Source organism: Cryptomeria japonica, chromosome 8 (assembly GCF_030272615.1).
Source record: "Cryptomeria japonica chromosome 8, Sugi_1.0, whole genome shotgun sequence".
Lineage (NCBI taxonomy): Eukaryota > Viridiplantae > Streptophyta > Pinopsida > Cupressales > Cupressaceae > Cryptomeria > Cryptomeria japonica.
Window position 1 is genome coordinate 281843268 of NC_081412.1, and position 144179 is coordinate 281987446.

At 36.1% G+C, this 144179-nt stretch overlaps 1 protein-coding gene across 4 annotated transcripts; it reads left to right on the forward strand.

The window, feature by feature from the left end:
• Nucleotides 1-26099: 26099 nt before the first annotated feature.
• Nucleotides 26100-90955, forward strand: LOC131035859 (ubiquitin receptor RAD23b). 4 transcript variants are annotated; one of them, XM_057967602.2, is made up of 12 exons: nucleotides 26102-26393; nucleotides 31944-32105; nucleotides 58320-58376; nucleotides 58559-58620; nucleotides 64660-64698; nucleotides 67438-67615; nucleotides 85145-85297; nucleotides 85389-85460; nucleotides 85680-85727; nucleotides 85812-85921; nucleotides 90280-90358; nucleotides 90442-90955. In XM_057967602.2, the coding sequence occupies exons 1-12, from the start codon at nucleotides 26328-26330 to the stop codon at nucleotides 90556-90558; spliced, it is 1143 nt and encodes a 380-aa protein (XP_057823585.1). In that variant the 5' UTR covers nucleotides 26102-26327; the 3' UTR covers nucleotides 90559-90955. The 4 variants fall into 4 exon arrangements, with proteins under 4 accessions (XP_057823587.1, XP_057823585.1, XP_057823586.1 ...); XM_057967601.2 differs by having other exon boundaries at nucleotides 26105-26393; nucleotides 58538-58620; XM_057967604.2 differs by lacking the exon at nucleotides 64660-64698 and having other exon boundaries at nucleotides 26100-26393.
• The last annotated feature ends 53224 nt before the right edge of the window (nucleotides 90956-144179 follow it).

The following is a 144179-nucleotide window of genomic DNA, read 5'->3' on the forward strand; positions in this document are numbered from 1 at the left end:
TTGTTGACAGATTACATAGAGTAGTTGTTGGCACCTGGCTCCAGGATACACTCAAGGAGATACAGTACTCGGCCAAGGAGGTCGAGTATTACTGATGGTTATATGAGGATCTAGTCCCTCGAGAGCGAAGAGGTCCTAGATACGTTGTAGTGGCATCAACCTGATCCGGGTGTAGTCATTCTCGGATAGAGAGTAGAGGTGTTACAGGGTCGACACGACGTGATCCGTCTAGTGGGGATCCAAGAGCAGGGACATCCGCTACGAGACCCTCTACCTCAAGGGATAGTCATGCATGAGAGGCTTATTTATGTGATATGGATCACTTTTGTTGTATTTATAGACATTATACTCAGTTGTATATTGTGACCTTATTTTTTAGATTATATGATATATGATGACGATTTTCTTTGATCCACATGTGATGTGTCATGATGATGATTGATTTCTATATACAGGTACGATGTTATGATGCTCTTATTATAATGATTCCATGATATTGATTTTTAGATGTATTGATCACATGATGATGTATGGATGCAAATTTTTATTTCTCGGTGGCATTTTGGATATACATGTTTGCATGATGCTTTGATGTATGAATGTTATGAATGTTGTTCATATGATGATGGTTATCTATATGTTTTGAAGGTGATATATGCAGTTTGAAAATTATTGATATGATAATGATTGATGTGTTTATGCATTGATGAGATGATAATGCAATACATAGGATGTGATGATAATGATGATGAATGATACTAAATGTATAAATGCAACTATATGCACCAATGATCATATTAATTTTATCGTTGTCATTCATGTTAGTCACTTGTTTGTGCTCTTTTTGTCATCATTGAGCTTTTGAAATGTTGGAAGTTAATACAAACACTAATGGTATAAGTTAACCATGATGACCTGAGTATAACTTACATGATTTTTGATATTGCAAAAAGACACATGTGTCAAGGTATAATTGAACCAAGATGACCTGAGTGTTGTTTGCATAAAACATACAAGATTTGACCATTTTCATGTGCAAAATGGGAAATGTCTTCGATGATATATTTCTAACCATGTCTCAAGATAAATTTGCATCATATGAATGATCTCCTCACAAATAGAAAACCAAAGAAAATATCGGTTTCCTTCGTTGCTTCTCTAGCTCAATCCATCCTTGAGTAGCTCAGGAGATCTAATAATTTAGAAATCAAAATAAAAACAGTCAAAAATTCATGTTAATGGTAAACAAACCATAATTCAGAATAGATCATCCATCGTGTTTGTGTTTCGTGTGTATTCTGATAGTGATCCTGATTTTCAGTCTGACATGTAGTTTTGACACTGGTTTCCTTAGTATGTTGTGATCCTTATTTGTGATACGTTCTGCCTATTTATGAAAGCTAAAGCGAAATTCCCCTACTGAGATCAGGATTTTGTCCCCAGCCATGGTCACTTTTTCGATGTGGATATATACATTGATCACCAAGCCATGGTGAGAGATTCGTATGGATGGTTATTCATATAATCAAGGACAGTGACTACGCTAAGTGTGTCCATGATTTAGATATGTTTTAGCAAAGTCGTGATGGCCATAGGCTTTAGTGCAAAAAAATATGATATGAGTACATACAGATGGAAGAGGTGATCTATCACAAATAGCGCTTGTTCCCAGGTTTTCACTACTTGTTTTTATTGCACTTTTTGATTTGTTTTTTATTTTTTTGTATTTTTCAATTTTTTTGTATTTTTCCTTATCCGTGCATTGGATAACTTAGGTATAGAAATTTTTGAGGTGCACAATGTTGATAGGTTTGTCAAACAGGTCCCCTTCTGATGTAGATAATTGATATGCCCCTGATCCGTAAGTAAATATGATGATAAAAGAACCTATCCAATTCGGTTCAAACTTGCCTTTCTTTTCCCAGTCTTGTTGATTGCGGGGATTTTCTTTTAGTACCAAGTCACCGATTTAAAATGCCCTTGGTTTTACCTTGTGATTATAACTCTGGAACATGCGTTGCTGATATTATTTGAGATGATCAAAAGCACACTGTCGACGCTCATCTAGCAGTTCCAGTTCTTGTAGTCTATTTACCCGATACTCCTCATCTAGAACGAGGCCTTTTAATGATAAACTAAGTGATGGAATTTCTACCTCAATAGGTAGGATAGCCTTTGATCCATACACCAATGAATATGGTGTAGCTCCCGTGGGTGTGCAGATACTTGTTCTGTATGCCCAAAGTGCAGGATTAAGCTAGACATGCCAATCTTTGCCAGCATCATTCATTGTTTTCTTGAGGATTTTGAGGATTATTTTGTTTGAGGCCTATGCTTGGCCATTCCCTTGTAAATAATATAGAGTAGAGAAATGATGTTGGATATGAAATCGTTTGCACCGTTCTTGTACATCTTGATTCTTAAAAGGTCTTCCATTATATGTGATAATAGAACTAGGAACGCCATACTGACAAATGAGATAATTTAGGATAAAAGAGGATATTTACTTGCCGGTAACAGTAGTCAACGAGATGTCCTCTATCCACTTTATGAAGTATTCAGTGGCTGTGATGATAAACTTATGTCCATTTGATGAGGAAGGATGAATCTTGTCTACTAGATTGAGTCCATATTGACAAAAAGGCCATGATGTTGTGAATGGTTGCAGTTCCTAGGCTGTTGCATATATAAGATTGCCATGAATTTGGCATTTTAGACATTTTCTGGTAAACTGATATGATTCTTTCTCCATGGTTGGCCAATAATAACCCATCCTTAGAAGTTTCTTGGCGAGAGTAGGACCACTTGAATGTGTTCCACAAATACCTTCATGAAGTTCCTGCAAGGTGATTTTAGATTCGTTACAATCAAGACATCGAAGAAGAGTACCATCAAGACCTCGACGGTAAAGCGTGTCAATGATTAAGGTATAGCGGGCTACTTGTCGAATAAAGTTGTGTTTTTGGTTTTGGGATAGGTCTAATGGAATGATATTGTCTTTTAAGTAGGTGTAGATCTTTCCATAGAGAGGTGAGTCAAAACCAACAAGGTGGCATATGACTTGGGATATAGGATTGTCATAGGCCGAAGAAAACAATTGTTCTCCCAGGAACTCATAATGATTATGTTTGTCTTGTATTTATAGGAGGGAGGCAATGGTTGCCATGACGTTCGCAACTTTGTTCTTCACCCTTGGAATCTGTTGTCCGCAAAATACTTCTTGAAATCATCCACCATGCGTTTATAGGGCATCAACTTGTCGTCCTTTTTTTGATAGTCATCATTAACCTGATTAATGACCAATTGGGAGTTTCTGAAGACTTTTAATTCTATGATCTTCCATTTTATGACCATCTTGATGTTTGTGACTAGAGTTTCATACTCAGCCATATTATTTGTACAAGGAAACATTAATCTGTAAGATTTAGGGATAGTGTTGCCTACTGGAGTAATTAATTGAATACCAACACCTAATTCGTGATGTGTGTATGATCCATAAAAGTATAAGATCCATGGTTTTGTTGATATTGTGAGGATATCTGTATCTAGAAATTCCACATGGATTGGATGATTGTCTTGTATGGGTGCCTCTACTAGCTAATCAACTATATCTTGTCCTTTGATAGCCTTTATGCCTGTGTAGTGAATGCCAAATTCACTTAGAATCATGACGCATTTAGCTAACCTGCTTGTGAGAGCGGTTTTGTTGAGTAGATATTTTAAAGGATCAATCTTTGCTACCAATTTGATTGTATGGGCTAGCATGTAGTGGCAAAACTTTTGAGAAGTGAACACCACTGCCAAACAAGTTTTTTCAATGAATGTGTAGTTAAGCTCGTATCCATTCAATGTCCTGCTGATGTAGTATATTGCCCTTTCTTTGCCTGCTGGATCTTGTTGTGCTAGTAAGGCCCCCATTGATACTTTTGTTGCTGATATATAGAGAATAAGTGGTTTGCCAACTATTGGTGGTACCAGGATTGGTGGATTCATCGTATATTGTTTGAGTTCATGAAATTATTCTGCACACTTGTCTTCCCATATGAAAGGTACATTCTTATGGAGTAGATGAGTGAATAGAAGACACTTGTCGGCTAGTTGAGAAATGAATCTTCTTATGGATTGTAGTTGTCCTTGTAGAGATCTTAATTGGATGATATTTCTAGGAGGTGGAATCTCCATGATTGCTTGTACCTTTGCGGGGTCCACCTCGATTCCTTTTTATGAGGCTATGTATCCCAAAAGTTTGCCTGATGTTACACCGAAGACACACTTCTTAGGATTGAGTTGTACATTGAATTGCTCCAATCTTTGAAAGATTTTATCCAGAATTTCCAGATGTCCTTCTCTTGTGAATGATTTAGCCAATACATCATCTACATAATCTTTCATGAATGTGTGCATCATATCATGAAATATTGTGGTCATTGCTCTTTGATAAGTTGCTCTTGCATTTTTCAAGCCAAAAAGCATGACATTCTAGCAATAAGTACCCCATGGACAAGTAAATGCTTTTTTATCATGATCCTCTGGTGTTATTTTAATTTAATTATAGACGAAGAAACCATCCATGAGGGATAACATAACATGTCATGTTGTTAGATCTACATTTATGTCGATTCTAGGTAAAGGAAAGTCACCCTTTAGACAAGCCTTGTTGAGATCTCTGAAGTCGGTATAAATCCTGATGCTTTTATCAGTTTTAGATACTGGCACAATGTTAGAGATACATTTTGCATAGTCAATGGGTCATATGAATCCTACATCTAGTAACTTCTTCAACTCTGGTTTGACCAATATGGCGATATGTGGATTCATGTTTCTCGGTTTCTATTTGACAGGTTTAGCTCTAGGGGCTATAGATAAGTGATGCATGATCAGATCTGGATCTACCCCTGGCATATTTTCATAAGACCAAGCAAAATTGATTTGCTTTTCCTTGAAGAATTTGATGAAGTAGAGCCTTTCTCGTTTTGTTAGTGATTCGGCCAGGTGTATGATTTGTGTTGCTGCTTCGATGCCAATATTGATTGATTGAGTTGGCTCAATCAAAATTGGTGATCTCTCCCGATAGTGCTTAGGAAGAGTATCAAGTCTCTCATCTTCAAGCACCTCAAAGAGGTTTTCACCATTATATATGTCCTTTGTTTTTACTTTTTTTGTGATATAATACTACCATTAATGGTTTTCACCGTTAGATCGATTTTTTTATTTTGCTTTTGCGACTAAGAGACTTGGCACTCTCCTAATTGAGAACTTTGTTATGAGTTGAACATGTTTTTGTGTCTATAGAACAAAGGTATTGGACAATAGTGTCATCATCTGGGAAGATAGGTATGTTAAGTTGTTTAGGTTGTTCCTAGTCTATGAGTTTAGGATGGATTAATGGTAAGGGATCGTTTGGAGGGTTAAGGTCCACAAAAGTTAGGGTCATGATGGATACATTATAAAAATTGGTGTCATTTAGGCCAAATTCTATGATGATACCCTCTTCAAAATCAATTTCGCTCAGAACCTGATCGTCCTCACTGGAAACATTGATATGTCGTGATCCAACTTCAACTGGTCTAGCCCCCGAATTTTGTCTATCATAGGGTATGGGTGTATATTTGTGGATTGTATCTACCTCAATATTTTTAGTGACATCATAGAGTATCCCATTCATATTCTTTTGAGTCTATCTCATAATCAATTTCCAAGGCTATACCATTGTATCTGATAGGAATATTGTAAGGCAAGAAGAGGTCACTGATAATTGATACAAGTTGTGTGGCTTGTGCTGATTCAGGTTTTGTGCTTTCTTGTATTCTTTGAATTTTTTCATAAACAGTTTCTCTTCTTGGAGTGGCAGACTCTTCTTGTTGTGGTTTAGATTCATCTTCCCTTTGTGCTCTAGCTGTTCCTTTTGTGACTGATTGTGTACTGGCTTGATCAGACTTGGTCATTGCTTGCACATGATGTATCTATTTGTAAGAAGCTTCTTCTCTTTGAATATAAAGTTCTTCTTACTGCCTTTCATATTCCTCATCTGTTTGTTTTGTGTTGATCCTTACAACTTCTTGATGTAGTGCTTCTTGCCATGAGTCGTCTTGGTATGTGACCTTTCTTTTCCATTGGGGTTTTTGATAATGATCTAGTTTTTTTACAGGTGGAAGATGTTGATCATACCCCAATCCTGATTTATCTTTGGTAATTTATGAATGGGGTTGTATTGGTTCTGTGATGCCTTCTTGACGCTTGCCAATCGAACATGTTTCTTGATATCCCATCCATTGCATGATTTTAAATCCTTTGTCATACTGTTATGTGGGAATAGTGGTGTTAATAGTCGTTGCTCTTATGTCTTCTTCATCTTGGTAGAGCCAATTCAAAATATCTTTGTCTTATGTTTCATTTTCTAGGGCCCCTGCTTGAATGAACATGCCATCAAAGTTTTTGATAGGTTGCAAAGATTGTTGTTTGGAAGTTGATGGTTGTCCATGAGATTTTGGTGAAATTGGCATCTTTAATAGACATAGGGATTCAAAAGTGTTTTTCCCCATGCCTCGGTCTTTTAATTTCATACCTTTCTCAAAATCTATGGATAGAGTTTTAAGTTGATCCTTGTTGTTTGCTGATGTGGAAGCGAGAGCTTCGCTGTTATGTGGTACAAGAATATTCTGAACTTATTTGAGATTATTGCAATATTAGAAAGGATTAGTGTCCGTTGTGATAGTAATTTCCCACTCATCATATGGAAATTTTAGGCACTGATGATATGTGGATGGTATTGCTTGAATTTCATGGATCCAAGGTCAACCCAAAAGTATATTGTAAGACAAGTCTATGTCCAAGACTTGACATAGAGTATCTTTGTGAACTGACCCTACTTGAATGGGTAATATCACAAGCCCTTTTGATGATCTTTCTTCATCATCATATGCCTTGATTGTTATCTTTTTCTTTGGATCAATGGTCATTTCTGAGAAACCCAATGCACAGATAAGTTTTAGAGTGCAAATATTTAAACCGGCTCCTCCATCTATTAGTACTCTTTTCACTCGATGTTTGTAGACTAGGACTTTGATATGGAGTGGAGTATTGTGTGGATGATTAAGAGAGACATTGTCATGTTCTGAAAATGACAGATTGTGAGACACAGTTAAATGTCCTACCATGACTTAGAATCGATCAATATCCAAGTTATTTGGAATTGTAGTGTCCACGAGAGACTTTTCCAGAATATCCTTGTGTGTGGGTGAGATCTTGTTAAGTTCTAATATGGATGTGTGAGTGGGTGTCTTCTTCAACTCATCTATCAAGTTGTATTGATTGTTTGGAGATGTTGATGTTTTAGATGTGCTTCCCTTCAATACATATTTTTGTGCTCGAGTACTTACATTGACAGGGATATGTTCTTGTTTTTTAAATGGTAATGACGTTAATCTGATTGTCGTATATCGATATGTGATTGATAACATTGTTGTACACATGATTGATATGGGCTCCTTTGTTGTTCAAGGATGATGATGCACTTTTGTCATAATTTGGAAGTGGATTCTTAAAGGCTGCATGATCGTCATTGGTCTTATGACCATCTATTGTTATGTCACCATTATCAATTAGTTCTTAAACCAAGTTCTTCAACCTTAGCCAATCATTTGTGCAATGCCCTCATGTGTATGAATCTAGGAAGGTTGTCATTTCACCCTCTTTGGATTTTGGACCTGGCTTGCTAGCGCTCATGCGATCCCCTTGGTGTCCTATGTCATTCTTATGTGTGCTTAATGTTTTCCCCTTGTCGCCTTGGTGTTTGAATGATTCATTTGTGGTTTCCTTGTATTTCGGTCTCTTCGCTTCATTGTTTCTTTGATATTTTTTCCCTCTGCATGTTCTTTTTTTCCTTAACAGATTGCCCCTGGGCTTAGGTAAGGATCGTGCCCCTTCCTTGAGGCCACTCGTGCGAAGGTGGATGGGTAGTCTAAATAATGGCAATCCTAGTTGCAAGAACGATGAGGAGCCCATCATTAATAATAGTGGGGGTTTGGAGGATGAGGTTGTTAGTTCGCAAAAGGGAAAGCATGAAAAGTTATCTTACAAAGCAGGGGTCTCGGAGCAAATGACCACCGTTTTCCCTCCTTATGCTAGTTTCGATGGATCATTTTGCAGGCCTGAGCACATGGACGCAAAGAATGGTTTGGGAAGGTCCGCAACCGATGGAGATAGACTCGGACCTGGTGATGGTAGCGCAACCGACGACCCCAGAGGGGGGGGAAATGGTAAGTCTCATCCTCTCAGGTTGAAGACTCTTTCCTTGTCGCCAAATGAAGATATGATTAAAGCCATTAGGGATGAGCAATCGTGCTTAAGAAATATTATAATCTTTTTTGTATGCATGGATAGACAATCTTTGCCTTACCGGGAATTTTTTTATGACTGGATTGCTAATGTTTGGGGCAAGAAATTAGGTATTCATGTTAATTTTTGCAGAATGATTCAGAAGGGTTTATTTGTATTTTTTTTGAAATCCCATAATATGCAACATAAGGTCTTGAAGAAAAAATTTTGGATGTTGGGCGCTCCTTGTTTAGGGCATTTCCTTGGTCTCCCAAAGGAAATATCGAGCAAGTTATTGCTTGCTCCTCCCCTAACTGGGTTGAAATTAAGAACCTCAAGCACAAATTTTGGCCATTCATTCCTTAGATTTTGAAACCGTTGGGCTCGGTTTTGCAAGTTGAGGAATTGAGAACCACTCTCCATCACTTGAATGTTAGGGATCTTGTTGCACTTGATCCCAAGGTTGTGTTTCTCGACATTATCTCTCTTGATTTTGAAGGAGAAAGCTTTGCTTGGGAATTGTCCATGCTAGGCAATTTGGGGACTTGTTTCTTTTGTTATGTTAATGGGCATATGAGGAAGGATTGCCCTTCTCTGAAAAACTCTCACAATGCTAACTTTAATATTGTTGATAAAAGCAACTTGAGAAGCGATATTAGTAAAATGCAAAACTCTGTTGATTAAACTAAGGAAGGCAATACTTTACCAGTGGATATACCATCTAACAAATGGCATGGAGAAGGTTGATTCTAGCCTTGATTGCCCGACTGGTGATAGTAATGGCAATAAATTTGTTAGTCTCTCTAATCCTCTATTTGAGGATGAGTATGAGGTTGTCCAAGCCTCTGTCATGGATGATCCCTCCAACATCATTTTTGGGTGTCACCCAGTACAGGCGAATCCTTCTAATTGTGATCAAGTGAAGGTTTTGAATCCCTCCCCTCACCTCGGATTGAATGCTCAATAACTTGTCATTGCACGTATTAAGGAGAAAGCTGATTTTTTAAGGAATGCCTTACAAGTCCCATATGAGTTGAAGATGATTAACTCCTTACCTAGTATCATGAACTACATGGTGGATGTTTCTCCTGATAAACAGATTGTGCCCTTTGGTACTTATGGTATGGCTATCAGTAATGCTGAGTAGTTTATAGAGGTGGTTAGTAAAAAAGTTAGAAAGAAAAGGAAAACATCTGATAGGCAATCTCTCTCTAATGATAATAGTAAAAAAAGGCAATGAGGTGCCTGAGTGCTTTAATAGGCTGTACAAAAATAAAAACACCCTCCAACAAATAATTCTTATGATGATGCACATACATGGCTGGAATGTTAGAAGCTTGGAGATGTCTGATAGAAAATATGTGGTTAGGAAATGGTGTAATAGTATCAAAGAAAAAGACATTATTTGCCTCTAAGAGATCAAAGGGGTAGGGTTCCATGCTTACACTATGTTGAAATTCTTGTGGACTCAGGACATAGGATTCCACTCCAATCATGATAGAGGTAAATGTGGTACTGCCATTGTGGTTGGCCCTAAGTGGGCAGATAAGATCATTGCTAATGGTGTCATCCGCTGCCAAGGAGCTTTGTGGGTCACTTTTAAAGAGAAAGACTGTGTTTTTGGTATTTGCAACATTTATTCTGCTAATGATTATAGAGATAGAGCCAGGCTTTGGGATTGGTTGACAATCGGTCTTCTGAATTCCCATTGGAATTTTGTGGGTGATTTTAACATGATAGAACATGGTGAGGACAAAAATGGTGGTGATAAGCATTGTTGGAAGGGAAATGAACATTTCTTCTGGGCTAAATTCAAAAGGATATTTAATTTGGTAGATCCTCTGGAGAAGAAAAATGGCTCCTTTTCTGGTATTTGGTTCACATGGTGCAACAATCAAAGTGGTAAGTAGAGAATGTATAGTAGACTGGATAGATGCTATGCAGATGCTTCTTTTTTTTCTTTCCTCTCTCAGGGGGGGTAGGCCCCTACATGTGTTTCTCTTGCTAGTATCTCAGATCATTCTCCTATCTCTATTACTGTTAACATGGACCTTGATCCTTCCTCTGTAATCCAACCTAAAAGGGAAAAAGGTTTCAAACTTAATGTCTCCTTGCTTAATGATGAGGACACTGGTGAGGCTATTAAGATGGTCTCCCATTTGACCAAGCTATGTTCTCTCGACCTCAGACCTAGGAAACAATGGGAGGCTCTTACTGTTACTTGGAGGAAAATGTTTCAGATCATTGGTAAGAAATATGCTATGGAGAAGTCTAAAGAGGAATCTTTTCTTTAGACTAGGCTCAATGAGATTGAAAAGGAACTTCAGAGTAAGGGGAATGACCTAACACTCGAGGGAGAATTATCCTCAATCAAGAATCTCCTTAGGAAATTGCAGCACTATAAGATCCAAGGGCAGAAGGTTGGAGCTAAAATGAACTAGATTAAAGGTGGTGACAAAGGAACCAACTACTTCTTCAATCTTATTAGAGCCAAGAATAAGAGGGAACTTATTGAAGACATTCAAGTCAATAATTCTATTGCTAATGATTTGGTGTCTATCAAGGAGGCTTTCTTTAGTTTTTACAGTGGCCTCTTTTCTTTTGAACATGGTGATATGAATCAGGAGGCCCTTGAGAAATGCTTGTTGTTAATCCCTAAGAAAATTTCCTATGAGGAGGCTAAGGCTCTGAGTCATAAGATCTCTCTGGAGGAGATTAAAAGTGTTATCAGTTCATTGGCTAATGGTAAGTCCCTAGGGGTAGATGGGTTACTTGCTGAATTCTATAAGAAGCACTTGGAATGGATAAGCTTGGAACTATTTGCATAGTATGAAGATGTATTTAAACAGGGATCCCTTGGAGAAAAAATCAATAAAGGTGTCATCAAGCTGCTACCTAAAGGTGGGGATAAGGCTGTGGTTAAAAACTGGAGACCTATTACCTTACTGAATATTTCCTACAAAATTGTTGCAAAAGTACTAGCAAAGAGGATTGTTGGGTTACTAGATAACTTCATCTCTGCCACACAGACTGGATTCATTAAAGGTAGATATATTATGGAAAACTTGGTTACTAGTTGGGAGGCAATGCATTGGGATAAAGTTGATAACCAGAATGTTGCAATGATTCTTTTGGACTTCGAGAAAGCATATGACATAATTGAGTGGCCCTTCATTAGAGGAATGTTGCAAGCTTTTGGTTTTCCTTCCTACTTATGTAGATGGATTGATATTATTTTAAAGGATTCCTCTATAGTTGTTGAGGTCAATGGTGAACTCTTTGAACCTATCCCTCTAAGGAGGTCTATCAGGCAAAGTTGCCCCATTGCAATGGCCTTGTTTGTCATTGTTGTTGATGCTCTTTACTACATCCCGAGGGCTCCTGAACTTGGGTCTTCTATCAAAGGACTTACTCTCCCTGATGTTGATGATCTTACAATGCCCAATTTGCTGATGATACTACTTTATTTTTGTCTTTGAATGAGGAAAACTTTGATAATTCTATGAATAGATTACAGTTTTTTTGTCTGGCCTATGGAGCAAAGGTAGGTCCTCACAAATCTACAGTGCTTGGATGGTCTGTAGTTCCTCCTAGTTGGATCCCCTGCAAAGGTTGGCAGTGGGCTGGTCTGAATTCTATTGTAAGGTATCTTGGTATTCCCTTTGCTATTAACCCCTCTACTCAAGATATGTGGCATTGGATATACTCAAAAACTGTGAGGAAACATTTAAAACGACAGACTCACCTTCTCTCCTTGGTCGGAAGAGTGCAGATTGTTCAGAAGGTTCTTTCCTCCCATCATATTTATTGTGCCTTTGCATGGGTGTTTGCTAACTACCAAACCAATAAGCTTGAGAAGATTATGAGGGACTTTTTATGGTCTGATGGGATGGGTCACAATAAGAGACATTGTGTGAACTGGAATTGGTGTTGTAGACCAAGGATTACGGGTGGATTGGGTATCAAAGATATCAAGGCCCATGATATTGCCTTAGCTTCCAAATGGATTGTCAAAGCTCTGTATGGTAATGAACCTTGGAAGGTGCTGATCATAAATAATATTGAAAGGTAGGTTATTAAAAAAAGGCAAACAGTGGAGGAATATCCCTTTATGTGATATTGTATTGGGGGATTGTAACATGAAGGTGTTTGGTTCTAATGAATTTTCTTCATTATGGAAGGCATGGTCATAGGTAAGGAAGTTACTCCCTTCTAAGGATTCTATAGGCAACTCTCCTTCATATGCTGTTGTGGACAAATATATCTGGTGGGGGGTGAACTTGAATAATAAACCTCTTGCTTTGATTCAAAGTTGCTCTGCTAAGATCTAAAATGAAAAAGGTATTTCTCTTATTAGCAATGTACTGGTTGACAACTGACTTGGCTCTTGGGCTAAGATCAACTCCAAATATGGGATTCCTCCCTCACAAAAGAAAACATATTCTCTTATTAGTAAGGCTACAGGTTGTTTCTTCCCTGGTAAGATTCTGGATACTGACTCCTTTTTGAAGCAACTAAAATGGTTGGATGGTTCTTCTTTTTTGGACATTTCTACTAAGCAGATTTATATGATGTTGAAGGATGACTACTCAATCTTCACTAGAGTTAATTAGTATTGGGGTCTTGATTGGCCTAAGTCCAGGTGGCAATTTATTTTTTATTTCTTTTGGCATTCTCCCATTGATCCTAAGAAGTATTGTTTTAGATGGCTTCTTCTTTTGAAAAAATTAGTTGTTGGTTCCTTTTTATCTGTTGAGGGTCTCGAGCTTATTAGGTGTGGTGTGTGTAATGTCCAAGAGTCCTTTGAACACCTATTTTTTTATTGTGAATTTGGTCGTGGTGTGTGGTCCATTTTCCTTGCCCCTTCTATTGTTTGGAACCATCGGTCTGGCCCTTCCTGGAGTGAAATCATTGCTAGTTTTGTAGAATATTTTGACCTTAGGATGAACCGGTTTTGGTTTGTCTTTTATTGTGAAGTCTTGTGGTTTATCTAGAAAGAAAGAAGTGGAGATTTTTTTCAAAACAAGAGGAGGGGGCTTACTGAGTTTAGTAGAAAACTCACACATTTTTACATTATGTCACAGGTTTCTGTTGTCTTGGATATTTCTAAAGACAGGTTCATGATTCTGGTCTAGGAAGGTGCTCTTCAGATTTACAAGGAAGATATCCAGTTTGTCTAGTACTTCAAGAAACATATGGATATGCTACATCCAAAGGAGATTGAAGCATTAGCACAGTATATGCAGAGACTCAAGTTTGAAGATCCAAATGAGCCTTCTCTTGGGAATGGGGAGAAAGGTGTAGGAGCTCAGTGAACAATGTGGTTCTTTTTTCTATATGTATACTGACATAGGAGCCATTTTGTTGTATTAATCCCCCTTATATTTTGTTCATGATGTAATACCAAGTGATATGACATAGGGCTATGGCCTTTTTGATATACATGTAAAAATGATACTATAGATAGTAGCATACATGTAAAATGTAGGACACCAATCTATTGACATCTTCAGAATGGTTATGATGTATATGTTTTGAACTATTTTGATATAAAATAGTTATCTAAATGCTAATTCAAGGGTTTTTCCTAAAGGTGTGAACTTTCGTTGATATGGTGTTGGTTTTGGATTAGCATTATTGTTATTCCCTTGGTTGATGTTGCCTTGATTGATCGTTCCTGGATTGTTGGTTCTTTGATTGTTATTACTTTGAGGATTGGTTGGTGGAGTAATGTCGGATAGGTTAAACACGGGTCGTTTTGGTTCAACATTGTCCACCACACCATCATTAACAACATTCTTATTTATTGTCTATGAAAATTTCCATTTTTTCCTTCTTTGGCACATCCCGTGGGTATCTTGAGACCATGCATCTCCAACGTTGTAAGAACACCATGAAAGTTTCATTGTTCTTTTGTTTTGTATTGCATATGTCTAGCACGGTGACCTCGTGTTGGATATTATAGGAGTGTTGTGAAATGAATTTATTCACTAACTCGTCAAATGATCTTATAGGAGGCGTGAGTCTTCAAATCTATTCCATTGTTTGTCCTGCTAAGCTTCTTGGGAATAGCCTCATCATGTAAGTGTCATTATGGGAAAACTCCAAGCTCATGGTGCAAAATTCCCCAACGTGATCATGGGGATCACTCTTACCATTGTATTTGTCATACTTTGGTATGTCTGAATTTGGAGGAAAAGGCACCATGTTTAACCTTCTATCAAAAGGATAAGGACAAATGTCCTCCAAATAGTACCTTTTTGTGGACCCTTGTTCCATATCTTGCATCAATCGTTGGAGTGCTTGAAGTTGTTGTGTTATGTTGGCTAAGAGATAATTTTATTCATTGAATCTTTGATGATGTGCATCCCCTTGTTCACTAATGTTATCATGATTCTGGGTATCGTCTCGGTTGCAGGTGTTGTCTTGATCATGGGCATCAATGCCTCCCAAGTGCTCTTGATTTTGAGTATTGTATGTATAGGTCCTTGACCTTGTTCTTGAGATTCCTTCATTGGTGTTCCTTGAATTTTCCATGTCAAAATTCTCAGGAATCCTGACTCCTTTACTATTTAGTATGAGGAGGTATTTTTGTTTATTTGATTCTATAAGCCTTTCCATGAGTTTTTGGAAAGCGAGATTCTATTGACATTGTTGGATAAGCTCCTTGGTGATTTCCTCTTCCCCCATATGCGTGTATTCATCAAAAGTATTGGACTCCCTACGACTCATGCTTGATTCTGGTTGTGGATCCTTTTCTTTGTTTTTCTAAGATTGAGTGACATCAGGCATCAATATATCTCTAAAGTAGTGAATTCCTCTTCTCCTAGCGGGGTTCTTGGTGGAGGTGGTGGCTCAGGTCGAACTTCATTGTAAGTGATGCAAATTCTTGGAAAGAAAGAGTGATTGATCTTTCCCCCTTTGTTAAGACGTTGGCTGAATGTTTTTTTTGTGTAGAAGCCCTACTTCTCAAAGGCTCTTCGTCAAAGTTGTTGGTTTTTCCTTAAAGATATAATCGCATATGATGCAGGAAAATACGATATGATATAAAGAGCCGACGGTTGATGTAGAGACACTTTCTCCTCTTGATAAGCGCTTTAGGACTAGGTTGTCTTTTTTTTCAAACCAATTTTCAGACAAGGATGTTTCTTCTTGATATGTTGAAAGGTGTTCATGCAAGTGATCAAAGTTTCAATTGAGAGATTGGTTGGATGAATACTTTGTTTTGATTTCTAAGTCTACTCAGTCGAATAGAGGGTTTGATATGCCCCTATAGGCACATAAATCTGTCCACTAAATTAAATAAATATTTAATATTTATTTGATACACTAATATTCCTCTATTAATTAAATTCACATTTAATCAATTCATTTAACCCCCATTCTGCTATTTTAATTAAATAAATTACATAAATTTATTTAAATTAAAATCCCTATCTATAACCCAGTAATTAAATAAATCTAATTTATTTAATTTTCCTCATTCCTCTCATTTAAATAAATCAACATTTATTTAAAAACACAAATCAAATTCCCCTTTTAAATAAATCAATATTTATTTAAAATCCCACCCACTTGCATTTTCCTACAAATGCAAGTTGCATAAATAAATAGATTTTATTTTTAAATAAAATCTTATTTTCTATCACCCACCAAACCCACTTGCCCACTAACTTCCTTCTAGATTCTTCTAACCCCCTTCTAATTAGCCTAATCCCCCTCTCTAATCATTTTCACATTCCCAAACAAAGGTCACTTCTCAAAAATGCCTCAAAGTCTTTGAAATGCATTAAAGGCTTTTATTCTTCGACAAGTTAACCCCCAAAGTCTTTCAAAGCCTTTATGGCTCTCACATAACCATTAATGGTTAACTCAACTTCCCCACATGGTTAGAGACTTTCCCTCTAACTCAAACCTCATTTAACTCATGGGTCTTTTCAAGCATTTATTGCTTTGACCATGATTATCTCCATTTAACTATTGCACAAGAGTTTATCCATTGGATAAAAACATTATCCATTGGATAAAAGCTTTATCCATTAACTCAAGCCTAACCAAACCCTCCTAGGGCAACCCTCATGTCTCCTCAAGCATTAAATGCTCCTTCTCTCTCCTCTCAAGCCATCTCATGTTGACACTTGTCATCATGAGATTGGGTTGAAAGCCATCACATGGATCACAAACCCATCAATCCTAGCCCTTCACAAGCTCACTCAATCTTGGCCATTTAATCAACATTTTTCCCTGTAAAAGGACCTCATTTCTCAAGCAAAGAAGGAAGCATTTTTGCATTGTTATTATACTTGTATGTTCATAGAGATTTCTCATAGCAATCTTATTCTAGGCATTTGCATAGCAATAGATTTTAGATCATCTTTCAACCACTTTCAAATCTTCATGTCATCCATGATTTTGTGCTAAAGGCCGAGAGTTACTTACAATCACCCATTTGGATCTTGGAGAGGAGAAGAGCAATGGAGGAACATCTCTGAGCATCTTTGGGAGTCTTCTTTCTCTCTTTCATTTGTGTATGCTTTTCATTGTTGCTTTATATCTCTCTTGGTATGCATCTTAAGGTTTTTGAGTTCATTTATGTTTGGTTTTGGTTGGAACTAATCTATTAACGTTTGAACTTGTGTTTGTACCTTGTGCCCCTTTTGCATTGCATAAGCCCCTATTGATATGACCAAGTGTGTCAAATGATATGATACAGTTCCCCGATATTGGAAACTAAGCTGATTTGACCAACTTAGAAAACTAACTTGGCATGTTAATGTTGAATGAGTTATCTGAAACTTGTGATCACTAATTGATATTTTGTTGATCCAATTTCTTTTGTCTACGTTGGATTTGTCAAAAGACCCAAAAGGGTATATGAAACTAGTTATGAATTTTTTTAAAGGTTGATAGATTGCTCTCTGTTTTTAGACAATTTTGGTCATGTGGTAAAACAGATTGTTAATGCGCTAAAAGATGACTCCAAAGCGCTATAAAGTCGGTCAGATGTGCTATATTGCCCCTTAAATGCGCTATCTGGTACTGTCTGATAATACAAATGTTGATTTTTCAATGCGCTAATATGTCCTGTGTAAGCGCTAAGTTTTGGTTGGTATGCGTTATTTGATGATTGTTATGCGCTAGGCTGATGTTGAGATGCACTATTTTGATCTTTACAAGTGCTATCTGGTTTTTGAAAATGTTGTTTTTGGTTATGCGCTAATTGATCTGCTTAAGCGCCAAGATTTGGTTTGTATGCGCTACACTGATGCTCTTATGCGCTAACTGTCCTAGTTTTTTCAGTTTGATGATTTTGTTGAAAGTTTAAAAATGATCTTTGTGTTTTTGATGGATGATCTTCTAAGAGATTATTTGAAAACACAGTAGACAGAAGCAATACTAGTTTGTCTATGCTAACAAATAGTGTATGTTCTTTTGAGGATGTGTTCAAATTCTCGACGTTTTCATTGGTTTTGATACAAATAGGACATATCAAGTAGACTCTTTATTCAAAGGTCATTGACAATATCATAGCCCACACTCGATACTCCTTCAACTTAAATAGTCATGTCACCCCCTAGAGGGTGCCCATTTTTTTGCCTTTGTCCAGAAATTAACCCAAAGAGGATTGCTCCTCAATTGAGTAGTTATCTTGGGAGATGTATGGTGAGTAATCTTGGGGGAAGATTCTTCCCCACCCTTGCACTGTGATATTTCCAATGCATGGAAACTGACTCGGCTCAAAGTTTCTACTTCTATGGTTTGTAATAAAGGTTTCGTTCAGCGCGACAAATGATAAACTCAATTAAGAAACTTCTCAACCTTTAGAACAAAGGATTTTCACATCACAAGGATACTAGGGGAAGGTTATGAAATACACACTGCTCTTGGAGGGGATTTTCATCAGCCTCCACATTTGATTATAGTGGGTTGGTAAACTTGGCGATAAAGCCGTTGCCCACTTGGGTCATACCCTTCTCATTAGCCCCCTCAAGGCTTCGGGAAGGCAATCCCTCTAAAGGTTGTATTTGCTAAATTGAAAGAGAGCTTGAAAATGGTATGTTTGGCATTTTGATCACCCAATTAAGGGGAGATCATATACCTAACACCTTTGAAATATAGATTACACACTTTCTTTTTATCCAAATCGCAATTGTTTTCTAAAAGACTATCTTGGAGACGTTGATCCAAAAGATATGTGGTTCTTTTATCCCAAGATAGCAATGTGTGAAGATAGCAAAAACTTTGAACAAATAAGATCCTGTTCAACCAAAATAAATTCTCCAAATGAATCAACAACGATTGCAAAACTTTGAAAGATTTTAAGATAGCAATGTGAGGTTCTTTTTAAGTTTCCAAATGAAATGTGTTGTTTTTTTTAAATTCTTGCAAGAAAGGTGAGTTCTTTTTACCGACTTCAAAGGTAAGCAAAGAAAACTATTCTAACTCCTCCTGTAGACACTGTTAGAACTTGCAACCAAATCAGTTAGCCAAAATCTAATTCTGATAGTGGGCTTCACAAGCCTAATTTTTAGCTCGGTTACAAATTTTTGCCTCTGTCAGCTCTATGTGCTAAACTATGGAACAGTTGCGCTAAGAAATGATGCCTACGGGCTAGAAAATCAGGAAGATACGCTACTCTGAGGCTTGGATGCGCTAGTTTGGTGCTCCTACGCACTAAAATATCAGAGAGGGATATGTGCTAAAAGGCAGATCGGATGAGCTAAAAGATGGTTTCTATGCACTGATATGTGCCATGGAAGCGCTAAGATAAGATATGGATGCGCTAAAAGAACTCTCTGACGCGCTATTATGATATTTGGACATGATCTTTGTGTTCAAGCTGTAATAAAAATAATATTAGATTTGGGGACGTGCCCCATGATGGACACCAAAAATGTGTGCTGGAATATGTGGTGATCAAAATATCAACATTGAGATCAAAGGACCAACATACCAATGAGACTTTTGAGTGTAATGATTAACTAACTTAAACTAGTTTAACTTCTCCAAGATATGTCTCATTGTGAATCTCTATCTCATATGATCCCTAAAGTCAATGTTTCGCTCTCAGATCATTGAGCAAGTGACTTAGGAATGACAACTCCAAGAACGAGTGATATTGTGATCTACATGCATGAATGCATTTTAAGATCTATATGATATGTTCAAACTATGATATTAAGCTAGGACAAAGATAATGATATGATAAAGATATTAACAAACTATCCTAACATGATATACTAACATGGATATGTTATGATATGAAATGCTTCTTAATGCTAAAATGCTATTCTAACAAAGAGAGGCTAAAACACTTGATATAATTAGATTATAACGTAGATGCATGAAATTTGGATATGGATAATGAAGAATGTGAATTCTATTTATAGAGGAAATAGGGTAATGAATGGTTAAGATTGATTAATCTTGACAATGGCTAGGATTGAAAGTCACTCAATCCATGTTTATAATTTTCACCAATGAAATTGTGAGAATTGTCAACAAGAGGTGGCTTGAGAGGAGATGCAAGAGGCATTAAATGCTTGAGAAGACATGAAGGTCACCTTAGGAGGTTGGGTTATGGTTAGGTTAGGGTCATCCATTGGATAAAGCTTTTACCCAAAGGGATAAACTCTTGTGCAAGGGTTAGATGGGATAACTAGGGTCAAGGTCACGAGTGCTTGATGAGACCCTTGAGTTAGATGAAGGTTAAGTTAGAGAGAAAGTCTCTAACCACGAGGGAAGGTTGAATTAATCATTGATGGTTAATAGGACCTCGGGGGACAAATTTGTAAGAGTCCTTACAAATTTGGGGAACTCAACAAGTCAACTCGTTGAAGAAATAAAGTCTTTATTGCATTTAGAAGATTGTCTTCCAAACTTGAGAAGTGACCTCCTCAAACTCAAAGAAATGATATGATTGGATGAATTAAGGCTAATTGACTGAGATTAGAGATATTCTAGAAGAATGCTTAGGAGGCAAGTGGGAAATGTAGGAAAGGGCAAGTGGGAGAAATAGGTTTTAATTGAAATAAAAATGTTTTATTTCAACCAAAAGAGATGCAACTTGGATAAATGTAAGTGGGGGATTTTATAAATAAATTTGATTTATTTATATGCAAAGATCAATTTAATTAAATGTGATTTTTAAAATTTTTTTTTTATCGGTGACATGGATTTTTAGCCTGGTCCAATCGCCAGGTGAGGCCACAAATCGGGGGGCCTCATCCCCGTTTTTACATGTCTGAGGTATTAACACCTCTAAGCATTAGTTCTAACATCAGTAGCCATTACCTTCTTACTTCTCCAATCTCCTCTCCTTATCTCTCCATTGTCTCTCCTTATCACTCCATCATAATCCCTTATATCTCCCTCACCTTATCGCTCCATTTTGCTTCCTTATCTCTCCACTCCTTATCGCTCCATTCCATCTTCGTGCTACTCCAACTGCTAGCACCGTAGGGAATCGTGCCCACCGTCGAGACAGAGTTAAGCAGCAAGCGCCACCAGTGAAGGTATGAACACCAACCAAAGCTAGGCGGAAGAACCACGAGAGCGATCAGTCACAGGTCCATCATCGGGGACAACACATGACTTGCAAGGAATCGAAGCGGTAACCACCTCAACTTGAGGCTTGTGACTTTACCGTCACACTGCGGGGTGAACCCCTTTTTAAAAGGGTTTGAACCAAGGATGTAAGCACTACAGGCAAGAAGCCCCACTATTTCTCCAAGGTTCTCCCCAGGGTAAGAGTACTCCATTTTTTACATGATAGAGACGAACCCGTGGGTGTTTGAACCTAGGTTGTAGGCAATACAGGTAAGAAGCCCCACCATTTCACCAAAGGGTCATCCCCTTTAGAAAAGGGTTTGCACCAAGGATGTGAGCACTATAGGCAAGAAGCCCCACTATTTCTCCAAGGTTCTCCCCAGGGTAAGAGTACTCCATTTTTTACACGGTAGAGATGAACCCGTGGGGGTTTGAACCTAGGTTGTAGGCACTACAAGCAAGAAGCCCCACCATTTCACCAAAGGGTCATCCCTTTTTAAAGGGTTTGAACCAAGGATGTAAGCACTATAGGCAAGAAGCCCCACTATTTCTCCAAGGTTCTCCCCAGGGTAAGAGTACTCCATTTTTTACACAGTAGAGACGAACCCATGGGGGTTTGAACCTAGGTTGTAGGCACTACAAGCAAGAAGCCCCACCATTTCACCAAAGGGTCATCCCCTTGAAAAGGGTTTGAACCAAGGATGTAAGCACTACAGGCAAGAAGCCCCACTATTTCTCCAAGGTTCTCCCCAGGGTAAGAGTACTCCATTTTTTACATGGTAGAGACGAACCCATGGGGTTTTGAACCTAGGTTGTAGGCACTACAGGCAAGAAGCCCCACCATTTCACCAAAGGATCATCCCCAATTAAATGTGAATTTAATCATAAGGGAGAAAGGGGATTTAATTAAATAAAGTGTTTTATTTAATTAAAGGCTAGAAAGGGGTTAGATGAATTTAATTAAATAAATCGAATAATTTATTTAATCAAATAGATGAAAATGAAGAAATTAATTAATTATGATTTAATTAATAAGGGGATGTGGTTTAAATATTTATTTAAGAAGGTGGTCAGATTTATATGTCTACAAAAACAAAAGGCAATGCAATAATCCCTGCGACTGCAAACAACGTTAGTAGTTTATGATTTGGTCTTTGGTTGCGAAAGGTTTTTTATAACTCTGGTCTCTGACAATGTAACTAGTGCCTACAAAACAAAATAACGAAAATTAGTCTTTGGATATTTTTATTCTGTAAACAAAACTGAAAATGCTAAAATGATCCATCAAAGCGTTATTTTGCACTATGAAAACGTTATTTTGCAAAATGAAAACGTTATTCTGCAGAATCAAAACACTAATTCCTGAAATGAAAGCGTTAACTTAAAGAGTGAAAACACTATTCTAGGTGACATATGCGCTAAAAGAACTCCCTTATGCACTATTCCATAGACCGATAACACTGAAATTCCTCCTCAAAATGCCATACTGGTTCTCTAGATGCACCTGTCAAAAACAATTCTGCAATAAATTGTTAAAATTTGGTGCTGGGCCCCGCAGTGGGCACTAGAATTTATGTGTGCAAAATATAGTGTTTCTAAGCTATTAATAAGAAAATAAACACGCATACACAATGAAACATTGGATTAGGGAAATTAACGAAATAAACAGTTAAATAAAAACTCCCCAATGTCGTCTCATTGCTCCCTATTCCCAAGGATCTCACATTTTTGTGACAGTGGCTCTCAGTTGCATGTGCAAGATGACTACTTGAGAAATGGGCTTTGATGCAATGCAATGACATGGTGAAATGTGAGGCATGAGATTCCTACACTAATATGATAACTAAACTAATAATGTAACACAAGCCATGATAACAATGCAAAAAGATATGATACTAATTCCATGAAATGATGCTATACTAATGCAAATGATGCTAAAAATGCTGAATGCCAAGATTGTGAATGAATACTAAAAGTGCTAAGGGTCCTCTCATAGCCAAGAGAGAGGGTATTTATAAGATTTCCAAGATCAGGGGTGAGGTGGTAAGAATCAATGGTGTAGATTCAATCAGGAGAAATCAACGATTCAGATTGAAGAAGTTAGAAGAGGTTGAGAAGAGGTACACTTGTCATCCTTGAGGGGACAAGTGGCAAAGAATACCCAACCATATGCCAACAAAGGGGGCAAGTGGCATGGAAATGAGAGAGAAGTGGCACATGTGCCACGTGTCTCCAAGAGAGGACATACACTCAAGAAAATGGTCAGGATAAGGAGGTTGGAGGAGGTAGGGTTTGTTAAACCCTTAGTTGGATTGGGTGGGTTAGGTTAGCATGTGGTTAGGTTAGGTGGTTAGGATTAGAAGCCATGTGCTCAAATTAGAAGTTTAAATTCAAATTTAATGAAAGGGGATAATTAAATACACAAATTAATTAATTCACATATTTAACTAGGAAAATAGAGGAAAATGGATTAAAGGGGGGAGAATAATAATTAATGAACTATATAAACAAATTAGTGAATTTATTTATACAGTAGAAGAATAAAAGACAAATTAATTAAATATTTTCGTATCTAATTAATTTTTCTCCATACCGATTTTTAGTGTATACAATAATTGCTCTTGACTGATGCAAATGATTTCTATCATTGAATTTGATTGAGATTTTGTCACAATTTTTTTTGCATATTTTTGTAATTTATTGCAAGTTTTTGCAATTGATTTACAAATTTTTACAATTGATACTTAAAAAGACACAAGTTATTATAAAATGATGTTATTGATTCCCAAAATGATACATTTGATTCTAAAATAACGTGTTTGATTAAATAATATCATAGATGATTCTTTAAATGGTGGAATTGATGCTTAAAGTGACACGATTAATAAAATGGTGAATTTGATGAGATAAATAGATAGTTTTACGAAATTGGCTATAACTTTTGCATAACATATCAATTTTTTGAAATTCAAAATGTATTGGAAAGATGGTTTGATGCTCTACATTGTGGTCTAATTAATTTTTCCAGATATTTCATAAAAAAAGTTGACAAATTCATTCAAATTCACCTATTCTTTTCAAAGCTTCAGTTGCTCATAGCTTCTTCATACAAAATCATTTTTTTTCGTGATTTTTTTCCAAATATATGAGAAAATTATGAGGAATCCACTTGTGGCATGCTTTATGTGAATTGGATATTACCTTATTTTGGGCTAATATTGTAGCCTCTTGGCAACTAACCTAATATGAATATCTTATGATTGTTGGGAGAATACCATGAATTTGAAACTATCGATGAATTTGTCACAAGATTTATGTGTCATTTATTTCTAAAATAGCTCACCTTTTAATTTCATCAAGGAGAAAGGACTCGTTTTCCATGTTTGGTGTATTCATTAATGTTTATGCTCTCCCCTTGCACCTAGTGTGAGCCTGGGCGATAAAGAATATTGTGAATACACATATTTGTTATCTTTTTACCTAATGGTACTATATACATATGTTCCCCCTTGCACCTAGTGCAAACCGAGGTGATGAAAATACCTCTCTCTCTCTCTCTCTCTCCCACTTGTCTCTATCTGTCACTATCTCTCCCTCCCTATCCCTTATCTATATCTCTATCTCTACCTCTGTCTTCCTTTCTCTTCCCATTTCTCTCTCTCTCTCTCTCTCTCTCTCTCTCTCTCTCTCTCTCTCTCTCTCTCTCTCTCTCTCTCTCTCTCTCTCTCTCTCTCTCTCTTCATATATCTTTATCTCTCACTCTTTATTTCTCCCTCTCTTATTCCCTTTATTTATCTATCCCTCTATCCATCTTTATTTATATCTACTTCTCTTTGTTTGCATTTCTCCCTATCTATCTCCATGTCTCTCTTCTTCTCTTTGGGCCTCTCTTGATATCTCCTTATATCTCCATTTCTCCATCACTCTAACTCACCATCTATATTTCTCTCTCTATCTCCCCCCCTTCCTATTCCTCTCTATCTCTCCCATTTATATTCTTTTTTTTAATATATCTTTAGGCATGCTTCACTCTCCCCCCCCTCTCTCCTATACATCTATCTCTGTATCTATCCATCTCTTTTTATCCATATATAGCTCCCTCTTTCTCCCTCTCTCTATACATCACTTCTTATCTCTATTTTTCATTTTTCATATCTCCCTCTCCGTCTCTCTCTATCTCTCTATGTATTTATCTCTCCCATCTTTATATATCCCTCTCTCCTCTCTCTCTATATCTCTCTCCCTCTCCTCTTTGTATCCCTCTCATTTTCCACCTTCATCTCCACATCTATCTCTATCTTCCTTTCTATCTCTATCTCCTTATTCCCCCTTCTCTCTCTCTCCCCCCTCTCTCTCCCTCTTTCTATCTCTCCCTCTTTCTCGATTGCAATATAACATGGGCTTATGGACTGTGGAGTTTGATTATGCTCTTGATTCAGAGGTTTTGTTTCATTCATGTTTCAATCCTTTTAAGTGGATGCAAAGTTGATTTGAAGCTATCACTTCTCCACTGATGCTTGCTTGTAGATGGTTCAATTGCTAAGTGAAAAATTCTATTGAACAATTCATGCACTCAAGCCAAAAGATTATATAACATCAATGAGATGAAGTGAAAGATTAATATACTTTGACAATTCCATCCATCACTAAGAATCATTTATTTAAAACACTAAATCATTTTTAGACAATTCCATAATGTAATGAATGCCCCACGCTTTCACATAAGACATTAATTGAACCAACATTAGATGATTTTTTATTTTTTTTGCATTGTAAGTGACATTCACATGTTGTATTACACAACAATGTGCACAGAAGGTGTCATGACAAGCACATCGACACACAAGATGACAATAACAATTTATCAAACATGGTAAACAAAGCAAAAGACTTCACTAATCATGTGATAGGTCATTGTTACTTTTATTGCACAAACAACATCATTTTCTAATTGACCTACCAATTTACCTCTTGTACTACGCAAATATATTCAACTAATATACCAAACAATTTCCTAATTGACCTTCCACACCTCTTTGACTATCTATCGCACATCAAAATACGGTTGCTAAAAATAAACTATATGATAATCAAATTAAAAAAATAACTTACATACAAATTAAAACCATCTTACACTATTTAATACATTAAAGACAACTAAATCAGAGTAACCCAAAACACAAGGGTAAAGCACTTTCCACGATTAGACTAAAACAAAACCAAATGATCTCTAAATGGAGCAATATGGGCATTGAGAGTGGCTCTACGAGGGGGATTGCCGAATTCATATAAAAAGGCTTTAAATTTGTATTACACGGACAAGATTGTCAACTCAACTCATACATCTTGGGTTTTGTTCTCGCCCTTCAACTTTTCTTTATCAGTCTTTGCAATTTTGTTGTCACACTGGGAAGAATACCAGTCGTTTACAGAACTCGCTTGAGCACATCTTGGTGGCGAAGATGAAGATAACCATTAAGACTTTGAAGGGAAACATCTTCAGCATCGACGTACAGCCCGCCGATACTGTGAGTTGTCTTTTTGCGCTTTGTTTTGAAGTTAAATTAAAACCCTCAGTTTGATTACCAGACTTTCTAGTCTTTCTCCCCAAGCGTGCTATAGTATAGTTAGTTAGCGTAATACGTACCGGATTTGTTGCTATCTTGTAAATTTCAATTGTGACGTAGGGTTTTCTAGGGTTTCTGTATTCCTCGAGTTGGGGTTTTGAATAACCGTTATGTAAGTGTCAACATTTGCCAGGTAGGAATGTTCAATTAATGTCCTCGCTTAATATTTGCACCACTTTTTAGTTTACTCTGGAATTCAAACTCGAGGAGTTTTGGTTTATTAGTCTTTGTTCTTTTTGAATGTGCGTCTGATTGAGTACGTTTTTAGGATCCCGAATGATAGGGATAGCGTAACCAGAAATCCTTCAAGTTATCAAGATTTCTTAGTTCTCTTTTGCAAATAAAAACACCGCGAACAAGGGTCGAGGATACGAAATTAGCATGATGTGATGCATGCTTATTTAATTTCGATTCCCTACCAAGAGAAGAAGAAGAGAAAGAAGAAATTGGTTGTGAACATATCTACAACAATTTTGTAGAGTTGAGTACATATACTGAAAATATGCTGTTTATATAGTCGTCTATCCAGAGTAATTAGTGATAGGGCTTTTTTGGAAGAATTATATCGGTGAATGCTGGGGTCTTGAGATTTTGAAGGTATTTCATATCGACATAATTTCAACCACATAAATTGCATTGCTTTTGGCACTTAAGATGGCATTTAATTTTTGTGTAGTAGTTACTTTTGCTGTGGTCAATGATCCAGGCTGTCCGCAACTTTATGTGACGAGTTCTGATAATGTCTGGCATCAGATTTGGAAATGCCTATATCATTAATCATCATGGATGCATAGTTGTTTTAATTGTTTTAATGGTAACTCTTGTTTGCGTGGTGGTGGCTAGAAATCGTGCCAGGAACATTGGCTGTTGACCAAGTCTTATAGTTGAGATTATAAGGGTTTTTTTTTAAATTTCAGAATCTGATTATATTTCTGCACAGAGAGATTTTTGGCCCACTTACATACAGATTGGCAATTAGATACCTGCAAATGCCCTTAATTTGACTAATTGTAAGCAGTAAGTACTGATATGGTTTTCTTTGATAACAAAATTGTTAACAAAATGAAAATAAATTTTCCTTAATGTCAATCAATTAGATGTTGTTTTTTTGTGCTCATGTGCATGGCATCAAATATGAAAACAGTCAAATAGAAACTATATCTCTTTGTGTTCTTTGTTGTCAAGACTCAAACCTATTTGGGTGTAGATGTCTTTTCCATAGATGAATGTTTGAGGCTCCTTCATCTAAATGTTTCAATTGGTTCTCCTTGGATCTTAAGAAATTTCTTATGCCCCTCATACTCCATGTTCATTCAGCAATTTACTATTTTTGGATTCTGAATGGTCCCGATTTAAAGCTATAATAGTTTTTTCTTTATAATCTTATACTTGTCTTATATCATCATCCTTGATGGCCAAATCTACATTCAGGGGAGGGTGATGGTGATCAGTTGGCCATGATTGCATATAGAGACACCTTAACAATCGAACAGATAAAATTGAGAAACCAAACTGGAAGATGGGTGAGGATGTAATCATGGTAGAAAAATGGTGGAACCACCTTTTAGCAAAAATTGTCAAATGTGCGATTATAAAGTGTTTGAAATGAATAAAAACTACGTTTCCTGACTGCTGCAATATGTTTCATGTCAATAAAACAATAAAATTGAGTGCCTAGTGGAAGTCATTTGCAATCTGACCACATTATTCCTAATGAATCTGGTTGTTGAAGTTGGCAATTTTGTCAAAAGATTTAATGAGAGATGGTTTATCTTTGTGTTTGGTTGATGAAGAACAACTGTCAATTGTTCTATAAGAAAGTACTCAATTTCCTCAAGGAAAAACTTTTCAACTCCTTTGTCAGAATCAATGTCAATTGTTTTATAAGAAAGTATTCAATTTCCTGAAGGAAAAACTTTGATTGGTAGAAGTTTATTCTTTTGGCTTTGATCTTGTTTATCTTTCCATTGTTGTTGATTAGGCTAGTGTTTTATGTAAGGAAATTGTATATTGATCATATTTCCTGCGAAAAAAGTTAGATAGTCCAAAAAGAAAATAATTTTTAGATAAGTTGTCCAAAAAGAAAATAACTATGTTACTGGGTTTGCTGCAAGAGGCTGCTGTACCCAGCCTAATGGGTCCAGGTTCTGATTCCCTGGGGGGTGCCTGCCTTGGGCACAGCCTGGACTAGCGGCAGGAACCCTGAATGTTTTATAAAAAATGTCATCAATAAAATATTTTTGTATTTAAAAAATGGGTTTATAAGAAAAAATACTCTGGCATTTATGTTTGGCTGCTGCTGGTAGGATTTCTGGGTTTGGCCATAGCAGCATGTAGGCAGTTTGATGCTTTGTGCTGGTCCTCTTCTAATTACATTTTAAAAAGGTTTTTTACATAATATTCCTGTGCACATTGAGGTTGATGGGCATATACATGTCTATCATGATTTCGGTTAGCGTTCTGTCTATATTATTATCTGGGTCGGCATATCCTTTATTATTTTTATATATCATTACTAATTATATTTATTATATTTCATTAGAATTATATCTAGGTGGATATGCTTTTAATAAAGATTAAACCGTTAATATAATATACTTATTTATTTTAAACATATTAATTATTATACATTTGTATTAATATATTATATTTATGTCATGACATAACTTTATAAATACAATCATATATATTAACAAATTAATATAATTTTAATATTATATATATTGAATTTTTCAGCCACACTCAACTGTACTGAAAATGGAAATTTTTTCCATTGTTCCAGTGAACCCTAACTCCAAACTTGTACCTGAACCGTCAACATGGGTCAATAACTAATTTGATTAAGTGGTTGAGGTTTGTAATTTATTTGGTTTAAGCAGGCTATGATATAGTGGGAATCAGTTTCGGCAATAGTCGGAGAATGATGAGCAACCTTAGGTTTGGAAGGATGCTTTTTTAGTGTATGTGCTTGAGTATTGTTTTGAAATGTCTGTTTGTACCTTCTGCTGTTAATCTTCCTCTTAAATTGTTGGGCAATTATTGGCTGCCAAGAGGATTTTGGAATTCTAACTAGAATTTAAATCAGGAAAGTAAAGATGCTGACAACTTTGCAAAAGTGAGGAAAAAATCTTTTTGTACTCTCAGCAGTTATTCCATTATTTGGCAGTTCTACTTTAAAGACTTTTACATTGTGAGAATTGTTGGCACCATCTTTAAGACATTCGGGAAATCATTGAATAGTGTAAAATGCAATTTTTTAAATAATTATATAGATAGTTATGCTTGGTAATATTATATTTGTTGTAAGGTAGGATTTCACATGCCTTTATAAGTAAGCCTCTTGTTCACTTGTGAGCATGAGTTGATTAGAGTATTGATCTATTCTTTTTAGTGATTTTGAGGAGAGCTAGGAGGTGAGAGTGTGAAGATTGACTTGCCCCTTTCTCAATGTAAAGAGGCCATGTTTATGTATTTTGCAGTTGTGATATATTAATGGAAGCTTCCAAGTATTGTGTGATATCTTCTTGTGTACCTGGTTTGCATGTTTATTTATGTGATCTTTATGGTAGGACAAGCAATTGGTTTTTGTATCTTTGTGCACAACTAATGCTTGCCAATGAAGTCTGAGTTCACATAGAAGAAAATTGACCCAAGCTTTTTTCTTTTGATAATTGTTAGGTTAAACATGAGATGGAGCTTGTAGGGAACTTTGGCTGGGCTTAGGTCATATGCCAAGGTCCATTATGGCAACACATAGGGTTGCACATAGGTCCATGAAATGCAATAAATGCAAACCCTACCTCAAGGTGTTCCAATGAATACTACAAGGAGCCCTGCTTGTGGGAATGGAACCTCGATATGTGGTGATAAACTCATCATTAGCCATTGTTCATTCCAAACCCAAGGACTAAATTCTTCATTTTGTTCATTGATTTCACAAAGTGATTACGTTGAGAGGTGTAACAATGGTGGCAGAAAGGATGGAGTTTAATGGTGTGAGTGTGTTAAAAACAATTAAAGAGCTGTCATAATGAAAAAATCTAAAACTATAAAATAGCTTTTAAGCAAATAAATTTTTAGTAAATAAATACAAACAAAATAATCCTTAAACAGTTCTAAACTAAACTAAAATAAAACAACTCTAGTAAATACAAATAAAATAATTCTTAACTAGTTCTAAAGTAAAATAAGTTTTCTCTTAAATAAACAAAATACTGTAAAATAACTCTTTTAAGTAAATAAAATAGCTCTTCAATTAAAAATAAACCAAACTAAATAGCTCTTAATAAGTAAATAAAATAACTCTTTAGTAAATATATTTTTTCAAATAAAACTAAATTAAACAATGTAAATAATATAAAATAGTGTTTAAATAGTTAAAGTACATATATAAATATGATGACTCGAAATTGATATCTCTTGGCATTTTTTAGATAGTTTTATTTAAAATATCTATAATAGTTATTGTTCATGATAATATATGCTACACCATAGGATTAGATGTTTGGTGTTTGAAGGGTAGCCTACAATTTGTCTTTACTGTTAAGCCTTTCTACAACGTCTTCTGATTTTTAAAAAACTCAATAATGACTAAAAATGATACTTGCGGGTTCATTTCTGTTGAGAGATACTAAAAGAAGAAATTGTACAGTTAATGCACTCATCCTAGAGCCATAAAAAAATGCCACTAAAAGTGATGTGCTGGTTATTGTTACGTGATAATTTGGTCCTAGACAAACAAAAATATAAATTAAAAAATAATTTATCTGGAGTGACATGCACGGATCATGAAAGCTGCTAACTATGCATGCTATGTTATTGTTGAATGATGTATTTTACACTAAAAAAATAATTATGTTCCTGAAACAAACACAAAGAAAGGGGAAAACAAAAGAACTATATTCTGAAGATTATTCTCGCCTAGAGGTTTTTATAAAAATCTGTATCTGATAAATAGTGAATGGCAAGATGTTTGAATGATGACTTCTGTATTGACCATCACCCAAATTGTGAATAACGGAGAAAATAGCCCATCTAGTCTGCCTGCAGAAGTGTAGCTTGTGCATCACTCTGAGTACTTTAGTACACATGAGTACAAGGTGTTTAAATAATATGCTAGTTTCAATTTGCAATACTATGTTTGCTCACCATTTAAATCAATTTCCATCATATTTTTCCTTTTCTTCTCTTCTTGAAATCTATAGACCATGTTTAGAGTTCTACAGAAAACTGAGTCTTTTTTGTTGGTACGTTGTTTTTCTTCTTATGTTGGTGTTTATATTGTGTTTATTTCTTTGCTCTGATGATTTTGGTATCAGTACACAGTTTCTGCAATAATTAATATTTAAGCCTCAAAATCTCGAGTATACTTCTCTTTTTATATATTACAAACAATAACTGTCGATTTCAAGTGTATATTCTCTTCTCAGCAACTGAGCTATTCTTTGACAGGTTATTGCTGTTAAGAAACGCATAGAGGAAACTCAAGGTAAAGATGCCTATCCATGCGTACAACAACTATTGATACATCAGGGTAAAGTGTTGAAAGATGATACAACAATTGAGGAGAACAAGATTACAGAAAATGGTTTCCTTGTTGTTATGCTAACTAAGGTATTGATGTATTACTTTTTGGAAAGTTAAATCTTTTTTGAATAATGCTAATAATTTCATCTGTCATTGTTTAAATTGTAGATAGTAATTAGGAATTTACATTTATCATTTGGATTCAATTCATGGCAAACCATATAAATTTCTAGGTTTCAATTATATTTGGTTATTAAGAATAAGGAATATTGATGCATTGTATGTTATGTTTCAATCTTGAGCAAACCATATTAATGTAGTTATTATCGTATGTAATGTTGCAATCTCTACCAAACCATATAAATGTATTTTTTAAGAATAAGGAATGTTTAAGCATTGAATCCATAGCAAACCATACAAATATCCAGGTTTTGGTGAATATGGATTGTGTAATTGCATTTAGGCTAATATCCGTTGAAGGGGTATTTGGATGCTAAAATGGATTTTTGTTTGGTAAGAAAATCTCTATGATTTGATTTGTCAAACAATGAAATAAAATGTAAGATTTTACTTCTTATTTGCCAACAATTAGACAATAGAATATTTGGCATTAAGAAGAACTAGAAACGTGACTGGTGTGAACAAGTATTTGGTCAGAAATAAGTAAGTGGCATGCCAAAATACCAGAGGCGAAGGGAACTCAACACTGATCACAAGGTAATGTGATTTAGATTCTCAATAATATGGGCTTGTCTGCCAGGATCTATTAGATTTTGATTAGCTTCTCTTCGGGATAGGTTTAGTTTTCCTCACTTTAATTTTAGTGGGATATTTCATAGTTAAAAATTAGTTAAATCTGCAGAGATTTGTTACCATGATCACTGAGATTGTATTAATCTGTATAAAATTAGCTTCCTTCTGCTTCCTCCTTTGCTTTCAAATAAGGAGGCAACAAATTTCTAGGATTATTGTTTCTTAGAATGTTCTGATTACTCTCTTCCTTATCAGTATGTTTGAAAGAGAGTTTTTGGCTATACTCATTTTTACCTTGTCATTCGGAGGTCTCAACTCTTGGTTTTAAGAGGATGTCCTACCACCGAGCTGGAAACTATTTTTTTGGGGGTTGATATCATCCCATAAGATATGGCGACTGAACAGATTGAAGGCTGTGGGTCTGAGCAGAAGGCTTGGGCTTCTTGACAGGTTAGTCCATTTTACTGATATTGCTTAGGGTTGACTTACTCTTACCCTTTCACAGAAATTCACAGAAAGTGGAGAAGGCTTGGGCTTCTTGACAGGTTAGTCTATTTCATTGATATCCCTTAAAGTTGACCTACTCCTACTCTTTGTCACAGAAAGTGGAAGGTATCCACTTTGTTTGTTCTTATTTGTGGTATTCACACAGGTCTCAGTCCTTGGGAGATCTGTTATAGGAATGCCTGAAACATCAGGAAGTTCAAAAACTGGCTTGGAACTCATGCATTTTTGGGTTATTTTTGGGAACAGCACAGTTTTTTCAAAATATAGTCCGACGCATGCTGTCGAAGAAAAAATAAACAAAAAACTACCCCTAAATTAACTCTTCTCTAACCCAAGTTATAGATTTAGAGGATTCTAGTTGACCTAACCTTTTTGACTCGAATGCCGCGTCAGAAACTCCTGCTAATGAGACTATGGCTCTGGACCGGAAGTAATAATCTCGATCAATATGTCCCCCTATCCCCTACCCCCCTATCCCCTATATTGAAAGGGAAAGGGGAAGGGGTAAGGACCATGGTAGCTCTATCTCCCAGGGTGGGAGGGAACTCTAGTTGGGTGGCTTCTACTATCGTATAATGGGAAAATTTGAATTTGGTGAATTAAATAATAGAAGTAAAATTCAGCGAATAAAAACCCCAAAAATCTTTGCCAAATGCAGAATAGAAATATGTTCACTACCGTTTGGGTTTCATTGCTTTCTTTCTGATTGACTGTTGTGAAGGTTTTCTGTAATTCGTGTATCTAGGTCTGTCGTTTGCTTCCTTACAACATATGCATCATATAATATCTACATTTATTGCAGTATGCATGAAAATAATATAGATATAAAGAAGAAAACAAATTATGATTTCATAAATGAAAGAAAAATCAGAAACCTGGAGAATTGACAGAAATCATTGCTGGGAATACAAATCTTCACAACTTTGATAACAACTAAAGAAATGCAACTGTCGCCCTTTAAAAATCTAGGGTTTTTTATGAAATAGTGTTCTACATTTTTAGTTTTGATTTAAAATTATTAATATTTATAGTTTTAGATTTCTTGTATCTAACTTTATTTATTTTGATTAGTAAAATTTGTTATTTGGTGTCCTTAGGCTTAGATGCCATGACCAAGGGCTATCTCCACTGTCAAATTCACTAGGGTGCTTGACAGGTCCATTGGGGTATGCCACATCCAGAACTGCATGTGGTAGTGGATGTGCTAGTTTACCAAAAACATTTAACATTTTAATGTTTAGTAGTTAACATGTCTTTAGTGATTTGAACATGGGTTTTAGCTATGTTACTGGGTTCAGCAGGAACCCCTGTTGCACCCGAACTGGTTTAGGCTGCTGATCCTGGTCACAGTTCAGGTCTGGCCTTGGGTCTGACGTTTAGTCCAGGTACATACCTGGGCTGTTTTCTAGGCAAATCTGGGAAGGAGCTAGGTGAGAAAAAGATTTAAAAATAATGATTAAAACAAAAATAAAAAAACCCAATCCTAAAAGTGTGCTTTTTGAAGAATTTGGAATTTTTAACAGCAGTGAATTTTTGAAAATGGCACAGGCCAGGAATGTCCTTGGGGCCTTACAGGCCTTCACTTGAGCTTTTATGCAAGTAGTGACGTTGATGCAAAAAGCAGTAAAAGAAGCTAGTTGATTAGTCACAAGGTACTAAGCTTTTGTATGAAGAGGTGTTAATTTGCCTGCAAAGTGCGCATTTGAATTTGTTGTTCCAGAACCTTGTGTGGCTGTAAAGAAGCAACCCTGTTTGCTAACCATTTTTTTTTCAGACTGAGTAGTTGGGTTTCATAGTTTAATTATCATGTTGTATTGTATCACCATACATTTAAATATTGAACAAAATATGCAGCACTTGAGTTTATTGAAAAAACAGTAAATACAACTAACCAAAGTGAAGATTGCTATAATGAACAGCATTGCATAACATGAGTAGTTATATTGCTGTTTTGAGCAGAATAAACACATTCATTCAGTCATATTTCTGACCTTATTAATCAGCTAAGGGAAGACTGTTCTTGCTATAGCTTCCAAACAATGCTTCAGTTAGGCATTTGATGGACTCTAGCAACAGATAAAATTGATTGTCCAGCTTCAATTAAAATCCAGACCACATTACAGATTCACTCACCCCAACAAGCATGATAAAAACAATCGCTTAAACAATTAATCATCAATCTATCATAGCGTCCTTTGTCTGTAAAATAATAGTAAATGCTGAAAATCTTAAACTTCTTTGATCCAATCCCAAAACATGCCTTTCCTGAATCTCTGCAAACCTTCCAAAATAAGCTTCAACACCAAAGCATTTACTTGCAAATCTCATTTCCCCTCAATCTGCAACTTCAAATGAGCTACAATGAATCAACCAGGGAGGATCTTTCACTACTGTGATTAATCTTCTTTGAGAGGGTTTCTGTCCTGAAGGCTGAGATAAACAGACTTCAATCCCATAGAACCGCAAGGGTTTCACCAAAGAGAATGAAATATTTTGCATAATGGAAATGAGCTCAGAAAACCTCCTATTTTTTTCCCCCAAACTTTGTAGAAGACTCAATTTTAATTTCACTTTTAATTAAATTGGTACTTTTTAGTCCAAAAAAATCCATTGATTTAAAACTTTAAATTCTCTTTCGAACAAGTTGTAACACTAAGGTGCTTATTAAATTATTTTGATAAAATTAAGCAATCTTAGTAAAATAATTAAATCAAAGCCAATAATACACCTGGGTTGCAGAAATTGTTGAAAAGCATTGAATCGAAATCTGACTGCACTGGAATGATACTCATGATGAATAATGAAAATAATGACTGATCAGGTGACTTATTAAAGTGTCATAGAAGTTCTGTAGGGCAATTGAGCTCATTGCCAATATCAAACATCTCTCAGTGATATTAGGTTTCCACAATCCAAACTTCTGTTCAATGCTATTTCTTCTCCTCTAGCATTCTTCATCGTCATGATGGATCATAGAGTGTGATTCAAAACGTTGATGCAAAAAGCTGCCACATAATCTAAACTAGAAATAGCATTGAATCAAACATTTTCTTCTAACGAGGCTGATAGTCACCGAGAAAGTCAGAGCTAACTACAATGCCGAAGTGATTGAAAGTGGTGACATTATAGTGGCCACTAATATTTTGTAGTTAAAACACTGTGATCCACCTGCAAAATATGCCAATGGGTTGGCTGTGGAGGAGTTCACCGAACACAATGAGCGATGCACTATATACTTGGATGTAGCTATCACCCAGGTGCAATGGTGTGATTGCCAAGTGTTTGTTTAATTGCTCAAGATAGAAGAAGACCACTGGTAGAGGTATAGTGGTGCATGTCCATGTGTAGATCCTGGAATCAACTTTTAATGCTTCAATATTTGTAATGTACTCGATTCTTAAGTGACAATTAATTAAATTGATCTCTATAAAGTTGTAAAAAAACTAAAAGATATATTCAAATGATGACTTAATATTAATTAATATAATTAAATAATAATAAATAATAAAATATTATTAATTAAATAAAGTTCTCCAAATGTGTTTGCCCTAATATTCTAGAAGCTTCCTGGAGTTCTTTATAAGGTGACTGGAGCGAGGAAGTAAGGCATGCTTTGAGTTTGATAAACGTTTTATGATTTCTGGAGACAAAAACCTTCAGGAGTTCAAAGAAGGGCTGGACGAAAAACTAGTTCTTCCAAAGGGGTGGATTCACGATGGAGTTCACAGATGGGCCAAATTTGTGGAGTCTCCATTGGAGACAAATTTGCAGAAGATTGGTATTACATTCAGAAATAAAGAGGGATATTTTATGAGGCAGTCAACTATCTATTTTAAATACAATATTACTGCTGGCCTGAAGTTTGGTGTATCAAGGCCAAAGGATCCGATCCTTATTCTTATAAAGTTGGCACATTGAAATATTGAAATCTTGTATTACCATGAATATCAAGTAAGTTCATGTTTATTCCTTGTTGGCCACAAAAATATTAAGCTGTGTTGCTAAGTGCATATATTAGTTGTATGTGATGTTATTCCTTGAGCAGCTTTAATATTGGAAGATATATTATTTGAGTGCATCAACTATATTGCTCTAATATTTGGGTTATATAATTGTGGGGCCTGATTCTTATAAATTCTATCTGACATGGCTGTTGAAAGGAAGCTGAATTGAATAAAGGGAAAATGATAAGGTTTTGGGAAGAATAATATTGGTGTATCAAGATATCTTCCTAAGTAATGTTTTGCCATGAATATTTATGGAAGGCTATAGTTTAATATGAAGATTATATAATCTATTAAAATAAGACTCTAGCCAGCGATTATAGTCTCCACAGCCAAAGACAGGAAGGAAGTTTTTGCTGTAGTCCGCAGCTTCCTCTGGTTTTTCTGCAGGTGCTCATAGTTTGGTGTGGCCCTTGGTCAGGAGGTGGCTCACAGGGAATTGGAAAATACCAGGCTGTGTTGAAGGCCAATTCAGTGATTGGTGTCAACAGACGAAGGATCCCAAGGAGGCAGCATTCCCTGTTTTGCTTCGAGATATATTTACCTAATGCCTAGTGACTTTAAACGCAGACATTATTATCTTTAATCGATCTATGCTCCTGTGATATGGTTAGTTGGACAGCATGGCTGAGAACAAGGTGCAAGCTACTGTTCCTATTGTATGAAATGATGTATTGATTCTGGAATTGAGCTGTCAGCTTCAGTCTATCTATCTTAGAAAGAAAGGTCAATTAATTACTCACTTCTGCTGTCATTTCATAAGCATTAAAATTGCAATTGTGCCCTGTTCTGTCAATTGTTTTTTTACTGCATTATTCATCTGCAAACAATTGATTTGCATATATATTAAATGAGCATAACTGAACCCACTCACTTAATACCTGGAGGCTCAAAGATATAGCTAAGCAGATGAGTTATAGTTTTAGTAAAGATACAAGGTCAGATTGAGCAGGTTTATTTCAATATGGGCTCACACAGACTTTGTATGCAAATGTTATGATCTATAATGGTCCGGTCAAGAATTAAAACAAGCTGGAATAATGGCGAGACGATTGTCAAATTTAACATGGATAAGAAAACGTGCTGAAGTGACAATGTGATCTTGTGCTGACTCTGCATGTGCTCTGATCTGGAAAGATGTCTATACTCACTAATTTGGCATCAAGAAAGTTGCTGAAACCTTGAATCTACATTGATGTAGACAAATAGCTGTGACGTGCTGCTAGTGCGAGGAGTTTGTATGCATACATAAAATAATGCCTTCCTAGAACTCAAATTATATCGCTTGGGTTGCGAATGCATTTGTATTTTTGTCCCGCCAAAATGATATACTATTCAATGCATGCATGTAGAAGGGGCAAATCTGTAGTTGAAGAATAAAATCAAAATGACCTATTTGAAAAGTTGAATGTGAAATAAGTTGGACGAGTTTCAAACTCGTTTGACAATTAAGTTGTTTCCCACTTTTGAAATTGGGTTGTGCAATGCCCAATGGCTTGTTTCCTATGTTACACGGCGTTTTGGGGGTGTGGACTGGGGGACACTAGGGGACGAGAATATACAATTGTATATATGAATTTTTCAAAATATATTAATATATTAGAGAGACAGAGAGGGAAAAAGAGATATATGTCAATAATTGATAACAAAAATATAAAAATTTAGATACATATTTGAGACTTTTGGATATTGATAGTCTTTGTTTTTTGATGTTTAAGACTGCTGTTATAATGTTATTATACTACTACTTGTATGATTTAGTTACATTTTTATATTTTTGTTATCAATTATTGACATATATCTCTTTTCCCCCTCTCTCTGTCTCTCTAATATATTAATATATTTTGAATAACATCATAACAGCAGTCTTAAACATCAAAAAACCATGACTATCAATATCCAAAAGTCTCAAATACGTATTGATGTTTAGAAGTCTCAAACATCAAAATACATTGTACAACAATCTATGAAATTAAGCCTCATTCAGGCTATCGATATCCAAAGACTGTAATGTCCCCACCTTGAAATAGAATTTAATAATAAATGATAATAATAAAATTTAAACATTAAAAATTAAATTAAAATATAAAATAATATAATTAAATATGATTAATTAAAAATTAATTAAGTTAATGAAAAGTCAAAAGACATGAAAGGAAAAGTTGCAACTCCCTCAACAATGAGATATAAAAGGGAAAAGAGAACCTCATTTGAGGGGGGGATAATTTGGAAATGAGAAGTGCAGATCTGATTTAAATAATAAGTGCAGATCTGATTATGAAAGGCTGGTCCCCCTTTCAAAGGGTAGAAATAATGAAGAGTTGCACTCTTTCAAAGAGTGCTAATGGTGAAAGGGTATGTCTCTTGCCAAAGGGCACACATGATGAAGAGGTGTGACCTCTCCCTCAAATTGAGAGATATAGAAGGAAGGAAAAAAAAAGACAAAAAACTACGCCCATATCCACACACTGGCCCACAGTCTGCACAGGTTTGGACAAGCAGAAATTAAGGTACATACTTTCAACCCTACTAAGACCCATAACTAGGGCATTTCCAGTTATTTTCCCTAAGGGACATTACAAAGACTCAAAACCATCTGAGTCACTATCACCCTTTGGTAGAAGTGGATCATCCAATGACAACCTGAGTAGTCCTGGTGGCACCTCAACAATTTGCCTAACTTCTTCATGATCAACATCCCACCGTGTTGTTGGAGTTTGTTGATACTCAGTACTCTGTTGGTCGTGAAGTCTCAAGGCTCAATGAACTGCAACTAGCTTCTCAATTTGTTTCGAAGTAAGCTTGTTTCTCTTAATGGAGTGGATGAACCCATAAGTGGACCAATTCCTCTCTGCAATAGAGGAACTAGCTATCTGGGAGAGCAAACGAATGGCAAGTTTTTTCAATTTCGGTGTGTCCCTCATGGAATTTCCACCATCCAATGGGGTTTTTTGTGCAATGGTCATCTGATGAGTCCTAGCCTTTGGTTTGTTGTATGTAGGACCATCAAGATCAGAAAACTGAAGCCACTGTCCTCGAAGCATGGTTGTCTGGTCTTTGCCATATATTTTGGCAAGGGCTGTTGTAAGCCCCTCTATCACCTCTTCATCCTCAGAAGGAAGAACTCGGCTAGGTCTAGGTGCATACCACTTTGGATTAAGAGCACAGGCAAGCATATGAATAGAGGTGTTCATTGTGTTCCACCTCTTTGTGACAATAGGCCTAATATGCTCCTCATAGAATTGCAATTCAGGATCTTTTTGACGAACTGCTTGCTTTGTTTGATCAAGCATACTGTCAAAAGTCTCATAGATCTCTCCTAGGCTAGGAAAGTTTGTATTTGCATAGCAGATTAGTGCCACAGTTGGTGATATGATAGAGCAAATATACCTGCAATCAACATTTAAAAATTAACATTAAGACTTTTAAAATACAAAATGTAACAAATTCATTATTTTTTTCAGATTTCTTAATTGACATTGGCTCATCAAGACTCATCAAGTACTTTATCTCTTATTGCCTTCCCTTCATTTGTCTTTGATTGAGGCCACCTTTTCTAGTATGGACAAACAACCATGGATTGTAGAGCATCCTGCACCTCCAACATCCTCTCCAACAAAATAAAATAGCTAGCATATCTAGTCTCAACTGGTTTGAGGAATTCTTTCTTTGAATAAGACCGGAATAGTGCAAGTGAAGTGTGATGGTTACATACAAACATTTGTATGTCTCTAGCCTATGCCGCTGCTGCCTTCACCCAATCTATTTTTGCTAATGTCTTTCAAAGCATTATTCAAAGCAATTACACAACATGAAGTCCAAAAAATATGTTTGCAAGCACTCTTAATCATCAAACCAGCTAGCTTACTAACACGAGCTGAATCTGTCACAGCCTACACAACATTAGAAGGCCCAAGCTCCTCCATGGCCTCCCTTAAAATGCCAAAATGGAAATCAGCATTCTTAACTTTTGCAGAACAATCAATAGCTTGAAGAAAGTATGATCCAGCAGGGCATGTCAATAACATTAATGAGTGGCCTTTGTCAAATATCGGTCCACCCATCCATCACAATGGAGCAGCCAGTCTTAATCCATGTTTGTCTCATCTCCTCCATTAACATGGTAGCTTTTGAATATTGTTTGTCAAGGAGGGAGGTATGCAATCAATGTTCTCCAGGGGGGGTATAAGAGGGTCCATCTGTTAATATATCTCTCACCATAGTTTTGAAATAAGGTGACCTTGCCAAATGAAATGGAAGAGCATGCACATAAAAGAATTTGGCCACTGAAGTTTTCTCACTTGCTTTCCTCATCCCTCTGGCATCACTCTCTTGAACTACATGGGAAGAGGCATGCAAATCAATAGATGGTGTCTGTTTCTTATTGTGAATTGTAATGATTTTGTCCTCACTTATTCCAGCCAATTTTGCCATTTCAATCTGTTGTTCCAATTTTTTGCCTCACAAACTCTAACACCTTTTCCACTCCCACCCACTGTATGGCTTGTAACCCTAGTATAACTCCCATAGTAATGAGTGTTGCAAACATGACAAAGCCACTTCTTGCTGCCCCCTGTATTTTTGCCCTTGTTGGTGGTCACATTTGTGGCAAATTGAAGGAATGGTTTGTTGCGGTTGAAAGGGCCTTTTGCAAACTTTTGAAGAGAGGGGGTAGGGCACACAAAATGGTCTTGTGAAGAAGAACCTGAGGCTGGATTTTCAGATTGAGAAGAAGGGTCTATTGGCATTGTCACTATCACTAGCCAAATGATTGTCACTGCTGTTGCTGCTCATTTTGTATGTTTTTGTTTATGGTTGAACAATGAAAGTCTGAAAACAAATGAAAGAAAGTATTTTCAATCTACAAACTCACTAGCAAGCTAAAAACTTAGAAAAAAGCAAAAGCAAAAAATAATTTGACATACCTTGGCTGTAGCTTGAAACTTGTTTCAGACTTGAAGCAAGGCAGAAATCAGTCCAAGATCTCCTCTAATAAGTCCAATCTCTCCTCGAGAGCATGCCAAAATCTTCTCCAACAAGCAAACTCTCACAACCTGGAGCAAAACTTGAGAAAATGAATGTGAATAAGAGTGGCTGGGAACTTGTCTTCTTTGGTTCTATTTTTCTTTGTATTTTAGGGCCTTGTTTTAGGTTTATACCCAATTGTGGGCCACCCGTGTCACATCGAATGTTAAAAAAAATAAAAAAAAACTTTTATTTTAATATTTTTTTGGGGCCTAGAACTTTTCCCTGCCGTGGGAGATGATTCTGCCATTTCTAGGATGGTGAGAGACGTTTCAGACATCCCCGCTCAGTCCCGGGGACTGGGAGACGTCCCCAACGGCATTGAAACGTTTTTGGCTGTCCCTTGCAAATCCTGCTGATTCAAAATCGTTGGGGAAACATCCCCTTTGCATCTTGCTGTTTTAAGGATGGGGATGGGCTGGTATGGGACATGGGATGCGTCCCCATGGAAGACAGCTTGTTTCGATGTGCCAGTCACTGTGGATAGTGGCCATGAGTTCAAGGAAAATGGAGTGCACAAATATCGCATTAGTTTGATTTCATTGCAAAAACTTGAATCAAATTTCCCCTCTTTTGATCATGAGTTTAACTGTTGATTTGAGGGTGCAAATGGCTAGATTAGAAAAAAAATATGAGCAATGATCATTTCTGTTTTTTTCATATAGAACTTAGATTCATTGATTTATTTTAGTAAAAGTTTGTAGAAATTCCATAATCATCCTTTCCTTGAAAAGAGTGATCTGGTGATAAATTTGTAACTGAGTTCTTAAGCAATGCAATTCCAGACAGATTTGTAATCTGATTAAAACACTTTCTTGGATGCATATGAGGATGTTTGAAAATTTCAATTTGTGAACTTCACCTCTCTGACGATAGGCCTCACTTTTCCTCTTTGATACCAAGTGGAAGTAAACAACATTCTTTTGTGTTAAATGTGAAAGAACACAAGCAATAAGCATTACATCAAACACTCCAAGCAATGAAGAGAAATCAAACAAAAGAAGGTTGCATATGTGCTTGAATGATATGATAAAGTTGCACTTAGTGTATATTGGAAAATCACTACGGAACATACATTTTCAACTTGATTATATGATGATCTTGGATGTGCTTATATACATATGCAAGTGATTTAGTATGAGCAAGGCGCTGGCAAAGACTTGATGAGGTACACAATGAACAAGGTGTGGATTGGTCTCTATGTAGTACATAACTATCCACAGGCAGGCAACTTATGAGAGGCACAAAACTCAGTTGCCATAGTGTATGAAGCACATTCAAGCCACTAACCAAGGGCGAACTTATAATCACATGTAGGCCCAAACAGGTACAGAGTACTCAAATGAGATAAAAGCAGCCCAATTTGCAGTGCTTGTTGGCAACTCAATGATATCCATAAAAAGAAATGTTAGTCAAGACTACAAACTTTTATAGAAGCTTTGGTGATCCAATGTTTGAACTCATCCAATTAAACTCTTTATTATTTGGGAATTTTCTATATTATAATGCATACATTTAGGTTTTATGTTTTTACCTTCGATTTAAAACTATTAATATTTATAGATTTAGATTTTTGTAATTTATTTATATTATTTGGGCAATATTTTTTAACTATGTGGGAAATTTTCTTTGTTATTATATGGTAAATATCCTTAATTTTTTTATCAGATTTTTTATTATTGTCTAGATTAATTAGTGGAGGATTGTATTGCACCTCCCTCCTCCCCCACCCCTAAAAAGCTTAAGAAAAATAGTGCATAATATAAGACTAGTTGTACAACCTAAATGGTCAACCTTGAAGAGGCCATACAAAAACAAGTGGGAATGCTTGCAGCAACTACAAACAACCATAATCTTTTTACTATGAGGCAAAGGCAAAAAACAATTACTATGAGGCAAAGGCAAAAAACAATACATAGTTTTTTGCAATGATAATGTCCACGATCAACACTAACAAGAAATATGTGGAGGAATTCCAAAAATTATCTATAATGGTGCGTGATGTTATAGAAAGAAGATTAAGAGTCCTCTTTATCCTAGGGTTTAACTAAACCCTTTAGGGGTTTGATTAAGGTATTTGATCCACTGACCTTTCAGTAGGCTATTAAAAGAGCTTTGGTTTTTGAAGCTTAAGTGGCCATGAATAAGTTTAATTAGAAAACTCCTCCTATACAACAAAATAAGAAACCTTTTCAGAAAGGGTTTTCTAAGAAAAGGCATTACCTTTTTGTGATTTGTCAAATGTAAGCACAAACTAAAAATTACAATCTATTGAAGAACTTACAACCTATTGAAGTGTATAACTTTAAGCAAAATAAGCTATGTTTCCTAGCTCCAAATTGTGACTTGAATTGTGGCTTAGATGGGTATGGTTTGGGGGTTTGAAGAACCCAGTGACATAGTAAAATAATGATAGAACTATGGGGGTTTGAATTTATGCAAAGTTGAACCCATGAGGGTAGGAAGGCATAATAAGGGGCTGTTGGTTGATTCGGCAATTTGCCATGTGATCGCTATAGCATTGGATACATTATGACAATGTGTGATAACAATTTCCATCAATACGATGTGTTAAAACAATTTCTATTAATTGTTGACTAAGAGAAAGAGCCTCTTCCGTAAACCCCCTAAGTTGATAATTGGGGTAGGATCCTTTAAATGAGAGTTGATCAGCACATGGGAATCCCCTTCAATCGCTAATTGTTGCACTACGATTGAGCTTGCAAGAGTCATCCTTGTAAGTTTGCAACTACAACTGCCCATTCTACCTACTCGTAATAAAGAAGCCTCCATTCACAAAGCTACCATCCTTCTTATGAATAATAATTCTTGCCTCTACATTTCTTGGATTTCTTTGAGCAGCTTCGTCGAAATTCAATTTTACAAAGTTAGGTGTGGGGAGCACCAAGTTGACTTTATTAAAATAATAATGTAATGTTTCTGTAATGGTCATCTTAGTTAGTTGTTTAGTTTCCTTTTTGTCTTTCGTTTTTCCATTCTCAATCGCTTTCATTATGAAGATCATAATGTAATCTCTTTACAAGGAGCCCTCGTCTCCTTTGTGCATATCAATTTAATCTATAATATATACATGGTATTAGAGTGAGTTTATTTTTTTGGCCAAACTTGGAATTATTTTTCCTGAAATTTTTTAATCGATTTTTTTATGAAAAAATCGTTGGTGCATTTTTCGAAGGGTTTTTTGTTGTGAATATTGCAATTTTATTGAGTTTTTTCATCGTGCGTGTTGCTTCTTCAAATATTAGCTTTTTTTTGAAGTAGAACTGGAAGGGTTTCTTATCAGAAGAATTGCGGCTTTGTTTTCTATTTTGATTAATTTTTTTTATTCTCTAATTTTTTTCCATTGAGGTTTTTTTGTTGTTTGAGGGCTTTTCCCACATGACAATTTTTGCAGTTCAAGGGTTTTGGCACGAAGTTGTCTTCTGCTGTTTGTGTGTGGAGTGAAGGTTCTGTGTTGTGGGTTTGCGACTCAACCAACACCTAGAGTTGTGTGACTGTCTTCTACGAGGGTTTCTGCAACCTGTGTTTTTGCAGCTTGTCTTATGCATTTTCCATGTGGGTTTTTGGCAGACATTTTTCCATGCAATGTTCCTTGTTTTTTTGTGTGATGTGTTTTTATTTTATTACGCGACATGTTAGTTTCTGTCGCCGCACGAATGTCTCTGCGAATTTGATTGCGGATCTCTGTTTTTGGCTCATGTCTAGCGGGTGTTTTTTGCAGGCCAGGGTTTTGGAATGATGTGTTTCGAGTTTTTCTCGTGAAAAATTTCTGGAGTTTTTTGTCGAACTTTTTAACAAAAATTGTGGCCATGGGTTTTCATTTTTTGCATGATTTTTTCACACAAAAATCATGGGTTCTTTCTTCATTGAAGGGTTTTCTTATTTTTTTCTCAAAAAAATATGTAGGGTGTTGCTATTTTTAGGGTTTTTATCGTTTTCCACAAAAACGAATGTTTTTACTGTCTTTTCCACAAAATGAAGGCGTGTGATTTGAGCATCACATCAAGGGTTTGACGTTTTTTCCACAAAATCGTGGTTTCAATTTTTTGTTAACAAAAATTGAAGTTTTTTAGAGAAGCTGATCTCGATGTTTCTGGATAAAGGGAGTGATGGCTTTGTTACCCAACATCAGGTTGGAAGGATTGTGGTCAACGGATTGTGGTAAACTTCGTCATATCTAGAAGTTCTGCAACACAAGGGAGGGTCTCAGCAAGCTCATGTCATGCAAATTGTGGTAAACTTGGTCATTTGATGGGTGATTTTAAAAAAACATTTTAACTTAAATTCAAAATATTGTTTTGTAGTTTTTGAATTTCTTAATTTATTTTCATTGTTTGGGAAATAGTATTGCAAATTTTTTGAATTTGGGTTGATTATGCATACTTACCTGCTATGGTATATTTCTTTGAAAAGCTATTTAACAATATTTATTTCTTTATTTTTCGGTCAAACTTTAACATTATTTTTTTCCTCTAATTTTTATTAACTTATTGGTTATAGGCTGGGGATGGCGAATTTGTTTTTGGTGCATTCATACAAAAAACATTTAAAAATCGTAAATGTATACATATTTGCAGCCTAAACACTAATTCAGTCAAGAATATCACATAGGACGCATATAGCAAACAAAAGTAGCTTAAATTAAAGAATACTACTCAAATGCCAATTTTTTTTTTTTTTTTTAAGGTAAGTGCTATCGTTAGTGGGGATAGCGCCCTATATTGATATTTGGAAATGTTACAGATCAGAATTGGGCTCACTGTATAGCAAAAAGTGGGCAAACAAACTTTGCATTCTAGGCCCTATCACAACAACTAATTACACAGTATACATGCTAGATAACATATTGCCACTTAGGGCCTGATAGAGCTCAGCAACATGATCCCCAATGCTTATCGCGTTGATGGTGGAGGATTCAGGGAGCCACCACTTGACATCTTCCGTCATGTGTCGAAACGGGTCCATGTCTCCGTTGAACACACCACATCTAAACACTTACCACGCGTTCACTGCAAAAGTCTTCACTCTTTCCCGTTCTTCTAGCCAAGCCTCTCTTCCAGCCTTTGCCCGTAATTGATCACTGTTGATAGAATTGTTGCTGTCATTGTCCTCTGAATCTTCCGACATATCCTCCGGTTCAGATGAAAGATAGCTCTCAACATTGAAGTATACTTTCAGTATGCTAACTTTGACGCCCTCCTCCAACGCAGGGATAGAGTTGGCGATCTCGTTTGCGATGAAAGGTTTGATGCAGTCGTTGATTAATTCCACCATGCGCTCGCCAGACTCCACAACAACGGCCAGAGGCATCAATACTGCTTCCAGCACCGTGGCATCGCACCAGTGCTGATTGAAATTCAATACGATGCCCATTATTCCCAGAAGAGCCTCATATACCTCCTCCTCCGTGTTGAAGAGATTTCTATTTTGGCACTCGAATGTTCTCTCACAATTCACACAGCCGACAACGTCGGAGTGTGCCATTTGCAAAGTGAGTTCTATGTGTCTGCCCGTTGGGTTAAATAGGTAGCCTGGCATATGTGAAGATCCAAAATTGCCTGTAATGTGATCCCCAGTATCTCCCAAGGACAAATGTTATTCTTACGATGTTGAAATGTCTGGATGTCGTTGAGTCAGATTTCTAAATCCATCCGCAAATCCGCCGGCATAGTGTCATATCCGTGGCAGTCACCATCTCTTGCCATATTGCTGTGCTAGTTATATAGGCAAGGACACTATCATCTGTGGCTGCCTAAGCCCCAAATTGGCCCCAGATCTTGAGCGGTAAGAGACAGTCATCCGATACCCTGTTTCTCAGGCACGCTTCCGTCCTTCACACAGAGACTAGTAATGTCATCGTTGGCCGAGCCCCGAGTAAATGTGACAATTCTGTCAGTCTTCCCTACCTCGATATTTGCAAGGAGATCCGCAACCTTACCTTCTCGGTATATATGCCCAATTTCATAGCAATCCAACTCGCCTAGGTATTTGTTAATTGAATGAATCCACATATTCAACTTACGATTGGGGAAATTGGATTTTACGAGTCCATTTATGACAATCTGCGAGTCGCCCTTAATGGTAACTTTACCAATCCCATGCTCGATGTAGAGACGCAGCGTGACAACTAGTGCTCGGATTTCTGCTTCGTTATTGGTGGTAATGCCGATGCCGCCATACACCCCATGCATTATGCAGCCCTTGTCATCTCTAATAACTGCCCCGATACCAGACTCACCGGGGTTACCTTTGCTGGCGCCATCAAAATTTAGCTTTGCCCAGTCCTTTGGGGGTGGCCGCCATCTGACTTCTTTTCTATCCACCTTTTTTGATGGAGGTGCCAAGTTAGCAATGTTTCTTAAAGCCCAATGCTTTTCCATTAGCCTGTCCCAACTTGTGTACTTCCCTGTACATACTTTTGTGAGTTTGCCATTGGCCACTTCCTCGATTGCAGTTTTTATTTTATCTAATAGCATACTGATTGATAACGAAGATTCTTTGAATATCCTTCTGTTTCTTTCCTTCCACAGATGTCAAGTAATCATGGAGGGTCCTATCATCCATAATCTGCTCCATTTTGAGTTAACATAGGTCGGCCAATTTATCAAACTCAATTGCCATGATAAAAATTCATTGTTCAATATTAAAATAAGAAATCAATAATCAGAATTATATGGGTCTTTGTAAAGAGCATCATCATCATCCTTGGCATTAGATAATTTGTATAGATTAGAAGAACCACAAGGAGGTTTGGTAGCACTTAAAAGTATGTTGGTTATCTAGCTCAAGAAATGAAGATTGTTGGGCATCAGAAGCATCAAAGTTAGCTTGCTCTCACAACTTCATCGCCCCTTTGCTTGTAGTCATTTTTTTATGTGAAAAATGTACAAGTTGGAATGCATGTAAACTAATTCCTCTACCTTTTTTGATGCTAATTGGATATTCTCTATTGAGTGTATGAAGTTGTATGTGCTCCAATTTTGCTTACACAGTGATGAGCTGGTAACCTATCAAGGCAAATGTAGAGAGTTAGAGTTATTACAAATAAAACTTGGACAAAAGTGTAATTTAAAAGGTGAAAAGAAATTCAAATCAGAGATCTTTAGATAAAGAATATAAAGGCTCTCCATAAAACTTCAATTGCAAAAGAGTCTATGGGTATCAGAATGTTTAGACCATCAATTGTGAGTATCCTTCTTATATATGTCATGAATCACAAAAAGATATATATATATTGCGTTTCAGCCAACAAACTAGCTGCTTTGTAATTTATGACTTGGACAATGTCATTAGGCCCCACTTCCTTAATGGCTTGTGTAAGGATGTCAACAATATATTATGCATCTTTCACGTACCCCTTCGAATTCACGTCTTTCAAAGCTATTGCTCTTTCTAGGGACATTGCATTCGCATAGATCAATGGCCAATTTTTGGTATCCTCCTATCCATTGGAAATGGTGGACACCCCTATCTATTTCCATGGATCCTTGATGGGCTGCATTGCATCACCTTTGCAAAACCTTGACCCTTGTACATTTTTGGATCTTCAATAATATTTGTAACCATTTTTTGCCAATATGGTTACCAACCAATGATGATGCAATGACTCCTGTGCGAACCTTACCTAAATTGCCCTAATTTTCCCTAAGTAGGGTTTGGCATGATGTTCGGAACTGAGATTGTTGTGTTAGTCCCTTAATGTTGAGCCACCAACCAGATAAGTGACACAAGATAAACATAATATTCAACAATTTACACAGAATTTGCATGCTCATGATATTCAATTAATGCCTTTGGAACACCATGCAATCAATCCATTTCTGTTGTGAAGTACTGTGGGAGATCATACACAGTGCCTTTGAACTAATCCAATAGGTTCAGGGGCATGGAAGTACAACCATCTTATTTCCTTCTGCTTAACTCTAAGAGTTCAGGGGTACACAAGCACATCTATCATTTGATCTCCTGCTTAACCCAGATGGACCTCTGGCTACTTGTCCTCCTTATATGTACTGCATCTCCCCTCCACAATAGAATTTCTGATTGGTTGGGGTTCTAAAGGATTTATGGATTTTATCTTATTTAGTAAATATACAGATTTAGAAATTTATAATCAGACTTATAACAGCAGAGATGACATTATTAAGATCATGTGAAGACTATTTTACACAAATGTATATTTACTCAATGTAGATCATACCACCAAAATTAATATTAATACTCAGATCGCTGATAAAATGATTTGTGTATCTCTCTCTGAAGGGTATGTTATTGTTTCCCTTGCCGATAATGCAGAGCATGGTCGAGTGCTCAATGCTTTGGAATTTTCTTTCTCTTCCTCTCCCTTTGATGCCGATTTGGACTTGCCTTATATACCTCTTTACTTGGGATGATAAGTCATGTCTATTCCCAAGAACATCACCATTTGCAAAGATGTGTCTTTTCATGTTGGATCGCTGCTTGTTAATTTGTTTAGCTATTATCTTTAACAATTCTCTGATTCCAAGTGAGATACTTGATCGACTATTGAAATATTTATCGTGTTTGTTATCGCTGACTAAGTATTGCTTACCGTTGCCGCCCAAGGTAATTTTTTTCTTGTTGCTGATCGCCCAAGTATTTGGCTGCGATTTGTATCCCATGTTTTCGCCATCAGTTCATCCATCCATGAAGGATATCTTAGACAGCTGATAACGTATGTCTTGCTGGTGTTTAAAATTGTGAAGTCTTAATCAATGAATGTGTTGATTATATTCCCCATGATATGATCTGGATCACGACATTTTCCTCCCTTAGTCATCTTCAGATTACTATGACTTATGAAATTGTGAAGTCTTGCTGTGCAAGACAATTTCATATGTAGATTCGTTGGGAAGTCTGATTGGGGACATGACAATTGAAAGCCAAACCCTTTGAATAGATGCATATTGCAATGTGTTGATGGATAATCTCTTAGGTTTGTAAGTAGGCAGTGTTTTTCGTATTGTGTCACGTTATGATAATGAATATTTGGAATCAACAGTCATTGAGTCACACTCATTGACTCATATATTATGAGTAGTGGTGCACATGAACCCATCTCTCATAAGAATGAATGGTCCACTTAGCACTCATTGCATCAGGACTTCTCAAGAGGTCACCCATCTTAGTACTACTCTAACTCAAGCACACAACCATGAAGTTTCCCCCAAGATCAATCCCACTTATCGTGCTACCCCATTTACAAAACCTCCATCAAGTGTTGTACCTTATGAATCATTCATCACATAGCTCCTTTAGCTCATCAATTGAAAAGTAGAAGGTATTTTTTTGCAATATGCATGTTATGATAATAATATTGGGATTCGGTTGTGCAATTTTTGACTCAAACTTATTGACCCATATTTTATGATCAGTGATTCACACGAACCCATCTCTCATGAGAGTGAATGGTCCACTTAGCAGTTGTAAGAACCTCAAAAGGCTTTCAACTCTGACAATGGAGGTTTAGTTGAACCTGTTGCGTTTTAAGTTTGTTCTTTGCTAATATTTGAACAGCAAGTATAATTTTGACTATTACACGCTCAAAAAGCAACTATGGGAAATTGCTAGCAATCAATTATAATTCGATAGTAAACTGACCAAACCCTTATTACATTCATTCAACATTTATTTATCCTCAATACATAAACAAACAATGCTAAAGAGGAAACTGATAAATACCAAGAAATTCTGAAACCCCTTATTTCGTTCTTGCTGGCCATACACAGTCCATTATGACAGCTTGTATGATAGTTGCGCACCTTCTACCTATTTTTGTATATTTTTTGCAACCCTCCAGCATGCAGATCGCAGCCTCCTTAAGGTGAATGGCGCAACTCCCAGGCAGCCGTACAAGTCTCCACAGTCACCCAATAATATCCTCTTGTTCTGCCTTTGTTCCCTTCTCACTGCTGCAACCCAAATCAATGAAGATTGACGATGGCTCTCTGATTAATTAGCACAAACTTGGTCCCTGAATGAAACCAATTGAATAAGCAAGATCAACTGATATTTCACAGCCTCTGATGCTGTTATACAAGAATCCCACGTTTTCCTGCACTGATACCTCCGATCACTGTAGAAGAAGCTTTTGCGGAAACCCTTGGCCAAAAACTCCTCTTAGAGCTCAAATCCAAAATATCAAAACTCAACATAATGAAAAGAAGACCTAAAATCTTCTTTTATCTTCTCCTCTTAGGGTTTGGCGTGATTCCCAAGAAAGGTGAGATTTGGCATTAAATGATGTTTTAACTTTTATTATTTATTTTTGACTATTGAAGTATCAAAAATAAATCACTTTCAATTTAATATAAAAATTGGCCCCATCTGATGAGAAAAAGACCCTCACTTAAGTTATAACTTAAAGTGTCTTTTAAAACATTAGAACATTAAAGTTTGCCATTTAATATTTAATTAAAGTAATTAAATATTAATATCTCTCTAAGTATCCATCAGAATTGCCTGCCGTCAGAACTGGAGACTGCCAAACCATACTCTGCCCCTGCCCAACCCACTGGCTATAAATAGCAGGACTGCTAAAAATAGAAAGTATCTCAAACGGAGTCCTGGAGACCTCAAACGAAAACTAGTCCTGGAGTGCTCACTTTGAAGATGAAGATCAAACTCCGGAGGACCCTCTAACCAACCTCATCAGCCTACGAGGGTCGGTGATAGGCTAATCTACTCAGCTGATAGATGTCAACTAGAAGGGGACATCACAGCAGTCATTGCCTATAGGTGATGCTCGTAGGGATGAAGCATCAAGACTTCTTGGGAGGTTACCCATTTGAGTACTACTTTGACTTAAGAACACTTAATAATATAGTTTGTCCCAAGGTCAAGCCCACTTGTCTTTCTACCCTATTTGCAAAAACTTGAGCAAGTGTTGTGTCTTATAAGCCATTCATCATAGAGCCCCTTTTACTCATCAGTTGATAAGTCAGAGGGTATTTTCCATAACGTGTCAAGTTATGATATTAATATCAGGATTCAATTGCATAGTTTTTGGCCCATATTTTAGGAGTAGTGGTTTACATGATCTTGTTTCTCATATGAATGAATGGTCCATTTAGTACTCATTGCATCTAGGTGATGCTCATAAGGTTGAAGCGTTGGGGCTTCTCGGGAGGTTACCCATTTGAGTACTACTCTAGCTCAAGTGCACTTAACCATGAAGATTCTTCCAAGGTCAAGCCCACTTAGTTTGCTATCCCAGTTGGAAAACTTTCAGCAAGTGTTGTCTTATGAACCATTCATCAGAGAGCCTCTTTAGTATCAGTTGATAAGGAGGTATTTTTTGTAGTGTGTCAAGTTTTGATTATTAATATTACCAAGGGTTTTTTCCCTTAGGGGTTTTCCATGTAATTTATGTGTTCTTGCATGTGTTGTTTGCTTGACGGTTTTGAAGTTATATTTGCAGATTTGAAGTAAATGTTAAAATTTGTTTTAATACTGATTCAGCCCCCCTCTCAGTACTAGCGTGTGCTCTTCAATTGGTATCTAAGCACAATTCCTTCATAAAAGAGCCTTACAAGCTTGAAGGTAGATCTTGAGAAGGACACGATGGCTGGTAATGATGGACATGGTTTTTCCACTAATTGGGCTCGTTTATTTGATGGAAAAAAAATTATGCTATTCGGAGCATAAGGATGGAGACGTATTTAAGTGCACTTGGATTTGACATCTGGCAATCAGTGATTGGTGGTTACATAGCTCCGACAACTGCTCCAACTGATGTTGCTTATAAAAAGGCTAGTGAATGTAATGCAAACACAAAGAATGCCATTCTTTTTGGGTTGACAGTGTTTGAATTTGTCAAAGTAATGCTTCGTAAGTCTGCGAAAGAGATGTGGAATAAATTAATAAATATTTATCACGAAGATGAAAAAGTTAGAAAAGGCAAAGCTAAAAACTTACAGAGCATAGTTTGAGAGCCTCAAAATGGAAGAAGAGGAAACTATAGCTCAATACCTTCTTTGTGTGGATGAAGTATCCAAAACTATTAAAGGGCTCGGTGAAGACATTTTAGAATCAAAAGTTATTGAAAAAATTCTAAGTTGTTTTGTTGCAAAGCTTTCTGCAATAGAAGATATGCAATATCTTAGCACACTAACATCCATATGAGATGAGAGCAATTGATCAAACATCCGAAAAGGAGGCAGCATTCAAGGCTTCACAAAAGGATAAAATCAAGAAGCTTGAAGCAAGTGATTGTGAGTTAGATGATGAAGAAGCTAATTTCATTAGGAGAATGAAGAAAGGTTTGGGTAAGTACAAAGGAAAATTACCCTTCAAGTGCTTCAGTTGTGGTAAGGTGGGTCATTTTGCATCTAAATGTCCTTTTGCTAAGAAGAGGGCAGCAAGAATGAAAAAAAGCCTTAGTATTGCAAAAAGAATTTCCAAGAGATGAAGAGGAACTTTAGAAAATGAAAGAAGAGTCTTTATTCTAAAGATTACATCAGCACATCTGAAGACAGTGATGAAGATTCTTCTAGTGAAAGAGAAGAAATACTTTTCATGGGTATTGAAGAAAACAATGATCAGAATGAAGATTCTGAAAATAAGACCATTGAAGAAGATGATGGAGTAGATCTTGAAGAAGAGTTTTTCTTTGCATATGATGAAATTGAAAAGCTTAAGAAGAGAAATTCTACATTGAAGGTGCAGCTGCAAGAAGACAAGGAATCATCAGATAAACTTTCACAAGCTTCTGATGAAGCTGAAAAGAAAATCATTGATCTAAAAATTTAGAGTGAAGAATCAAAGAAGATTGGAGAAGTGAGAAACAACTTAAGGAAAAAAGAAGAAATCTGTGAGAAGTTAGAGACTGAAATTGTTTCCTTGAGGAAGCCATTAGAGAAGGCTGTGATTCAAGGTAAAGTAAATCCAAAAAGTGAGAAGAGCTCTGGGATTTTAAGCGAGATCATAAATGGACAGAAACCTACTTTTGATAAAAGTGGTCTTGGATTCATAGAAGGTCAAAATTCAAAGGCTCCTACAAATTTCACTAATTCAAATGGAGAAAAACAAATGAACTTTGCTGAAGTGTTAGGAAGGGAGGAATTAATGAAAAAGACAGCCAACGGAAAAGTATAGATTCTGGAATTAGACACAATGGTTACATAAGACATCTCCCTTCAAGGCAAGCCCAAATAACCAGATTTAATAATTCATATTATGGTTATTGTTTTTCTTGTAGTCAGTTTGGTCACAGGGCTATGGCAGAGTTCATGCAAGAAATAGTTTCAGCGATAGAGCTAGAAATTATGGAGTTTATCCAAGGAATGATCATGCATGGAACATGAAAAGAAATCAAGGTTTGATGAATATAAATTCTTTTTCTCTGTTGATGAACTTTAATATCATGTCTTACAAGTGTAATAACTTTGGACACACTGCAAAAGTTTGTAGAATATGTTTGCAAAACCCCCAAAGCAAACTGAGAAAGAAGAGAAAAAGGTATGGAGAAAGAAGGTTGCAGTTGAAAAAGAAATCTCTATGATTGTGCAAACAGCCTTGCATGCACAAAATGAAAGTGATACATGGTATGTTGATGCAAATTGAGCAAAGATGACAAATTTCCAGAAGTCCATTAAACATTGTACATGTCAATGATTGGAAGCTTACTGTATGTCACAACTACACATCCAGATATCATGCAAGTTGTGGGCTATGTGGCTAGATTTCAAGCTGCACCAAAGGAGACACATGTATGTGCAGTAAAGAGGATATTTAAGTATCTGAAAGGTACTATAGACTTCAGTTTATGGTATCCAAGAAGTGAAAATTTGATCCTATGCAGATTGGGTAGGCAGTGTATTCTTTCTATGAAATAATCTTGTTTTGTGGTTGAGCAAGAAACAAGATTCAATTTTTTTGTCTACAGTGGAAGCTGAATATATTGCACCAGATTCTTGTTGCACACAGCTTCTTTGAATGAAACAGAAATTGAAGGATATTAAGGTAGAGTTTGATCATCCTCTCTCTATCATATGTGACAATACGAATGTAATTAATATATCCAAGAATCCAGTTCCGCATTCCAGGAATAAACATATTCTTATTAAGTATCATTTTTTGAGAGAGCAAGTTGCTAACAGTTAGATGAAGTTAGAGTATGTTACTACTAAAGAAGAGGTTGTTGATATCTTTACCAAACTTCTTCAAAAGGACACTTTTGAGTACTTGAGGACGAAGTTGGGAGTGATGTCACACTCATCTTGTATGTAAGGACGAGTAGTCTTTTATTGGGAGCTTCAAATTAGCTTATCTTTTGCTTCGTGTGAAGATTTCACAGAGGTATTCTCTTCTTTGCCATTGAAGTCGAAGGGGGAGTAGTTTGAGTTTGTAGTTTCAAGTGTTATTACAGTTTTCAGTTTGTTTTTAATTGTTTAAACTTACAGTTTTCAGTTTGTATTTAAATGTTTAAACTTGGAGTTGCCATCAATGGCAAAAGGGGAGATTGTTAGATTATTGTAATTGATGTCAAAGTGTTAAAACCTGCAAACCTGCAAAACTGCAAAACATAAGACTGTGATTGGAATCTGCAAGACATGTATTAGAAAGTGCTGCATGTGAAAGTGTTTGCTGCTGTATATAAGAGAAAGAAATCTGCATGTAATGCATGCCTATTTGAAGAACAAATAGCAGTTTTTAAAAGATATATCAGTGCCCAGGAAGAGGACAGCAGTCATGAAGCAGTTTTAAAGAAAAAACAGAAGATAGTTGAGGAAAAGGATGCCACCTTAAGATTGTTTAAGATCAGAAAAACAGTTTTAAATAGCAAGTAAAGAAGATAAGGTGAGCTGGGTGTGAGTTGTCAAAAAACAAGATTGGATGTGAAAGATAGAAGATTACAAAGAGATTTAATGTGACTTAAAAAGAAAGTTTTAACATGACATAAAAAGAAAGATTTAATGCAGATTTGACAAGGTTTCATGATCAGATTTTGGAATCCAAGATTTTTTAGAAATCTTCCATTTTGAGAAATTAAACAGCAACATCATCTGTAGTAGGTTTTATTCTTGAAGAGTTTTAAGGATATAAATGAAAAAAGAGGGAAAGTTTTTTGTGAGATTATAAAAAAGGCAAATGGAGTTTTGAGCAGTGAATGTTGTTTTTGTGATTGAAAATCAGGGATTGTGTGATGAGCAGAGCAAGGAGGACAGATTTATGAAATTGAGCGTGGTACAGAGATGTTTTTCAAGCAAAGTTTATTGGAGGTCGGTGCCTCATACTGAGTCAGTGCTCAAAGGGAGTTGGTGCTTCTAGTGAGTTGAAGCTCACGTTTGTAAGATTGGTGTCTTGTGTGGGTTGTTGCCTACAGTTTTTAAGAAGTTAATAAAAGCAAAATTTTGCTGTGGTTTTTTGCCTTAGGGGATTTGCAGGTAGTTTCTGTGTTCTTGCATGTGTTGTTTCGTTGACAGTTTTGAAGTTATATTTGCAGATTTGAAATAAGTGTTATTTTTTTTTTAATACTGATTCAGCCCCTCCCCCCCTCTCAGTATTAGCGTGTGCTCTTCTCTTCATACTCACACATGGATTAAAGATTTTGCTGGGGTTTCCACTTAAAGTTTAAAAGTTATCAAAGGTAAATTCTCTTGTTATATTGTTAGTGTGCCATTATTTCTTATGCTGTATTTAAGATTATGTTATCATCGCTTCTTTTGCATTGTTTTATTAGTATTTATCTCTTCAGAAATTTTACAGATGTGTAGTTGTTTTAATGTCGTAGTCTTGAAATTTTGGGAAGAAAAAGACTATTATATGACCATTTCAAAGCAAGAGATGTGTATTGCATTTTGTTATTCTGTACTATAGATAATTGAATTATGCATGGGGTTAAGTGCATTGCTTTGCAGGCATGCTATATTGATATCTTGTTTTTCTCTGACTGATTGTGTTTCCCAATATATTTATGTTCCATACTTGTACTATGTCTTTGCACTTGACTGGCCATTTTTCTTTCCAGACGAAGTCCACAGGAGCAGGAGCCACCTCATCAGCAGCAGGTGCCACATCAACTCAGGTATATTAATCATTTTTAAATAAGCATTGCATTTTTTGTTTCAAGGCTTTCTATAGTTACCTACCACTTAAAATTTTCGTACATATTTTTGTTAAAAAAATAATATAGATATTTATGATTTATTTTGTTGTGTCTTTGGCTAACATGATTTTAAATTTTAGCCTTCGTCTGCAACCACACAGACAGATCCTACACCTAGTCCAGCAGTACCTGCATCACCACCCAGACTTCAGCCTGCAGCTGTGTGAGTGCCATCTATACCAAATTCTTATGTCACTTGTTCTTTATCAGTTATATTAATTTTTAATAGAAAGCCACTTGAATAATCTATTCAATCGTGAAGGCAAAATACAATAGTGTCACTAGATTTATACTTTATGTTTGAAATCTCATTAGATTTGATATTTTTTATTCAATATGTTAAATTAAATATTTTAAAATATTTAAATTAAAGTAATTTTATAATATATATAATTTATACTATTATATGTTAATAAGATTTTAAATTTTTAAATATATTTAATTATTTATTTTGTTTTGTATTTAATTTTATTAAATATTGAAACATGATAGTATATTAATATTATTTTATTACTTAAATATATATGTATGTATATATATGTATATATACACACACACACACTTATACTTATACATATACATACACGTATACACATATACACATACACACACACACATACACATACACATACACATACACATACACATACACATACATATATACACATACACATACACATACACATACACATACACATACACATACACATACACATACACATACACATATATATACATATGTATATATATATGTATATACGTATATATATGTGTGTGTGTGTGTGTGTATATATATTGATTGAATGATTGAAATGTTGTCATTGATGTCAAAGGAATCATGGAGATTGATGACATCATTGGATGATGCTTGCATCTAAAATATTGTCATGGATTATTGTGTAACATTGATACTCTTTCAGTCTATTTACAGTGACTATAATAAAGAAAGTTGTTGATCTTATATATATATATATATATATATTGATTGAATTGATTGAAATGTTGTCATTGATGTTGAAGGAATCATGGAGATTGATGACATCATTGGATGATGCTTGCATCTGAAATATTGTCATGGATTATTGTGTAACATTGACACTCTTTCAGTCTATTTACAGTGACTATAATAGAGAAAGTTGTTAATCTTCCAGTCTGGTCATTTAGAAATTACACTGTTCCAGTCTAGTTGTAAAATGGCAGAAAATATTGTCTCAGTCTGATCATTTAGTTCCAGTCTAATTGTTCTCAGTAAATGGTATTAAAATCTGCAGAAATTCATTATATTTATGTGGCCAGCTCCTATTAAGAAGTCAGCGATAAGTATATGTTTGAAGATAGTGTCGACATAGCTGTAACTGCATATTTGTATGTAGCCAGATATCTTATGAGCAGCGAAGATGATTAAAGACAGTTGAAAAGGCAGCAATTACCCACTATTGAATAAAGGAGGCAGTGATTAGCCATTAATATAGCAATTCATGAATACACAGCTATCCAAGTCAAAGCCAAGGAAAGATAACCAGACTGTGTATGACGACAATCAAATTGGTTAAGAAAAATAAATAAAGAACAACAAATTAGTATGGAGCGGCTGGGATAAAATATGATAGAGATACAGAAAGCAATTCATATCAAAAGCAAAGAACACTAAAGTAGCGACCAAGTTAATTAAACCAGCGATCAAGTTTCTTAACCATGAAGAACATCGACTTGGTGTGGTATGGTAGCAACTATGCCAAATACATTGATTAGTCAAAGCAGCGACTCTGACAACATATAAGGCAGATTAGACAAGTCGATTATGAAAAGAATGGAGGATGTAAACATAGCAGTGCTTATATTTGTGTTTATAATAAACTAAGACAAAATTCAATAAAGTGTTTGAAAAATAAACTACTGAAGTCTGCGATAATATAGATGGCAGCGGTCTGCTCTCCAAAGGAGTATGAGTCGGTTTTATCTAAAATTACTATCAGCGATATAAGGATGACCGGAAAAGATTACCGGAGAAGAAATCGAAGAAATGGGCAAGAAGCGCTAAGTAAAAAGTAGACAGGGATGTGTATTGTCGGCAAAGATAGTACGATGAAGATTAGATAATAGAGAGTTGATTTACTTGTGAAATGAATTGACCATGATTGATGATACTGAATGCTGATACAGAATCTACAAGTATTTCTGATTGAAGACATGATTAGAGACGTGATCAGCAATGCATAAGTTTGTTATATGATGCCATAGATTGGCTTGTTATTGATTAAGGAAGTGACTTGATTATGAGATTTGTTTTGGTTAGGAGTTGACCATTGATTCATGAAAAGAAAATATCTTTTCCAAAATGGTGCGATCTGTATATAAGAATGATTTGCGTTATAAAACTAACAAAGTAATATTAAGCCAGTGTTTAAAGTGGCGAACTAATTGCGTAATTTGCGAAGTGGCTAAACAAACACAATGATCAAGAACAGTGAGCCAAGTCAAGACGATAATCAGATTTGTTGAGATAATAATAGAATGATGCTTTAAAGATAGTACTTGGTTTACCAGAAGATAGCCGATGTGATTAAAGAAAAGAGATAAGTATTTATGTTCACGGAAGTTTGATGATATCCAAGTTAACTAAACAATGTGATGCAAGAAGAAAGTATAAAAGCAAGCCTTGACGAATGAAGGGGTGCGATTAATGTCCATTCAAACATTATTAAGTGAACAAATGAAAGGTCGATTCTCTATAAAGTGGCAATTAGTAAATAAAGTGTATCATATTTTTATTAAGCAAAGTGTGACTAAAAATAATTATGGTTTGTTTAGAGTTACAACCGATGGATGAAAAGATACAACCTTTATATGAAAGCTTATGGGAGAGTTATATAAAGGAAAGAGTGTGTTGGAGGTGTGTGCTGAGTATGGAATAAAAAGAAGATCCTTGAGATGTACGTGTGTGCAGTACATGAGAAGAACTCTATATCAGATTTATGAAGATTTTATGAAGGCCTTATGAAGAGATCTTGTACAGAAGTTTAGATCAGATTTGGAGCAGACTTTATGTCTGATTGAAAAAAAAATTGGATAAGATTTTGGAACAGATTTTGGTGCTCTATTTGTAGCAGGTTTTGTATCAGTCATTGAGCAGCCATAAAGCAGTGTTAGATCAGATTTGTAAAGAGTGTTGGGGTAGATTTATAGAATGTGTTAGATCAGATTCATGGAGTGATATACGAGTGTCTTTTGTATAGAAATTGTAATGTCCATCATCCGTTGTTATAGCAACCTTGTCAAGGTGGAAAATCATATTTAAGTGAAGTGGGTTGGTGCTTACGAATTTTGAAGTGGGAGTTGGTGCTTCCAGTGGGTTGGTGCTCACAAACAAACTTAGGGGTTGGTGCCTCTTGTAGGTTGGTGCCTACGATCATTGTAAAAGGAGACATTCATATAAAAGCATTTATTTGCCGTGGTTTTCTCCCATAAGGGTTTCCCTGTATATATCTTGTGTTCTACTTGTGTTCCTATTAGTTAACTTACATATGAATTTTGATATTATCCACTTATACACAAAATTAAGAATTTTTTTTTTTGTATAAGGGTTTCCTTGAGAATTTGAGAGATTATAGGTACACGTTTCAAATAAAAATCAAAGCATGAGGAACATTCCCCTTCAATGGGATAGTTGCAGCTGAAATCTAACTAGATCATTAAAGAGAAAATATATGAGGCCTGCTTTGGGAGGGATTAAGACATGTATTAATTTGTCTGATACTTATTAACATGCATGGAATGCTACGCTATATATGTCCTAACTCCTAAGTATTCATGTACTGCTATTTTACTCCTTGCAGGCCTTCTGAACCTCCATAAATATGATATGTAACAAGTGAGGGGCATGCATTTAAGCAGCGACTTTCACCAATTAACAAAATGTTAACCCTGTCGAATATATATGAAACTTAAATATAACCAAAACAATCCTTCATTTTGATATAAAAATATTGCTTTAGTTCATTTTTTTCAGCACTACAAGCTGATTATATCTTTTTGATAGGAACCATTTTGCTTCCAGTTCCACGATCTCTATATACTGTTATGTATATACTTAAGCTTCCCATTTGATTATACAATTTTCACTACCCTATTCGCTTGTCATTAAAACTTGATGGCTAGTGTCAAATAGAAGCTCCAGATTATCGCAATTTGTTAGCATCTGAAAAGGAAATTTGTCCCAACCTAACCTTGATAGTTTAAACAACCATCTTGGTATATTGTTGACACTTGAAATGTTAAAATTCTTTTGAATAGTCAAGATCACAAGAATTCTAAGAAAACAAACCTATTTAGGTTGATATCAAGTCAATAGAGTTCCATTTCAGTTTAGTCTGTCTTTTTATATATACTTTTGGCAAATACTTTTATAAAATTCAGATATGTTAAAAAAATTAGATAGAAGCCTTAATATCTATGATACTGTTTACTATATCTCAGTAAATTGTCTTTGAATTTATTTACATGGAAAGCATTATACGAGCCTAAGGCAAGTGACTAGTGTAAGTGTCTTTGAATTTATATACATGGAAAGCATTATACGAGCCTAAGGCAAATGACTAGTGTAAAATATTGAGAGAAAAACGATACATCTCTTGACAGTTCCATGTTAATGTCCTTAACATCAAACTTGGAAGCTTACCAAAGAATGCGTTTTATTTTAATGCCCTTAACATCTTTTAGATATATACATTCATTCAAGGTCGCCTACCTGCAATTTGCCTCAGCAACCTGATGAAATCTGGTGAACCACGTCTCAGTGTCTAGGTGCTTAGTTTTGTGCTAAAATTCAACGAAGAAACCCAATTAAATAGTGATTTAATGTTATATGATGGGTTGGTGGACAGTAAATCATTTTTTGTGCGATTTTTTATATGATTTAAACCCTTCAAAATCGTTGAACTTAATTGAAAATTACGGTTGATTAAATTGCAAAAAAATTGCTTCGGTTGAGGATTTTTTAAAATCATGAAATTTGGTTTTTTTTTTTTTTGATAATTTATGCTAATGCTGCAAAAATAGTAGAGGAGTTGGACTATTTGCGTGTTACAACTTGTGCCAACATAAGCAAGTTTAGTGGAAGGATGGGGTGACGAGGAATTAGGATGTAGCTCTTGAGAGTGCTGACTTGGATGCTTTTGTTGCATGATTTTCCACATTATATATGGAGGATGATGGGTAGAAATTTACAACACATGACTTGCTTTGCAGCTGGTGGGAGTCATGCCAGGTCCACCTGTGGTTGCAAAGGACCAAGTGAAAGACATTGATGCTCTCATTAACAAGCAATATCAAGATTGTTAAATTAGATCTTTTGTTACTTTTACATTTGTCATTGAATTATCAATTCCCTTTATTGCTATCAGTTGTGTTTTTGATTCAGTATAACTTAATGTGCGAATTATGGATATTTTATATTTTTAATATCATATAGATTAAAAAGGCCAAAACTCGTGTGTAGTGAACAGGGAAAGATTTACCTTACTGGCAAACCTGAATCTGAAATAGCAACACAGGTTATGCACGCACGGTGGCTTCTATCTTGCATCCGTTTAGAATCCTTTTAAAACTTCACAGATGTGTCTTCATTGAAACCTTACAAGTCAGGAATGTGAGATTTATAGGTAGTCACAGGTCTGACAGGATGGACAGTGGACCAGAAGTATTTTTATGCTTGGGGAAGATTTAAGCTCTCAAGGCTAAAGGAACTTGTCCAGAGCTTTGAGCTTTTGGCAAATCTTTTTGTTAGAAAACACAAAAAAAAATTCTTGAAAGAATGTCTTTGGAAGCTTTTTGAATAATGGTGAGCTTGTCAAGTCCCAAAGGGAAATGCACATACTGTGCCAGGAATTGTCAACCATGGTAAAAATGTTTTTCTGTGATTTTACTGCTAACAGGCAGTTCCAAATTATGTGCTGTGTTTAAAGGGTCACAGGGATTGCAAAGTTCATATACCTTACTCCTTTTCTCTTTCCTTCGCATGCTTCCTGGCCACTAATTGTTAACTCAATATTTTTTTGTGTAATAGCTGAGAGCAGGTGATTTAAATGTCTCATTGGTTAATTTGTTTTATGAAAAATGGTCAAGTCTCATCGGTTAATTTTTTTCAAGAATTTTAAATTCAATATTCTGTAATTAATTTCTTTTGGAATGTTAATGATGGCAGGACACCTTCAACTGTGGCGTCTGCAGCCACTACTGCACAGTAAGCATGTTTCATTACTTCTCTCGTCTTGTTTTTATTGCTATAGTTTAGTGAAATATGTGAAAACTTTGTCAAATGTTGTTCCTTGTTTATTAAGTATCCCACAAATCATTTATAATATCTATATTGCATGGGGTTTTACTCAGAGACAAAAGTAAGTAAATCACCTCATATGATTCTTTCCAACTTTGCAGCAAGTTTTATAAGAGATCTCTTCTAATTTTAAGCCACCACTAAATCATAAATTTGAAGCCGGTAGCAAGGTTGTCACTGACTGTGATAGAATTTCTATTATTTTGGGCCAAAGTGTGGCTGTGAGAAATCGTCAAACTTGATTAAGACAAATGCATGCAAAGAAAACTGAGAGCATAGAGAAAGAATGAGTCACATTCATACAATACTCGAGTCAGGAATATGACTACATCTTCATTACAAGACTAGAAGAATGAGTATGTGGGAGGAATTGGTGCAGTATCATTCAGGCACTAGCAAATACAAATGTCTATAGCAGTACGAATGCTACAGTGAAAGTTTGTCAATGCCAAGAATGGCTATGACAATCTGCATGACTTAGCATTGGACGCTAACACTAACAAATGTCTATAGCAGTATGAATGCTGCAGTGAAAGATTTGTCGATGCCAAGAATAACTTACAATCTGCATGACTTGGAATTGAACACTAGTACCATGAGTAGCTTGAAGAAACCATGTGAGAGAAACTCTGACTTATTCTGGATCAACAGTAAAAGAGGATTAGCTTCAGTCTGATTACTTAAATAGGTAGTGAGTGCAACAATATAACAATTTCCAGACATAAGAGGTTTATGAGGAGTTTGATGAATATTACTATTATCAGTTAAGTCATGATGCAACTATAAAAATGTATCCATTTATTTTATAGATGGCTGAAGGAAATAAAAAACCTTGTAGTTTGAATATTCTGGATATTCTGGAAACTTTTCTTATTTTCTTTTTAATAAGTTAAAATTGCAAGGATGGACTCAAGAAGTGGGGACCAATTTACCAAAGTGGAGTATGATATGGTGTATAAATGGAGTAGATTTGTTCTCTTTTCGGTTTGCCTTACCCTTCTTGATGAGGGTCACTGAAGCATGCTCCTTGCTCCACTTTTTTTTGTTGATTGCATCAATCCTTCCACTTGTCCATTGAATAATCAAATTGGCTTCCACAATAATTCCATTCCTTTTCATAACTCTACAATCCTTGATCTAGCTGGTCATATCCAAGCAGGTGGTATAAAGGGACATCTTCTGCTCATAAATGGGTTACATTTCTTGTCTTAGGGCCCTGATTTCTTTTCTATCCATTTCTATCCTATGATTTGAATATCTAGCCTAGTAATGGAATTCAATTCCCGATCATTCTCTGGTTTTGGCTTCTCCAAAATCCAGCTACATGAAATAAATTTATTGTTTTTTAGAACATGTATGGTAATCCAACTGTAAACGTCTTTCATCAGCTTTAGAATAACAAAAACTGCCAATAGGTACTAAGAATAGGGGGGCAGGGAAAAAATGCTTCATTGTTCTCCCTGATTTCCTGCAACATCTTCCCAATGTGGGGGACATTCCCTAGAGGTTCCCCACCATTTGCTTTTTGTCAATTTTTTTTTTCTGTTTTAGAATAACAAAGCCTGTAAAAATGGGTAGGTTCATGGTCACTGCAGTGTCAATGAAGAAAGGAGGATTTATGATCGTTGGAGATCGAAATGTGAATACTTAGGACCATTAGCAAACTTGGTACATCCAAATCTATAAAACTGAACTTGCTTATTTACTTTTTTCAGACATTTTTTTTAATGGTGTTGAGGATCCAGGCCTCCAAGAATCTAGCTTTTTGCAGTGAAATTTTGGATTCAGTTTTCTTTGTTGCAAGAATCTGCATTGTCCCTTTTCTTGACTTGGAATTTTCTCTTGTTTGCATGGATGGCTTTGCTGACAAGTCAACCAATTTAAAATTTATAGCCTATACCTAACTGAACCTTGATTGTCAATGTTGGAATAATAAAAACAAATGGAACAACTGGGATTTTGGCAAACCTTTTAACACATTCTGGCCACTGGTGAAGTTTAAAACAGCAACTTAGTAATGCCATCATGGTGTTGTATCTTTGACTTTGTAATGTTGGCAGTTACTGACTATTATGTTCATATAAAAATCATGAACCATTTTTAGCATTCATCAATGAAAATTAGCATTTATGATTTGTCAATTGACTTTGTTGTAACTTATCAGCTGTGTAGCATGTTCTTATGCTGTATTTAATTTTTGTACATTCTCTTTATATGGTATTTTTTATGTATTATAATATTTTTCATACACGCACAAAATTGCAAAGATATAGCTGATAATTGAGAACATGCTACACAGCTGATCACCATCCCTAAAACAGGAAATATTTTCCTGTTATCAAAACAATTTCCTCGTGCCTCCCTGCCCCCCATCCAGGAAACTCAGCTAAAAACTTAAGATGACTTTTTGTGTAGTTGAGTGAATAAAAATAGGTGAACCATTAACAGATTTTTCTAAGTTATTTGATCAGAGAAAATAAGCTAATGGCAACTATGTTTGTTTTTAATTCTTGATCATGCATTTGTTTGTTTTATTTATTTACATGCTGTTTTTATGTTGATGGTTTGTTTAAATAACATTTTTGTACTTGAGATAGAGTTTTCCAAAATTCTCTTAATTCTGTATACTTGTTTGGAATGTTGCAGAGAAAATGCAGATAACTACGGTGATGCAGCATCAAATCTTGTTTCCGGAAATAACCTTGAACAGACTATCCAGCACATTCTGGATATGGGTGGGGGTAGCTGGGACAGGGAGACAGTCATTCGTGCACTTCGAGCAGCTTTTAACAATCCCGAACGAGCTGTAGAATATTTATATTCTGTAAGAATATCCTTCAGTGCTTGTTGTTTGATATGTGACACACAATAGTATTGTTATCTATTTTATGATCATATGATACAACTATATACTATATAGGAAACAAAGATGCTGAAATACCTTGATTTCTATGGTTATATATTTCTAGCTTCTAAGATCATTGTGTTAATACTGCTTGAAATCTCTCATGCTATACATGCTCTTCCTCACCTGAAACTCTTACCACATACCATGGAGCAGGTTGGGATCAGTGACAGACACCAGCTTAGTGATCCTCGCTTTCTATGCTCAAAGGAGGTCATTGGCTTCTCACTGATCTTACTTGTCTAGGATTCCAACCCAAATTTCATTAAAGCTGTCTCACAGAATCCTACTTTCAACAGAAAGAGAAGCTACTGCGTTATGTTACCTCCACCCAAAGGACTTTACCTGGGTGTTATTTAAAGAACTCTTGATGTAGTAGACGGAATTCAGGGTATGGCTTTTTAATAGAAAAGGCTCTGATCTCTGGACTTATGGGAACCTTTGTAGGTTTAAAACCTCAGTTCATAAGTATAAGAAAAACAGAAACCGTTGGGACTGGCAGAGATATGATGATAGCCAGATCTACTTAATGGCTGCTTTATCCTCCAATTCTGAAACAGTATCGGGTCTTCCAAGGAGGCCCTCGATTTATGAAAAATTGGTACTCCAAGGTTTAACTTTAAGGTCAGACAATTATGCTTCAGCATATGTACTGGTTCAGGTGGATGGTTCCTTAGAGTATTGTCATGGTGGAATTTTCTGTCCAACCTCTTCATCTTGAGAGTATCTTTGGGCTCACTTGGTTTGTCTTCAGGTCCCCAGAAATGTTTGTGTTGCTGGTTCCTTGAGGTCTGGCTGAGATTTGCTTGTGGTTTTCCTTTGTCCTGTTCAAGACGTCCTTTCTTAGCACTTTGTTCCTCAAGAGATTTGTCTCTTTGGGCACCCACAAATTTTAGTGTTGCTAGTTCTTTGAGGTCTGTCAACTCTCCTAGGCGTTTGGCATTTCTTTGGACCAACTATGGCCATTCGGTTGCTTCTTTTGTGCTCCTTGTCATGTTCTTCCATGGAAAGAGTTGCTCCATAAACCCATCAGAGAGGACATTTACTATTGCTACATCTAGGTTGCTTGGAATTCTCTAAGCCCCAAACTAGCTTTCTACATGAAGCATTTATTACAGATTGTTGATGGGATAACTTTTTTGGCCCACTTCTCTTTAGTATGTTTGGTCTTTTGGATTGAACTTTCCCCTTAGTCAATCACGGGTATGCTTCCATTAGTTTATTGTGGAGACCTCAGTTACTGGGTTCGCTCATAAGAGGGTCTGTACCTGGACTGAACAGGTCTGGGTTCTGATATGCACATGCTACAAAAGTATCCAGAGCGTTTGTGCTGCTCATGATCCCCAACAACAAAACACCAAATCTGTAGAAATCACTGTGATCTGTAAGTTTTTTGTAGAGAGCATATTCGGGTACAAAATAACTATGCACACAAGGAGTTGATGAGCTTCTTGGAAGCGTCAGTTACAAAAGTGATATCGCCAATGAAGTCGAGTACTTTTCCCACCTTGAGATCTTGGTCATGGTGAAATGGCAAAGATAAATTGACTATTAATTTTGGCTAGACACTTGACATTGAAGTTCCCTGGTAGATTTTATTCCCTATCCCACCTCTCAACTGTAAAGATTTCAGGCCATGTCCAAATATATGATATCTATTATGAAATATATAAAATTAATATTATATTATCAAATAAGATGATACTAGCCTTCGTAATATAGAAAATTATAATATTAGAAATTTATTTATTTGTATTTATATATGTTACATTATATATTCTACCTCCAAATCCGGCCACACCTAAAATTGTTGTTGTGTAGCTAGGTCAGTGTTGACGTGTATTTTGTACACCATCATACACAGAATAAAATACCTAAAGGCATCTTATCCTCTCTTGAATAAAGTCTCTAACTGCTGAAGATTCGCATGAAGGATCAGTTAGGATGACTCCAATGTTCTTTTGGTAGGGTCTCTACGTGTGGATAAGCTCTTCGTGGTGTGATGTGATTTGCTGGAATCACAAGGGGACTTACATCTGATGATTGAACTTCCGATCTGCTTTTCTGGAACACAGGCTCTGACTAACTTGGATTTGAAAAAATGGAAAAAGGATAAGGGCGAAGAGAGGATCTAATCCTAATACTAAGAATGTAGGAGCAATGATTTGATTTTTGATGAAACTCTAACTAGGTCTTGTTTTGACATCATGGACCATCTCCACAAGGCTAGTGCGATCTTCTAAGGGAAGCTTTATGATGTTCAAATCATCACCGCAGGCATAGACACCATCAAGTTGATGCATATCAATGAAGAAGCGACAAATTGAAATTGAGCTTAAGTTGAATGATTCTAGTTGACTACACAAGGCAAGTCTGCAATCAACAAACTGCTAGTAGTATGGATATACGAATTCCACCATTAATCAATCGCATTTCCTCCATTCATCTAATCATCTACCATCTAGGATTGAAGACTCAACAAGAAACCATGCAAATTGCAAGAAACGACACACTTCACCATTACTTCAATGAAAATGGAGTTTGTTTACAATCAATGGCAACAATTTCTTGCCTTGTCCTCCTATTCTACTCTAATTGCTATTCTATCAACTTCTAACTACTCTCTATCTACTAACTGCTTTCTATTATTTACAACTCTCTCTCCTTATTTCTAATTAGCCTTTACAAATGAAATGCCTGGGCTTATATAGTGCCCACAATACAATTTGATGGCTTAGATCAATTCAAGATCAATGGCCAAGATTCAACAATGAAAACCCTAATTAGGGTTTGTTACAACCATTACATAACATTTAATGCTTGACCAATGATAAAATTGTATTGCTTGGACACATGTCCCTTCTAGAAAAATCGACCAATGGATAGCCGGGGTAGGTACATCGGAGTTTGTGCCACCTTCCATGAGTTAAGTACATTGAATCTGGACATGCTGAGGTGGACCACACTGACTGGAGGAGTGATGACTAGGATGCCACCTCATCTGACACTTGTAGCTTGCTAGATATTCAATTTGATGTCGTTGAGAGGCTTGCTTTAATTAACTCTTGTTCTAACTCCTTTTGTCCTTGATTTGCAAGATGATGATGTACCTCGCCTTGGAACGCTGGATTGAAAGAGGTTGCCCCTGTCCTGGCTTGATCGTCCCGGCGAAGACCGTCCTTGATCCGGCTTGATTTTTCTTTGATGAGATCTCCATTTGATGCCTACACAGCATTTCAAAATTAGCAACATGATTTTGCAATACATAACATAAATTAGAGAGCAAATTTTAGGAAACTTAATGATAAGTCCTTTATTAATCATTTCCTAAAAAAGATTGAGCTGCTGGAATTCAAAATTCAAAATTCAAAATTTAAGCTACGACGATCAACGTTCAAAATCAAAACAATAAATCCATATCGCCATACCTCTCTTGAGAGCTAACTCTAGAATGCAAAATGAAGAAAATTCGCCTAGGCAAAATTGAAAATTTGATGGCTTCAACATGATCTCTCTCCAAATAAACAATCCTCTTTAGCAATTCGCCATCTTGGAGGAGGGGTCTTTGACGTGATGATAGCAAGTTCGCCCTAACTCTAACTTCAAGCTCGCACTTCCTTTGATGATGTTTGCGCCTTCCTTGGATAGAAACTCGCACCTCTTTTGCCTTCTCCAAATCACATATGAAAAGATGATAAACGATGATGTGAAAATGACATGAACTACTCCTCCTTTATAGGCGCTTAACCCCTTATTCACCTTTAGGCCGACTTTGCCAAAATGAGGCAATTAAAATGATTTTTAAATAAATAACAAGGGCCGACCTTCATAAAATAAACTCAAGCGCTCAACTTATTTTTATAATTAATTAACTTTATGCCTTTAAAAGGCAAAATTAATTAATAAATGTTATGCGTTATTTTTAAATGCCACTTAATTAAATTTTCAAGACCTATCGGATTTAGCATTTAAAATAAATTCAAAAACTTGTTTGAACGCCAAAATTGGAGAATTGGGAAGAGTACAAACCTCATCGCCCTGGTCCCTGACTGAGGGACAGGAGCGATCCATCAACTTAGTCTTGATCCTTGCGTTTTTGACGTTCAAAGTTTTCATCCTTACGTTGGTATTGCCATTTTTGCTAGGTCCTTCAAGCTTGATTGACTTGTTCTTGCAAATGAATGTCCTTTAGATATGATATCGCCCTGGTCCCTTGGGGAGGGACAGGAGCGATCTTCATGCTTTCTCCTTGATCTTGCATTCTTTGACCTCCAATCTCTATCATAGGCGAAAAATAACATTGTTTCTTTACTCCACGCTTGCTCCACTTGATTTTTACAAGGCATATTTGATGTTAAGAGGAATATCGCCCTGGTCCCTTGGAGAGGGACAGGAGCGATCCTTGTCTTCTAGCTTGAAATTCATCGTTTTTGATATCAACTCCTCTTTTATTACCTTTCAAACAACACTTCAATCCCTTTGCAACTTTGTTTTAACGTGATCTTTAAAGGATAACAATTGTTTTGGCAAATATTGCCGTGGTCCCTTGGAAAGGGACAGGAGCGATCCATGTGTTTTCTCCTTCGCCTTTGTAACTTCGAACTTCAATCTTCATTGTGAAGGATAAACAATGCTATTCTTTCATTCCACTTTCGTTTCGCTTGAATTTCACAAGATACCTTGATGTTTAGAAGATCATCGCCCTAGTCCCTTGGAGAGGGACAGGAGCGATATAGCCTCTTTGTTCGATTTGATGATTGTTTAACGTTTGAAACCTTTGTAAATCATCTTCAAATGACACCTTAGACCTTTTACGACCTTGCAAAACCTTGACTTAACGTGATTTTTGAGAGATTTAGCCAATATAATCAATATCGCTCTGGTCCCTTCCTGAGGGACAGGAGCGAACTTCAAGGTTTTGAGTTTGTCCTTGTCTTCTTCAACTTGTAGTTGCTTTCAACGCGTAAAATGAAGTCCCCTTGATCCCCTTGGTCGCTTGACACTTGACAAATTTTCGAAATCTAAGCCATTATAAGAATTTCGCTCTGGTCCCTTCCTGAGGGACAGGAGCGAACTAGGGGTCTTGGTGTAGTTCCTTCAACATAGGCGACCTTTGTAACTTTGTGCTTGATTAAGACGCCTTAAAATGTCTTTACCACCATGTATCCGAACTTGGAATGTCCTGAACTTGAAGAAAAGGCAACATAATCATCATATCGCCCTGGTCCCTTGGAGAGGGACAGGAGCGATCCTGGTCCTGTAGGCTTCATCTTTCCTTTTCACCTTCAAAAATTATCTTCAACGGATTCATAATGTACCTTTTCATTCATCCATGCCTTGGAAATTATTTAAATTTGGCAAGAAAATAATCGCTCTGGTCCCTGCCTGAGGGACAGGAGCGAACTTGGGCATTTGGGTCCCTTGTTGATGTTTCATAATCTCCAATTTGTCTTCAACGGGTTCAACTCACCTCCTTTCTTGCCTTCGAACTTAAGACTTGCTTGATCTTTGCCCAGAACGTGCCTTATGAAGAATTTCGCTCTGGTCCCTGGGAGAGGGACGGGAGCTACAATAGACTTCGCCCTGGTCCCTGACTGAGGGACAAGAGCGATTTTTGCATTTTGGTTCATTTTTCTTCACGACGGCACTTCAAGTTATATTCATTTGGTAAAATGCATCTCCTTGGACCTCTTCAAATCGTCAAGTCATTAAAATCCTGCAAGGACAAAGCAATATTTGATTTTAAGCTCCGGTCCTTCACTGAGGGACAGGAGCGAAATTTGCTCTCAAGGCCAAATCGTTACAATTTTCATCAAAATTTGTCTTGGCTAAGGAAGATATCATCTTACTTCATGCTATGAATAAAAGTTAATGTCCAAAAAAGGTCTAAAATTGTGCATATAAAGAAAATCGCTCTGGTCCTTCAGTGAGGGACAGGAGCGAATTTGACCTTCTAGGCAAAAACTTCATCATTTCATTGTTTTTGATCAAGTCTGGATGCTCTATCATGCTCATTTCGTCCTTCACCATGCCTTTGATGTCTCAATTCGTCCAAACAAGGTCAGAAATGACTCCACTAAGCTTTTTCGCTCTGGACCCTTGGTGAGGGACACGAGCGATTCGCCTTGGACCCTTGGAGAAGGACAGGAGCGAAATTTGACTTTTCGATCTCTCTATCAGGACAATTTTAATGGAATATAACATTCTTATACTTTAAGTTATATTCCATATATACTTTCAGGATGTTTGAGAGTGGTTTCAGACCTCCAGGAATTATATTGCAAAATCTAGTTTTTGGAGGTTTTTTCAGTTTCAAGACTTAGTCAAATTCAGGATCAGGACATTCCAGACTTAGCCAAATTTCAGGATCAGGACATCACTCAAGCCGGACTTGCTATCCTATTGATCACTTGGGCGACACTCAAAATGCAAAGGCTAGCTAACAAAACCCTAAAAGACCTAGAAAACAAACCCTAAAAAGCAAAAAAAAGCAAGGGTCCCCATTTGCAATGGGGCGATGTGTGAAAACGTCACAACAGTTAGATCCCTCCTAGTGCACAAAATGCCAAGTGGCCCGTTGGCCTTGGCATTTGGATATCTCAGTTGTATGAGTCTAATTTGGGGCAGGTCCTATTTGGGCGAACCACTTGTGTGTACCTTGTGATTAAGTTAAATGTAACTTGTAACTAAGGGAGTCTCATACATAACTTGTAATATATAGGGCCAACCCCATCCTTGGCGCCAAAAGTATATGGCTGACTTGAGGTCCATTAGGAGGTATTGATTCATATATATGCAAGGACATGAATTCAATAACATGAAGGACATGTAGTGTGCTCGGGGGTGACGGTAAGAGCTTATCGTCTATGGTTGGGAAGGTATTGATTCATATATATGCAAGGACATGAATTCAATAACATGAAGGACATGTAGTGTGCTCGAGGGTGACGATAAGAGCTTATCGTCTATAGTTGGGAAGGCAACAGATTTGATGTTTGCCTGTGGTTAACGAGCACTACCATAAAATCAACATGGTATCAAAGCGAGTTCCTTCTATAGAGCCTAACCGCTTGAAGGTGGATTTGGAAACGGAGTTTCATAGTTTGGATTATGTGTATGTCTGGCACGCTTTTTGTGATTATTGGGGCGGTGTGTGCCTTGGGAGTACAAAATTGCTGTCTGAAATTTTGACCCCAAGGCTTTTGCCAGGGTTGGAAACTATCATGGAAGATCTGGCTGTTGATAAGATTGTTAACAATGGCGTGGGCCTCATTTTGCTGGAGTGTACTGCAGAACTTTATGATGCATTGCACTTGTATTTGTCTCGGGCGGGGATCGATGGCGTGAAGGTCAACGTTATTCATATTTTGGAGTTGCTGAGCGAGGGCCTTGGTAGGTGGGTGGAACTAGCTAAGGCTTATTTTAATGGGCTGAGCGAGTCTGTGAGGAAGTACTTTAAGGGAAATGGAGTGATTGCCAGTATGGAGCATTGCAACGACTATGTGTATCTGGGCACTGAGTAGATCACCCTTGGCCGTGTTGGACGAATCAGAGATTGCATTCAAGGAAGGAAGATTGCTTGCACTTCTTCGCAGAGGAAGAATCAACATTCAGGGGAAGTCTGACATATCGTCAGAAGTAACCTTGGACGAAGAGTCAGAAGATTGATTTCAGCTTCAGAGGGAGCTTGTCGCTTCAGCTTTAGAGGAAGCTTGACATTTTAGCTTCAGAGGGAGCTTGAGGAAGCCTAACATTTTAGCTTCAGAGAGAGCCTGGCATTTCAGCTTCAGAGGGAGCCACGTCATCATGCAAATTTTGTAATGAGTTCTTCTCTGTGAGGGAGAAGTTCGAGGTGCAATCCCTTGTTAATGAGTTCTTCTTTGTGAGGGAGAAGTTCGAGGTGCAATCCCTTGTTAATGCATTCTTCTCTGCGAGAGAAGTTTGAGGTGAAAGCCCTCGTTCCACCCTCTACGAGTAGGTATGGTGGATCCACCCTCTTCGAGTAGGCATGGTGGAGATGCATTCTTCTCTGGGAGAAGGTTGAGGTGAAAGCCCTCTTCCACCCTCTGCGAGTAGGTATGGTAGGTATCGTGGAAGAAATTCCATGATGTGCTTGTTCACCCTCTGGGAGTAGCTATTGTGAACGTATTATTCATGGTAGTAGCCATGGTGGTAGTCACTATGTGACTTGGTTATTCAAAAGGAATCCTCCCTAGCCAAGAGGGAGTGTGTGTAGCTAGGTTGGATCCCTTCTAGGGCCAACCTAGTGCACAAAATGCCAAGTGGCTTGTCGGCCTTGGCATTTGGATATCTCAGTTGTACGAGTCTAATTTGGGGCAGGGCCTATTTGGGCGAACCACTTGTGTAACTTGTGATTAAGTTAAATGTAACTTGCAACTATAAGAGAGACTCATATGTAACTTGTAATATATAGGTCTAACCCTATCCTTGGCGCCAAAAGTATATGGCCGACTTGAGGTCCATTAGGAGGGGTATTGATTCATATATATGCAAGGACATGAATTCAATAACATGAAGGAAATGTAGTGTGCTCGGGAGTTACAATAAGAGCTTATCATCTATGGTTGGGAAGGCAATAGATCTGATGTTTGCCTGTGGTTAACGATCACTACCATAAAATCAACAAAAAATGGGGAAAATAATTGCCATATTTGTGAAGTTGAAGTCAAACTATGAATTTGTACCCTATACATGTATTGTATGGCTGAATCAAGCTGTACCTAACTTGGGAAAAAAGAAGTGTTGTAAAGGCTAACTCCAACCCTGAACCTGTACATAAACTGGCAACTTAGGGTGAGACAAGGCACCATATTTTACAGAGTGAAAGTCTGTGCCGCCTCTGTTCTCCTTAAAGATGGAGTTTGAAAGGTATTTTATTTTCCGGTTTTTGGTCTACTATTAATTCTCAGCAAGTACTATTGTTTATACATAAATTTTGGCTCTTATGTTAACCTTATTTGAGGTGCTTGGCTCCCTTTCGTCATGAAGTCATCAGGTTCAAGCAAAGATGTCGTCATGGTAGTCTGTGCAAATCTCAGGGGCAAGCTCACAACACCAGTTTCTTTCATGCTCCTAGTAGCTCTCAAACTTTGAATGTTTGAAGAGGTCCAATGTGGAATTAATAGCCTCTTAGGATTGTCCAACTTGGCACCATAGCCTTAGGTTTTCTCTGATGAGCCTTCTCGGACTTGGCATTGATACTTCAGTGATAGACAATAATGTTAGTGGCTGCTCTAATAGGTTACATAACACTAGCACTCAAAAGTCAAAGGGTTTTGGTTCTCTATCTGGTTCATTTTTCTTACTTATATTGCTTTGTAGGATTCTCACCCCGACTTCTCTATTTATAATTGTATTAGTTTGGGGGTTGGTCTTTTTAGTTTAGATTGTGTTTCAACTATTTTCATTTTTTTTTGCTTCATGTCTAGGGCACTTTTTGCCCTAGTCCTTTGCTATTGTACCTGCTTTAGTTTGCAGTTCCTTCAATCTTTGTTGGTCATTCATGGTTCATAATATATATTTTTTGTTTCTTTTTTATTGCTTCAACTACACACTAGACGTTTGTGAAAAATAATTGAATGATCGGATGAATTAATAACGAATATACAAGCGTATGTAAAGGAATTATAAGATGGTGTTTTAAGAAGAACGAACCGTTAATCTAAAGCTTAAAAAAGCTTAAAATACTAAATAAAGCTAAAAATCTTAAAACTAAAAAGCAAACTATGCATTCTAATAAAAGAAGCAATAGTTACACTTAAAAGACTAAACAAATTAAATAAGCTAAATAAGTCGACAACTAAGATGACGAACTAAAAAGTTAAATGACTAACTAAATGACAATTAATAGAACCACTAAAAAGGTAATTGACTTGAGGAATTAATTATTCTAATACCCTCCCTTAATTGTCATTGTATCAACTAAGTACCTGACAGAAGACACTGCACGTCTTTTGATCACAAACGCAAGGACACTTTGGTGCTACGGAGACCCTCCTAGGATCTACAAAGTGGTAATGACCAAGAATAGCTGATTTTGGATGACTAATGTAACCCTCTCACGTGATTTATAGAATTGTCACATGCGAATTACAGAGCTTGAAACCATGATTTCGAGGAAAAATCGACAAACCCTCTGAAGAGTAACAAACACGATTTTAACAAAAATTGGAAAACTTTTGCAGAAGACTATTGAGCTCTAAAACAAATTGCAAGATACCATGGTTGTAGATGTTCTCCCTGACAACTCCAGGTGCAACCCAAACTTGATTGCAACAGAAAGCACAATTTTTTGTCGAAAAAATTGTCAAACCCTGAAATAGGAATCCTCCAAAAGAGAATTCACTATTTTTGAGGAGAAAATTGAAGAACCAAGAAATCTGAGATTACAAATCATCGTTTTTGTGGAAAAAATGGCAAAACCCAAATAACCAAAATCCCACGGGAACAATGCGGATTATAGATGATAATTATTAAGAAAAAAATTTATAAACCGCGCCAATTTTTGAGGAAAAAATTGTGAAAACCTTGCAAAAAATTTGAGGAAAAAAATAGTTAAAACCTTGCAAACAATTTTTGAAGAAAAAGTTGTGAAAACCCTAAAATCTCGCGCGACAAAGCCTTGATTTTTGATGGGAAAAATAAAAAAACTAACAGAATTTTTTAGGGAAAAATCGTGAAAACCTTGGGACTTGTAGGACGAGAGGCCTGCCCAAATCAGCATGATCAAGGCAACGATATTTAATTATTGTCAACATGCGCTGTTTCTAGGTGTTGTAGTTGCGGGTGTTGAACTTCTAACTGTGTTCCAACATGATGTTGATCAAAGATGCCATCATGGAAACCGAGGCTGAATGAGGTCAACCTAGTGAAGGCATGAGATAGAAGAATTTGATTAAAAAACAGAATAGAAACAACTGCACAAAGAATTTGAAACCCTGAAACAGAATGCACAAATCCCAATGCACAACTTGCTGAAAAAAACCTTGTAAACCCTAGATGGCAGAAAAATAATCAGCAAAAAAAATGGCACTAAACCCCACGTATGATAATTTTGATGTGGAACCAAAGGCACGAAATTCTGGAAAAACCCAATTTTTTTTTTCTACAAATCTGAAATCTGCAAAAAATAGTAACTGATTTTGTTTTTAAATCAGAAAATAACACGATTGAAAAAAAAACATTCCTGAAACCCTAGCCTTTGTTGCTGGAAAAATCATGGGTTTGAAAACCCTGGTTCGTGGCTGCTCGTAGTGCACAAAAAATAAGAACAAACTGTAGGAAATTTTTTTTTTCTGATAACAAAATGCAAAATCTTCAGAGGTGAACTTGCCGAAAAATCGTGTCGGAAAATAATGCCTGCAAATTGCAACAGAATTTTTTTTTCTTGATGCATGAATAGAACCCCCGCATGCAGAAAAAATCACAAAATCCGTCGCTTTGTCGCCACACGGTGAAAATCGCAAAATACGCGAAAAAACGCATTGCAAGGGTCCACAAAAGGCGCAAAAAACGTGAGGAAGATGAACAGACACCGTCAGGAAAAATCCGCGCCCAGAAAACATCCAAAGATCGCGAGTATGACAAACGCGGTTAGAAGAAAAAATGCACCTAGAACTTCCACGAATTTTTTTTAGAACACTCGAAGTGGACCTACCAAAACCCTCGAATTTGCAAAAATATTTCAGAAAACCCACAAATGGGAGTGCTAAAACCAGAGAAGAAATCCCACATAAAAAAACTTCACAAAATTATAGAATCTGACCAAAACCCTAGCTCGCAATTTTCTCTCCAATTCTGATTTGTAAAGAAGCTATGAATTTTTTATTAAAAAAATTGCTAAACTTTGAAAAATCCCATCGACCTGCTTTGACACCATGAAAAATAATTGAATCAATAATCAAATGATATTGAATGATCAAATGGATTAATAACAAATATACAAGCGTATATAAAGGAATTACAAAACACTGTTCTTAAAAGAATGAACTGTTAATCTAAAACTTAAAACGCTAAATAAAGTTAAAAAAACTTTAAACTAAAAAGCTAACTATGCGTTCTTATAATAGAAGCAATACTCACACTTAAGACTAAACAAACTAAATAAGGTAAATAAGTTGACAACTAAGATGGCAAACTAAAAAGGTAAATGACTAACTAAATGACCACTAAAAATGTATTTGACTGAAATAATTTATTATTCTTATAGTTTGTATTATAGTACCCATTTGGGTTCGTCTCCCTTTCCTTCTAAGTAAATACTAGGAGAATTCCATTTTTAAGAAGAATTAGAGATGCTATAGGGGAAACACATTTGACTTAAGAAATAACCTATGAGTGCTGAACTTGATCTATGGCAATGTTGATTTGGAGAGAGCTCTTCTTTGATTGAAGTTCTCGAAACATAAGGGGTAGAATTTCCATGGAGGTCAGGAATGAAATGAAAAAGCAGAAAATTCCACTCGGTAAAAAATTTTAAAATCCTATTTTTAGGCATCACAACTCGTCCGAATTCCAATATTTTTTTAGATCTAGATTCGTGATAGAATTCCCTCTCTTCCAAGACCTGGAACCTAAATTTTAGGGAAGCTGCTAAAAAATAGGAGATGTGAAAAATTGGTCAAAAAGCTCCTTGCGGACATGATGAATTCAAAGAGCACAAAAATTCCTTCCTCAAGGAACAAATTTCCAAAATTCTTCTCTAGTTCCAAAATTGGGCCCAAGAAGAAGAAATTCTAGGAAAGTGAAGAGATTGACTAAGTGTTGAAAATTCCTTCTTTCAAGACAAAATTCCAGAAAAGTGAAAAAACTGACTAAGTGATGGAAATTCCTTCCTTCACGATAGAATTCTTAGAAAAGGTGAGAGTTTGGCTTAGTGTTGGAAATTCCTTCCTTCGGGACAAAATTCTTGGAAGAAGTGGAAAAATTGACTAAGTGTTGGAAATTTCTTCCTTCAAGACAAAATTCCAGGAAAGTGGAAAAATTGACTGTGTTGCAAATTCCTTCCTTGAGGATAGAGTTCTTGGGAAAAGTAAAAAATTGACGAAGTGTTGGAAATTCCTTCCTTCAAGATAAAATTCTTGGAAATCATGAAAAATTGGCTAAGACATGAAGAATTTCCTTCCTCAGGGGTAAAGTAGAATCAAGGTCAAGAATAGGCACCGAATGAAAGGGTATGGAGGATTTTTTCCTCAAGCAAAATTCCTTCACCCTGTGTGAAGAATTTCCTTCCTCAGGGGTAGAGTAGAATTAAGGTCAAGAATAGGCACCAAATGAAGGGTATGGAGGATTTTTTCCTCCTCAAGCAAAATTCCTTCACCACGTGTTTTTAGCACCCAAGTTGGAGATGAAGTGCTGGATAGGGGTAAGGAAGAAATTTCTTTCCAAAGGAGAATTCCTTCACAACATGAATTCCACGTCAGGATGAATTGAAGGTGAATTTTTTTTTCCAAGCCAAGAAAGGAATCAAAGAAGAACTAAACAAGTAAATTCCCCATGGGGGAATTTTTGAAAAATCCATTTTCGGGCATATAAAATCATCCAAATTTCAAAATGATGATAGAATTGGAATCATGAGAGAATTTTCTCTCTTGGACCCCATAACTCAAATTTGGAAAAATTCCTAAAAATTAGGAAATGTTGAAAATCAATGGGAAATCTCCTCCAAAACAAGGAAAATTCAAAACTTAAAAGAAAATTCTTCCTGAATTAAATTTTCTCGCTCCTGAAGTTTTCTCTCCTAAGGTTTCTCGCCAAGTGGCAGCTGGGTCAATGCATGATGAATTAATGGCAGATTCTTTTTGCATGCAGCCATTGCAAGTGGAGGTGATGGCGCATTTATGGCATGATGGGACGATTTTTCCATGGAGGAATAGTCAATGCATGCTGGGTGAGTTTGATGAGGAATGGTGCATTTAATGTATTATGGATATCAATTGTAATAGGCTGGAATTAATTTTATATGGGCATGATGGGCATTTATTGCTGATTCCCACCTTGTTGCACCATGTGTGGAGAATCTTTTAAGGGAAAACCCTAATTATGGTTTTTGCATGTAGCCAAGGCATGAAGCCTATATAAAGGGGTGACCCCCCTTATTTGCAAGCAGGGGGAGACTTGCATGAAATTGTTGCGATAAGTTTTGAGATAATAACAGTGAAAAATTGTTCTCTGATGGTGTCCACTTAAGTTATTTTTTCAAAGCTTGCATGGTTTCACCTTCCTCACTTAGAGTAGAAGTAGAATAGTGCTTTGATTTCAATGGAGAATGTAATGGTGTTTGATGAATTTCCATGGTGCATACTTTTTGCATCTTGCTGATTGTAATTTGCAGCGTAAAGTTAGCTTGAACCCCCAAATTTGTGCTAAGTTCGATTGTGAATAGTCGTTTGAATTACGCCGTGTTGGGTATTCAAATGCACTTTCTCAATGTGAAAATCCTCCAACATCCTCGGAAGATTGCACTGGTTCTTGCGGAGTTGTAGATAATCTTGGCAAAGCAGAGCTTGGTTTATTTGGAATTTGTCCACCAAAGCATTAACTGTTGATATCACTGCCCTTAGGAGTAAATTTAGGCCTCTCTAACCCTTTCCTCTTTATTTTCAGTTCATTTCAGTTTGTTCAAAGCAGAAGCATCACCAAATTGCTATATCTGATGATGAAGTTCCACGCCACATCAAAGAAGTGAAAGAATGATTCAAACATAAGTCCCCTTGGATTACCAACAATCACATCAGCCAACTGAGTCACGTCCATTGCGAAAAGGAACCTTGGAGTTGATTGTTTGAACTTCTTGCAATCTTAGCATACAATCATACTTTGATCAAGAGAGAGTGAAGTGACCGTTAGGCAACTTTATTCTGTGTTAGCATGTCAACAGGTATGTGTAGGAAAATTTAAATGTTAATTTTGAACTACTGAACAGATATAGGTCAGGATTCAATGAATGTTAGAGCAAATTCTCTGTGAGCAGCAAAGAGGACCATGCAATGCAAACTGCTAATCTAGTTGGTAGATATGCTATATTTCACCATGTTTTTGGGATGCTGGGATCTCGGGATGGGAAAATGCGTTTCGCGGATGGATATTTTTGAGGCCATTTTTGGTGACAGCAGTGGACAGTGAAGGGTATGACTATATAAAAAACTTACATTACCGGGTTCGGTGATGTGATAGCTCTTGCAACATTCTTTTTGCTTTGCACTGCTCTATGCACCATTGCTTGCCTAAAAGCCAATATCTTTTTTCTGCAGCATTCTTTTCCTTCCAACAAAGCTTTATTCTCTGTTTCAGATATCATGTAATCTGTATGCACCATTGCTTTGCCTAAAAGCTTAAATCTTTTTTCTATGGTACTCTTTCCCTTTCCACAGAGCTTCATGCTCTAATTCAGGTATCATGTAATCTAGTTGGTAGATATGCTATATTTCACCATGTTTTTGGGATGCTGGGATCTCGGGATGAGAGAATGTGTTTCGAGGATGGATTTTTTTGAGGCCATTTTTGGGGACAGTAGTGGACAGTGAAGGGTACGACAATAAAAAATCTACATTACCGGGTCCTTCCCCTAAACCCCCTGGTCCTGGTCCAGTTCAAACCGGGTTCGGGTTTGGGTTCGGGGCCAGTATGTTGTGGGTATGGTTAGGGCTCATTATTTTATCTGTGGGTTCGTCTTAGACGAACCTGAGAGAACCCGCTAGGAATTTTGACATTTTTTCTTTATTTCATTTTTATATTTACATATCAATTATTATAAATAATTATTAATATTAAAATTTAACATTAATAATTTACAAATTAATTATTAATATATTATGCTTATATATTAATCATAACTAATAAATATTGAATATTAATAAATTGCTATATTATTTATTAATATTTATTAATATATAAGTATTATATATGAAATATAAATATACATAATTTATTAATTATTATTAATATATAAGTATAATAAGTGGAATATAAATATATATAATTTATTAATATTTATTAATTATGATTAATATATGTGTAATTTATGAAATAAAAATTTTGCTTTCAGATGAATACAAGGGTGAAACAAATAAAGATCCCCAAATTTTCCAATTAAAAAATGGATGATTACCATTAAAATGCCTTGTTTGTCTAGCATAAAAAAGATACCATAAATATACTCAATTATTAAATCTTAAGATACGTTATTAAAATTATGGACTATGTTGTAGCATATGCCTTGGCCATGCACAATTGAATTATTGCAACTCATTTAAAAAATAAAATAAGAATTATGTATATGCAAAATTATTCTTTGAATAGAGACAGCTTGAAGGCCTCTTGATACACCTGGCAAGAGACGTTCTCAAACACACTCTTATTACATTTATCCTTTATTTGTTTTGATTTATAAAACATGCATTTTTTTGATGGAGTACACTATACAAGTTAATTGCCCTAGAATCAACATTCACTCCTCATATTAGGACTCAAGAAAATAACTGTTGCCCTTGATGTGAGGTCAATTAGTTGTCAATTAGTTGAGCAATTAGTTTGCTGCTTCTTTGAACAATGATGCAGACCTCGTCAAACAACAATGCATACCCACACAAACTTCAAACAGCTCTGCATATGCTCAATAGAGAGCAAATGTGGGTTGGGGGCAACAATGCATGTAAATTTTGAGTGAACATTTTGTTCAAACAGATTAATCGTAAGGCGCAAAATGTAGAGAACAAATAACAAAGGAGAATTTCTCTCATGGAACTTACCACAAGAATCAGCAAAAGAATTTTAAGACTTTTTCTTGAGTAAATCTAGTTTATTTGCTGTCAATTTCAATAAAATCTGGTGCTTAACAAATTGAAGCAAGAATATCTTGAAAGTCCATGCATTTGAGATAAGACATTCCGTAGTGGGGAATAAAATCAATGAAAGAATTTTAAAATTCAACGTCTAGATGCAATGATTTTATTTAGTTTCCTTCAATTTCAACAAACGTAGTAACATAGATCTCTTTAAAGCTTAGGTATGTCTGAGATATCCCCAGCCATCCTGGGGACGTCCATTTGTCCCCTACCTGTCCCTGCATCCCATCTCCACGGCCCTGGGACATTCAGCAGATTTTTTTTTAAGAGGGACAGGTAGGACACATCCCCAAGCCATCCTCATGTCCCCAAGATGTTCCTTGTATGGGTATGCGTGGATAGACCCAGGGGATTTGTCCCTAAGATAAGAGCTAATGATCTGTTTTGAACTATTATAAAAAATGAATATATAGTTCTGTACATAAAAAGCTGTTTTTGTTTGCACTTGAAATTGAGGTGGGAAGAAACAAAGAAATGGTAGCTAACATGCTATGCAATTTTGGTATTGGCTAGTATGGATTTCTTGTCAATTTTTTATAGCATATTTGGCTATAAGGGTTTCCCAATTTTTATTCTATTGCAGGGTATCCCTGAGGCGGCTGAAGTGCCTGTACCTGTTGCACGGCAACCATCTTCAAATCCACTACCAACTGGACAAGTTCCAACAACTGCACCATCACAAGCTGCACCTCCCTCAGGAGGGCCAAATGCTGCTCCACTAAATCTTTTTCCACAGGTATACTTTTGGGCCTCAGCAATGATGGGTATGGTCTTGTGCAATGTGGTATGCATCAATCCTATATTCACCTTGCTTTTTGTGCTTTAAGGGTCTGCCAAGCATGGGTGCTGGAGCTGGAGCTGAAGGTGGGGCATTGGACTTTCTTCGTAATAACCAACAGGTATAACATTTTAGTGCAGTTTTCAATAAGCACTACACAGAACAGCTTTTGTTTCTCTTCATAGCTTAATGGTTTAGTTAATTAATAATCGAGAATGAAATTGTTTGAGATTTTGTTTCCATCTAGTTTTAAATGCTTATGGGATCTCCAACATGGGTTTCTGATTTTGTTTGAGATTTTGTTTCCATTTTGTTATTGATTATATCTTGCACCATCCAGTTTCAAGCCCTTCGCACAATGGTCCAAGCCAATCCCCAAATTTTACAGGTTTGTTGAATCTACCATGTCATGTTTGAGTTCCACATGTGCTTTATCTACATATTATTGATATGGCTAATTTTTGGTTGTCAGCCAATGCTTCAAGAACTTAGCAAACAGAATCCCCAGCTAATGAGGCTTATACAAGACCACCAGGCTGATTTTCTTCGACTTATCAATGAACCCGTTGAAGGTGCTGAAGGGTATGTAAATTTGTAACTATTTGGTCTAAATTTGTTGCAAATGCCCATTCCAGTAGTAGTTTTATGAATGCAGAAAGGTTTGTATTTGTGACATTATCTCCCATGGAAGAAGCAATGTGCCACTTTGATTAACTGTTGAATGTTCTGAAGGGTATCAATTTCTATTTATAGATACTGTGATATTCTGATGTACTTTATAGATCTGTTGATTGAGATTCCATGCTGACATAGATACTGAGATAATTAGATGTAGGTCCTTGATATATCTTGTATTAAGTCTATTATATATCAAGACAGGTAGAATTGCTGACTACCTCCTTATCATCATCAGTGCTTTAACAGGTCTCCTCCATGAAAATCTAATGAGAATTCCAAGGTCATTTCTGAAAGCTTATCATGTTTTTTCCTTGAAAACTGACTTAGGAACTTAGAAATTATATAAATGTCCAGCAGAGCCAGGAAATGAAATGTCACCAAAAGGAATGTCCACAACAATAAACATGGCCCGAAAAAGGAAACAACTGATTACATCATTATATAATCATAGTTTATGATGAAAACCAAACTTAAGAAGTTGAACCTACAAAGCCTGTGCTGGTAGTGGGCTCCTGATCATTAGGGTTATCCTGGCCTCGATCATGCAAGTCCTTTCCATCATTCACAGATTCCCAACCACGGAGTATTCTTTCCCTCCTCACCAGCTGAGGAAACTTGTCTTGCACTCCAAGAGATCTGCCAGGGGGTTGTGAACCAGTGCAAGATAAAAAACCATACAGGTCGCTTATGCTTGTGGCATTGGAAACTGTTTTGTTAAAGTTTCTTTTTAATTTTTGGCTGTAGAGAAGCTTTTTGCTTCATGAAAAGGACATGCTTCAAGAGAAATAGTTTCAAGACTATGCATGCAATGCCCTTCTATACTTCATTTCCATCCTTCAAATTTAGAATATGCTTTTCCAGTTTTCCTGAAAAGTTATAATATATTAATATAAACTTTATGGAAATTAAAGGGATACGCTGTTTTAATCTGTAAGTAGGGGGGATACTCCACAATGCTGCTCCTCAACAACAGATAAGCCTAGCATGGTGTTACACCAAAACTAAAAGTCTAATATGCAATACTAGCAGAAAAAATGGATTTTTTAAGCCACTTATAGGAAACCACTCCAACAACGTTTTGCACACTTGCAACACCTCACATGCTCATACCACATTCTACAAATATTATAAACACTGTAAAGTCAACTTGAAGCTAAAAGAATGGTCTAACTTGCAAATGAAATAAAACAAGCAAGAACATTCACAACAACATCAAGGAACCATGGCACAATTGTTTAACCTGGAGAAACTCAATGTGGGAATAGAATTCTAGCAACAAATCCAGTAGAATGCTGTTTTACAAGAAACAATCCCCTATGGACTGATTTGGATGCCAATCAAATATGGATCATATTGTAACCTTGTAGTTGTCCTCTGCCAATACCATATGAAAGTGTTAAAAGGAGACAAAAATGTCAACTAGTTCTCTCCACTATCAACCTAACCGATGCTACCTTCATCTCAGCTCCCCTTTGGCTGTGACCCCTAAAATTTGTCAAAATGAAGTACAAACAATATTCTCGTATGTTCCTTGCTTGGAAGTCCAGAAGCTACTGTATGGTTCCCTTGGCAAATTAATGGTAACCAAGAATTGTTTAACCACTTCCCTCATCTGCACAGGAAGATCAAATGTCCTCCAACTCATCTTTAATGACTCCCAATAAAAGGAATGATGTCCTCTGCCAACACAGAAAGACACAATGCCATTCCCATCAATTGTTGCAGCCCAGGAAGATGAACGGCCTGCCAGATTTGATAATGGCTTGTCAAAGTGAATAGAAGATAAATTACTGTCAATGACATTTGTAGAAATTTTCTCCACTCATAAGCCCATGACATATTCTTTTTTGCCACAATAGACTGCTTGCAACAAAAGCAGTTGCATAGCAAAGAGAGAATCAATCCTATGCAGCCACTAAATTCTTGTTGCACAAGTAAGACCTTTCGTAATAACTAGGATCTTGTTGCATGTTAACTAGGTTCCTCTTGTGCAGCAACTGAGATGCTCTTGCACATGAGATTACCTTGATTGAGCTCCTTGACTGACGTGGAGAGGATTTGATCTCTTGATCCTAAGGACGATTTGATTTTTGGATTACCTGAATGGTCCAAATCATAGTTGAAAAACTCGGACTCACCACGGACTCGGCAAACCAAAAATTTGGACTCGGACTCGGACTCGTGAAAGACTCGTGAAAGACTCGGCAAGGACTCAGCAAAAAAAAAAACCGTAGTTTTACAAAAAAACATAAAGAAATTAATGCATTTAGAGAACATAAGAGCCATAATTGAAACATTACACATGTCACATACTCATAGTTTCAAACTTTCAACTCTAAAATGTATAATACCAAGATTTCTTCAATGCTAATTATGCTTTTATATGGAGCCTAATCAGACTCGGAGGTTAAATTTTCCCTACTTCCATCAGCGCAATTTCCCCCCATATTTTTCGACGGGGGTTTCGGGGCAACGCCCCCAAGCTGGGGTCAAGGGGCATCGCCGAAAGATCCTAAAATTTGACTAAGTCTGGAAAATTGAAGAATCCTCCAAAAACTAGATTTTGCATTATAACTCCTGGAGGTTCGAAACCACTCTCAAACATCCTGACAGTATATATGGAATATAACTTAAAGTCTGGAATGTCATCCCGATCTTCAAATGCCCTGAAATTTGGCTAAGTCTGGAATGTCTTCCTGATCCTGAAATCTGACTAAGTCTGGAAAATTGAAGAATCCTCCAAAAACTAGATTTTGCATTATAACTCCTGGAGGTCCGAAACCACTCTCAAACATCCTGACAGTATATATGGAATATAACTTAAAGTATAAGATACTTAAATGTTATATTCCATATATGAATCCTGACGGAGAGACCTAATTTTTTCACATGTTAAACTCAATTTTAAAGCTTGCATGACATTTTCTCTGGGTCGCACGAGTCCATCTGAAAGACTCGCGAGTCCATGCAAAAGACTCGCGCGAGTCCTTGCAAAAGACTCGCGAGTCTTTCAGATGGACTCGCTAGGACTTGCCTCGCGAGTCCTTGGCGAGTCGACTTGTGGCTCCCATGGACTCGCGAGTCCGTGGCGAGTCCACGAGTTTTAAAACTATGGTCCAAATGTCTGCTTAGTTTGATTTTTTAGACAGGGATGGCATTTTCAGAATTGAGGGATATAAATACTTGGTATAAGCTACCTCCAAAATTTCAAATGAAAGTGGTATGGAGAAAGGTATCTGTTCTAACCATGGCATTTTGACTGTGACTGCTAGTGAGTGCTCACCAGTTCATGAGCAGAGGCACTTTCACCATCTAGCCAAGTTTGCTAAAACAATTTCAGCTAGAATAAAAAAGTAAAAAAAAAAAAGAAACAAATAGAAAGCAATAAATAATATGAAAAAATAATTAAATAATTCCAATATAGTATATTTAAAGAACAATACTAAATTGGCTTACGTAGAGTTGGATCCAAAAATAATTTTCTGAGTACTCGAGTCCGGTTCTCAACACCATTTTTCCAAGAGTAGAGGTCTCGATTTAAGAATTTCTCAAATTTTGTACCATCAGGGTCTCAATCTGCTGATGCTATTAGGATGCGTAATGATCAATGTATAAACTTCAAATGAATACTGAAGGAACAGTCCCCAATATAGCGAGATTTCCTTTTAGGTCCTTCGAAAGATATAAGCTATATTTATTTGGAGAGCTCTCAAAACTAGAAAATTTACAAGCTTGAATTTTATTGTGGCCAAATTAACATTTTATATTTATTCAGTTTTTTTAGTTGTTTTTAACTTTGAAGCTGTTTACTTTCCTCCATGTTTAGTATTTGATGATTTGGATCTCAATGTTTTTGTACCATAACATATGTACAACTACTGCCTGTATAGGCTGTTTACTTTTGTTGGTGTTCTAAGATTCAATTATAATATTACAGTTATGTCCAAACAAATTTATCTTAAAAGTTTTGCCAATAGAATTAACATTTCTGTTCTATTTCACCAATTATATTGTTACTTATGGTCGTGTTTATTCTTTCTAATATCTAGGTTCTGTTGATCTAATAGGAACTTTACTGTTTATATGGGCACTTTTGGACAGATGATTTATTGCATAAATTGTAAAGCTTCTGGTAACAACTGCGTATTGCTTTTTTGCCTCTATGTTTCAGGTCACGTTCTGTGATCCATCGTCAGGAAAGATATTTTATTGTTTTACAGTATACATTCATTTATGAATCTTTTCAATGTTTTTTATTGCAGAGATTTACTTGGTCAGCTTGGGGGTGCAATACCTCATTCCATTAATGTCACGCCAGAAGAGAGAGAGGCTATTGAAAGAGTAAGTGTATATAAACATTGTTAAGGTGGTTCAAGAGCTTGAAGAGAGTTATATACTCACAAGATGTGTTGTTGTTTACACAGCTGGAAGCAATGGGTTTTGAGCGTGCCCTTGTTATAGAAGCATTCTTGGCATGCGACAAGAATGAGCAATTGGCAGCAAACTATCTACTGGAGCATGCTGGAGATTATGATGATTGATTCTGAACTAAATAATCTCATTCTCTGAATTGTGTTTTGAAATGTCTTATAAGGATATTCTTATAATCTTTGTGTTGTATGTCTAAATAATCCAGTTTTTATTTTTCCCATGGTGAGCAGAGCTTCATAGTTTTTTAGGTATATTTGGTACACATCTATCTCTTTGTAATTCAAACAGTGAGCTGGTGTTTATAATTTCTGGGATGTTTTTTCCCACACCTTTTTCTACATAGATCATTGTCTAGTCAGTAACTGTTAGAGGTGAACAACTTTTACACAAGGTTCTTTTTTTAGGGATTGATATTTGAGATAATAATCGGTCTAATAACTGTGCTATGCGACAATGATATTGTAAAGTAGGCAATATATTGTTACTTGATTGTTTCAAGGTTACAAATGACTGTAATTGTATGTTACTATCTAGATGTGTTTGCTGAATATTGTATACCTGCAGTTTTTCATTGTTTTGTTATTTGACTAGGTTTTGCTTTAATCTATCTTAAAATTTGGATAAATACAAGATTTTTTTTACGATTCTGAAGCCTTGTAATTATTGGATTCCAACCTAATATATGATTGGAGTAATGCGAAATATATTAATCTAGACGAGAGGGGGAAAGTTATATCTTTTCCCTGCTTACACCTATCATAATAAAAGTGGGTAATAAAGTGACCTATTTTTAATCTGTAGTACAGTGCTTAATTAACATCGAACTTGTGGGTATCAATTCACTAACTGATGTATATCAAGAATAAAGTGTAGTAGTTCAATATCCGCTGCGATTGCGCCTCCACCTTAAAATGCTTTCCCCAAGTATTCGTGAACTACAAATCCACTTCAATTTGCAAAGCTGATGATGAAGTTGTTATTGCAGTCTCGCAAGAACACATTCATGAAAACTTTACAAGGGGAAAAAGAATAAACTTTCGGATTAATTTGAGAAAGTGATACATTTGCTTGATAGAATTACCTGCACCCACACATGAAATTGTATTTCTGCAGAAACATCATTTACCATTTAAAGATTTCAATTATTGTAACTGCGTTTCCTGTATTATCCACCATCGTTTGAAAGACGGCAGGCCATAATCGCTTTACACACACATGCTTTCCTCCATGCTCACAAACCTTTTGTAAGAATAAAAAAATCCTTTTGGCCTAGACTTCACATATAATGATAAAAATCCCATAGCGTAGGGGGAAACAATTCAAGGGGGAGAATTCTCTTTTCAATTTTTGGTCGCCTTAGCTCGTTGGGCTATATGCTATTGAACTTTCAAAGCAACCCAAACTCATCGTCTCTTCAATTTCTCTTGCCACTTCTACACTGGACTCATAATTTTTAAGTCATTGACGACCTTTAGAAAAAGGAAAGGAAAGGATCTTTTACAGTCCATGATACTAGCTATCTATATATGGGTCTACATATGGGTTAGAGCAATATGGGACTACTTAATTGCACTACAAACGAGGCGTAAATACCTTAAACCCTTGTGGGTTCTGAACTTGTGACCTCTCTTTCAAGAGCAAAAGTTCTCCACCACTAGGCCAACTTAAATTGTACCATTGTGAAAGAGGAAAAAGCTTGTTACACGTGATAATTCATTACCCTACAATTTATTGCACCCTTTGAAATTCTTGTAAATTCTTAAATGATGTTTTAAAACACCTAATAAAGCATGTTTTGGAGACCTAATGTAAAGAAATTAACACACTGAGGGAATGATGCAGCCACTATTCACACCTTAGATTTCATTTTCGTTATTGTAAACTCAACAGAACTTATTCTAAACCTTTCATCAATCTTCTACTCCATAATTGAAAAAGCCTTTTTTTTTTAACTCCTAAACTTGACTCTTAAATCTGTTAGAATTGAAAAAAGCCTTTTTTTTCAACTCCTAAACTTGACTCTTAAATCTGTTCCATTACAAACATTTTTTTTTCTTTTCTGTTTGACAATATTTAATAGTTTTTGTGATTTGACAATTTTAGTAAGTTTGCATGCTTATTCGTATGGTTTTGAAAGTTGTCATTTAAGACTAAAAAAAGTAGGGCTATTTGTCAATTGTCTAAATTTAATTGCATATCGAAGTTTGGAAATAATTAATAATCCAATATTGAAAAATATCTGAAAAACCATTAAGACTTAAATTTCAGACCTTAGATGATTGAAAAGTCTTAAAAAAAATGTCAAGAGTTGCTCCAACTGAATGAGTCTGAATGAGTTCTATTGGCAATGTTATTGATTCTTCAATTCGTCTCTGTGTGAAATTTCAACTCAAAAGAACTCCTACGTGAAAAGTTATGACCTTTGGAAATTCTTGCATCATTCTCCTTTAGTTGAAAAGAACTTAGCTTTGCAATTTTCTTTATTGGAACTTGTGTTGATCCAACTTCTTTGTTAGCCCTTCACACTATGCTAGATACTTGTTGTATGACTTTGGGTGTGTTATGATCTTCCTGTCCAATGTTTGTGCAATATTTTCATTTGCTTGGGTTTCTATCCAACGATGCATCTTTATAGGTTTTCCAGACTTCAAATCACTACTTATGTTTGCCCATTTGTCGTAGGGTGATAGAAGTTGCTAAATTAGAATTTACTCTTCATCCTCCTCCACAATGTCCTCCAAAAATGACTCAAGAACTTGGGTATCTTTATTTAATTTAATAGTTTTTGGGACACCATGCAATGAACCAATGTTTTAATAAATCTGCCACCCTAGTCTCTTGAATAGTCTCTTTGCACGCAATGAAATGAACCATCTTAGAGATCTTATGAAATGAAGTTTGGGAGGAAAGAGAGTGTATTTTTTGCACTTGAGGTAAAGTTGAAACAAAAAAACAATTTATTCTCGAGTGTGACTTTCAAAGCCAGTAGACACAGTTTTGAAAGCACCTTGACAGCCAGTTCTTGGGGCAATCTATTCAGTGAAGGGTATGTGGAGAAGTTAGGCGCTCTCATCATCATTCTGAACAAGAAAAGGGTTGAAATGCAGAAGTTGATTTGTGAAAGGATCTATCCCATAGACTATATTTAACCTCGTGGACGTTAATTTAATTTCTTCTTCTTCTTCAACAATCACATAATGGAATCATTACCTCATTGTGTGTTTCGCAGGCTCTTACATAAATCCATAAATATGTCCATGGTCCTTTGTGCATTGGTTATGCCATCTACAACGCTATATTATGCGAATGTCTTTAGCCACTTGACAAATCTTACGCCTTGTCACGTATCAGGTTATGTTTGTTTTCATCTTTGGTTAGTAGTATTTGTCTTCTACCAAAGTATTTGTCTAGTAGTATTTGTTTTACCTTCACCAAAGTGCCCGACCAGCCCATTGCTATGAAGCTCTCTTATAATATTATATCTAAATAGGCCTAGTTGGAATACCGAGTTGCTTTCCTTCAGAGATGTGGCTATCTCAGATAAGATACTCACCGTAAATGTACTTGGCTTCTTTTCCAATAACGATGTACTATGGAAGGGAGGCCCATCTAGGCCTTCCAAAAGGGGGAAGATTTCTGAGGGGATAGGTTCGATGGAGAATTAATGGAGAGTTGACCCCTCACTTAATTAGGGGTTAAAATTGTGCACTGGATAAAGGTGGTAGGATTGGGTGAAGATTGGGGCGCTGAGTAAAATTGATTCAGGATTTGATATTTAGAGAGAACATAAATTAAATAAATTTTATGTAATTGATTTTGAAAGAAATAGAATATAAAGGGAAAAATTAAATAATAGCATTATTTATTTGTTTTAGTAGAAGAAAGGGGTAAGATAAGATAGGGTAGATAAGTTATTATTTACATTAGGTTAAGATTTAGGGGTGATAGAATAAATGGATTTAGATGAAGGTGGGAAATAATCAAGTATTAATTAAATAATAAATATCACTTAATATGGAAGTGAAGTTTAGGATGAATTAGGGATAAGTTGACATAATGTAAATGGTCAAATTTAAGTACCTAAAAAATCAATTAGGTCGATAATATTTTATTTTAACCTTAATGTTGATGGTTGTTGCTCCTCCCATTTACCATAATCTTAACGCTCATGAATTTGTTGAAGCAATACTATAAAAGAACTCGTTATTGTCATGTTTAAGTGGAAACTTGTGTAACACTAAGATAACTACTCTATAAGGCCTAGTAGTTAGGGATCTGTGAGCCCTTATCCTTTTGTTCTACAAAATGATTTGGTAGGGCTTGCACCTTTCATTTATGAACTTTTAAAGGTCATAATTTTTGACTTGAGATTTCATTTGAGTTGAAATTGCACATGGACAAGCATATCAAAGAATTGGAATGCATTTCCAATAGAACTTGCTCAATTGCACAATCTTTCAACATTTTTTGCAGGGCAATTTTTAATCATCCGGGGCTTCAAGTTGAGGTCTTAGTGACTTTTCCGATATTTCCCAAGATTAGATTTTCAATTATTTTGAGACTTTTGATATGAAATTAGATTTGACAACTGACAATTAGTCTTACTCAAGTTGATCTTAAAAAAATGTGAACTTTTTTAGCCACATGAATAGTCATTTAGACTTACTAAAAATGGTGTCAATAAAATTGCTATAAACTATCAAAAAGAGTTAGATTGTATTTGAAAGGATTTCAAAGGGAAGTTTAAAAAGGGTTTTTTTTCGGTTCTAGAGTAGTGGATTGATGAAGGACATGGAATTGGTTTCTTTGTGTTTACAATAATGAAAATGAATACTATGGTGTAAATTGTGGTTTCATCATTTGGTGTAAGAGTGGGAAGATGGTTGAGAGAGGAAGAGGGAGAGCAGGTCTTACCTAGATGCATAGGGATATGCAAGATCTACAAAGAAGTATTAAATCTTGTAGGTGTGATAACGGAATGGAGAATAAGATAGGGAAGACGATTCTAATGAAGAAACAAGGCAAAGAGATGAAGATTATAGGCATAACATGAAGGTCAAACACAATTAGAGTGCCTATATTTTAAAGAAAGAATACTCAAAGCATTAGAAGGGAGAAATGATGGAATCAAAACTAAAGTTTTGAATATGTGGGCAGTCTCAAATTAGAGGAACTAATAGATTGGTTGAACAACATGGAGAGATTCTTTGAATGAAAGACTTTGGTAGAGGAAAAGAAGGTGAAATTTGCATGCACTAAATTGAATGATCATGCAATGATCTGATGGGATCTTCTGCAAAAGGAAAGCATTAGAAAGTGGAAGGATAAAATAAAAATTTGAAGCAAAATGTTTAAGTTGATAAATAAATTCTTGACTATGGACTATGCATAAACTATTTTTAATAGATTTTAGAATTTGAAGCAAAACTTGTCTATTGTGCAAGATTGCTAAAATAGATTTTACAAACTCTCTATTTGTATGGATCATCAAGAAATCAATAAACGAATGGTTGCAAGGTATGTAAATGGTCTAAAATTCTTTATTCAATAAGAACTTGATCTGTATAGAATTAGTAACATGAAAGAAGAATATCAATCAACTTTAAAAGTAAAAGAAAAACATCATAGATTTTTTTTTCAAAAGTTAGAGGAGGGAGGAGAGGGATGGCATCTCCATGGTGAGGTGGTTTAAATTATGGTAGGGGAGAATCATGTAATTGAGTAGAGAAACTAAAATATACCCAACAAGACCTTCAAAACCAACAAAAAGGATGAGAATTTTTGGAAGTGAAAGGTTACGGTGGTGGTAGAGGATGTGATAACCAAAAAAACCTTTCATTCATTAAAGGTGTGGTGGAAGATCATAGGGAATTTAAAAGCTAAAACTATCACATGTAAGAGAGGATTTAAGGAGAACAATCCAGATTGAACATGGTTTAAGCCAAGGACGGGGATATAGGGGAAGATCTAGAGGTTCCATAGATGTGGGAGAGATTCTCATGATGAGAACAATGGTGATTCTAAAGAAAGATCAAGTGCTAAACAAAGGTTGTGATTGTTATTAGCTTCAAACCAAGAATATCTTATAATAATTGGGTAGTTGAACGAACCAATGAGAATTTGCTTGACGCTATTAAACAATTATTAGAAAACAAACTCTAGGGATTGGTACAACCAATTTAAATTTTCCTTATGAGAAGATAGGACTAGAATGAAAGCCTCGCTTGGAACGTCCACATACCAGTTGGTATATAATCAAAACCCTATCTTCCCTGTAAACCTATAGATTTCAACCCTCAAATTCATGGAGTTCCAAATTGATGAGGATAACATTGAAGTATGCCTTATGAACTTAACTTTGATGAAAGGAGGAAAATTACCCTTCAACATTTCTCAAAACACTAGGCAACCATCAAATGTTGGTTTGAAAGAAAACTAAGGTCAAGACTTTAGAATCTTTGACTAGGTTCTCCTATGGGATACAACCAAAGAAAAGAAGGGTGACCACCACAAGTTTGAATTTTTTTGGGTGGGCCCATATCAAATCTCTAAGATTCTTTGCAAGAACACTTTCCGGATCATTTTTTTAACTGGAGATGTTGTGCCATTACCGGTTAATGAGAAATTTCTCAAACATTACTTTGGTTCTTAGTGATTTGCAACACTCTTGTATTTTAGTAGTTTAGGTTTGCTGTCCTTTTTTGTGCTTGTTTGTCTTTTGCTTTGTTATTTTTTTTCTTTTGTCCTTTCTTGTGTTGTGTTTTCCTCTTGGGGGTTACCCATTTTGTCAGCAAGATATTTGATGTGTGGTGATTATGAAACCTAAAAAATCTTTGAAAACCTAACACTTTTAAAAATATAAAGATCTCCATAGGAAAAAAATGGTATCAAGCAAGGATCGATTATTCTCAAGTGAAAAATCCAAAGTCACACACCTCTCTTGATTGTCCATCATGTTTCCCAACTCACTTTATATGTTTCATTATCTCAAGATTGAAATGGATTAAAAGAAAAGACACCAAACTATATCAAAGAAAAGAACAAAATTATCAAGTTTTGCATAAAACTCAGTCTATGTGGGTAATTCAAGTATCTCTACCAGAGGTAGCTCTATTTGGGTCTATAGATGCCTAGTTGAAAGAAAAGAATTATCAAAGACAACATTGCATGAGAAGAATATGGTTTAATCTACATAACATGAGTATACGTATCCTTGTTTGCTTTAAAAAAAAACCTAATGAAGGGAATGAAACACTTACACACATGATGGAGTTTACAAGATGACATTTGGGTCTTGTAATTATTCATTACCAGATTAGTTTTTTTTAATCTTAATATGGCTTGAATGAATCTAAATCAGGTAGTCAAGTCCTAATTAGTTTTGGCATTCTTAAATGACCTAAGCATTTTTCCCTGCCAAGTCGCCATTTGTTATGCCCTACATACACACCCCATATTTTAACTAGTTGGAATGGGGAACACCTCCACTTTCTCTCTTCTCCCTTTTCCCTTTTCACTTTTCTTTCTTTCCCCTTTTATTCCTTCTCTTTCTTTTTTTGTTTTCTTTGTTTTTTCTTGTTTTGGTGCTTGGGAGTTTGGGTCTTTAATGGGTCTAAGATCCTCATCCAGCATGAAGTCCCACCCTTGTAGCCACCCCCTTTGTTTTCTTCTCTTTTTGGGACTTCGATTCAATGAAGGATCTTAAGATTTTATCTTAAGATCCTCGTTCCACCCAGATTTACCATTTTGACCCTGTTTGTTTGTTTGTTTGTTTGTCTAGACTTTTAGAGTCTCACAAGCATATTAGAACCTTGTCCTAATGTTCTTGTTTGCCTTGAGTTCCTACTCCTACTTTTTGTTGGTTTTCTTATCTAAGCTTTGAGATTTTGACGAGATAGTGGATGTGTGGACTTTCTCTAATGTTTTTCTTTTTCTTCGTTTCTTAGACTTGCCCAACCATATTAATGGCAGCCATCTTAAATCATATAGGGATATTTCATGAACTTTAAATGGTTATTTTATAAATTTTGAAATTAGACATTCTAAGGGAGATTGAAACCACCAAAATATCCGAGTGTCTTATATTTAAACTTGGTCGAAGATATCTCATGCTTGAGTTGTTGTCTCGGGTTGTTGTGTGTGTGCTTGTATGCATGATTCGTTCTTCTCATGTTTGACAAGATCCAAAATTAGGTAGGTCCTCTGCCTAATTCCCTTGCTTGTTGTTTTTCATTTTCCCTTTTTATTTTTATTTTTTTGTTTACTTTTTTATTTTAATTTTTCTTGTTTTGGTAGCTAGGGTTAGGGTTAAGTTACACTATCTTTTTAATAATTGGACCCGCTAGATCCTTCCTGCCAAAGATCCCTAGAGTTCGATATCCAAATTAATCTAAGAGGGAGTCATTCCCACCAGGAGTCCAGACTTGCACTCCCAATTTGATCTACCACTGAAAATAGTTTAGATTGTGTCCTAGTTGAGAAAATCTTATGTTTAGAAGAAGAGTGATAAAAACCCTTTGGGACTTTGGGCCTCAAAGGGATCATTGGATTTAAGTTGTAAACTAGATTTCCTTATGAGCTCTCTGTCATCAAAAGGATGTAAACTCCAAATTATATGTATACACTTCACTATGAATGTGTCATCGAAACTTTGGGCCTTAATGAAATTCCTTCCTTAAAACCTTCAAACTTGATCGACTCGTAGACTGGTGACCCACGAAAGGTAAACATTCAACACATTCATCCTTATGAGACTATGGGTCTCGTAGGAATTAAAGAATCATATCCCAAGTCCCACAAACCTTTCAATGGTCCAATGTCTGAGGTTACAACATGAATATTTGTGCGAGAGTTTGAGTCTTGAAGGGATCTCTAGACCAACACTTTATAACCGTCGAACTTCCAAAGGCTCAATTCTTGAATGGCCAAAAAATTTGAAACACAAACATCCTCATAGGACTTTGGTCTTATGAAGACCTTTTAAGTAGATCCTTAAAACCTTTGTTTGCTTGAGGTATCAATCCTTGGTCCATTTGTCCTCCAAAGGCCTGAAACTCCACAAAATGTTAAAATTGATAGAATTTACTTAGTTTAGGAGATTTAAATGATTCTTCCTTATTCCTATTGAATTTTATGACATTTTATGTACCTCAAGCATCTCAATATGAGGAAATAGCTCTTAAAATTGCATAAGAAGTATCTGAAGATGATAAAAAAATAAACAAACCCAAGATTTACAAACTCCCATTAATCATGAAGTACAAGTTTTAGGAGGTTCTCAAAGGGTCTAAGTTCAACTTAGAATTGCAAAGTATGACTAATTTTGAGATGGGACACATTGATAGATAATACTTGGAGAGGGATATCTTTGGAGATAATACATCTCCAAAACATATAAGAATTGCATACTAGGGACCATAACATGTGGTCAACATTCCAACTTTAATATAGTGCCTTGAGTTAATAGTCTCCATAGGTCGACATTACAATCTAGGCACCTATAAGTCTAGTGACCCAAATGGGATTGACATTATTGACCTACCCCCAAAATGGTTGCCATGTTAAATTTTGACCTACCACCCTACCAAGAGTTGACTATGTTCACTTAGACACTAAGTAAAGAAAAATACAAATTAGATGAGGCAAATAACATAATGCATTTCAATAGGCATTGTTTGAAAACAAAGAGGAAGTTAGTAGACACAATACTAATCAAGCTGATAAGAGAAAACTTCATTCTAGAATTAGCTAATGTAATCACATTGCTAAGTAGACCAATGGGGAAAGAAGAACCCATGACTTATGAAATCAAAATATTTCACTTCATCAATGTGATATTGAAAGAAGAAAATTTTGATTGGGGCCATATTGTGTCTAACTAATTGCATGCACAATTAACCACAATGGTGCAAACAATAATTATATGAATTCTTATGTTGTATATTTGGAAGTTTAGAATAGGGATTTTCCTTGGATTTATCACATAAGGAATCAAAGGAGAGGGTCCAAACATGAATAAAGTATGGAAATTCTACACAATTGGATCATAGGGAAGAAGAATTACATTTTATGAGGGTAAATGATGTATTCTTATATGCAGTTATCCATCAATGACTGATGACACAAGGTACATAATGACCAAAGATTGTATGAAAATCATTAAGGGGTTGGGATATTGGTTTTTCTAGTTCCATATGTATACTTACATCAGAATCTTTGGCTTCCCAAATGAACCCTTCCTCCAACCAAGATGTTGTCGCAATGAGATAATATTGATGGAGTTTTCTAAGCAAATCACTAAGGTCCATCTTATCCTATCCCGAAAACACAAAGCAGGTGTCAATTGCCCATTCAAATTGGGACTTTATGAGCGTCCTTCCATCCAAGAGGCCAAGACAGTAGTGGATGAAATCGAAGCCTCGAATGTCAAGCAATATGAAACCAAAAGCAATTATGATCTAGTAGGGAAGTTAAAAAGCACAATGCCAACTACTTTCCAAAATTATACACACGCATTGTAATACTTCTAGGCTAACCTTTTGGATGAATTTGAGGTAAGGAAGAGACAATACTGTAGATTGGCAAATTTTAAGATGTGATAATTTGGCATACAAGAAGATATCTCCAAGGGATATTTGATGATGGGGAGATATTAGAAGACAAATTGGTTACCAAAGTATTTAATTCTATAATGTGGTGATGGATGATGTGTCTATTAAAATAGTGTCTCAACAAGTGATTGATAGAATCTTGATGTGAATTGAACTCTAATTGATGTCTGCTAAGCTAGCCATTAGGAGAGTCGAGCAAAATATTGGAACTTATTTTCCATGATTAGATCCTATGGAATATAAGAGCCAAAGGGTGAGAACTAAAGTAGATAAAAGGTTTAAAGAAGAAATGAAGAATAAATCAATGCTAGAATCGATTCAAGATGTTGATCATGTTTTGAAATATTCTAAGATTTTGATGAAAGTTGTTGAAACGAGAGTGAGTAATAAACTAAGAGAAATGATAGTGATATAGGATATACCTCCCATGACAACAATAGGCATAGCTCTAGGAGAAGTAGAAGAGAAAACATTTGCTTAAGCTGCAAAGGAAAAATCTACTTTAGCAGAGACTGCTACCTTTTCATCATCCCAACAACAACCATCATCCTCACTTTCAATAGAGCCAACATAGAAACAAAGTGATTAGGTGATTATATAAACTTAATCAACTAAGCCTCCTGAAATAATCAAAGAATTCATTGAAGTGTATGAAAGTGAGTAGGAATCTAAAGAAGAGGAAGATGAGATGCTTGAGGAAAAATTAAAGATGAGGAAGCACTTCAAGATGAAGGTGGGATACAAAATACTTGTAGTTGAAGATGAAGAGAGACATGCAGATACTGAGGATGACCATCTTAAGAAAGAAGATAATATAAGTGAAAGTATAGACCCATCCAACCTAGTGTTTATATTAGAGGAGCAACAAAACCTTATCAAATCCATAGAAGGATAGGGAAATGAAGATAAAATTATGATAGCGAAGTCTAAATGGGAGAGACTTCATCTTAGAAAATGGCCTCACAATAGAAGGATAAAAATATGGAGAAATAAACCTCTTTAGTAAAATCTTAGCAAAAGTAGTAGAAATAACAACAACAAAAGAACCCATGAAAGTCAAACAAGCAATGCTGAAAAAAAGATCCCTTAGGATTCCTGACCTCATTTATTCACTCACACATTGTTGACCACAAGTCCATAAGATATGATAGTGGATGTGGAAAATCCCAAGTCAAGAAAAAGAGATGAATTTATATTCCACAAGGAATAATGAGCTACAAGAGAAGACAATAAAAATATCTAACCCAATAGTAGCAAAAGACGACATGAAGCTTACCCTCCTGTTCATACATGTTAACTTGGGTAAGCAAACTAGAAGAGAAGAGATAATATATTTTTAGGTAGATATAGCTACCGTTATATCCAAGAAGTATAAAAACCAAAAAACTAATGAGGAGCTCAAGGGCCAAATGGAATAGATGAAATAGTTTGTTCAAGGTATAATTACATGTCTTGCTCAATATGCCACAATTCAAGATGCATCCAAACTAATAGAAAAGCAAGATATTGACACTCTATGCCATAAAAGAAAAGGCAATCATAATGTATACTTGGGCCACAAAGCAACTAGAGGAAATGGAGGTGATTTTTGTAGGAGGATGCAAGGTTTATGAGGAGACTAATGCGATAGAAGTTCAAATGACAACTTGTATATATAGATGGAAAATAAATGAACAAAAATGTAGAGAGTAAATAGAACTTTTGGAAGAGATAGAAAGAATGGATCCCAAGGATTTATAGAATACATATACATTTGGGGAAGAAGATACTAATCTTGTAGACAAGTGTAGAGAAATTATATTTTTTGAGGTTATAGTCCTTGAATATAGGGTAGTTCTATTAAAATAGCATCATAATTTATTTACTGGTTATACAAAGTTTGAGAAATTTGTTTAATAAGTTTAAACCTCTTTTTAGATAACAAATACATAATGAATATTATGGACAATGCTTTGGTGGATTGGCAAAGAAAAATGGATAATGAACTTATTATAACCAAAGGGGTCAATCAACAGTTGTTGGATAGATATGCTGATTTAAGAGAAGTTGGAAAGGTAGTCGTTGATAAGATATGTGAGCTTAAAGGGTTAGTGGCCAAGTTTAAATAGAATTTACAAGTTCAGAGTAGATTGGGTCAATGGACCTAATGAGTAGGTCTTGAAACATATTTGGAAAGTTACAAATAATAGAAAACAAAAGAAGTTGAAATATCAAAGAACTTAATACTCAAGTTGCATGAATATTCTTTATTCTTTCATTATTTATTCTTTGTATGGCATGCTGATTTGGATAGGGAAGTGTGTGAGTTTCTATCGCCATTGGACGTGGCCAAGTTTAAATAGAATTTACAAGTTCAGAGTAGATTGGGTCAATGGACCTAATGAGTAGGTCTTGAAACATATTTGGAAAGTTACAAATAATAGAAAACAAAAGAAGTTGAAATATCAAAGAACTTAATACTCAAGTTGCATGAATATTCTTTATTCTTTCATTATTTATTCTTTGTATGGCATGCTGATTTGGATAGGGAAGTGTGTGAGTTTCTATCGCCATTGGACGGACAACTCACTCAATGAATTTGGTGTGGTTTTTCTTCCATACTAAATTTTGGGAATGGTTTAGAGTTATAACAAAGTATATTGGAGTGACAACTTACATGTGGCCAAACTCTAGTTTAATGTGTAACTTGCATGAGAATTCTCAAAAAACTCCATCTCTTGCACTATAAATGTTAAATGTAGACCATTTTCAAGATCTGAAGGATGAAGAAAGAATTAGGTCCATTGATAGAGACCATATCAATTTTAATGTTCAGTTTGCACTTAAGATTAGTTATAAGCTATTTTGTAAAACTTACGGAATTATGATACTAGTGAAGTCAAGCTAGTGTTTGTTGTTAAAATTTGGATATTAATGAAGATGCAAGTTCGTGGATTCTGTAATTTCTTGATCGCTTCATGCATGTGATTGGTGCTTTTGTCATTTGATTGTATCTATTAATTTTAAAGAGATAATTGTATTGTTGAATGATAATATTTTTTTTTTATTTTGATTTGTGCATGCAAACAATGATTAGATTTTTGGATGAATGTATGTTTAAATCTAAAAACACCTTTAGAATTTGACACTATTGATATTTATGATGGAGGATTAAGAGTAGACTGATCGTAAGAGGGATTGCTTGGGGATTTAATTACTTAAAGGCACTAGTCACATGTATGCTCTCTCCTTGCACTTCATGCGATATTTATCAATAGCATGTAGTAGTTATTTTATTTAAGAGGATTGCTTGGGGATTTAATTACTTCAAGGTATAACCTCATGCACATGAATTAGAGGGGTATATAAAAGGGGATAATGAAAGTTGTAACCCAATCTAGTCATGTTGTGTCTAGCAAAACTTTGATTTTTAGGTGATATCATGACAAGGAGTGCAATATTGGTCCAATATTTATAGAAAAAATTATTGACCCATGCTTGTGATGAGCTAGTGTTTATGGATGTGCCTCATGTACCCTTTTGGTATTCAAAGGATACACTATTTACCCTTATCTAGTATAGCATAAGATCTGTCAATCATCATCTTAGTATGGTATAAGAGTTATTATAAACTCTAAAGATAGTCACCATGTACCTCTTTGATTAAAGATAGATGCTTCTTGTGAAAGGCACCATAGCCTTCAAGGATCATGTGTATGCAACACTCCTTAGCTATCTAGTTCTATACCTATTTTACACACCTACTTAATTAATCATATGTGCGAATATTTTTGGTGTATTTTCTTATGACCATCCTATGCATGTCTATGGTCCATCTTGCTTGAGTCATCCTTGTGTCTTTGTTTGCTATCTTAATCCCTTTTCCACAAGTCTAGTTTAACCAATTGATTAATTTGTCTTGTTGTTGGGCAAGTCCACTCCCTTGTCAAAAAAATTGCCTTGTATTTAGGTGGATACACCCTATGGAAATATCCTAGTCCAATCCATCCATCTATCTATCATTTGATGAATCTGACTTTAATTTTAGTGAATTTGTTATTACTTAAGTGAATCCACCTTATACTTGGGTTAATCTATATGGTCTTAGTACCTTATAATTATGTCATGCAACTTGTCAATCTCTAGATTAGACAAATCCATTCCTCCTTTGGTAAATTTAATATGTCTTTAAGTGAATTTGTCTTGTTCATGTTGAGTCACCCCCTTTTCAATCCAATAATCAATAGACAAATATGCTCTATCCTAAGAAGAATTTGTTTCCACTTAGGTGAATCTACCCTATCTATAGTTGAATCCATTTGCAGTATTTTGAATTGTTGAAATGAATAAAATAATTTTCATTCATAGTACCAAAAGTGTGTTTCCATCTAATCAAACCTGTCCTATATTTAGACAAATTTGTCTTTCACGTATTAAAGAAGATCTAAGCCATGTTTGAGAAAATATAATTGCATACACAAAATAGAGAGAAAACCCTTAGGTCCACATGATATCCAGTGTTCTCTTGAGTCCAAAACTACAAGAGATTAATTTTTCCACACCATATCCAACTCAAAACAATTCATTTTTATAACCCAACTATTTCTAGGTTAGCACATCCAAATCTAAGCTTATTCAAAATCTCATCTCGAGCTTAGTATAATCCCTAGTTTGAGATTACTCTAAATCTTAATATGATCTTTATTAAACAAACCGATATCCTCTTTCATTCTCATTCAAATCATCACATGACTATTATGACTGAATATTATATTTATGGCTTCCTTTGTCATAAAATTCCCCAAGATTCACCCCATTTTGATGATGAAATTATTGTGGATCAATACAAGTATGAAATTAATCCACTTGATTTTGATGATGATGAAGTCTTGTTGATCTAGACAAGTGTGAAAATTGATCCCCGTGATGCCATCACCACTAGGAAGATTTCCCCAAGGACAAGTTATCATGTGATTCCTCCATACATAACCCATTACTAATCCTCATGCTACCTTTGCCAAGGAAATCTATTATCTTTGTCACCCACATCTCCCTTTTATTTATCACCCACGTATCCCCCTCATCCAATATCTATGCCTTCTCTCTTATTCATATCCAAACCTTCATCTTTCTGTAATGACACAATCACCTTCACCACCAATCCAAATCCACCATCCTATTACCCATTAATCCATCCTGTAATATATAATCCTAACCCCCCAATACTCCTAATCCTCCAATCCATAATACTAATCCTCCCAATATTCCTAATCCACCAATCCGTAATCTTAATATGCCTGTTATTATTAATCCACATTAATACATCCTATCTCAATCCCTCTTATGATCCATCTTCTCTTAATCCTCCATCTAATCCTCTCACCCTTCGTCTAATCACTATCTTCTAATCCATAATCCCATTCATCCCTCTTATCTTAATTTTCTATCTAATCCTAATCCTCCATCTAATCCCAACCCTCCATCTAAGCCTAAATCATTTATCGTTTTCACTCTATAATTCCTCTAAGAAGTATTCATAAAGAAGTCATCTCACAAATATCCCAAAATTATAGAGTTAGATTACTCCACTCAACCATATAATTTCAGTAGTGATGACGCTTGTCTCCCGTCCAAATCATCAAATGCATCCCATCTATTAAGATGACCCCATTCCAATCCAAATCTCTCACTCCTAGCATTTCCCACTCCCAATCCCATGAACTCGACAAAGCCTCCATCCTTCCATCGACCACATCTTAAGAGTATATCCAACACTTCTCCCTTATTGTACCATCCATTTCAACCCAAACATTCCAAAACCTTGTTACAAAGCATATCAAAATATTCCCTCATCCAAATTAAGATTTTACTGCCTCAATTAATCCCTCCCATGATCCCTTATCACCCCCCCTCAAAATCAAGATCCTCCCATTATATCTAATTCCTCACACGATCCTTTATCATTTCCTTCCCAAACCATCAAAATAATAAGCATCCTACTTCAAATCGTATGCTAAAAAAAATAACTATCAAGGAAAAGGATTAGGGATGCATTAAGAAGGTATCAAGGAACCCTTCAATACCAATTAAAATACACAATCACATAGTTTAGGTTACATGACCCAAGACATTCAGTCAAAAAAATGATGGTACATGTTGGCATCAACAATGTAGGAAAACTGAGAGGTGGGGGGTGAATCAGTCTTCACTAAACTCAAAAAAATTAATCTCAACTTTAGATCTAATCAGGAACAACAATAGAACATATAAACACCACATCAATAACACACATAATACATGGATTTTTGACATGGAAAACCTGGTCAAGGAAAAAACCACAGTGGGAACCTACCCATAATATGATGATACTCTGCAGTAGTATGTGTAAATATTACAATGGGGATTGCACATGCATTCAGACACACTACCTAGAGCTCATTGCTCAAAAACAATAAAGGGTAACAACCTTGGGAAGGCTCACTACCTTACAAAGATCGAACGACAGTCCGAATTACATGAACTGAAAGAATATCATCTCCAAATGATCACAGTTCCGGTTAAGAACACTGTCTGCACAACAACACTTATTTTCTCTTCTCCACTACCGAAGGATAAATTCACTTGTTCACACATACAATACTCTCACATATCGTAAATACAACTGCGAACATACATCTTACATGATCACAACACTTATTTATACAAATAATTAACCTTAACATCAAGGTCGACTCAACACATAAGACCTAATTACAAAATTACACCACACGATACATAAATCCATATGCAGACCAATATAATGTCAACAAGGACATAGCATGGACCCAAATCAAATCCTCGAACATGCAACACCACCGAATATCTTGCCAAGATCATCCACAACACGCAACAATCATCAAGTCGGCCAAAAGGTCGCATAACACGAAGAATACCATCAGACCAATAAAATATTCAATAACATGCACCACGATCAATGCGGACCACCAAAAAATGATCAGAGAACATCAACAAGAAACATGAATTCCACCACAATAACCGCAACAAATCGGATAACAAGAATCATCATTATTCCTTCACCGGAGCTCAAGAACACCAACAAATTGAAAGATATGCTTGTGAAGTTCCAAATCATGAACCAGTCGAATTGAGGACACACATGGGTGTCTCAAACACTCTCCAAAATCCACACAATATAAGGAATCAATTTCGGAGCAATACAATCCAGAAATCACAACTCTATAATACAGAACCAAAAGAAAAACCAACCATCACACTGGATCACATAACTCAACCAAATCACCATCCGGAATATTGAAACTCATAATGAATCAACTAGAGATTAGTATCTCAAAACCCATTAATCTGCACCCAAAATAACTCTCTGCAACAAACCAATTCTCTGCAATACAAGAATATGTTGACATCAATGACAACAACACATTCGAACAACTCTAATATCCAACAATACACCCATTGTGAAACCTAAGATAAATTCTTCCTAAACCATAACGAGTCCTTCCAATCATCCCAGTTAACCATCTATTACCATTCCCCCTCCTCCATCATACCAACCTAAAACCACTATTTCTATCCATCTTTCATCCACTAAATCCATTTTACTTCCCCATGCCCCACAATCCACTGTTATATGTCCTCCACATACTAAATCCATTTTGGGTCCTTATATCCCAAAATCATATCATCCATTTTATCTTACTGATCTCCCCATCCACCAATCACCTATCCGTAAACCCATCATAAAAATCCTCCTCTTATAATAACTAATCAAGATCAATAAAGGCATGTATCCATGCTCCCCATCCAATATCCTATTTCCATCATTGCATCCATATCCTTTCCAAAAAAATCATCTTTTCACACCCACACCATTGCTACAAGAAATAATTTGGATACCAATTTAAGAATGGATAAAGATAAAAACCTATTAAAACCTAAATATCACCATATCCCATCAAAAATACATGTTAAAACAAAGGGAGAGTTGATAAAAAAATGTGATAGCTCTTATAAGCCACAAAGGCCTACCAAAGAAAATAGATCACGTGGATCCCAAAGTAAAAAAAAAGTAATGCATTCAAAGGGAAAATCCATCCTTACACACACTTTCCAACACCTCATCCCTTATCCCACATACTTTCCTCGTCAAATCCTATTAATGCATACATTTGCATAGTTCACTTGTCCTAATAAGGCTGTACTAACATTTGATGATCACTTCAAGTATGGCCCTATTACCTCAATATGTAACTAGATTCTCGAGTCCTTTTTACATATCCTTATCATCATATCTTCCAGATCCATTTATCTCAATTCTTATCCTTATCCATGTCCACCCATAAACTCCCCCCCCAAAAATAAAATAAAATATAAAATAAAAAAAATAAAAAATAGGGAAAAAGAAAACAAGAAACAATAAATAAAAAAATTCATTTAATTGCAAAAACCTATTAAACATGCAAATTCTAAAAGTATTATGATGAAATTCTAGCAAACAAATATTGTGTAAGTATCCCATCCATTTTCTCTCAACACTTGGGGCGAAAATTTCTTCTAGCTACCTATCCATCACATCCCCAATCCCAACTACTTATCATACCCATCATATCCTATCTATTATGATCCCTCCACCCCCTTCTATTCTTGATAAAAAATAGGGGCATCTATCCATAACATGCTTTGGAAACCACTTGGCATATATTTCCCAATTACACAATTTTAATCCCTCTATCCTTCTATCCTTACATCTTTTTTCTTCCCTCTAATCCATATAATATTTCATTTAACTATCCTCATATACATCCATCTACCTCCCTCATGCTTTCATAATCATAACTTCACTCCTATCATGACCATCATTGTGCCTCATCCCACATGACATATCTAGAGTGGGGCACCTTATTTCTTTGTGACATAGTCCTTGGAGATCACATCCATTAATCCACCATCCTTTGCCATCACATCATCCTTCCTTCACCCAATCCTTATCTCCCCATCATCCATATGCCAATGCATCATACCTATATCTTTTATCCCATAATCCCTTGTCATTGGTACTTGGTTTTATGCTCCTCTCTTGAAATCCGATACCTTTTATCCAAATTAGTTCTCTCTTATGATTGTACCAATATCTCCTATCATTTTTCGAAACCACATTATAATGTAATCAACATCCCTTGTATATAATATACATCCTATAAATCCCTCAATCAATTTATCCTACATGTTTCTAATCCATTCAGTCTATTCTTCCTATCTTACATCTATCTCTATCCCATCTATTTTCTTCATCCACACTTAATCATGGATTTCATATGGACATGTTCCTTCTCCCACCCTCCCATCTTTCATTGGTTTTATCCTTGCATCCTGTTGGGTGAGATAATTTTATATTGGAAAGGTTTACAAAATAGTAGTATCAACCATAGTACGTGAGATTTAATCTCTCCTCACAAAGGGAAGGCTGCCTTCTTATTTCTTTTTACCAATTAACTCTTGATTAAGAACTAATACTAAACTAACTATTTGGGCACTACAATCATTAATTCCTCTTATTTTAGGGTTTATTTTTATCCTATTCTCTTATTTCAGATTAAGTTTTTGGTTAAGGAAAATTAGGTTTTAAGAGACTCGAAACCCTATACAAGACAGGTTTTGGAAGGACCTGCAACCCGAACCGAAAGATAAACTTGAAAGTCCAATCAAAGAAACATAACACAAATGAGACTCGACACAACCAAACAAAAGATGAGATACAACACAAGAAGGACCCCCAACAAAAACCAGTGAGCTACAAAAGACCAGCAACCCCAACCCAACTAGTACGGATCAAGAAATTGACCTACCCTTGTGGGATTGAAGGGTCATATCAAAAGAGGACTGCGATGATTTAGATTTTCTACGTTTAACAGTAATCCATCCCTCCTCAACCCTAGCAACAACCTTTTTCCAAGAGGATGGGTCCAGAATAGAGGACCTCCCATCACCAGGAGGAACAAAGCCAACATCTAGAGAGGTAGGGACAACAGAAATCAAAGAATCAGACAAAGATCTAGCAGCAATCTGGGAAGCGGGATGGTCATCCACCAAAGAAGAAGATCCAACATTCTTCAAACGATCAATCGAGATGCCACGACAAGCATCCACACACTCCTGAGGCAAAGCTACACCAGAAACAGAAGCAGTAGCCAGAGGCTCATCGGCCTGAGGAACCTGCGCAACCACCTAGGAGAAGCTTTTCTTTTTAACAAAATAGTGTTAAGAGGAGGCACCCTTCCACCAAGAAGCATATCTTTTTTTCTTTTTATCTATTTCACACCGTGCAGCAACATGTCCATTCTGGAAGCATTTTCGACATCTAAAGGGGATACCCTCAAAGTCAAGCAGTTGGACCCAAGATCCCAAGGAAGATTCAATCTCTATCTCAGCTGGAAGCCCTTTAGAAACATCAATGTTAACCAAAATCCGAGCATAAGTAGAATGATAAATTTGGTAAGAATCCTTATCAATCATTAGGAATTCGCCTAAAGCCTCCCCCACTTTCTCTAGCAGAGAGTCCATCCATAGATGAAGGGGAAGGTTAGGGAGCCTAACCCAGATAGGAATCTCATTAAATGAATGAGTAGATGGGTTAAAACCCAAGAACTAGGGTTTAACCATCAAAACAAATTTGTCCTCCTAGTTGAAAGGATTAATACATAAAATTTTTGATCTATCCTCTGCATGTTCAAATTTAGCAATGAAAAAACCCTTGGCTGAAGGAAAAATGTTAATTGGACCCTTTAAGATTGGTTCCCAGCTTTGGGAAATCCAAGTGTGCAGTTGAGGAAGGCTTGGCCAAAAGCCCCGAAACCTACAAACCAGACCATGAGATTCAAACACAGAGGAGTTGTGGATGATCTCCTTTTTAGTATCATCAGATACCCTGAAGCCAAGGGTTTGCACATGGTAACAACCACAGGCCCCAAGCCACGAGTAGCCCGATCTGTATCAGAGGGCGCTGGATGCACCAGATCACCGTCCTCCGTATTAGCAACAAGTACATGATCGACCTTGGGCCTGCAAGGATCAACCACAGTAGCAACCTTCAGCTTCACACCAGCAAGGGTACCCCCAGGAGGCAGAGTAGACCCATCACTCACCCCCGAAGAGGGTAAGGCCCACACGGAAGATTGAATTTGAGCAGCCGAAGTGAGAGGCGAAGAACCCCCCGAACCCCCCGAACCCCCCGCCAACGCACAGACAGAAACCTCCATAAAGCCCCCATTAGCAACACACACAACAACCTCGCCAGGGGAGATTAAGTTATGTCTTCTCAAGACTTACAAATAAGAATGGTAATAAACAATAATAATTGATATCCACAAGATTAAACGAAAGAACCCCCCCACGTGCACCAATGCAATATACGACTTTAGGAGCTCACACAAGGTCAAAGACTTCTACAACCCTTTATACAAATTAGATAACAAAGATGTAATGTGTAGCAACAACAAGAATTCCAAGTATATTGCAACTTCAAACTTATGAAGGAAAGAAAATTTGCAGCTCAAAGACTTCAAACCTTCTCTAATTAAAATGCTGATTACTATCTCTAAATCCAATATTACAACTTAAAGACTATAAAAATCAGATTTAAAACCTCTTTAAACTTAATAGACATAACACAATACCTCAAAATAATTCTAGGTTATTTAATCACAATGACATAAGAACATTGTAATCTAATAAGAAAATGCTCCAACTCAAAGATTGAATTCAAAATCGCTCCTTTCTATTCACTTGAAATTGATTTGCAAAATAAAATAAAAGTCTTAAATCACTACACAAAGTGATAGAGTTTTTTGTTATGCGTAAGGATGATTATTTACAAATGAGCACCCTCATATATATAGGGGAGGGGCTATGAGGAAAATGTACAACTAACTATGACTTATTCAATAGTACAATCCTACTTGACTTTGAATTGTACTATGGCTACATGTAATTACATTTTTTCGAATGACATGTAGGATGTCAAAAGAAAACTACAAAGTGCATATGCTAAGAAAAATAATTTAAGTGTGATGGGGCATTTCTTCATCATCTCCATTCTTGACCATGAATTCTTCAAATAGTGTAGTCCATCTTGGATATCAGTATCATTAGGTTCGGATGTGTTTTTTCCAATTTCCCTAACTCGTATGATGGTATCCTCCAAGCCAATCAAAGACTTCTTATAGAGACCCAAAATGCACATCAAATTATCTAGAGACACTTGGAGATCTACAAACTTGTCAACATAGGCTATTGAGAAATCATTAGAATCAATTTCCTTTTGAATGAGAGATATAAGCTCTTGTAGTACTATATCCTCAAGAAGAAGTTTTTGAATTTTATTATTTTTTTTACAAGGGATCTGTTCAACTTTAGCAACAATGTCTCATCATTTCTCTTCACCTATTTCCAGAGCTAATTGCAAATCCTTAGTTAGATCCTCAACAACTTCTTTCCTATTTCTCATGAGTTCTCTAAACCCAATGTACTTTTCCCTAGATGGGATACCACCATTGTTAACCAAATCTCCAAATCCATATTCTTGAATTTGATCCAAGTTGTTACATCTTAGGCCCATGATTCTAAATCTTGTGATAAAAGTTTTGATGTCTTCTCCAATTGGGACTCAATGCCTTTCCATTTTTTCATCATCTTGAAGGCAATTTTCAAGAGGTGAGTGCCTTGTTCCACCATTTTAGAAAAAAAAACACTAACACAAGAATGATACTTTGAAGAAACTCTATAGCTTATTCATAGTTTCTCTCTAATATTAGTCATCTCTCTATAAATCTTGTGGTAATGGTATTCAAGGCTTAGGGTAATGACACTTGCATCTTTAGCAAGTAAAGAGGGTTTGAACTTTCTAAAGCACCATGTTGAACTAATGGAGGTTTATAGTTGAATGTAGAAGGTCAAAAGAGTGGAATGTCTTTGATGTGAAGGAACATGTCAAATGGGTTATTAAGTTTGCCTTGATTTTTGCTCTTACTAAGCCTCTTGTTATTTTATATTTTCACAAATAGATCAATAAAGCTTGCACAAATAAAACAAAACTCTATTATAAAGTGTTAGATGCTTGGTAGGTGATAGTTGAGAATATTTTTTTATATTAGACCAATGCAAAAAAAATACAATACAAAAAATTAGTTGTAGAATAAAAGCCACACATATTTAAAAAATGCATTATTGAACAAAGCATGAAATAAGGCATACAAGCATTATAGTTTTATGAAGGAAAAAACTAATTAAATAAAAATGACACAATTATAAGGAACAACAATATCTGAGAAGATTTGGAACTTGAATAAATGAAAATACAAAGATCACTACTTTTAGTAAGGACTGTGTATAAGATTAGACAAATAATCTATTCTTTTTAATTCATGATCTCTGACTAAATTGGTGAGAAGTGATTTTAATGATTTTTCATTAAGATTAATTTACTCATAATTCTATATTTTTTAAAGGCATTTCTTCATTCAACCTCAATCATGTGTATGAGTGCTTGGAAAAATTATATCACAAAAAAAGTGGTGAAATAGTAAGAACTAAGCATCTTCTTCATTCAAATATTTTTTTCTAATTTCTCGCTATGAAATCACTCTAAACCAGAGAGTTTTTTAGTGGCGAATCTTTGCCAATTGGCGAATTCCGCACAAATAGTCTGGGACAACATCGTGGTCAAATCGCCTGGAATTTTGGGGTTAATGGTACACTGTAGAATCTGGCTTCACCATTGATCACACACTGTTGACGTGCATGCTCGTAATATTCGCTTGGAATCACTCAGACTTGGGTATTAGATCACCTCTCTTATTCGCCAGCAATAGTAAAATGACCACGTACCCAAGACCTAATTCGCCAATGGTAAATTAAATGTTCATTGCACGCGTCGGCCAAATTCGCCAATATCAATTGAAACATTACAAGCATTCGAGGACCCATTTCGCCCCGCTTAAATTAAATATTCATTGCATGTCCGCGCAATTCGCTAAAAATGCAATTAAATTAAATGTTTATTGGCAATTGCGACGCCTGGGCCCCGCACAATTCGCCAAAAATGCAATCATGGATTGCTATAAATACACTCTTTCTTACAATTTGTTCGTGTTTGATTAGTAAATTGGGAGCTCTCGAGTCTCGATTCGCATTCCACAAATAGAGTTGGAAAGTTGAAGTTCATTGTAGGGCAGAGGGCTAGAATTACAATCCTGGAACATAGGTCCAGGCATTCCCGATTCCTGATTCAGAGAATTGAGAAGGCATAAAGGTGAGTAATCATTTTTTCATACTTGATAGTATTAATTTTAACTTTTAATTCTTAGTGAGAGGTCAAGACTCAAGATGTCACAATCAGACATGGGTGAGACTCCTCAAGGTGGTGAAGGGATTGAGATGTCACACAAGAGTGAGATCAAGATTCCTCAAGGTGGTGAAGGGACTGGGATGTCAGACAAGGGTAAGACTCCTTAGGGCGGTGAAACTAAAGGGATTGAGAGGCCATTAAAATGCCCAAAACTTAAACTTAAAGATACTACCATAATGTCTTTCTTTGGAATTGGCAAAGTTTCTGGTCCATCAACTTCTGCAGTTGCAGAAGCCATTCACAGTAGCTCACCACCACCACAAGGTGGGATTATCATTGAGTTAAATACATCAAATGAGGATGACAATACTGACATGACATAAGATGTTATAAGGGATACACATAATGAGATAATTCACTCGGATGCAAATGCTAGTACTGAAGATGATGTTGGTAGGAAGAAAAGAAAAAGGAAAGTAAAACTGGGGCGAGAGTGGGAGATGACAAGGATTTTTAAGATTGATTGGGTAGTAAAGTACCCATTCATTGAACCGGTCCCAAACAATGATGAAAACCAACATAATGCAGGTGTAAGATTTGTAGTTGGAAAACTAAAAGAGAGAAGAAGATGCAGCTAAAGATTGACACCATAGAAAAGCATACTGGTAAGGTTTATGAAAAACAGATCATAGACGGAAAGGAAACACGAGTAGTAAGATGGAAATCAAAGGAAGAATGTCTTCATGTTAAGTATGCCGTGGAATATGAAGAGCATAACCACAAAATGATACTGATTGGTAATAGTGGATTTGGAAATACAATCAAGGATGGGCTTGAACATGCAGTGAAAGATGCAAACCTGGCAAAGACTGTTCAGATGAGTGTTGTTTTTCATATTCTGTCGAGAGGGCATCCTATGAAAGATTTCCTAGAATTTAGTAATTTATTATCTTTTTTGAATGTTCCTCACTATCCTATGTCACACTGGTCAATAAATGCTGGATGGGAAATGACAAATTGTCTCCCTGAGGTAGAAAAGCAAAATTTACAAGTGTGTAAAAGAATCAAATTTTATTTCATTATCCATAGATGAAGTTACTGTCGTAGATAACATTGCTTGGGTTTGTATGCATGTGTATACCGTAAAAGAACACATCCGCCGAGCTCATCTACTCTGTGTTCGTAAAATGAGGGGCAATTCAACAACAAAAAATTTATATTTGGAAGTTAAGAAAGCTTTGAATGAAATTGCTGGTATGGATGACTTGACAATTGCCAAGAAGTTGGTGTGTGTTGGAGCTGCAGTAATGCAAGGTCAAAGGACTGGTCTTTGCACAAGATTACAAACTAGTATTGCACCATACATGGTTGGCATTCACTACATGGCCCATCGAATGAATTTAGCATATAAAATTGTAAGCAATTTCCCTACAGTGTCAAAAGTTGAAGATCTGGTCCACGAGCTCCATTCATACTTCTGCCGAAGTCCTAAACGTTTTGCAGAATTTCAGATTTTTGTTGAGGGAGTAACAACAAGAAACAAGTTTCTCAGGGATGTTGAGACCAGATGGATCTCCTTGCATGGACCAGTGGAATGAGTTCTAACAGAATATCAATCCTTGATTGGACTAATGTATGAGCAACGCCTCACAGTAGACAAAGCTCCCGATCTCTTACATAAGTTAAGTGATATAGAGACTCTGTTAACTTTAGCTAGTCTTCTCCCCATGCTGGATTCAATGAACAAACTTATTAAGAAAGCCGAAGACAGAACTATGTATATCAATGAGTATAGCACTCTACATAAAATGACATGCTTGAGCCTGGATGGTCTATATTCAGATCTAACAAGGCGAAGCTGAAATTTTTTTAGGTGGCAGATAATTACAGATTTGAATCATGCTGAAATTTTTTACATTTTAATACAAAAAATGAGTTATGTGTCTTTGTAAAAGGATTTCAGATACCAATGCACCAATCTAAGATGGGTAAGTGAGGCAGAGCACTACTAGTTAAAAAGGAAGATTTTGACAGGATTGTTAAATCTGTTAGTGATAATTTGAAGTCTATTGCATATGAACTTTCAACTGAGATTCATGAAAGATTCCCTTGAGAAGAAATACTTGAAGCCATGGGTTGTTTGTATCCTCAATTTTGGCATTCAATTGGAGATAATCCAAATGATGCAAAGATGTTTCATAAAAAAACTAGAGGAATTGATATTGACATTTTCAAAAGATGCATATTGCAATGGACAACCAATAGAAGGAATTTTAAATTCAGATCATCTTAAAAAGCAATGTAAATAGTTTGCATTGCTTATGAAACAACAGTTGGTTAACTTGGAGAATCCATTTGAACCTGGATTAATCACAAGGCTTTGGAAAAGGATAGATCAAAGTGAAGCATTGCGTATTGCAATGCTAAAATATTTAAAACTTGCTGATTTATGTCGAACAACGATATTGGGGTCGGTGGAAGATGAGAGAGTTTTAAGTGCATTAGGGCTTTTGAAATCAAAGATCAGAAACAAATTAGACAAAAATTTGGAAACTTGCTTGAGGTTGTTTGTAACCCAGTATAATGTTAGAGATTTTTCATATGATAGGGCATTGGCAATCTAGAATTCCATGCGTGAAAGACGAGGGCTGTGCAACACTTTAAAAGTTGGTGGTGCTATTGCTAGTGCTAGTGCTGAGACAAATGATGGATCGCAGACTCAGAGTCAGCATGAAGACGAATAAATTTTTGAATACTTGACTCAGAATGAAGATGAACCTATTAGCTAGTTAGTTTCTGGATCTTGAGTCCATTTGGGATATAGAAGCCTTAGAGTGGGTCACAAAAGTAAATTAGTAGTCAGTTTACAGGTATTTATAACTATTGTAATGCCCCGCCAGGAACCCTAAAGGAAAACAACACAAGTAGGCAACTAAAGGGTGAAATAATTTTTTTTAAAGACTAAGTGCACTAACTATAACCATTGCACGTTTAATAACACAACAAAAGTCTAACATATGATTTCCTAAGGGTTACCAATGAAGATTAATTCATAGATTACATTAACACCACAGTTAATCCAATTGTCTATTTACTTAGATAAATTAAATGCTCAAGTTCAAAACTACACATACTAAATCTTCATAATGAAAGAAATCAAAGTATTCCAATGCATTTACTTATCCATATTTCATTTATACATAAGATCAAAGCAACTGAATCAACATACATTCCACTGACATAATATTACAATATCCATAACTACATGGATTCCAATGATGCCAAAGATTACAAAGTTACACTATCAAGGTTACATAAAAGTCTGTTACAATGACCACAGGGTCTCACTTGAACAAAGATCTCGAACAAGAGCTGGTACATGAACCACGAACCAAGAACACCGGTGAAGCCTTTCCTCGCCTGAAGATACAATCTAGAACATCCGATGGGAAGTGGCACTACTACCCGACCATGTGATCCCGAAATGGAACCACCCCACCGTGCTAGGAGATAGTAGAAAACCCTCAAGCAAGAAAAGTAAGACAAGTACGAAAGGACTGCAAGACTCCGCAAACATCCATGTGACTCAACTCATAAAACATAAGTGACTCTAAGGAGAGAGTGTCATCGCATAGCTTGATGGTTACCATGGTAGAGCCTCCATAGGTCCCGACCCCCATCCTGAGTTATCCTGGTAACCTCTCTTGAGCCTTCGGTTCCAACTAAGTCTCATGCGGACCCTACCAATTCTTTCATGAAGACAAGGTGGTAAGTTTGCCATTCCAGGCCTTCTCGTAACATTATGAACCCCTTCACAAGCACTACACCTATGCACAAGGTACATTATCTTAATTAATATTTATTCTACCCACTCCCTAATCAATTATTAGGTTATCACTTTTTAACTGACTTCCGACGAGTTATCTTGTCATCCACTTCGGGCATGACCCCCGCTAGAAAACCACTCTCTCTCATAGGACACTAATAGGAAAGGTCTCTCTACGAGAACTCTATGGTGAAACAGATAGGCATAACTAATTCTGACAAACCACAGGTGAAGGATACACAATCACTAACCCAAGATTGACCATTTGGACAAAACACACAATGGCTCACATCAATAAGGTTATACAACAACACCTGACCAAGGAGATATAATAACATAGGAAACAATGACAACTCAACCAGAATTGCAACGAAATTAAGCTTGACTGCAAACACCATTTACACAAGATCCTAACACAGGCAATCTTTTCTTAAAACAACCAAAAGCACAAATAACTTGCAATTAAAGAATTTTTAGACTATAAGAAAATACAACTATATTAATATAAAGAAATCAATTTTGTCATTTGTCCAATAAGGTTAAATCAATCAGATAAAAATTAACCCCCTAATTATATGTTCATGATTACTTTACAAATAAACCCGATTAGATTGTATCAATAATCTAAATTAAATTCCAAATTAAAAATTATATATAATAATATAATATAATTACATAAATATATATATTCTATGAATATAATATTATATATTTATATCACATTAAATTATATAATAAAAAGATGATTTAATTTGAAATATCTTTCATTTCCAAAATAACATAATTAAAACCACATAAAATACTATATATATATATATTTAATTAATTAATTTTTTTTTTAATTTTTAAATTTTTTTTTTTAATACAATAATCTAAAACAAGTAAATTATATTTTCACCGAAAATTTATTTCCAATCAAATTTATTTACAGGGAAATTAATTAAAACATAATTTCTCCAAAATAATATAATAAAACAATTTCCCTTAACTTTTAATAATACAATAAATTTAATTAATAATTAAATTTATTTCTATAATAACTAATTATATCACAGAGATACACAAATATAAAAAAGGACTACCATAGCCAAATATCGAAACAAAAATCAAACAAGAGGGAATGGTTTCTCTGGTAAATCACATTCCTCCCAAATCTTGCAATTTCCATGCACAATAAAAATCTTGGCAAAATTTGCCATAATAACTTTTTCCAATTTTCTTAAATTTAATCTACAAACACCCAGGAAATAACTTATTTCCATAAACTAGAAATTAACTTCAGGAATGGACTTTAGCCAAGAACAAGAAATAATCAGACAAGATTTTAAATTTGTCAAACATCTTAACACACACATCATTCAGAAAGATAAAAGAAATAAAATATTTTCTTTAAAACAAACAATCAAAAGAAGCCACCCAACTTGGTATAGCTTTCCTGGAAGAAAATTTGTAGAAGAGAACCAATCCTTCAACAAGTTTCCAGATAAATTTCTCTTCACCTAAATCCCTGACCTGTTTCCTGTGTATCCTAAAATAAAGACCTATTTCCCTTTTTAAACTAAAATTCTAGGTTGAATATTTTTTTTTTCCAAAAACCTAAATTTAGTAATAAAAGCCATTTTATTTTCTTTACTAATTTTCTAACAAAGGATAAGTTAACATGCAATAATTAAAAATCATTTTTTTTTTTTTTTCTCATGCAAATTAATTAATTTTCTAAATAAAGAAATTAAAACAATACTTTAATTCTAAATAATTTATTTATTCTTTTATTTATTTAAAATTCTAGGAAACAATAAATGAAATTAATCTAATTTATTTTTCACTAAAATTTAAATAAAATATATTTCTAATATCATGCAACTTGCAACTTAATTTAATAACTTCTTTTTAATTAACAAAATTTATAATCTCAATGCATAAAACGCATAATTCAAAAATACCAACTATGAGATAACTCTATAAATTTAATTAATTAATTAAAGCCACTAAAACACACAAAGAGAACAAACCTCAAGCAAATACTCATAAAAAGATCAAACACAAAATACGAAGGCCGAACTAACTGACTGGACGACCAACTGACAACACTCACACGAGTGTAAATGAGTAAAATAGGGTCAACTACTATCTCCTCCACTTCCATCAGAAAATATAAGGCAAGCTCAGACTTGTGAAGCCAGGTGGAGACGATACCCCATACCTACTCGGTACTTGTACCTGCAATATCCTGCATCACCGAACCACACATGCATATATACTATATAGAAGACACGACATACACACCGATGAAGGATAATCACGATGTTCCTTGTCTCATCGAAATGAGTGAAGGAAAATCGTCCCCTTGCATGCAATACACTCGCATACACACAACATATAATTCCACATTGCATAAATAAAGTAAAATGTCAGTACATAGCAATAATCCATAAAATGCCATAAATCACAAGTACTAAATTACTGCAAACAAATTATGCATCTCATATCTAGATAAAGCATGAAATAATGTCATATAAATCTGAATAACACATCATGGTAATGCATCCATTGAATAGAAACAATAATAAAATATGATTCTAATGAGTTCACATGAGGAAGGGTACTACATTCTCTCCCCCAAAACTAGGCTTACTCCTGGAAGCCTAAAGAAAAAAAGAATACAACTCTCTCATATTCACTGCATCCTTCCCTAGCTTTCCTAGCCATGACCTAGCACTGTATAGAGAAAATGGTTCAGACCTACGGCAAGGATAAAACAAGGGAAACACAAACATTAAGACCTAAGCAAAAAGGTCAAAATGGATAGGCTCACTACAAACCCAGAGTACCCAGTGTTGAAACTTTGGCTCTGATACCAAATGTAATGCCCCATTAGGAACCCTAAAGGAAAACAACACAACTAGGTAGCTAAAGGGTGAAATAATTTTTTTTTAAAGACTAAGTGCACTAACTATAACCATTGCACGTTTAATAACACAACGAAAGTCTAACATATGATTTCCTAAGGGTTACCAATGAAGATTAATTCGTAGATTACATTAACACCACAATTAATCCAATTGTCCATTTACTTAGATAAATTAAATGCTTAAGTTCAAAACTACACATACATCTAAATCTTCATAATGAAAGAAACCAAAGTATTCCAATGCATTTACTTATCCATATTTCATTTATACATAAGATCAAAGCAACTGAATCAACATACATTCCACTGACATAATATTACAATATCCATAACTACATGGCTTCCAATGATGCCACAGATTACAAAGTTACACTATCAAGGTTACATAAAATTCTGATACAATGACCACAAGGTCTCAACTGAACAAAGATCTCGAACAAGAGCTGGTACATGAACCACGAACCAAGAACACCAACGAAGCCTTTCCTCGCCTGAAGATACAATCCAGAACATCTGATAGGAAGTGGCACTACCACCCGACCATGTGATCCCGAAATGGAACCACCCCACCGTGCTAGATGTGATGCTAAAAATGTGGTTAGTATAAGAGGCATACACATATAATGAGACAATAAAAACATAATTGAAAGCTTAATTGAAAACTAAATCAAAGATGCAAACCCTAAGCTTTCCTTGAAATGTCCCATTTTCCTCTATTCTTGAGGACCTTGAAGGTGTTGGATTGATGGGCTCTCAGCGGAGCAATGACCTCCAAAATGACAACTCAAGAGTTGAGTAGCTAATTGATCATGATTAACTATGGAGATGATATGAGATGTATGATTTAAGAACCTAGATGAACATGCTATGATAAATCCAAAGCTAATTACTAGATAAGTGAAATGCAAATGCCTATAGTAATAATGCCTAAATTGATATGAGATGGGATGTGCCTATAGTAACAATGCATAAGATGAAATGAGATCCCCCCCATATTGCTCCAAAATGAGGGGTATTTATAGGAATTCCAAGGCCAAAGCTGAGGTGGCAGGAATCGACGGTCCAGATTTGATCTGAAGATATCAAGGGCCAAGATTGAGGAAGTTGGAGAAGACGTTGGAGGAAGGGACACTTGTCATCTCTATGGTGACAAGTGTCAAGGAGCCTTGCTCATGAGAGGGCAAGTGTCCAAGGGAGGAGACATGTGACAAAAGTGCCATGTGTCTCTAGGAGAGAATATCCACACCACGAGAGGTTAGGATAAGGAGGTTAGAATGTGCAAGATAGGATAGGGTTGGTTAGACCCAAGATTAGATTGAATGGGTTAAGTTAGGGGATGGTTAGGTTGGGTGGTTAAAGTTAGGAGCTATGTGCTCATTTGAATTTAGAAATTAAAATAATTGGAAAATGGTAATTAATCTCAACAAACTTGAGTTTGTTAATCTTAATTAGGGATTAGAAGAATTGATTAGTATGGGGAGACATTAATTAATTGAGAATTAATTAATCAAAGGGGGATGTGAGATGAACTATATAAATAAATCATTTAGATTCATTTACTAGTAGATGAATAGTGAAATTAATTAAATTGCTTGTGAATTCAATTAATTGAGAAGGGGAATTAATCAAATAACTGTGTATTTAATTAACTATCTTCAGACCATTTTTAGGTGTATACATTTTGCCCCTTTTTGAAGTGATGTGTGACGACGCGTTGGTTCAAAGAAAACTCGATTGATGATGTTATTGATTTGATAGAATGTAGATTTGATCTTGATTGGATGCGGATTTGGTTTTGATGTGATACTGATTTGATTCGGAGATGATAAATCTCGATATGATGTTGTTTCGATCTTGGAGATGATAAATTTTGATATGATGTTGATTCGATGTTTGAGATGATATGATGCCGATATGATGTGGATTCGATGTTTGAGATGATATGATGTCGATATGATGTGGATTTGATGTTTGAGATGATATGATGCTGATATGATGTGGATTCGATGTTTGAGATGATATGATGCCGATATGATGCCCTAGACGCTGATTGATAGATATGCGGTATGATGATGCCCCCTCGGGAGATCAATTGAGATAATTGACCTTTGGAGTTTTTTGGATCTTTGCGAAATTGATATCCCGATAGACTATTGGATGATTCCTGCAACTGTGGTTGATGAAAGTGCGAGTTCTTCGACCACTTTGATGTGGTTTGATGTGATGATTGATAGAATTTGATTGAATTGATAGGATTGATAAGATTGAGATCAAGTCTGGTTTCAGGAATGGCACCTCCTGTATAAGACAAAGATGATCAAAGTGTCTGGTTTCAGGAACGATATATCCTGTATAAGACTTGATCAAAACGTCTGGTTTCAAGAAGGATTTAGCCTGTATAAGACATGATAGAAAGTATTAGATGAGATGGATTGATAGAATTGATAAGATTGATTGGATAAAGAACTGACAGTTTGTTGATATCATGTTGCAGGAAGATTCATATATGCTGATGTTGGCATATTTGGGGGGTAGCATAAGATTTGCGTTGGGTTTTTCCAGATTTAAAAAAAAAATCCATACGCCTCCCAAATTTTTTTTATGCATGCATATATTTTCTAAAAAAATACATTAAAATTTTTTGTTTTTGATTTTTGCAATTTTAAAAAAAAATGTCATTTTTGCAATTTTAGATTTTCGCAATATTTTAAAAAAATGCCATTTAAATTTTTTTTTTTTGGGGGGGGAGGAGTAGCCAGTGGTGCGGAGGCGGAGGGTGACATGGATGGCGGAGCAGAGGAGAGGAGGCGGAGGCTCGCCGGCGCTGCGGGAGGCGCCGCGGGCGCCACCGCAGGCCGCGGGGGGGGGGGGGGGGCCGGGGAACCCCCTTTTTTTTATTTTCTGATTTTTTCGGTTTGTCGATTTTTTGATTTTTTTTTTGGTTTTTTGATTTCTTGATTTCTTGATTTTGATGATTTTGATGATTTTTTTTCGATTTCGACGATTTTTCGATTTTTGATGATTTTTGATTTTTGATGATTTTTCGATTTTTGATGATTTTTTATTTTTTGATGATTTTTGGAAATTTTTGACGATTTTTCGATTTTTGATGATTATTGATTGATTTGATTGTTCTGATTTTTTGATGATTTGATTATTTTTGATTTTTCGCTACGCTTCTTAGTGGTCACACTGATATGAGACAGTGATGTATTCATGTACACACCCTTTTGTGATGAGATATTGATGATTCCCGCGATGTATATTTGTGATGTATTTCATATATTTTGTGATATCATTGTACCTTGGACATTGATTTTGTTTGATGATATGATATGCAGTCGATCCTATTCGCTCTACATGACCTATGAGATGATGGATGCATTCTATTTGACATATGATTATGATGTGCAGTTTATTTTCATGACGTATGCTTGATGTATGCCTTAATTTTTATATGCTTATGAATTCTAGATGATGGAGATATGATGATGTAGTATTTACATGATGTATGCAAATGCAAAAATGTATGGTGATGCTTATAATTTCTATGTGATGCTTGTGCGATTTCAATGCTTTCTATGTTTATGATATTTTTTTATGATTTTCTCATGCATGTTAATATGAGATGGATGCAATGCAATGCAATGGTGTTCTTTTATATGATTTGAGATTTGATGAATATCATGCAATGATCCTATTAAATGAATTAATGATTTGATGCTTTATATGAATGATGCCTTGGTATGCAATGGTTACTTGAGATGAACTAACTTATCATGAAGGATGAATGAATTGATTATTTTTGTTATTGTCCAATGTACTCAATCACGTAATAAGAGAGATAACACCATGTTAGCTTTGGCCTTGGAAAAGATGAGCATTGTGATCCCATGTAGAATGGAATGCAAATCTATCTTAAAATGTAATGCAATGCAGTGATCGGACCGGTCATGGACTCATTGCTTTGTTTCATCATTGAGCCTCTAAAATGTGGGAAGTGAGTGCAAACATCAATGATATAATTGAACCATGATGACCTGAGCACTACTTTCCTAGGTTTTGATATTGCAAGTTAGCACAAGCATCGAGGTATAATTGAACCAAGATGACCAGAGTGTTGCTTACGTAAAACAGGCAGTATTAACCATTTCTATATGCAAGTCCGAAATGTCTTCCATGATACTCTGATGATCATTTCCTTAGACAACTTTGCACATATTAATGATTAATTTATAGACAGTAGACAAGAAAAATATCACGTTCCTTCCTTGTTCCTCTAGTCAAAGACATCCCGGAGTTACTCAAAAATCATGATAGCGAAAATCCAAATAAAATAGTTGAACCATTATTGCCAAAGTGTTAAAATCATGAGTCAAGATATATCATCCATTGATATGTGTTTTGTCATGTTTAGATTGATATGTGATAGTTAATGGTTGACAATGTGGTCTTATGTGTAATGCTAGATGTATCTCAGTTTTTCACTTGACAAGTGTTGTCTACTGTTGTTCTACCTGTTTGATTAAGCTCAAAATTGTTGGTGTAAATAAATATTCATTTTGGATATTATTACACTTTACTTAAGTTAACTTAGGATAATGCATCTCTTCGTAGTTTGGATTTGAGACACTTAGGGAAGTGTGCACATAGGGATACAGCTTGTAGGATAAATTGCACCTTTTGTGGTCTTATTTTGCTGTTACACTCCACATTTGGTGGGTCATCCACCTCTTGTGGAATATTATATTATTTATCCTACCTACCCCTAGTATTTCTTACCTACCCTTGTTTCTCATTGAGCCACATGTCATAATTGTGTGCTCGTACATCCATATGGCTTTGCCTATATAAGCAGGCCTATATTCATTGTATTGGTTAATCCAGTTTTGTTCTTGTCATTCTATTGTATCTCTTTTATGCTTTTCATTGTGCCCTTGATCTTGGCAAAATCCTACATGGTATCAGAGCCTATAGGGCTTCATTGATTAGTTTTTTGGAGACATTTTGGAGGCTTCAATTTTTGGATTTGGGGATCTTCATTTTTTGGGGGCATCGTACAGCGATTTGGACAACACCGTTGAATCCGGGAGGCAGTTTCCATGAATTTCGACTATAAAGTCGACCTATTTTGGTGAGAAATTTTTTTTTGCCCATTTTGGCTATTATTGTACGAATTTCGATTTTTTTTTTCATATTTTCTGAAAATCAAAAAAAAAATTCGAAAAAAAAAGGGGGCGATCAAAATTTTTTTTGGAAAAATTCGAAAAAAAAGGGGGCGATCAAAAATCTTTTGGAAAAATAAAAATAAAATATTTTTTGTTGTTTTTTGGGGGTCCGCAGACCCCCTCGACCCCACAGTACCCTGCAGGTTGTAGGGCCGTACCTACGCTATCGGAGCCTCCCGCCGCCGCCGTGCACCTCCCGTCGGCCGCACAGACACACCGCCGGCCGCTTTGCACATCGCTGCGCCTCCAGCTCCGACGTCCTGCAGACTCCCACCGCTAGCTCTCCGGCAGCCTGCTAGTGTCCTGCCGCCCATCCCTTCAGCGATGCTTCCCTCCTGCCAGTGGTCCTTTAAATCGGCGGACCCACGCCCACCACGTGGCAGGCGGCCACTAGCCCGCGATCAACAACCGTACGTCCAGTCACCGCCACATCAGCAGCCCAGTCAGCTGCCCAGTCACCGCGCCACGTCAGTAGTCAAATTTAAGCCCATAAATTGCTGACGTCAGCACCACATCAGCAGACTTTTGAAATTTTTTGACCCCCTCTTCATTGAGCTTTTTAGTTTTGCAGTTCAACTTTGAAAGGCCATATCTTGCTAATTTTTGCTCCTTTTTTGGTGCAATTTTTTTTGAAATGGGCTAAAATTTCATGATCTTCGTAGTGGTGTGGTTATTTTCTGATTTTGGTGCACAAGTTTCTTAGAATTTTTGGATTCTCTCAGCTATAACTGTCCAATCCTCAATTTTGCAACTTCAAAGGCCTTGTTTGAGCTCATACGACCTCCTTTTTAGGTGCCATTTTTTTTGAAAGTGCATGTTTTTTCGTTTACTTTCATAATCTATGATCAGATTTTAGAGATTTTGAGTGGAAGTTGTACTTTCAGAAATTGGTCTTATTTGGCCTATTAGGTACTTGTAAATTGCTTGGATCTTAGTTCAGATCTCTTGCATTATTAATTTGAGTCTCTTTTGGCCTTATTGAGGCAGTTGTAAAATTGTAATCAGAAGCCCACTTTGCCATTTGTTGCAAGTGGCCCATTGTATATGCACTAATTATAAAGTGCCAAATCATCACTTTTGGGGGGGTTCTTTGATTGAGTGAATTTTGGGGGGTATCTTGTGTGATTGTGCCTCTCTTTGTGCTCTTTCATTTTTGTTGCAATGAGTCCTGATAAATTTCCACCTTTAACTCCACATAATTATGCATCATGGAAAATTAAAGTATGAAGTAAATTAATGGAAAAGGGTCTCACGCATTACATAGATGGAACAATAACAACACCACCTGATCCTAAGGCTAATCCTAATGCTCAGTTAGAATGGCTCACTAAGAATTGCATGGCTCTTGGAACTTTGTGCAAGTATGTATTAGATGACCTCATCTTTCATATTGAAAAGTGTACAACAATCAAAGAGGCTTGGGATATGTTTCAGAAATTGTATGGTCAAGTTGATGAAATCAGAGGTTACAAAATTGATAATGAGCTCACCAACTTGGATCCCAAGAGTTTTGATACAATCCAAGATTATGTCACCAAAGCAAATGAGCTAAGAGCAAAGCTTAAGGATTGTGGAATTGACAAAAAGGATGCTTAGTTGATATTTAACTTGTTGGACAAGCTTGCACCAGAATATGCAGCATTTGTGTCTAGCTTCCAAACTCATCATTTGACAGTGGGGAGTTCCTATGTTATGCCTTCATTTGATGCTTTCACAAAAATGTTGATATTGGAACAATCTAAGTTGTCGAACATGGGACTTCTCAAGTCTTCAAAGTCCAAGGCTTTGGTGGCTAATCAAGGGAATCAAGGAAGTCGAGGCAAAGATTCCAACAAGAAGAAGAAGCACTCTTAGTCTAAGCCACAATAGGAAAAAGGACAATCATCCTCTCCATCACAAGGCGATTTTTCCTCCTCTTCCAAGAAGGGGACACCACCTAAGAAGGATAAACCAACTTGTGCATATTGCAAGAAGTATGGTCATGATGAGCATCGATGCCACTCAAAGCAAGTTGATGAGTTAACTAATCTTCTTAAGAAAAACAACATCAACTTGCCATCCGCCTACACAAAGAAGGATTCATCTCCTTCCTCTTCCTCACATTCTAAGGGAAAAGGGCAAGCATTTGTGGCTACAACAGGTTCTTCACAGCAATGGATACTTGACTCAGGTGCCTCATATCACATGGGTTCTACAAAGGAGCAGTTTTCTTCATTGGAGCCATCTAAGGTACCTCACATTTACATAGGTGATGATACACAAATAGAGGTTGAAGGGAAAGGTTCAGTTGACATGGATGATGGAACATTTGAGAATGTTCTCTATGTTCCTAACTTGTCTACCAACCTTCTCTCTATCTACCAAATCACTCACTATGGGAATGGGAAAAAGGTTGAGTTTACACCAGATTCAGTTGTGGTAAAGGAACTTGATGATGATGCCTTAGTAGTAGTGGGACAAGTCAATGACAACTCAAGGCTTTATTCATTCTCCCATTTTGTGCCAAGTTCACCTTCTAGGGCCTTGCTTACTCATTCAAATTCAAAAAGTAAGCTATGGCATGAGCGGTTTGGTCACCTCAACTACCGCTATCTTCAGCAGCTCAGCACTAAAGACATGGTCACAGGTCTACCTCGAATCAGTTTTTCAAAGGGTGTATGTTCAGGTTGTTCCATGGGCAAGCATCCCGAAGAGAAGTTTGATAAAGGGAAAGCTTGGAGAGCTTTGTAAGTTCTTCAACTTGTTCACAGCGATGTAGCAGGTCCATTTCCAACACCTTCATTTAGTGTAGCATCCTAAAATTGCGACACTTGCAATTTCGACCGCATTTGGGTCTTCACGATGGTGGCGCAACACTGAACCTGAATGGAGACCCCGAAACTTGTTCATGACACCAAAAACTGCATTTTTCAGCACCCTGGCCTGATCCTCCTTGCACCCCGTTGTCCCTGGAGGTGGGACCATGGCGCCCAGCGCCCTGGTCCCTGGCCCTATTTTGGGCCCGGTCTCTTTTGGGGCTTCGGGTCTTTAAGTTTGCAAATTGGAAAATAATATTTCCTGGTCGGCCTAAGGTCGGGAAAATCAGTCTTTCAACCCTAATTGACAAGTATAAAAACTGCATTTCCTCTCTCATTTTAAAAGGATGGAAAAAAGGCAGAAGCGATATTCAAACATTCAAGCATTCAAGCATTCCTTCAAGCAATTAATCATTCTAAGTCTCCATTCAAGGCTAAGTGTTGCATTCAAGACAAGGATTCAACCATTGAAGAGGAGATCACTTACAACATACAACATACAACAACATTTACACCTTCGCATGTAAGAATACAAACATTCTTACAACAAGGTTGCAGGTACGCGGCTGTAATTGAAGATCTGGAATCCTTGTACAGAGACGAACAGATCCCCCTTCGTTTCGCGGATTTTTCGGAGGACCGTGTGCACACCGGGTGCCATCGTCCCGTCAACTTTCGCTCAAATTTGCAGAACAACACCGTCTTGACATTTTACTACTAATTCCAGGTCCGCAACTTCATCCCATATCCCTATCTCTGTTTATAAGCGAATCTTTCCTACTTTACATGCATTCCTAGTTCAATCTTTCTATCTACATTCTTTACAAAAGAGGGTATCCTTGCTATCTTAACCCTTGAAACTCATTTAGAATCCAATCTTGCATTGCATGGGATTGGATCTTGTGGGTTTCAACCCCTCTTTTGAATGTAAAGTCTCCCCTAAGTGATAACCATCAACCCTAGTGACTCGCCCTTCTCTCTCCTTGGAGTTGGGGAGGGGAGAACAACTAGGGTTCGATTTTTTCCACTTTACATTTTGGTGAACCTGACGTGAACATCCTCATTCTGATTATTCATGGTTAGATCTGAAAATTTGCTTCCTTAATTACATTTCCATGTTTGATCTTTTGCAAATTTTAGAGGCTAATTGCATAAAAAACCCTAAAATTTTCTTTTTAAGTAATTAAACTTGTGAAATGTTTAATTGTTAGTGCTTGTTTCAGATCTACCCTTCTATTACAAATTGTTAATTCATATTTGTGCTTTAATTCTGAAAATTAAGTGGTTAAATGTCAAAACCCTAATTTTTAAGACCTTCTTGATTCAACCTTTGACTGATAATTTCACTAATCAAAACACCTCCAAATCGGCTGTAACTTCGGATTCCGTAATAAAATCACAATATCTTTCATCCCTGAAAATTTGGAAAAAAGTTGCGAGGACCGTGTGCACCCCGAGCGCCATCGTCCCCGACATTTTTTCTGAAATTTCGGGAGCTAGATCTTACGGTATTTTTCTGCTAAAATCCAGAATTTTGGCTGATTTTATCAATTCTAACACTTTCAAAATTAAAGTCAAAGTTGGTCTAGCGATTGCTTGGATTGAGGCTTCTAATCATTCAAAAATTGTTGAAATTGAAATTTGTATCAAAATTGTGTTTCTTACAGTCCTAAATCTGAAAAGTGTGTTAGCATTCATTCGAAATTTCAGTGTTTTATTCAAATTTTTGCAATTTGTGACTTTTGAAATTAAGTGTTTAATTGCAACAACCTTGATTTCCATTTTCAAAATTCGAATTTTGCATGAAATCGAGTCAACTTTTAAATTTCAAAGCCTGCATTGCTTTCAGTATTCCCTCTAAAATCATAAAATTCAAAATTTCAGTTTCCCCCTCTTTTTCAAAATTCAAATTTTACATTTTTCAACAATCTTGGTAGGGTTCAATTTTGAGATTGCAACTTTAATTTGGCCTATCTACAGATCATAAAATCACTCAATTTTTTCAGATTAGCTTTAAAATCATCATAACTTTCATCCTTGAAAATTTCGAAAAAAGTTGCGAGGACCGTGTGCACTCCGTTCGCCACGGTCCCGGACATTTTTTCTGAAATTTTGGGAGATTGTCCTGATTGCATTTAATAGCTTAAATCTAGGAGATTGGCTGATTTTATTGAAATTTGCTACCTCTAAAATTCAAAATTTTCTCTCTTTATTTAGTGCATGAGTTTTACAACAATAAGCCCTACTTATACTATTCCCGTTAGACGAAGCCTTAGAATTAAGTCTTTCCAAGGTGTAATTACCGAGGAGATGGAACCTAATTTGAATGGCCTTTTTAACGAGGACATGGGTAATTCCTCTAATCCTCTTAATGATGAAGAAGCTCTCCATGAGGTTTCTGTAGAACAACTTTCAAAATTGGATAACCAATTTGATGATTTTCGACAATGGATGTCTCAAGAATACCCTGATAGTGAAGCTCTTTCATTAATTGAGGGTCTAAAACGTATGGTTCAAAGTGATAAGAATGGAATTGATATTTTGTGTGGTATTGCACACATTGTGGATTCAAATGTGATGCCTATGAAAAGTTGTGCCGAAACTTTAGGTTATACACAACCTCCTACTCAAGTTAATCATTCTATTCCTTTGACAACTCCTATTGCTAATATGCCTACTTTTACGTCAAACATAATCACTACTTCAATACAAGACATTCCTCCTATGATCACCAGTCATGGGGGCAATCCTTCTTCTTCAATCAACCCTCTTCCTTCATTCAATCCAACTTCTTCATTCATTCCTTTAATGAGTGTTCCTATTATATCTCCACAAATGAACATGACGCAAGGGGGCAATTTATTTAACCCTTCCATTCCTCCTTGTAGTGTTCCTCCTTTCCAATCATCTCCTATGACTAACTATCATAGTGTCCCACCACCTTACTCTCTATCTTCTTTCAATAACATAACACCTCCATCACAATCTAACACATCTAATATGATCTCTTCGACTGAAGCGACCATTAACAATCTTGCACAAACTGTCTCTTCTTTACAACAACAAATTGCCTCTATGAATCAATCTAAGTTTAGTGTGCCCACATTTGATGTTGCGAGCCCACTTTCTCTTGACATTGTTCGAGCTATCCCCCCTAAACATGTTGAAATTCCGCATTTGGAGCTTTATAATGGTAAGGGTGATCCTCTAACACATGTTAAGACCTTTCAAACAATATGTACTGATTTTGCTTATGACCAAAGGTTGCTTGCAAAACTGTTTACTAGAACATTAAGAGATAAAGCCCTACAATGGTATTGCTCGTTGCCTTCCTATTCTATTACTTCTTTTGAACAACTTGCAAATGCTTTTATTCAACAATTTCAAAACAATATAAGTCCTAAAGTTACTTTGATTGATTTAATGCATTGTAAACAAGGTGTTAAAGAAAAAGTGACTGATTTCATTGGTAGATATAAGCATTTGTATGCTCAAATTTCTTTTCCAGTGCCTGACAATGATATTCAACGAATCTTTATTTCTAATTTACAAAAAGATATTAGAGAAAAACTCCTGTTTTCTGAGTTTACTTCTTTCCAACAGTTGTGCGCAACTCTTCACAATTATCAACTGACTGTGAGTCAAATGGAACAAGCAAATCCTATGGCTCCGAGTGATAAGGGTGATAGTAGTCAACAACCATTTGGGAAGTTTAAACCGAACAGAGAGTCCATTAAATTCAATGAAAACATCATCAACAACAATGTGAATGCGGCATCAGGTGTGCCTCCTATTTCTAAGTTTTTCAAGAAAGAAAGAAAGTTTACTCCGTTGAATGAATCATTGCATAGTATTATGAATAAGTTATTGGAACAAAATGTGCTTACTCTTCCTCCTATAAGGCAAATAGATCCTGCAAAGATTAATTCACCCTATTTTGATAACAAATATTTTTGTCAATTTCATCGTCATCCTGGGCATGATACTGAAAAATGTTTTGCTTTAAAGGGTAAAATTCAAGATTTGATTGATAATAATACTATCTCTGTTTCTGGTGTGAATGATAAAGGCAACACATCTGTAGCTCCTCCTAACCAAAATCTTTAGATTTTTACTGATCCATTGCCTTCTCATACCTCTAATGCGATTGATACTACTGATTCCTCTATCTCACCTGATGATCTTGTGTCTATGACTCCGAATGTGATTAACTTTGTAGAGCAGCAGAAAATCCCTAAAGAACTTTCCATCACATTTGATTCCAGTGAGACTATCAGGGCACCTGATGGTCCTTTATATATAGTTGCAAAAGTCAAGAATACACCTTGCCGTGGAGTGCTTATTGATCCTTCTTGTATGGTTAATATCATTACTGAAGAATTTCTTTTTACTTTGCAATTGAATCAAGTGATCTATGATGAAACAAATGTGCTTGTGAAATTATTTGATGCATTTTCTTCTCCTGCAATTGGTTCTATTACATTACCTATTGAGGTCCATAACAAATCCCTTGATGTGGACTTTGCTATTATTCCATCATCCGAACAATTTCGTGTGAAGCTAGGCTATCCTTGGCTATCTTCCATGAAAGCTATTGCTTCTCCTATTCACAAGTGTTTGAAATTTCCCCATAATGGTGAAGTTGTTACTGTCAATCATAGTCTCTTTAAACCAGCTGAAAGAACTTCTAGCGTTCCTATTGATTACTTTTGGCCTAAACAATTCCAATCTCTTCCTCCGCGAAGTGATCATCTTTTCAAATCTTATCAAAAGTGGAAAAAAGATATGATCCTATCTCTAAGTGAACCTAGAACACCCAAACTTGACATTCCTATCGTTCTTGAGAAGGAAGTTCTTCCTTTGAAAGATTAAACTAATGTCTTTCCTCAAGAAGATTCCCAACCCATCCCTATGGATGTGACTATGCCTATGATTAATAAAATTTCTAAAAGTAGACCTATACCTCCTCGTCATGATGGACTTAGTCTCCTTCCTAAACCGAATATTCCTCCCTTATATGGAGCAGTTCCTCCTCCTTCCTCTTATGGAGAGAAGAGACCTTCCTCTTCTCCTATTATTCAACCTAAGAGACCACAACCTAAACACCCAAGTGATAAGGATGAGAACATTCCTCCTCCTCAATCTTCGCAACTTCCTACTAAGACTAGACGAAATCATTCTGCATGTGAACACCGACGAAAGCGTCGTCTTAGAGCTCAGGCAGCTGCTTCTCAAACTTTGCAATCCCCAAAAACACCTTCAACCAATATTATTCCATTTTCTCCTCAGCCGACGATTGAGCCGAAATCTCCTAAACATAAGATGCATGATGGTCTTGATCCTGTGCGAGTTAAAGATCCTATTTTTATAAATCTTGATGATGATATAGATGAAAATGTTATTCATAATGAAAATGTTACTCCTATTCATTCTGATAGTGAGTATGAATATGTTGATGTTGATAATCATTTATCTAACGAATTTTCTAAAGCACTTATCCTAGCTCCTAGACAAGAACACCATGGCTTGGGATATGAACATAACCCTTGTTTGGATCTTATGATAGCTCCATCTGCTGTGTTGGATGTTCCTCCTCTAGCGTGTTTCCTACCTTCCCGAAATATTGATCAGCAAGATTGGGGGGTAGATGATGTGCTAGACTAGTTCATTAGCATAGCAGATTCTCTCCTCCTCTCTTGATTTTTTGTTACTTCTTCTATGTGTTACTCCCATTCTTCTATTTGTTGTCCTTAGTGTTGTTTACTTGAGGACGATGCAAAACATTGAGATCTCTTTTGGTCTCTCTCATGTTGACTCAAAAGACACATGTGTTCCCTTCTTCTAGGTGACCTTCCTTGATTGGGGAATGAAGAACAATTATGCATACATACATATTATATACATGAATTATCATATAGCATACTGACCTCGAGGAAAGTGAAGTCACCTTGTGCTTTGTGTTTTGTGTCTATTATCCTTGGGCTTATCTCACACTTGGGGGCTAAAACCTTGTGATAACGTGCTCCTTTCTCATTTCTTATATGTATCACTACCTTAAAGCAATCACCCCCGGTGAGGCATGTGTGATCACTTTAATGTAGGGGGGCATACATCCCGTTCATATCTTTTCAAGATACTTGAAAATTTCTTGACAAATTTAGCTTTGCCTTGAAAATTTTTGATATCTTTCTTGCATGACTCATAGTGAGGGAACCTTACTACTGACAGTCATGGTTCTACCTCATGATCTTCCCTTTTACTTTGTCAATCGAATTTGTAAGATCCTTAGTCTACTGGGGGCTTGGTGTATCTTGCCTCCTTGACGTGGTGAAAGTTTTTCAATGTTGTTTCCTTGTACTTTACCAGAAGTATGAGCGTACGCTTATACTCCCGCTAAAGTGGGGGCTAAATGTAGCATCCTAAAATTGTGACACTTGCAATTTCGATCGTATTTGTGTCTTCACGATGGCGGCGCAACACTGAACCTGAATGGAGACCCTGAAACTTGTTCATGACACCAAAAACTGCATTTTTCAGCACCCTGGCCTGATCCTCCTTGCACCCCGTTGTCTCTGGAGGTGGGACCATGGTGCCCAACGCCCTGGTCCTTCAGGATGAGGGCGCCCAGCACCCTGGTCCCCCAGGACCATGGTTCCTAGCGCCCTGGTCCCTGGCCCTATTTTGGGCCGGGTCTCTTTTGGGGCTTCGGGTCTTTAAGTTTGCAAATTGGAAAATAATATTTCCTGGTCGGCTTAAGGTCGGGAAAATCAGTCTTTCAACCGTAATTGACAAGTATAAAAACTGCATTTCCTCTCTCATTTCAAAAGGATGGAAAAAAGGCGGAAGCGATATTCAAACATTCAAGCATTCAAGCATTCAAGCATTCCTTCAAGCAATTAGTCATTCTAAGTCTCCATTCAAGGCTAAGTGTTGCATTCAAGACAAGGATTCAACCATTGAAGAGGAGATCACTTACAACATACAACATACAACAACATTTACACCTTCGCATGTAAGAATACAAACATTCTTACAACAAGGTTGCAGGTACGCGGCTGTAATTGAAGATCTGGAATCCTTGTGCAGAGACGAACATATCCCCCTTCGTTTCGCGGATTTTTCAGAGGAGCGTGTGCACGCCGGGCGCCATCATCCCGTCAACTTTCGCTCAAATTTGCAGAACAACACCGTCTTGACATTTTACTACTAATTCCAGGTCCACAGCTTCATCCCATATCCCTATCTCTGTTTATAAGCGAATCTTTCCTACTTTACATGCATTCCTAGTTCAATCTTTCTATCTACATTCTTTACAAAAGAGGGTATCCTTGCTATCTTAACCCTTGAAACTCATTTAGAATCCAATCTTGCATTGCGTGGGATTGGATCTTGTGGGTTTCAACCCCTCTTTTGAATGTAAAGTCTCCCCTTAGTGAAAACCATCAACCCTAGTGACTCGCCCTTCTCTCTCCTTGGAGTTGGGGAGGGGAGAACAACTAGGGTTCGATTTTTTCCACTTTACGTTTAGTAAGGCCTGCTATGTCCTCACCTTCATTGATGACTACTCCCGTTTCACTTGGGTCTACTTTCTTATTCATAAGAGTGAAGTATTTGATAGATTTCAGGACTTCAAGACTCGTGTGGAGAAGCAATCCGGGAAAGTGGTCAAGATTCTTCGTACAGATAATGGAAGGGAATATGTGAACAAAAGACTTGAGGATTTTTGTACATTTGAGGGAATCGATCTTCAACATTCTGTTGCATACACTCCACAGCAGAACGGAGTTGCAGAACGCAAGAATCAGACTCTCAAAGAAATGGCTAGCTGTATGATACATGCATGTTCTCTTGCTCCTGCTTTTTGGGTAGAGGCTATCAGTTGTCCCACACACATCCAGAATCGGGTTCCTCACAAAGCTTTGCAAGGTACTACTCCTTTTGAGGCTTGGGCTGGTAGGAAACCGATTGTGAGACATTTCAGAGTCTTTGGGTGTCCAGCATGGGTTCACATACCTCCGTAGAAACGCAAGGCATTGGAACCTCAGAGTCAACCTTGCATATTTGTTGGATATCCTGAGGGTGTTAAGGCATATAGATTGATGGATCCCGAGACACATGAGGTGTTCATTGAGAGGAGTGTTCACTTTGAGGAAAGCTCTCCTAGCTTAGCCTCTCTACCTCCTCCACCTTCCTCCATTGTGGATAGTGATGTCAGTGATTCAGATGATGAGACTCCTTCAACTCTGACTCGTAGGGTTACACCTCCATAGGGTCCACTTGCAATTGAGGAGCCTCATTCTCCACCTCCACCTAGACCTCGTTGGGCTCGACAGACACTTGAGTTAGTGGGTTCTCTTGTTGGGGATCCTTCAGATACACGGAGAACTCGATCACAACTTCAAGATCTATCACATGCATTAATTGCTACCACTTCCAATCCATAGACATTTAGGGAAGCATCAGGGGTTCCTGAGTGGGACCAAGCTATGGAGGAAGAGTATAGTTCCTTGATGAGGAACAACACATGGGATTTAGTCCATCTCCCTAAGGGGAGAAAGATGGTTCGATGTAAGTGGGTCTATCGGACCAAGTTTGCAGCAGATGGTAGTGTGGATAAGTATAAGGCTTGACTTGTTGCGAAAGGTTTCTCTCAGGTTGCAGGTGTTGACTATACTGAGACCTTTGCACCCGTAGCCAAGATGAACTCCATTCGTTTGACACTTGCTATTGCTGCAGCTCATGGTTGGGCTGTACATCAGATGGATGCGAAGAGTGCTTTTCTTCATGGTGATCTTGATGAGGAGATTTATATGGAGCAGCCACAGGGTTTCATCCACAATACTTCCTTGGTTTGCAGACTAAAGAAATCTCTCTATGGCCTTAAGCAGGCCCCCAGGGCTTGGTACGCCAAGATGGATTCCTTTCTTCTCTCTGCAGGGTTCACAAGGTGTCATTCCGATCCGACTGTCTACATTTTGCGACAGGATGACTCTCACTTGATACTTGTGCTCTATGTTGATGACTTGATCATTATAGGGAGTACTTCATCCATCATTAGCAGGGTCAAATCTGCTTTGCATGACAGATTTTCTATGACTGACTTGGGTCTTTTGCACTACTTTCTCGGGATAGAGATTTCGCAGTCACCTTCCGAGATTACACTATCGTATCCCAAGTATGCTCTTGATCTACTTGCACGCTTTCATATGGCTGATTGTAAGCCTACCCCAACTCCCTTTCTTTCAGGAGTCAAGCTTGAGGCTCAGTGTTCTTCTCCACCAGTTGATGCCACTTTGTATCGTCAGCTTGTGGGTAGTCTCATCTACTTGACCCATACACGCCCTGATATTTCATTTGCAGTTGGCATGGATTCTCACTTCATGCAGGAACCACATGAGCTTCATTGGAAAGCCACCAAACACATCCTTCATTACATCGAGGGTACACATTACTATGGGATTCACTATGCAGCAGGCACAGGACTTCGGTTGGTTGGTTACATAGACTCCAATTGGGCTGGTGATCTTGATGATCGTAAGTCTACTTCTGGTTACAGTTTTCACCTTGGTTTGGGCCCCATTTGTTGGCAGAGCAAGAAGCAACATGCTATTTCTCTCTCTTTGACTGAGGTTGAGTATCAAGGCGCTGTTAATGGAGCGACTAAGACCATTTGGCTCCAACAGATTCTCACAGAGTTTGGATTCACCACTCCATGGCCGACAGTTCTACATTGTGACAATCAGAGTGCTATTGCAATCTCAAAGAACTCGATCCAGCACGAGCGGACCAAACAGATCGAGATTCATATGCACTATATCCGAGATCTCATTCAGGAGCAGGTCATTGATTTGCAGTATTGTCCTACAATGGAGCAGGTTGCTGACATATTCACCAAACCTTTCACCGAGAGCAAGTTCCAGCAGTTGCGAGGTCTCTTGGGGGTGCGGGATGTGTCATTAGGGGGGGTCAGCTGACTTCTCCTTCCTCTCTTATGGGGGGGACTTTTTCCTCTTTGAGGTTTTGTCCTTCTTCTTTGAGAGTCTTTTGTACTTTCATCTCTCTTTTGGGGAAGAGTTTTTTTCTCACTGGGTTTTCTCCTTTTCTTCGTTTGTGAGAGATTGCATTGCATGGTTTTGCTTGCATTTGCATTGTACATGGGTACCTATCATGGCCTAGTAGCCGAGACCCATCTTGCATTGTTGACTTGGGTCTTCATTCCCCTAAGTTGCACTTAAGGGGGGGTGTTGGTGTAAATTAGTATGGGGAGACATTAATTAATTGAGAATTAATTAATCAAAGGGGGATGTGAGATGAACTATATAAATAAATCATTTAGATTCATTTACTAGTAGATGAATAGTGAAATTAATTAAATTGCTTGTGAATTCAATTAATTGAGAAGGGGAATTAATCAAATAACTACGTATTTAATTAACTATCTTCAGACCATTTTTAGGTGTATACATTAGGAGATAGTAGAAAACCCTCAAGCAAGCAAAGTAAGACAAGTACGAAAGGACTACAAGACTTCGTAAACATCCATGTAACTCAACTCACAAAACACAAGTGACTCTAAGGAGAGAGTGTCATCACATAACTTGATGGTTACCATGGTACAGCCTCCATAGGTCCCGACCCCCGTCCTGGGTTATCCTGGTAACCTCTCCCAAGCCTCTGATTCCAACTAAGTCTCATGCGGACCCTACCAATCCTTTCGTGAAGACAAGGTGGTAAGTTTGCCATTCCAGGCCTTCTCGTAACATTATGAGCCCTGTACAAGCACTACACCTATGCACGAGGTACATTATTTTAATTAATATTTATTCTACCCACCCCCTAATCAATTATTAGGTTATCACTTTTTAACTAACTTCCGACGGGTTATCATGTCATCCACTTCGGGCACGACCCCCGCGCGAAAGCCACTCTCTCTCACAGGACACTAACAGGAAAGGTCTCTCTACGAGAACTTTATGGCAAAACAGACAGGCATAACTAATCCTGACAAACCACAGGTGAAGGATACACAATCACTAACCCAAGATTGACCATTTGGACAAAACACACAATGGCTCACATCAATAAGGTTATACAACAACACCTAACCAAGGAGATATAATAACATAGGACACAATTACAACTCAACCAGAATTGCAACAAAATTAAGCTTGACTGCAAACACCATTTACACAAGATCCTAACACAGGCAATCTTTTCTTAAAACAACCAAAAGCACAAATAACTTGCAATTAAAGATTTTTTAGACAATAAGAAAATACAACTATATTAATACACAGAAATCAATTTTCTCATTTGTCCAATACGGTTAAATCAATCACATAAAAATTAACCTCCTAATTATATGTTCATGATTACTTTACAGATAAACCCGATTAGATTGTATCAATAATCTAAATTAAATTCCAAATTAAAAATTATATATAATAATATAATATAATTACATAAATATATATATATATATATTCTACGAATATAATATTATATAATTATATCACATTAAATTATATAATAAAAAGATGATTTAATTTGAAATATCTTTCATTTCCAAAATAACATAATTAAAACCACATAAAATACTACACACACACACACAATATTTTTTATTTTTTTATTATTATTTTTATTAATTATTATTTTTTAATTAAATTATTTATTTATTTTTAAAATTTTTTTTTAATACAATAATCTAAAACAAGTAAATTATATTTTCATCCAAAATTTATTTCCAATCAAATTTATTTACAGGGAAATTAATTAATACATAATTTCTCCAAAATAATATAATAAAATAATTTCCCTTAACTTTTAATAATACAATAAATTTAATTAATAATTAAATTTATTTCTATAATAACTAATTATATCACAGACATACGCAATTATTAAAAAGGACCGCCATAGCCAAATATCAAAACAAAAATCAAACAAGAGGGAATGGTTTCTCTAGTAAATCCCATTCCTCCCAAATCTTGCAATTTCCATGCACAATAAAAATTTTGACAAAATTTGCCATAATAACTTTTTCCAGTTTTCTTAAAATTTAATCTACAAACATCCAGGAAATAACTTATTTCCATAAACTAGAAATTAACTTCAGGAATGGACTTTAGCCAAGAACAAGAAATAATCAGACAAGATTTTAAATTTGTCAAACATCTTAACACACACATCATTCAGAAAGATAAAAGAAATAAAATATTTTCTTTAAAACAAACAATCAAAAGAAGCCACCCAACCTGGTATAGCTTTCCTGGAAGAAAATTTGTAGAAGAGAACCAATCCTTCAACAAGCTTCCAGATAAATTTCTCTTCACCTAAATCCCCGACCTGTTTCCTGTGTATCCTAAAATAAAGACCTATTTCCCTTTTTAAACTAAAATTCTAGGTTGAATATTTTTTTCCCAAAAACCTAAATTTAGTAATAAAAGCAATTTTATTTTCTTTACTAATTTTCTAACAAAGGATAAGTTAACATGCAATAATTAAAAATCATTTTTCTTTTTTTCTTTTCTCATGCAAATTAATTAATTTTCTAAATAAAGAAATTAAAGCAATACTTTAATTCTAAATAATTTATTTATTCTTTTATTTATTTAAAATTTTAGGAAACAATAAATGAAATTAATCTAATTTATTTTTCACTAAAATTTAAATAAAATACATTTCTAATATCATGCAGCTTGCAACTTAATTTAATAACTTCTTTTTAATTAACAAAATTTATAATCTCAATGCATAAAATGCATAATTCAAAAATACCAACTATGAGATAACTCTATAAATTTAATTAATTAATTAAATCAACTAAAACACACAAACAGAACAAACCTCAAGCAAATACTCATAAAAAGATCAAACACAAAATACGAAGGCTGAACTAACTGACTAGACGACCAACTGACAACACTCACATGAGTGTAAATGGGTAAAATAGGGTCAACTACTATCTCCTCCACTTCCATCAAAAAATATAAGGCACGCTCAGACCTATGAAGCCAAGTGGAGACGATACCCCGTACTTACCCGGTACTTGTACCTACAATATCCTGCATCATTGAACCACACATGCATATATACTATATAGAAGACATGACATACACACCGATGAAGGAGAATCACAACGTTCCCTGTCTCACCGAAATGAGTGAAGAAAAATCGCCCCCTTGCATCCAATACACTCGCAGACACACAACATATAATTCCACATTGCATAAATAAAGTAAAATGTCGGTACATAGCAATAATCCACAAAATGCCATAAATCACAAGTACTAAATTATTGCAAACAAATTATGCATCTCATATCCAAATAAAGCATGAAATAATATCATATAAATCTGAATAACACATCATGGTAATGTATCCATTGAATACAAACAATAATAAAATATGAGTCTAATGAGTTCACATGAGGAAGGGTACTACAACTATACTACAGTTCTTGAGTCATATTACAATTTCAATTTGCAAAATTGCAATACTATAAACTATAGTTGTCATTGATGAATTTTGATATTGTATTCCTTGAATTTGTCAATCAGAACGAATACTTATTTCATATTTCTAATTGTGAATTTGAATTATTAGTAAACAATTAGAATTTAGTTTCTGAGTTATTAGTAAACAATTGAATTATTAGTAAATTGGTATTTGGTTCCACATTATGTTGAACATGAAATGCAACAATTTGTGTCACAAGATCCATAAATTTATTCATATTGCATAACTGTTACTGCTAGAACCTTTCTACTGTTCTACATTAAATGCTTAACATGATGTTCATGGTGATTAGGGTTTTGTGTTTTTTTTTTTGTCTTAGTTGGCTAGTAAGCCGAAGTTGTCATGCGTTGAAAATTTGAGTTGTCCTCTCTTTATTTGTCCATGTCAACGTCAAGTGTGGTCAAACGGTTGGTCAGACATTGAGACAATGAGACATGTTTAATGTTTCATCTCTAACTCGCAGATACATTTCATGTTTAACAATTTAAGTGGCGAGTTAGCG

Coding starts and splice junctions, on each gene's coding strand:
- LOC131035859 (XM_057967601.2), top strand. CDS start 26,328: ATGAAGATAACCATTAAGACTTTGAAGGGAAACATCTTCAGCATCGAC. Junction 85,728..85,811: donor CCAATCCCCAAATTTTACAG/GTTTGTTGAATC, acceptor TTTGGTTGTCAG/CCAATGCTTCAAGAACTTAG. Junction 85,922..90,279: donor CCCGTTGAAGGTGCTGAAGG/GTATGTAAATTT, acceptor TTTTTATTGCAG/AGATTTACTTGGTCAGCTTG.